The following is a 144179-nucleotide window of genomic DNA, read 5'->3' as shown; positions in this document are numbered from 1 at the left end:
TTTAACATTGCCATTTTAGCAATCAGCAGAAGCTGAACTGGACAGCCGTATAAGAGAAAGAGGAGCTGATTATCTGAGAATGTGAGACATCCTTCCCCTAGGTACTCTGTGCCAGAGGATATGCCACTTGTGCAGCCTTCCTTGTAAAAACATGGTGGCAAATGTATTTTCTATATAGCAACTGTCATGGCCATCTTGAAAACCCTGCCACCATATTATAAAGACAAATCCATAACCTCTCTCTCAGGGGGGCATACAGAAGGGCCAGACAAAATGGAGATGGAGACCAGGCCTCACCAGACACCCTATAAATATGTCACTCCTGAGTGCAGTGCAGGCCAAGATGAGCCCCCTAGAGGTTTGAGAGTGGTCTTCAATAAGACCTCTAAAACCCCTTCTGTTACGCCCCCCGGGTCTCAGTAAGCACTGGAACCTCAAATAAATGTAGTAAAGGCTTCCTGGATGTCCTCTCATAATCTCTACTTGAACTTAATGTTCTCCTTATCCAGTATTTACTGCTGGACCATCTAACCGGTTTTAGTAGACATGTGCAATTCGTTTAGTTCCAAAATCAAAATTCGGACGAAAATCGGGTGATTTGGAGATTCGGATGTATCAGAATCACCCTAGTAATGAAACTAAACTAATCCGAATCAATTTGTAATGAAAAATCTGAATTAGTTTGGATTCATTCGTTTTATTCGAATGGCCATGACTCTCTAGACCAGAGCTTTCCAAACTTTTATTTTTTTATAATTTTTATTTTTATTGAGGGAAACAAAAACAAACATCCACTTTTGCTCGTATAACAAAAAGGTTCAGAGAAAACAAGGTAATTTTACTGTTTACAACTTGCAAAATACAGTGCTATAAGGAGCAAACCCATACTTCCCTCACTTTTTATTACCCCTCTCGTCAAGTAACACAACAGTGGCCACTTTTGGGCCTTGATCAAACCTTTTTACACTAGGGGTTTTGGGTAAAGATACGCCACTTGTGGGGCTATATTAGACGCTCACCCTCCTATGACACAAGGACCTCGGGGTGGGTCCAAGAATAAATAAAAGCCGAAGGGGAAGGGAGGGCATTATGAATACAGATATTTCTAATTCTCTATGGTAGGGCTCAGAGATCAAACCATAGTTCTCCGAGCAGGGCAGAGACTGCTTAACTCTGCCAAATATACAGAGGGGTGGTAAAGGGAGAAGGACCATAAAATAATATGGAGGGGGAGCTGTGCCTCTCTCTACCTGCGTTAGGACATGATCTATATCACTACAAGAAGTGTACATATCTATATCCTGCTAGGTTTTGTACATTAATATACAGGGACATGCTGTTTAAACATAGATCCAATGAATGACCCATAAACAAACCCCCCCCCCTCATGTAACCCACAGGAAAATGAACAATCAAACAATGGGGAGGCTTAGGGAACATTAGCTAGGGGACCAGATAAGTAATAAAAAATATCAGTAGTTTGCATCATGAACAATCATTCATACCTAACATATGCAAGAAGTGTTACCAAACAGGAAGTCATCATAAATCAGAGTGAGAAATGAGGAGTAACGTTTTGTGCCCAAACTATTTGCAAGTTTGAAGAGAGTAAGGCGTGCACATATAAACCTAGCTGACGTGAGCTACACCCAAGATGGTCAAATCTATATGGTAGTACATCTTTATAGGCCATGTGGAGACTCACCGACTTAACCCACTACCTCTTTCTCTATGTGCATGGTACCATGCAGCGCTCAAACTACATCTGGTGATTAATGCCCTTTTACAGCTTTGTGTACAAAAATAGATCAGTGCAGTTTACATCCTTAGTGCATACAGAAAACACCCATCAGACCCAAGAGTCATGATATATAGAGTGTAAACTTGACAGTCCACAGATACAAATGGTGAGGGGAAAAACGGAGATACACAGTACAATAACAGTATTATAGTACATGAGAGGGGTCAGGTCTATTTAATAGAATAATACACAGACCTTATTTAAGTGTCTCATACCTAACCCACTCCAGATTTTACAGTGTCCGTGGTGTATGGAGTGTTTGAAACCTCTCACTGTGAGCGGAGCCCACTTAAAACCTTGTGCACCAGGAGCTCAATGAAGTGCAACCGGAGCAACAGATCTCTGAAGGTGTGTAGTCCCCTGTGGTCCTCCCGTTCTCTTGGTTCTCCAGTATTCCCCTCGATACCTGGCCAGGTCTTTTGGTCCGGTGTCCGAGCCTGATTGTGCGGACGTCCCCAGTACGCCGCTGAAGCTCCTGCTAGCTTGCGCGGTTATAGAGGTCTCCTTGTTGCCGTACTAGACCACTACGCTCTTTGGTGGGTGTTGAGACGTTTGCTCCGCTGTACACTCCACATTATAGCACAAAACGTTCTCTGCAGTGTGGGAAATCGCTTCTTCAGAGCTACATGTTCTCAGTGTGCGCTCCTTCCAATGAGCCATGGCATTTTGAACAATAGCCTCTATGCGCTTCTCTCCAATCTGCCGTAAATGTGCTCTTAAAGTTCTCCAAAGCACCCCATGTCAGTCAGTCCCACATGCCATAACTGTAGTGTCCGGGGCCAAGGTTGAGATCCGTAGCAAAGCGCTTTGTGTGTATATGCGACAATCCTCCCTTTAACTCTGTAGGTGGCCACTTAACCCAGAGGGCCGGTGGGGGGGGAAGTGTCACGCTAATGTGTGTAGGCCGCAGCCGCCTGGATTGAAATAACGAAGTGCATAATAGGACTTAACGCAAATTTTTTCAGTTCTCCCTGTGCTCAGGTAGTTCACAACAAAAGTTGTTCTCATATATTATATCCTCAGGTTATTCTTGGTAGATTCTTGAAGATTCCTGACGAGCTGTAAATAGTGCGTCCCATCATGGCTCCTGCTTGGACACGCCCCCACTTTCCAAACTTTTCATGCGGATGACACGCTTTTTAGACCTACATGATTTCGCGACACAGTAATTCAGTTGTACTGGCAAACAGGAGGTTAAACTAACCTGTTTTAAGATATACGGACACATACATAAATGATATAATAACGAAATGTATTTACAAGTAACAGTATGTATGTGCAAGAATTAAAAAAAAGTTTAATAACACCAATAGCTACTTACTATTTTAATGGGATGTATGAGGTTGATGGGATGAACACAGTTTCTTAATATTTGGTGGAATATTAGACACTCGCATTTTTAAGCTTCCCCTTCCTATCCATATATCAAGAGCAATGCACTACTGGGAGCTAGTTGCGAAAAAATCCCCACTGACTTCTGACTTCAGCTCAGAGTTTAAGCTGCCGCCCTCGGTGAGTCTGATTGACTACTGCCCGCACTGCAAACACACTGCTATCCCACTCACTGACTACACATGCAGTCACAAGCCAATTAAGGAGACTACACATGCAGTCAGGAGCCAATGTGCAGTCAAAGTCGCCAATGGGAATAGTTTCAGTTCCTACTGAGCTACGCCAATAGGTTAAGATGATCTGTGAACCCCTAGGTATCAATCACGTGTCAACCATGTGATATGCGTAGCAGGCAGGAGGAAAGTCAGAAACCAAAAAAAAAAAAATTTTAAATTAAAATTTAAAAAAAATTGTGCTGAAGAAGGGACACACCTACACACTGCTACGCGACACACTAGTGTGTCCCAAGCACACAAGTTTGGAAAGCACTGCTCTAGACTATGCCCAATTCCTTTGCCATTCCATATTTATTATAAAAAAAAATCATAGGAAGATATATTACAATTAAAATATAGTAGAGATAGAACAGTGAAATTATACCTTTTGTGTTGGTTGGAACTATCCGAAGCAATGTAACATAACATAATGAATGAATTCCAAACCTACCAAACTCAGAATTTCCAAATGCATCTGAATGAATGACTGCTATAACGAATCAATCCGAATGCATCTGAAGATGAATGATATATGAATAGATCCAAATGCATCCGAAACTAAATAAAAAATACGAATCGATACTATAACTTAATGAAATTTTCTGGCGTGCACATGTCTACAGTTTAGCTTTAGTCGAAAGAGGTCCTGTGTTATACTAGAAAGTGATTAAGAGGGAAAGGCTTTGTTCTGAAAGAAGAAAGTAATAATAGTATTTTTTTCCATAATGTTTCTTTTGCTATTATCAGTTTATGAATGATTAGGGACTCTCCTTTTATCCCTCAGCTTAAAAGAAAATTGATGAGGCAGTTATTTATTGAACAAAATTATGTTAAACTTGATGTTTCTGCCGAGGGAACAAGGAACTTTAAGAGAAATATCAGGTTGAAAAAGGTGCCAGAAGCATAAATTGAAATTTAGGGCCACCCATCAGAGAACACGGACGGGAGCTGCGGACTCTCCATGTACAGAAGGAAAGGAATTTATCTGTTAAGCATAATTTATGTTTTCCTTCTTAATACAGGGAGAGTCCACAGCTGCATTCCTTACTTGTGGGAAATTATACCCAAGCTCCAGATGACACTGAATGCTAATGGGAGGGTAAAAAAAGAGAGGCAGACCCTAATCTGAGGGCACCACAGCCTGCAAAATCTTTCTCCCAAAGGCTGATTCGATTGAAGCAAAAAACATCAAACTTGTAAAATTTGGAAAAAGTATGTAGGGAGGACCAGGTAGCCTCCTTACAAATCTGATCCATAGAAGCCTAATTTTTGAAGGCCCAAAAGGAAGCCACTGCTCTTGAATGAGCCGTAATCCTCTGAGGAGGCTTAAGACCCGCTGACTCATATGCTAAGCAGATGATATTCCTCAACCAAAAAGATAAGGAAGTCGAAGAGGCCCTCTGACCCCTACGCTTCCCAGAATAGATAACAAACAGAGAAGAAGTTTGTCTAAATTCCTTTGTAGCCTGAAAATAGAACTTTAAGGCATGAACCACATCCAGATTATGCAGTAAACGTTCCTTCAATGAAGGAGGATTAGGACATAAGGAAGGAACCACAATTTCTTGAATGATGTTGCGATTTGACACAACCTTAGGAAGAAATCCTAATTTAGTTTGTAGAACAGCCTTATCAGCATGGAACACCAGATAAGGAGGGTCACATTGCAAGGCAGCAATCTCAGAGACCTCTGCGCGCAGAAGAAGCAATAGCTAGAAGAAAGAAAGAACCTTCCAAGACACAGAATGTCAACCTTAGTGCATAGGCTCAAATGGAGCCCGTTACAAACTGTAGAAAAATATTTAAACCTCCAAGGAGGAGCATTAGAGCGCAACACCCGGCCTGATACTAGTCAGAACCTTAACCAAAAGACTGTACATCGGAAGCTCAGCGAGCCTCTTGTGCAGTAAAACAGACAGGGGCCACAATCTGTCCCTTCAAGGAACTAGCTGAAAGGCCCTTCTCCAGTCCATCCTGGAGAAAAGAAAGATCCTGGGAACCTTTACTTTGTGCCAGGACAAACCACGCTCTTCCACCAGAATAAGTAGGTCCCCCACAACTTATGATAGATGCAGCGAGGTAACCGGCTTACCAAGCTTGAATGAGAGTATCAATAACACTCTCATAAAACCCTCTCTTGGCTAATACTAAGCGTTCATTTTCCATGCAGTCAGCCTCAGAGAATCTAGATCTTGATGAAGAAAGGGGCCCTTGTTCCAGCAGATCCCTGTGACAAGGTAACCTCCAAGGAAGAGATGATGACATCCCCACTAGATCCGTGAACCCATATCCTTTGCGGCGATGATGGAGCAATCAGTATCACTGACGCCTGGCTCCTGTATGATTCGAGCCACCACTCGAGAAAAGAGTGGAGATGGCAGGAAAAGAGAAATTAGATTGAACCTCCAAGGCACCGCTAATGCATCTATTAGCTCGCCTGAGAATCTATGGACCTTCGACCCATATCTGGTTGCTTGGTATTGAGACGGGACGCCATGAGATCTACCTCCAGAATCTGAGATACCTTCCCTCATTGCTAGGGAACTTCTTGTTCCCCCCCTGATGGTGATGTAAGCCACCAGGTTATATTGTCTGATCTGATTGGAATCAGATAAATTGGGACAAAGTCTTCAGAGCATTGAAGATTGCCCGAAGGTCAAAAGATGCTGAATGGAAAGAAGCTCTCATCCTGCGTCCACAGACCCTGCACCTTCTTGGCGCCCCAAATAGCTCCCCATCCTGACAGCCATGCGTCCGTAGTCAGAGTCACCCAGGATGGTCTTAAAAAGGATGTCCCAAGGGACAGGTTAACTGGACAGAGCGATTCTCTCGACCGGTTGTCCAGAGAAATCTGTCATGAGAGATCCAAATGATGGCCGTTCAATTGCCTCAGCATGCACAGTCACCTGGCAAAGAGAACAATGTACATGTGGATATCATGAGACCAATCACCTCCATACGCTAAGCCACAGATGGCCTTAAGGAATGGAGGGCAAGACATGTTGAAGCTAGCTCACAACTTCTCTAGTCTGTTAGAAATATTCCCATGTCTATGGAGTCTATTATCATGCCCAGGAATTCCACCCTGGTGCTTTGAATAAGAGAACTCTTTTCTCTATTTATCTTCCCTCCGTGGGATTGAAAAAAACAGAGGAGAGATTCCGAATGGTCTTCCGCCAGATGAAACGATGGTGCTTGTACCAGAACATTGTCCAAGTAGGGAGCTACTGCTACATCCCGGGTTACGGCGACTGCTAGAAGAGCCCCTAGAACCATTGTAAAAATTCTTGGAGCAGTAGCTGGACCAAATGGAAGTGCAATGAACTGGAATTGCTGGTCCAGGAATGCAAACCTGAGGAACTGGAAGTGAAGCAATGCCTACTTCAGATCTATAGTGGTTATAAACTGCCCTTCCTGAATTAAGGGAAGGATGGACCTTATTGTCCCCATCTTGACGAGGGGACATTTAAGCACTTTAGGTCCAGAACTGGACAGAAAATTCACTCCTTCTTTGGAACCAAAAAAATGTTTGGATAGTATCCCAAACTTCTCTCTGCGATAGGTAATGGAACAATGACTTCAAAGGAGGACAGATCTCTTACGCACCCCAGAAAGGCATCACTCTTTCATAGTCTTGAAGACAGATTGAGAGGATAAATCTGCCCCTGGGTGGATGAGATTTGAAACTATCTTGTAACCCGGAGCTATGAGCTCCAGGACACAAGGATCCTGCACTTCCCTGAACCAAGCCTCTGAAAGAGCGACAGTCTGCCCCGTCATGCAGACTTTGTATCAGCGGGCTTCTTGCTCTGCTTGGATCTATTCCAGGATTGAGCCAGCTTCCAAGAACTCTTGGTTTGCTTTGGCTTAGCGGAGGCCTCTGACGCTGGGCTTTTATCAGAACTAAAGGAAAAAAATACGAACTTTGTCCCTTAGATTTGTTCTCCTTATCTTACGGTATGAAGGCACCCTTGGCCCCTGAAACCATGGAGATAGTCAAACAAACTCTTTCCCTTAAAGGAGACGGAAAGAGACTAGACTTAGAAGGTATATCAGTCTGAACAGAAAACCTGAAGTCTTAGCCTTAGGCTAATTTATCTGTGTAATAACAGCACAGATAAAATAATTAGTAACCCAGAGGGCCGTAATTCTTTCGTGAAAAATGTCGAGGGAACCCTCCACCTCGATCAATTTTGAGAAGGCCATAATTATTTCCTGAAAAATGTCGAGGGAACCCTCCACCTCGATCAGTTTCGAGAAGGAGACGCACCAAAAGGTAGCCGCTCCAGCAACTGCGGCGATAAGAGTCGCCAGTAAAAGAAAAAAACCTTAGGTTGAAAAACCCTTTTTAACAGAGTTTCCATTCTTATATCCGGCAGCTCTATGAACGACAAACTATCCTCACACGGGTTAGTATCACGTGTGGCAAGAGTAAAAATAGCGCCAACCAAGTAGGGATGGGAAAAAGAAAAACCCAACTTCATAGAGAGCCCGGAAGCAGGATGCTTAAAAGGCAGCGAAGGGGAAGAATAATCTAATCCTGTCCCACTCGTCCTTAATAATGATGCCATCCAATTTAGGACCCAGAGGTTCGTCTGGCAGCTCGGCCTTTGAAACCTCTAATGTAGTCAAAACCTCCTTTAGTAGAAAATATAAACGTTCTGTCCTAAATCTAAAAACTGGATCCTCCGCAAGCAGAGGATTATAGGCAGCAGACTCCAACTCTGAAAGTTCATACTCTGAAGTTTCAGAGATAACCTCATCCTCGGATAACCGGTCAAATATATCCAACAAATTACATGATACCCCCTGGGCAGGAGTGCAAGATTTAACCTCTCGCTTGTGCTTAGCAGTGCGAGAGAAAGCACTAATGGCTGCAGATATTTGTGAGATATTAACCCTTGATTCCATATAGATAAAAGGAGCCACACTGTGACCCTGTCTTCTAGCATTTGCAATATGTGTCAAAATTGAAACAATCTTACCGGAATCTATGCCGTGTAACAGAAACATGGTCCTTCAAGTTTGACAGATTGTAGCAGCGCTTCTGACATGGACTTGAGTTAAGAAAAGTAGGCAGCGAAACTCGTCAACGCTGATTGCTTAGGAGCTGTTAATATGAGTCTGAATGGTTTCACAGATAGACTCTCCCTGTATCTCCACACTCTAACTTTCATCAATGCTCTCACTGAGAGGCTGACAAGACTACTTAAAATGCCAGTCCTATCTCTAAGGGTAGTACCCTCCATAAGGAACTACTCCGAAATCTTCTGACACTTCTCTGCCAACCTCCTGTGAGGAAAGGCAAAGAATGACTGGGGGATGAGGGAAGTGGGGGAGGTATTTAAAGGGACATAATACTCATATGCTAAATCACTTGAAACTGATGCAGTATAACTGTAAAAAGCTGACAGGAAAATATCACCTGAGCATCACTATGTAAAAAAAGGAAGATATTTTACCTCACAATCTCCTCAGCTCAGCAGAGTAAGTTCTGTGTAAAAAGTTATACTTCACCTGCTCCCAGCTGCAGGTAAAAAAAAAAAATGAAGAAATGAACAGCAGCCAATCAGCATCAGCAGTGCTGAGGTCATGAACTCTTACTGTGATCTCATGAGATTTGACTTAAAGGGACACTGTACCCAAATTTTTTCTTTCATTATTCAGATAGGGCATGCAATTTTAAGCCACTTTCTAATTTATTCCTATTATCAATTTTTCTTCGTTCTCTTGCTATCTTTATTTGAAAAAGAAGACATCTAAGCTTTTTTTTTATTCAGAACTATGGACAGCACTTTTTTATTGGTGGATGAGTTTATCCACCAATCAGCAAGAACAACCCAGGTTGATCACCAAAAATGGGCCGGCATCTAAACTTACTTTCTTGCATTTCAAATAAAGATACCAAGAGAATGAAGAAAATTTGATAATAGGAGTAAATTAGAAAGTTGCTTAAAATGTCATGCTCTATCTGAATCACGAAAGAAAAAATTTGGGTACAGTGTCCCTTTAACTCTCATGAGATTTCATAGTAAGCTTCCTTTACCTGATTGGTGAAATAATATGAGAGTTCACGAGGCTCATCCTTTCAGCTGTCCCAGGACAGACACACTAAAATGCTGCTTAGAAATCCTTTACAATGGGAGGTGGCTACTGAGGAACTTTTGAGGTAAAATATCTTTCTTTTTTACATAGAGTTGTTCAGGAGATATTTTCTAGTCAGCTTTTTACAGCTATGCTGCATCACTTTCAAGTGTTTAAACATTTGGGTATTATGGCCCTTTAAGCCTTTGGCTGGGGTGTCTTTGCCTCCTTCTGGTGGCCAGGTTCAGTATTTCCCACAAGAAGGACATCTCCTTTCGATCCATCATCCCAATCCAACTGCTGCCCTATTTCCCTTTTCCCCCTTTCCTCAAAACTTCTGTATATAGACGTTTATCAGATTTCCTCACATTAAACTCCCTCCTTGATCCATTGCAATCTGTATTTCACCACCAACACTCCACAGAAACTGCAATCATTAAGGTTACTAATGACCTAATTACAGCAAAATCAAAAGGCCACGTTTCTCTGTTAATCCTTCTTGATCTGTCTGCAGCCTTTGACACTGTTGACCACACTCTCTTGCTTCAAACATTCTAATCCTTTGGTATCTGCAACAGAGTCCTCTTGTGGTTCTCCTTCTACCTGTCTGGGCCTTTAATGTAACCTTCTCTGGCACATCCTTTCACCCTTTACCACTTTCTGTTGGTGTACTACAAGGCTCTTTGTCCCCTTTTCTTCTCAATTTTTTCTTTCATGATTCAGAAAGAGCATGCAATTTTAAGTAACTAATTTACTCCTATTATCAATTTTTCTTTGTTCTCTTGGTATCTTTATTTGAAAAGAATGTAAAGCTTAGGAGCCAGCCCATTTTTGGTTCAGAACCTGGGTAGCATTTGCTGATTGTTTTTTGTATGTTTAAATAGATACTTTTATATATATATATATATATATATATATATATATATATATATATACACACACACACATACATACACACATACAACTTTGGTTTTAGTGCAGTTGGTCTAATGCACTTTTGTTCGTTTTTGTTTTTTTAATAGCATGCTCCATTGAAGTCTATTGGAGAAGAAGTTAATGCGGTCACAAAGTCCTTACAAACGTTTTACTTTCAACTTGTAAATGCGCGCTAACGTGCCCACGTTAAAAGTTTACTTTTAAAATCCGTTAGCGCATCACTTTTAATCTGACCCTTAGCCAGGGCATCGATATCACAAGAGGCTTTTTATTGAACGGAATGAACCCTCCCTTTTTATTTTTTCCTCTTACATCCAGCTAGACTAGATTACAAGTGGAGTGCTATTTAGTGCTCCCGCTCGCGTGTTAAACTTCTTGATGGAAGCTTTTTGCGTGCGCCGAGTTGCACTCATTTTACAAGTTGAAAGTAATAAGTTTGCGCTCGAGCATAAACCAGACGCTCGCAAAAACAATATTGCGACTGTGTTAACTTCTTCTCCCATAGAACTCAATGGAGCTTGAAAACTGCGTATATTCAAGAGCACTAAACCTGACATAAAATATGAAAGGGACATAAAACAGTATAAACTAACAGATTTCTAAATATATAATACAGCCAAAGCTTACCTGCAAAATCGTTTCTTTTTTTTACCCTCATTAACCTCCGGATATTTCCATATATGGAAGGTGCTATACTGGCCATAGCTATGGCAGAATGCACTCATGCACATGCATGGTAGGTGGCACAGTCACATGACACCTGACTAAAGCAGTGCACAGTATAATGCTGAAGCTTTCACAAAGCATGTGACATTATGCCTGTGGAAACAAGCCTGCCTCTTGGCAACAAACAATAACAGTATCTGATGTCCCTCCTCAACCCCCTTACTTGCATAGGTAATTATCCTCACCTTACATATCTCAGGGTTTAGAGTAAGACACTGATAGGGGGGTGGAACAGGCTTCACTTTGGAACACTGAAGTGTAAGTAATTTTGCAGATTTTTGGAAATGTTATTAAAATACCTATAAGCTTTTTTTTTATCACTTTTTTCACACACTGTTTTATCTCAGTTGACACTTTTAGAATATGCACGTAACTCAAAATGTTTTATGGCACTTTAATATTTCACATTGCACAATATGTTCTATTTATTCTTAAATACATATTTCTATATATTATATATCTGTATATACCTATATCTGTATATCTATTCCTATGTATTCCTAGGTATAGATATGTATTTTACATGAACAGAATCAGATATATATATATATATATATATATATATATATATATATATATATATATTTTAATATTAAAAGTACATTCTTTTCTATGTGAAGAACATAGGAATGTAAAATATAAGTTTTATAACTTTTCTTTTTCCAGATCCCCAAGACTTACACTGTTGGAAAAGTTAGGCGATTACCTTTCCAGCGGTGGGTCTTGGGGGTTTGTAGCTGCTTAGATGCCTGAGATACAGACTTCTAAGCAGCATGCCCCCTTTTCCTCTACTTAACATTGTTTAAATAAAGTTGTGCGGTGACGTCACTATACAGGCCCGACTGCCGGGGTTGAAGCGGTTGGGAGCCCCCAGATCTCCCTCAAGGTGGGAAAGTGCTAGCGACGGCTCTGAGCAGTCGTTAGTAAATTAGCTCAGAGCCGTCGTTGGCACTAAAGGGGTTCATTTTTATGTTTGCTAACCCGACCACGTTAAAATCTAAATCGCAAAATACGATACGCAAAACATGTTACATTCCTATGTTCTACACATTGAAAGTAATGTACATACATACATATATATATATACAGGTAGCCCTCAGTTTACGCCGGGGTTAGGTTCCAGAAGGAATGGTTGTAAATCAAAACCGTTGTAAATTGAAACCCAGTTTATAATGTAAGTCAATGGGAAGTGAGGGAGATAGGTTCCGGGCCCCTCTCAAAATTGTCATAAGTAACACCTAATACATTATTTTTAAAGCTTTGAAATGAAGACTTTAAATGCTAAACAGCATTATAAACCTACTAAAATAATCACACAACACAGAATATATAATTAAACTAAGTTAAGATTAACAAAAACATTTGCTAAACAGCATTATAAACCTAATAAAATAATCACACAACACAGACTTCACTTGCATTTTTCTGGAAACAGTTATTTCTATGCATTCCAATCTGGGCTGATTTATAGACAGGAAGATCTTGTTCCTTTGAAATCTGCTTGATAGCTCAGGTCTGGTTAAACTGATTAATTTCAGCTTACTTGGCTTTGCTGCAACACAAGCGGACAGTTCCACCTACTGGCTATTTTAATAAATGCACTGCTTCTCAATGCTTTTCAATAGCAATCACATGACTGGCAAAAAAGGTTGTTATTCTGAAACGGTGTAAATTGAACCGTTGTAAAACGAGGGCCACCTGTATATATATATATATATACACTGTCTGTGTATATATATATATATATATATATATATATATATACACATACACACACACACACAATGGATATAAAAAGTCTACACACCCCTGTTAAAATGTCAGGTTTCTGTGATGTAAAAAAATGAGACAAAGATAAATCATTTCAGAACTTTTTCCACCTTTAATGTGACCTATAAACTGTACAACTCAATTGAAAAACAAAGTGAAATCTTTTAGGTGGAGGGAAGAAAACAAAATAAAACTAAAATAATGTGGGGATATAGCTGTGTTCAGAATTAAGCAATTACATTCAAAATCATGTTAAATAGGAGTCAGCATACACCTGCCATCATTTAAAGTGCCTCTGATTAACCCCAAATAAAGTTCAGCTGCTCTATTTGATCTTTCCTGAAATTTTCTTAGTCGCATCCCACAGCAAAAGCCATAGTCCACAGAGCGCTTCAAAAGCATCAGAGGGATCTCATTGTTAAAAGGTATCAGTCAGAAGGGTACAATTTTTTTTTCCAAGGCATTAGATATACCATGGAACACAGTGAAGACAATCATCATCAAGTGGAGAAAATATGGCACAACAGTGACATTACCAAGAACTGGACGTCCCTCCAAAATTGATGAAAAGACGAGAAGAAAACTGGTCTGGGAGGCTACCAAGAGGCCTACAGCACCATTAAAGGAGCTGCAGGAATATCTGGCAAGTTCTGGCTGTGTGGTACATGTGACAACAATCTCCCATATTCTTCATATGTCTGGGCTATGGGGTAGAGTGGCAAGATGAAAGCCTTTTCTTATGAAGAAAAACATCCAAGCTAGGTTACATTTTGCAAAAACACATCTGAAGTCTCCCAAAACCATATGGGAAAAGGTGTTATGGTCTGATGAAACCAAGGTTGAACTTTTTGGCCATACTGCCAAAAGATATGTTTTGCGCAAAAACAACACTGCACATCACCAAAAGAACACCATACCCACAGTGAAGCATGGTGGTGGCAGCATCATGCTTTGGGGCTGTTTTCTTTCATGTAATTGGCAAGAGTCCATGAGCTAGTGAAGTATGGGATATACAATCCTACCAGGAGGGGCAAAGTTTCCCAAACCTAAAAATGTCTATAAATACACCCCTCATCACACCCACAATTCAGTTTTACAAACTTTGCCTCGTATGGAGGTGGTGAAGTAAGTTTGTGCTAAGATTTCTACGTTGATATGTGCTTCTCAGCATTTTTGAAGCCCGATTCCTCTCAGAGTACAGTCAATGTCAGAGGGATGTGAAGGGAGTATCACCTATTGAATGCAATGGTTTTCCTCATGGGGATCTATTTCATAGGTTCTCTGTTATCGGTCATAGAGATTCATCTCCTACCTCCCTTTTCAGATCGACGATATACTCTCATACTCTATTACCTCTACTGATAACCGTTTCAGTACTGGTTTGGCTATCTGCTATATGTGGATGGGTGTCTTTTGGCAAGTATGCTTTTATTATTTAAGACACTCTCAGCTATGGTTTGGCACTTTATGTATTTATATAAAGTTCTAAATATATGTATTGTACTTATATTTGCCATGATTCAGGTTTTCAGTATATTTCCTTTTTGCAGACTGTCAGTTTCATATCTGGGAAATACTTTTTTCATGAAAATGTATTTCTTACCTGGGGTATAGTCTCTTTTTCAAATTGACTATCTTAAATTTGCTGGCAGAATTAGGCTCGCGAGGACGCAAAATGCCAAAGTTTATTGCGTCATTCTTGGCGCAATATTTTTTGGCGCAAAGTTACGTTCGTTGACTCAAATTCATCATTTCCGGCATCTTAGTTGACGCTGTGTCCTTCACAAAGGTTGCGTCATCTGTGACGCGAGTGTGTCATTTCCAGACGTTTTTGGCGCCAAAAAATATTTTTCTGTTTGTTGTGTGTGATACTTGGCGCCAAATATTTTAATTATTTAAGACCCCATTCCTATTTGCCTCTTGCCTTTTTTCTATGTCAGAGGGCTATGCTGTTTGCATTTTTTTCCCATTCCTGAAACTGCCATATAAGGAAATTGATAATTTTGCTTTATATGTTGTTTTTTTCTCTTACATTTGCAAGATGTCTCAATCTGATCCTGTCTCAGAATTCACTGTTGGATCCCAACTGCCTGATAACAGTTCTACCAAAGCTAAGTGCATTTGTTGTAAACTTGTGGAGATTATACCTCCAGCTGTGGTTTGTAATAGTTGTCATGATAAAGTTTTACATGCAGAAAATGTATCCATCAGTAGTAGTTCATTACCTGTTGCTGTTCCCTCAACATCTAATACACAAGATATACCTGTAAATTTATAAGAATTTATTTCTGATTCTATTCAGAAGGCTTTGTCTGCCATTCCGCCTTCTAATAAACGTAAAAGGTCTTTTAAAACTTCTCATAGAGTTGATGAAATTTCAAATGACCGGCAACATACTGATTTATTCTTCTCTGATGAGGATCTCTCTGATTCAGACGATCCTGCCTCAGATATTGACACTGACAAATCCTCTTATTTATTTAAAATTGAGTATATTCGTTCTTTATTAAAGGAAGTGTTGATTACATTAGATATGGAGGAAACCAGTCCTCTTGATATTAAAACTAGTAAACGTTTAAATTCTGTTTATAAACCTTCTGTGGTTATTCCAGAGGTTTTTCCAGTTCCTGATGCTATTTCTGATATGATTTCTAAAGAATGGAATAGGCCTGGTACTTATTTTATTCCTTCTTCAAGGTTTAAAAAATTGTATCCTTTGCCAGCAGTTACATTGGAGTTTTGGGAAAAAAATTCCCAAAGTTGATGGGGCTATCTCTACTCTTGCTAAACATACTACTATTCCAACGGAAGATAGTACTTCTTTTAAAGATCCTTTAGATAGGAAACTTGAATCTTATCTAAGGAAAGCTTATTTATATTTAGGTCATCTTCTTAGGCCTGCAATTTCTTTGGCTGATTTTGCAGCTGCTTCAACTTTTTAGTTGGAAGCTTTAGCGCAACAAGTATCGGATCATGATTTGTCTAGCATTGTTAAATTGATTCAACATGCTAATAATTTCATTTGTGATGCCATTTTTGATATCATCAAAATTGATGTTAGATATATGTCTTTAGCTATTTTAGCTAGAAGAGCTTTGTGGCTCAAATCTTGGAATGCTGATATGACTTCTAAGTCCAGATTGCTTTCTCTTTCTTTCCAAGGTAATAAATTATTTGGTTCTCAGTTGGATTCAATAATTTCAACTGTCATTTCAAAGGTAAATTTAAAGCTTCTAACCGTTTTTGTTCCTTAAATAAGGAACAGAAACCTAATTCTTCCCCAAGGAATCTGTTTCCAATTGGAAGCCTTCTTCAAAATGGAATAAATCCAAGCCATTTAAGAGATCAAAGCCAGCCCCTAAGTCCGCATAAAGGTGCGGCTCTTATTCCATTGTAGCTGGTAGGGGGCAGATTATGATTTTTCTAAGATGTTTGGATCAATTCGGTCCAAAATCATTGGATTCAGATATTGTCTCTCAGGGGTACAGAATAGGATTCATAGTAAGACCGCCTGTGAGAAGATTTTTTTCTGACGCATTCCAGGAAACTCGTAAAGGCTTAGGCTTTCCTGAAGTGTTTCAGACCTGGAGTTATCTGGGGTAATCATGCCAGTTCCGTTTTAGGAACAGGGTCTGGGGTTTTATTCAAAATCTATTCATTGTCCCAAAGAAAGATAATTCATTCAGACCAGTTTTGGGTCTAAAAATTTTGAATCGATATGGTGACTATCGATTCAAAATGGTGACTATTAGGACTATTCTGCCTTTTGTTCAACAAGGGCATTATATGCCCACAGTAGACTTACAGGATGCATATCTTAATATTCAGATTCATTCAGATTGCTTTCAATTTGTGAGATTCTCTTTTTTTAGACAAGCATTACCAATTTGTAGCTCTTCCTTTTTGGCCTAGCGACAGCTCTAGAAATCTTTTCAAAAGGTTCTTGGTGTCCTACTCTGTTATCAGAGAGCGGGGTGTTGCGGTGTTTCCTTATTTGGACGATATCTTTGTACTTGCTCAGTCTTTACATTCTGCAGAATCTCACACAAATAAACTACTGGTTTTTCTTCAAAGACATGGTTGGAGGATCAATTTACCAAAAAGTTCCTTGATTCCTCAGACAAGGGTCACCTTTTTAGGTTTCCAGATAGATTCAGTGTCCATAACTCTGTCTCTAACAGACAAGAGACAATTAAAATTTGTTTCAGCTTGTCGGAACCTTCAGTCTCAATTATTCCCTTCAGTAGCTATGTGCATGGAAATTTTAGGTCTCATGACTGCAGCATCGGACGCGATCCCCTTTGCTCGTTTTCATATGAGACCTCTCCAGCTTTGTATGCTGAATCAATGGTGCAGGGATTATACAAGGATATCACAATTAATATCTTTAAATCCCAACGTTCGACTTTCTCTGACTTGGTGGTTAGATCACCATTGTATAGTTCTGGGGGCCTCTTTTGGTTCGTCCAACCTGGACTGGGATCACAACAGATGTGAGTCCTTTCAGGTTGTGGAGCTGTTTGGGGATCTCTGACAGCACAAGGGGTTTGGAAATCTCAAGAGGCGAGATTACCAATCAATATTTTGGAACTCCTTGCAATTTTCAGGGCTCTTCAGGCTTGGCCTCTGTTGAAGAGAGAACCGTTCATTTGTTTTCAGACAGACAATATCACAGCTGTGGCATATTTCAATCATCAGGGTGGGACTCAGTCCCCTAGCTATGAAAGAAGTATTTTAAATATTTTCTTGGACCGAATCCAGCTCTTGTCTATTTTCTGCGGTACATATCCCAGGTGTAGACAATTGGGAAGCGGATTATCTTTCAGCCGTCAGACTTTACGTCCGGGGGAGTGGTCCCTCCATCCAGATGTGTTTTTACAGATAGTTCAGATGTGTGGGGTCTTCCAGAAATAGATCTGATGGCTTCTCATCTAAAACAAGAAACTTCCCAGGTGCCTGTCCAGGGATCTTCAGGCGGAAGCAGTGGATGCGTTGACACTTCCTTGGTGCTATCAACCTGCTTATTTTTTTTCCCCGCTTCTATTTCTTCTTCCAAGAGTGATCGCCAAAATCATCATGGAACAGTCGTTTGTATTGCTGGTAGCTCCAGCATGGCCCTCACAGGTTTTGGTATGCGGATCTTGTTCGGATGTCAGTTGCCAACCTTGGCCTCTTCCATTAAGGCTAGGACCTTCTGTCTCAAGGTCCGTTTTTCCATCAGGATCTCAAATCATTAAATTTGAAGGCATGGAAATTGAACGCCTTAGTGTCTAAGTCAGAGGTTTCTCTAACTCGGTGATTAATACTATGTTTCAGGCTCTTAATCTGTTTCTAGAAAGATTTATCGAGTTTGGAAGACTTATATTTCATGGTGTTCTTCTCATAAATTCGCTTGGCATTCTTTAGAATTCCTAGAATTTTACAGTTTCTTCATGATGGTTTGGATAAGGGTTTGTCTTCAAGTTCCTTGAAAGGACAAATCTCTGCTCTTTGTTCTTATTCTACAGAAAGATTGCTAAGCTTCCTGATATTCACTGTTTTGTACAGGCTTTGGTTCGTATCAAGCCTGTCATTAAATCAATCTCTCCTCCTTGGAGTCTTAATTTGGTTTTGAAGGCCTTTGCAGGCTCCTCCATTTGAGCCTATGCATTCTTTGGACATTAATCTACTTTCTTGGAAAAGTGTTGTTCCTTTTTGGCCATCTGTTCTGCTAGAAGGTTTCTGAATTATCCTGCTCTTTCTTGTGAATCTCCTTTTCTGATTTTTCATCAGGATAAGGCAGGTTTTGCTGGACTTCATTTAAATTCTTACCTAAGGTTGTGAATTCTAACAACATTAATAGAGAAATCGTTGTCCCTTCTCTTGTGTCCTAATCACTAAGAATTCTTTGGAGAGATCTTTACAATCTTTGGATGTGGTGAGAGCTCTGAAATATTATGTTGAAGCCTACTAAAGATTTCAGGAAGAGTACTAGTCTATTTGTTATCTTTTCTGGTTCCTAGGAAAGGTCAGAAGGCTTTCTGCCTGGTTCCTTGGCATTCGTGGTTAAAGCTTTTGATTCATTCAAGCTTATTTGGAGTCTGGTAAAGCCCGCCTCAGAGAAATTACAGCTTATCCTACTAGATCAGTCTCCACTTTTGAGTGCTTTTAAGAAAGCAGCTTAAGTTGATCAGATTTGCAAGCAGCAACCTAGTCGTCTTTGCATACATTTTACTAAATTCTACCGTTTTATGTATTTTCCCTCTTCGGAAGCAGTTTTCTGGTAGAAAAGCCTCTTCAGGCCGCTATTTCAGTTTGATTCTTATGCTATATGTTTTAAGTTTTTTCATTTCATGAGAATTCACTTATATTTTGGGTTGCTGGATTATTTTTTTCAGCGAAAATTGGCTGCTTATTTTTTCTATCCCATCCTCCTCTAGTGACTTGCGTGGAGTTCCACATCTTGGGTATTGCTAATCCCATACGTCACTAGCTTCTTGCCAATTACATGAAAGAAAACATTATTTATGGAAGAACTTACCTGATAAATTAATTTCTTTCATATTGGCAAGAGTCCATGAGGCCCACACTTTTTGTGGTGGTTATGTTTTTTTTGTATAAAGTACAATTATTTCCAAATTCCTTTGTTGATGCTTTTTACTTCTTTCTTTATCACCCCACTTCTTGGCTATTCATTAAACTTAATTGTGGGTGTGGTTAGGGGTGTATTTATAGGCATTTTTAGGTTTGGGAAACTTTGCCCCTCCTGGTAGGATTGTATATCCCATACGTCACTAGCTCATGAACTCTTGCCAATATGAAAGAAATTAATTTATCGGGTAAATTCTTACATAAATTATGTTTTTCTTCAGCTGGAACTGGGGCCTTAGTTAACCTAGAGGGAATTATGAACAGTTCCAAATACCAGTCACTATTGGCACAAAACCTTCAGGCTTCTGCTAGAAAGCTGAACATGAAGAGTAACTTCATCTTTCAGCATGACAACGACCCAAAGCATACATCCAAATCCACAAAGGAATGGCATCACCAGAAGAAGATTAAAGTTTTGGAATGGCCCAGCCAGAGCCCAGACCTGAATCCGATAGAAAATCTGTGGGGTGATCCGAAGAGGGCTGTGCACAGGAGATGCCCTCACAATCTGACAGATTTTAAGTGTTTTTGCAAAGAAGAGTGGGCAAATCTTGCCAAGCCAAAATGTGCCATGCTGATAGACTCATACCCAAAAAGACTGAGTGCTGTAATAAAATCAAAAGGTGCTTCAACAAAGTATATGTTTAAGCGTGTGCACACTTATGAAACCATATTTTATTTTTATATTTTTTCTTCCCTCTACCTAAAACATTTCAGTTTGTTTTTCAATTGAGTTGTACAGTTTACAGTTCACATTAAAGGTGGAAAAAGTTCTGAAATGATTTATCTTTGTCTAATTTTTTACATCACAGAAACCTGACATTTTAACAGGGGTGTGTAGACTTTTTATATCCACTGTATATTATATATATATATATATATATATATATTATATATATATATATAGATAGATAGATAGATAGATAGATAGATAGATAGATAGATATATACACACACACACACACATATATACATACACACACACAGTATAAAACAGAAGTGAGTACACCCCTGGGCAATATCACTTAAATACCAAATTACTCAAAATTGTATCACCTCTCTATAATTGTTTTATTTCTAAGTTGACAAGTAGAGTATTTCCTATTATAAACAAAATACTTTAGAAAGATTATATTGAAAATACAGGCCCCAAAGTAGAAACTTAATGCAACAAGTGAAGACAACTGTGGTCACTGACAAACAAGTTAGATCACTGAAACAAAATTAAGTACACCTATTGCATGAGCATAGTTACCAGAACAGTCTAATATTTTGACCAATGGGATGTATCTATCTGCAAGTTTGCATCATGTCTCCACGTGGAAAAGAATTGCCAGAGGAATTGAAAAATCTGATTGTGAGACTTCACAAAGATGGAAAAGGATACAGGAAGATTGGTGACCAAGTAAAAATTAGCCAAAACGCAGTTGCAACAGTAATCATGAGGTATAGATTGTGCCAAAAATCAGAGCTGCAGAGGCTGTCCTCAAAAAATGACGCCACGGACAGTGCGCTACTTGCACAAGCTAGCTCTGAAAAAATAGCAAGAACTGCTTGTGCAATGATAAACGCCGACAGCATATGCTGTCTGCATTTATCGATGTCTGGCGGACATGATACATACACTTTCTAATTTACTCCTATTATCAATTTTTCTTTGTTCTCTTGCTATCTTTATTTTAAAAGCAAGAATGTAAAGCTTAGGAGCCCATTTTAGGTTCAGCAGTCTGGATAGCACTTGCATATTGGTGGCTACATTTAGCAAACCAATAAGCAAGCATAACCCAGGCTCTGAAAAATTGATAATAGGAGTAAATTAGAAAGTTGCTTACAATTGCATGCTCTATCTGAATAGTTAAAGAAAAATGGGTTTTAAATCCCTTTAAGCTAATAGTTTTAAAAAAAATCTAAGTTTATTACTTACCTTTAAGTATTTTTTTTTATTTTTACCAAAAATGTAGTGCACAAAAAATTAGATCCATAAATAAAATAAGTAGTTTAAAAACTACATAGAATGACAAAACTAAAGCTAATTTAGCGGATTGCAGCTTCAAAATGGCAAAAATCTGCACTGTAGCTCAAAACGAAAATTTTTGTTAAAACGAAAATTTGTTTGAAACGAATGCGAACATGAATTAAAACAAAACTTTTATTTTTAATGAAACGAAAATGTTCCCCTTGCACACCTCTATCAGACAGTGTTAATTAGTGTAACTGTACTTTAAATGTATTTTGATGTTTATTTTGTACCACTTTTTTGTCTCGCGTAACAGTTAACAGAGCTCTGAAGTCACAATAACCCAACGCATGTTAAATTAGATTGTGCTCAAGCAAACGCGTTTACTTTTCAACTCATAATACGCATGTGAATTTCCCACATGCGTAAAGACCCGCAATATGCCCTTATCACTTGCGTGTTACACCTTAAGGATCCACTTGTAATCTAGCCCACAAAGTACTAGAATGGTTACCTAAATTTCAATAAAATATTGTACCATAAAGGGGTCACAACAAATTTATGGACTGTAAAACAGATATGGAGTGAGCGCTAAAACAAGCTTAATAGGCTAAAAATATGATGAATGTGAGGAGGAGATGGTCACTAATAATTCAATGAGCTAAAACGATATATTACTGATCTCAATAGTAAAATATGTACAATTTAATAAAATGCATATAGACAAAAACAGGGTATTAAACATAGATAGAGTTAAAATTACCTAGCATCGTTTTAGCTCATTGAATTATTAGTGGACCTACTCCTCCTCACATTCATCATCGTTTTAGCCTATTAAGCTTGTTTTAGCGCTCACTCCATATCTGTTTTACCGTTATCCTTTTGTAGTCCGCTAGGGGACTTATCTGGTAGTGAGCTTTAGGCCGTTTCTATAGCGCTTGGGTTACCACACACTTAGTACTTAAATTTATGGACTGTCCTGTTCATTTATATTGAGTTTGAATATAGTTACACTGTGTCTATGGTTTGTTTTTTCATCCTCTTATCACTGTACAAATTGAAAGTCGCACAATCTATCCAGCATAGTAATTAAACCAAAGGCCTCTAGTTATCAAAGGTCTGGCGGACCTGATCCCGACAGTGCGGATCAGGTCCGCCAGACTTGCCGAATACAGCGAGCAATACGCTCGCCATATTCAGCATTGCCACCCAGCAGCTTCACAAGAGCTGCTGGTGCAACGCCCGCCCCCCTGCAGACTCGCGGCCAATGGACCGCCAGCAGGGGGGTGTCAATCAACCTGATCGTACTCGATCGGGTTGTATTGTGGCGATGTCTGTCCCGCCTGCTCAGAGCAGGCGGGGACAGGTTATGGAGCAGTGTGCAAGACCACAACTGCAGCACCATTTAATATCTTGAAAATTAACTTTTTCAAAGGAGCAGGAACAAGCATGAACTGGACATACGTTTCGGGCCTAATATGCCCTTACTCATGTGTTTTATGTATGCAAAACCTTACACAGGTGCAATCCTCCAGCCATCTTTAAAGGGGACACTGAACCCAATTTTTTTCTTTTGTGATTCAGATAGAGCATGCAATTTTAAAACAACTTTCTAATTTACTCATATTATCAATTTTACTTTGTTCTCTTGCTTTCTTTATTTGAAAAAAGGCATCTAAGGCTATTTTTTTGGATCAGAACCATGGAAAACACTTGTTTATTGGTAGGTGAATTTACCCACCAATCAGCAAGAACAACCCAGGTTGTTCACCAAAAATGGGCCGGCATCTAAACTTACATTCTTGCATTTCAAATAAAGATACCAAGAGAATGAAAAATAATTTGATAACAGGAGTAAATTAGAAAGTTGCTTAAAATTGCAAGCTCTATCTGAAATCATGATAGAAATAAAATTGGGTTCAGTGTCCCTTTACCCTTTACATTATACATGTAATTAATGATAGCTGAAGAATTGCACCTGTCTAAGGTATTTAAGGTTGTTCACCCAGTTTGCAATACATAAAACATGAGGTAAGGGCATCCAGCCCGAAACGTAGTCCTGTTTATGTTTGTACTGCTCCTTTTGAAATAATAAAATGAATTTCAAGTTTTAAGCTTGTGCTGCTGTTGTATTTTTTCTACCACTGTAAAAACTTAGACGTTATTTTATATGTATTTATGATCTCATTTTGTCCATTGGGGTGTATCTGTTTACTTGGTTTATGTTCATGTTTTTCATAACAGACTTTATGTAGGAAATAGAAGTTTCTCCTGGGTATTTCATAGCTATAAAGGATCATTTCCACCCACGGATGATCTGTACAAGCGGGACTCTGATATTACAGGCTCTTTAAATATGTTTGATTATGTCTTGTACACATGATTGTTGTTATTCTTTGTCTTGCTTTAATATGTCCCCAATAAAAGAGTTTATTTTGTGAAAACTCCTCGGCAGGGCCCTCTACCCACTTGACCCCTACAAAAGCTATCTTGTACACCGACTATGTTTACAGCGCTGCGGAATCTGTTGGCGCTCTACAAATACCTGAAAATAATAATAATTTTGTGTCCTTGTTTGTAAATGATGTTCCTGCCAGATCACTCCAGGGTTTCACAGAGAATTAGAATTGATGATAACACAATCTGTGTTTGGTGGGTGATGAGGGCCACAAAGGATGATCTGATGGAGGGATGAGGCACCAGCATCACGGGTTGTTCCCTTGTGATAAGTATAAGCGTGAAATTTGTTTGTGTTCTGTTTTTTCAGTGAAACCACATTGGGTTATATTTATTAATGTGCGAGCAGACATGATACGATGTAGCGTATCATGTCCCGCTGCACATCGATAAATGCCGACAGCATACGCTGTCAGCATTTATCATTGCACCAGCAATTCTTATGAACTGCTGGTGCAATGCCGCACCCTGCAGATTCGTGTCCAATCGGCGCAAGCAGGGGGTGTCAATCAACCCGATCGTATTCGATCGGCTTTTATTTCTGTCTGCCACATCAGAGCAGGCGAACAAGTTATGGAGCAGCGGTCTTTAGACCACTGCTTCCATAACTTCTGTTTCCATACGAGCTTGATAAATTGACTCCATTGTGTAAAGTTGTCTTATTATATTCCTGAGTTTTCATGTTTTTAATTATTTGCATAAGGTTAATAGGAATCATTGGTGGTCTTACATGAATATAAAAGCTATTGTTTATTACAAGACCATGGCCCCTCTATGCATAGGTAAAGTAGGTACAGCCCTGACTTGCCCAATTCACCCAGTATTGTCACTTTTGCCAGCCTACAATAATATATATATTTATGAAAAGACTACCTATGACTGCCCCTGATACAGTTCCCTGAATAGCAGTACTGGGCAACCTACAGCACAGAAATTATAAATGATGAGGAATTGATTGTAAAGCTTTAGCCGACTGGTCATAAAAGGGCACACATTTGGTCAGCAAGGCACCTATAGCCAGTTACCTAAAATGCCTATAAAGAAATAAAACCCTTTCTATTGTCTTCCGGACTGGTGGGTCCTTTAAGTGGCTCATAAGAACAAGGTTTTGGCTCACTATCCTTTTGAGAAACCCCAAAAATGGTCACAACTGAAAGGCTACTTTGTTGAAGTAAATTATACCAGGATTTTCCTGTTATATCTGTCGGCTCAGTATAGCCTTGAGAGGCATATTATATTCATTTGAAGTGAATATTTGTATTGAATCTGGTGTGCTTCTTTGTCTCTGCTTTACAATAAGCAAGTACATTGGTTTGTTATAAAGACTATATTTGGATACATCTGCTGCCACTGTAAGTGTTAGACTGTACAGCTAGTGAGTGTGAAAGAGAATACTGGCAAGAGTGCTTATAGGTGTACAGTGTGTATGGAACCATTTACTATGGAAATGCTGACATAAAAATGCTTGTGTGCCCACTCTCACAACTATGTCCCCAGGTACTGTCTAAAAAAATAGTAATATTATTTAGTGTCAAACTAAGTGTCACCTTGAATATGCCAGCATTGGACACAGAAATATTCTAGTATTTTGGTAAGCTACAATACAGAAATTACTATGTGTATGCTATAGTTAGCATAGCCATGCAGTGCACTGGAGTGAGATAGTGTATATAGAATATTTTATTCCAAACTGGCCCATGAAGTGGGGTACACACACATATAATACCTGTTCACACTATATTACGCTCTACAAAATCTCTTTTTGGACACCTTTTGCAATTTCTACCTGTGCAAATTTCCTAAGCCCCACTTAAACCGCTAGCAATTTCTAGTACCTTGCAGGAAGGTGTATGAAGCTCTTCATTCTAAATTTGTATATCCTTGTGATACATTTGACCATTTAATTATCTAAAATGTACCACCTAAAATGTATACGTATCTGCATGAAATACCCTAAGAATATCTAGCTTGAAAACACATTAGAGAGTTCTGATCAGAAAAGCTTATCACTGAATAACGTGTGGTTTAACAAGGTGAATATAACATTGCAATAACCCTTCTATCTCAGTGTGATCATAGCCATAAACCAGATGTTTTTATGACTGAATTTTTATGAGTATTTTACCAAAACAGTTACATAGGGAATATAGCAATGAAAACTGCACCTAAAGCTCTGTCTGCCGCAAAAAAACTGCATATGTATAAGAGAAATGGTGCCTCTATGTTAGCCATACTCTTGCCCCCTTCTTACAATTGGACACCTAAGAACATCACAACCACCCCGCTGACAGAAGACAAGCAATATGTAAATCTTATTTAAAATAAGATGTAGAGAGAAGCACAAACACATATGCACAAAGGCACATGATATATTCTACTTGCTGGTAAAAATGAAGCTCTAGACATTTCCCTCATTAATGAAAATAAAAGCAAAACAATATACACTCAGGAAACAGCACCAACAAAATGAATCTATAATTTACATCTGTATAATAAAGAACTGATATGCAGGAATAAAATAGCTTATTCGGAACAAATTTCTTGTAATGTTTGCTTTATGAATGGCAATGAACACTGTTTGCACTATTAATATTATTGTGCATTATTACAAAGCAAAATAATAATCAGTAAGATATTTATACATACATGCCAGTTATTAAATATTTTTATTTAACAATTGAACTATTTCATGTATATGAAAATACACTGTTTAAACGTGTTAAAATATTTGGACAATTAAAGCTATTTTTTTTTTTTACTTTAAAAAAGATGTATTATTGAGCACATTATGAATGTGTTTGTGTATATAGACAGAGAGATATTTCCCAGCAGATAATAAAAACAGAGGTCGGCATTTAAAAAGCACCTAGCAATCTAGATGAGCCTTTTATGTCGGTTTATAAACATACGCAGTGTACTTGTATAGTAAGTGCATCTTACTCACCTCGTCAGCTGCAAGCAACCCTCAGATGCGCAGTTAACCAGTGTCTCTTCTCGCTGTGTGTGCCCTGATAGCACTTATAGACACTCGCAGCAGCACGTCACGCCCTCTGCCCTCCCCAGCTATGTTACCTGTGCCATGCCCCATTCCTGGCAGCACAATGATATGTTCCAAGTCACTTTTTATTTGCTACGTGTATTTTCCTTATGTCATCTAGCAAATTGTTTACTCTGCTCCTGTTATTTTCTGCTCGTCTTCTGACAAACTGCTGTGGTTGTTCTTTATCTTGTTTATTCACATGTTCCTCATCTTTCCCTGAAGTTCTTCTCTTTCCTTTAGATATACCTTGTTGTAAAAGCTAAGGAGGTTTTTTTTCTTATGAAAAAACTAATGTTTTTCCATCTATTGTAAAATAAAACTCAGTTAATGTCTATTTATTGGCTGCATCCAGGGTCTTTTGAAAGGAACCTGAATCTGTCTTGCTCCCTAAATTTAAACTGGATTTCATTTTATTACAAGAAACAAACAAATCTATTGTTTCATCTCTCTCCTTATCCTCTTTTACATCCTGCATTTCCCTCACTTTTACTCCTTTTCACTCCATTCCTTTCCCTATCTTCCCTGCTCAGTTTTCCTTTCACTTCATTTATTTTCCTCTGCTTCATTTTATTTTACACTGTTTCTCTCATTCATACTAATTCAATCCAGCTATCTTTACCCCCTCATTATGTTCTACAATAGAATTATTCCTTTTTCCTCTTCACAGTCTCAGTGAATCTCCTTGCCCCTGTATCTCAGCTTCTCTTTCTCAGTCCCCTCACATTCATGTCATACTCGCTAACACTTTATATTTAGGCGTTTTCCTCTGATTTTCACAGTACTGGATGAATGGAAGCGCAGCCTTTTTGCTTGGTTTCTCCTGGTAACGTATAGACCGTCTATTTATAAGGCTCTTCACTTCAAATGTGAGGCTTTAAATGGAGCCCTGAGTAATCTGCTAATGAATGTAAAGTGCTTAATATCCAGGTGCAGCAGTGAGCCACTGACATCAAGCAGACAATAGAGATGGTCAAAACATGCTATGAAGTCTTAGGATCCCCTTATTACACCTGCATTTTGTTACAGGGTACCCCAATAGACCACTCTATTTTAAGCTTATTAAAAGGGACTTGAACCCCAATTTTTTTCTTTCATGATTTCGATACAATTTAAAAAAAGTTTCCAATTACTTCTATTATCCATTAAATATCTAATGTTATTCTTCATTAAGAGAGATTTCTAGATAGGTAGCGTGCACATGCCTGAAACACTACATGATAGGAAATAGTGCTGCTATCTAGTGCTCTTGCTAATGTATAACATTGTTGCAAAACTGCTTCCATATAGTACTGCAGACACGTGCACACTCCTGAACTTACCTTTCTGCTTTTTAACAAAGCATAACAAGAAAACAAAGAAAATTTGATAATAGAAGTAAATTTGAAAGCTGTTTAAAATGGAATCATGAAAGAAACATTTGGGGCTTTATTTCCCTTTAAAGGGACAGTATACACTCCTTTTCATATAACTGCATGTAATAGACACTACTATAAAGAATAAGATGCACAAATACTGATATAAAAATCCAGTATAAAATGGTTTAAAAACTTACTTAGAAGCTCCCAGTTTAGCTCTGTTGAAAAGGTAGCTGGAAAGCCCACTGCAAGTGGGAAATAAGACCCTCCCCCTTCTTTTGCATATGAAAAGACCCTTTACACAAACAGGAGCAAGCTGGAGAAGGTAGCGGACGGTATTCACATAAAACTTTGGGGCTTGGTTAGGAGTCTGAAAATCAGAGCAATGTTCTTTAAAAATAAGCAAAATTATACATTTAAAAAAAAAAAAACTTTATGGGCTTTATAAATAGATCATCTACAAAACATTTATGCAAAGAAAAAATGAGTGTATAATGTCCCTTTAAGGCAGGATCTGCTGTTATATCACTAGTCCATGGGGTCTATTTATCAAGCTTGATGCCCCGTGTTTCTGGCAAGCCTTTAGGCTCACCAGAAACACAAGATATGGAGCAGCGGTCAAATGACGGTCTGAAAATGCTCTGAGGTGGCGGATAGACATCGCCGAAAATCAACCCGATCCAATACGATCGGATTGATTGACACCCCCTGCTGGCGACCAATCTGCAGGGGGCATCGTTGCACCAGCAGTTCACAAGAACTGCTGGTGCAATGATAAATGCTGACAGCGAATGCTTTCGGCATTTATCGATGTGCGGCGGACATGGTTTGCTATAGCGGATCATGTCCGTCCGCACAATGATAAATGGACCCCTATATGTTTGTGGAATAGGGCATCCAATTCACATAAACTAAAGATTTCTATTCTATATATAGGTGATGAGATTGTAAAATAAAAATAAATGACGGGTCCTATGGAACCATGGATTCCACAGATCTGACTCCCCATTGCACAGGTCAATAAGAAGTCTTCCTCATTTTCAGCATATGAGGTTGAAAATAAAAAAATTCTTCCTACTCCTGTTATATGGAATTACCCTTTTCTTACAGGAGCTAAATTATTTTTGTATTTCTCATCCCTTATCGTTTTGCTTTAACACATTTATGGTAATGAGAACGGTAACTTTAATCTCAGATCATACCTCTAAATAACAGAAGGCCTTGGTGTTCTAGTACACACCTCTTGTTTTTGTACAAAATTGTGATTGCCATGCACTCTCTATGAGGCCAAAAAGCAGATTATTTAACCTGTTAATTCAATATCTTATGCAGGTTGCAGCATTTAGAAAACATAGGTTATCGGATTTGCTTTTTGGCCTGTCTAGGGAGCGTGTGACAATTTTTTTTTACATAAAGGCAAGGTGTGTTTAATCCCCTTTAATGTTTCACACTATGGAAGCATATATGTTATTATATTACTTCCACTTGGTGAAACCTAGTTCTTTTAGAGCATTTGCTTAATTCAGCGATACAGAATTTGGTGGCACTTTACAAATAAATAATAAAAATAATTACTGGCTCCACATCATTATATATGGTGTGTGATCTTTTTGTGTTGGGGTCTAATGAGACCACCAATATATTTATATGTATATATATATATATATATATATTTATTTTTTAAATCTTCGCTTCATTCACCTGCATGTGTTTTATGGACGTGCAATGTTGGTCCCATCAATAAGTGGTGTGAGATGTTATTATGGTGGGGGACCTGAAAAACATTGGGTGGAAATTTTTAATTGGGACCTCAAACCCTTATATTTAAATTTTTAAAGGTTAGACTTGTTAAAGTGTTCTAGAGATGTTGTTCACTGGGACATTTGAGATGCATATTGCATCTCAGCTGCCTTTCCCAGTTTTTGTTGTAAGAGATCCTATGGTCCTTTCTGAAGAATTTCTGTGAGCACATCAGCTTTTCCAATATTAGTCAATTTAGGCCAATATATCTCAATATCAGACTGCAACATTCAGGAACTGTTCAGGAAAAACACATACTCTAGTGTACATTATTGCGCTTTATCACATAATCTCTGGACTGTTAAGCTCTGTTTGGGCTGCTTTCCAGAAATATTTGTTCTGTACTGTACTGTACTGTACTGTACAAACAATATGCTTTCACTCATTCAGTTCCTTCCTTATTTCTGCTGTATCTCTTCACATTCCTTTACACGAGGTTGGCAGCTTCAGTAAAAACAAAATGATTTTAAATAGAACACGGACAGAACATAGAAAGGCACGTGTACAACAGCATATTGCTTTGTTATGGTTCGAAAACACTAAAAGGAAAAAGAGATGAAACGTTAGAATAAAGTTCTTCTGAAGTTTTGTTTAACATTTTTCTGAAAGTATTGGAGCAGATAATCTATGAGTAAGCTGTTTTACAACTGTAGTTATTTATTTTATGTAATATATTACATATTTGATTATACATGCACCAAGCTTAACCCCTTCACTACTGGGAATTTCAGAGAAAAACTTGCCCAAAATGCTGGTGATTTTTTAGCATTTTTGCTATCACTCATTTTAAACAAATAAAGCCTTGTTTTTTATTTACCTATCAAAACTATTTATTTGTTTTAGTAGACAACCCAAAGTTTTGGTATATTTCATGCCACTGTTTTGCTGCCAAATGGAATAATATTAAAAAATAGTTAACTTTTTCCCAAAAGTTTGGTTTCTCACTGAAATTTACATACGGTTCGCGCAGTTATAACACCCCCCTCCCAATGGTGACCACCATTTTAGGTACTGGCAGCTGTCTGTCAGTACTGTATTTAGTTTGCAGTGGTATTTGTATTTTTGTTTTCTGTTTAAACAACTTTCCAATTTACTTCCATTAACAAAATGTACACAGTCTTTATATTTACACTTTTTGAGGCACAAGCTCCTACTGAGCAGGTACAAGAATTCACAGAATATACATATATGTATTTGTGATTGGCTGATGGTTGCCACAAGATACAGAAGTGGAAATAGAAATAACTTTGTAATTTGTCAGAAAAGAAAATTAAATTATGCTTACCTGATAATTTTATTTTCTTCAGATGGAAAGAGTCCACAGCTGCATTTATTACTTTTAGGAAATAAGAACCTGGCCACCAGGAGGAGGCAAAGACACCCCAGCCAAAGGCTTAAATACTCCTCCCACTCCCCTCATCCCCCAGTCACTCTGCCGAGGAACAAGGAATAGTAGAAGAAATATCAGGGTGAAAAGGTGCCAGAAGAATAAAAATACACAGACGCCCCACATAAAAAATACGGGTGGGGAGCAGTGGACTCTTCCATCTGAACAAAATAAAAATATCAGGTAAGTATAATTTAAGTTTTCTTCATAAATGGAAAGAGTCCACAGCTGCATTCATTACTTTTGGGAAAACAATACCCAAGCTATAGAGGACACTGAATGCCAAGATGGGAGGGTACAAGAGGCAGGCCCATTCTGAAGACACCAGGCCTGAAACCAATACCCAACAAAACCCAGCTTCGTCGGAAGCCGAGAAACATTGAAAATAAAGGCCCCAAGGACACAGACCCGCAGATAGCCCGGAAGCCCAGCTAGAGACCGCAAAATAGAACTCAACTAAACCAACAGTCCTCCAGGAGACACTGTCACCCAGCAGTCGGTCCCCAACCACACACCCCTCACTAGCGAAGGGAACACCAGCCCAAAAATTCCCAAAGGGATAAGGCAAGGAAGAACCAAAAGGGAAACCGAAAGGTCACCACAAATTCCAAAAAAGGAAGACCTCCCAGAACGAGCTCAGCTCACAAAGACCCAAATGGGTCTCGACAAACAAGGGGAGGCAACGCCCAGACCAAACAAAAACCACAAGGTTTAGGACCAGGCATCAGAACAGAGACAACTGAAGATTGAGTCCTCAAAACGTCAGAACTTAGAATACAGAAGCATTCAACACCTAATGCATGTAGCAGACCCAGACGAGGTAAACACCCGAGTCAAGAACACGCAGTCATCATCAGGATGACACAGAAAGAAAATACTTGCTGAAAAATAAAAAGCGGCCAAACAAGATATTAGATTGCAAAAAACTCCAAGACAGAGAGCATGCTCCAGGCAATCCAAGCCGCCAGACCGACACATAGGTCTTAAAAAGGGAGAACAAAAAGCTATCAGGTTACCTCAGCAAACTGTCCATGGAAACCGTTCAATAGGCGTAAGGCAAGCCCAATGAGCATCGGCACTCAGAAAACCTGGCCCACCGAGGTCATAGCCCAAGTTCCCTGGAAATGGAGAACCCCAAACCCGCCCTAAAGTCTGAAAAGTCGGGTAACAACCCCAAACGTGAACCACTAGGGAAAACGCTGAGCAAAAACCTCAGCAACCGGAAGAACCAGGGCGATGACAGGTCCGAGCCCCCAATTGTTTAAAAACAAACAATATCCCAGAAACTCAAACACCCCGTCTGATATAAAAAAACAGACCCACAGGGAGATATCAATGCAATATCCAGAATAACCTAGATAACACCTCGCAAGTCCCGACCCAAGGAAGAGACCACCCCCTGCTAAAGTCCAACACTCCAAAAGGAGCTAAGGTATCTCAAACCAAGACACTAGGGCCCATAGGTGTTCGAACCGCCACAAAACGTCCAAAGCAAGGGGATACCTCGAGGACAAAGACACTCGAGCAAGGCTATTCTCCACATCACCTCCAATACGAGTCAGAGGATCACATGAACAAAAGAATGCAGATCATCCCCAGCTCTGGGGAAGAACCCTACGCAGAGCCCAAAGGAGACCCCAATGTCCTCAAAAGGGAACAACCATCTCCCGAAAGGAAAACCAGGTCTCCAAAAAGGAACAAGTCCAAAAGGACAATTTTCCAGAGCCTCAGAAAGGCTAAACCACCCAAAACAGCAGTAAAGAGGCGCTAAGCCCCCAATCTTCCCACGTGAGGAAGAACACTCTAGGTCCCGAGAGTATCGGAAGTAAGAGAGAGTGACGCAGCGGAACTCCACTGACCCAGTCAACCAGCTTGAAGGCGAAAACATAAATTATGCTTACCTGATAATTTAATTTCCATCGTGGGGAGAAGAGTCCACGGCTTCATTTATTACTATTGGGAATTAAGAACCTGGCCACCAGGAGGAGGCAAAGACACCTCAGCCATAGGCTTAAATACCTCTCCCACTCCCCTTATCCCCCAGTCATTCCGCCGAGGGAACAAGGAACAGTAGGAGAAACATCAGGGTATAAATGGTGCCAGAAGAGAAATTAAATTTAGGTCCGCCCACCGGAGATACAGGCGGGAGCCGTAAACTCTCCACCCCACGATGGAAATTAAATTATCAGGTAAGCATAATTTATGTTTTCCATCTAAAGGGGAGGAGACTACACGGCTTCATTAATTACTATTGGGAACATATACCCAAGCTTTAGAGGACACTGAATGAAACCGGGAGGGTAAAAGGCAGACCCTAATCTGAGGGCACCGCAGCCTGTAGAACCTCTCTCCCAAAAGCCGCTTCCGCAGAAGCAAAAATGTCAAATTTGTAAAACTTCGTAAATGTAAGGAAGACCAAGTAGCCGCCTTACACATCTGCTCCATAAAGGTCTCATTCTTGAAGGCCCAAGATAAAGCCACTGCTCTAGTGGAATGAGCCGTGATCCTCTGAGGAGGCTTATGTCCCGCTGTCTCGTAAGCCAAATGGATCAAGCTCCTCAGCCAAAAAGACAAAGAAGTAGCAGAAGCCCTCTGACCCCTGCGCTTCCCTGAATACATGACAAAAAGAGATGTAGATTGTCTAAAGTCCTTTGTAGCCTGAAGATAGAAGATCAGGGCATGGACCACATCTAGATTATGAAGTAACCGCTCCTTGGAAGAAGAAGGGTTAGGGCACAGAGAAGGAACATCTATTTCCTGATTGATGTTACGATTGGACACCACCTTGGGAAGAAATACCAAGCTGGTGTGAAGAACAGCCTTATCCGAATGAAAAACCAGATAAGGTGGCCCATGTTGCAAGGCCGCCAGTTCAGATACTCTGCGAGTCGATGCAATGGACAACAGGAAAAGAACCTTCCAGGGCAGAACCTTAAAGGGACAGTCTACACTAGAATTGTTATTGTTTTAAAAGATAGATAATCCCTATATTACCCATTTCCCAGTTTTGCATAACTAACACAGTTATAATAATATACTTTTAACCTCTGTGATTATCTTGTATCTAAGCCTCTGCAAACTGTCCCTTTTTTTCAGTTCTTTTGACAGACTTGCAGTCTAGCCAATCAGTGCCTGCTCCCAGATAACTTATCGTGCACGAGCACAGTGTTATCTATATGAAATACATGAACTAACACCCTCTAGTGGTGAAAAACTGTTAAAATGCAATCTGAAAGAGGTGGGCTTCAAGGCCTAAGAAATTAGCATATGAAGCTCCTAGGTTAAGCTTTCAACTAAGAATACCAAGAGAACAAAGCAAAATTGGTGATAAAAGTAAATTGGAAAATTGTTTAAAATGACATGCTCTATCTGAATCATGAAAGTTTATTTTGTCCTAGACTGTCCCTTTAATGTCAAGGGAATGCATAGGCTCAAATGAGGGCTGTTGGCAAACCCTATGGACCAAGTTCAAGCTCCACGGGGGAGCAGACTGCCTAAAGACAGGCCTGATTCGAGACAAAGCCTGAACAAAGGATTGAATGTCAGGGAGCTCAATGAGTCTCCTGTGTAACAAAACAGATAATGCAGAAATCTGTCCCTTTAAAGGAACTAGCGGCAAGTCCCTTCTCTAAACCTTCTTGAAGAAAGGACAGAATTCAGGAGTCCCAGTTTAAAATAATCCAACAAACTTTATTTGTGAAAAAACAATAAAAATAAGTAGTGACACCAGCAAAGTAACAGAGAAACAGCTGGTCCTACTAGTTTCGGCTAGTTGCCGTAATCTAAGACCTACTGTGTACTACAACAAGGGCGTTTAAAAGTAGTGCTCTGCACAGTTATTGGCTACTGGGATAACAACAATTAACTCCCACTTAACCCATGATTGAACAAATAACTTTTAGGGTATTACGAGCAAAGATAACATTAATTACAATTGGCTAACATGTTAAGAATACATCACATAAATGCAAATACATATATACATACTTGTTGGTTACAGAATGCAAATATATATATATATATATATATATATATATATATATATATATATACACACACACACAGATGTATATACAGATAGCATTACTGCTGAGCATACTTTTTAAAACGCCCCTTGTTGTAGTACAACAGTAGGTCTTAGATTACGGCAACTAGCCCGAAACTAGTAGGACCAGCTATTTCTCTGTTACTTTGCTGGTGTCACTACTTATTTTATTGTTTTTTCACAAATAAAGTTCGTTGGATTATTTTAAACTGGGACTCCCTGAATCCTCCTTTGTCTATTTATCTAAGGGTAAACCTCCTGTCAGGTTTTTCCTGTTGTTTTGTTTGCCATGTGCTGCTGGCAGCCATTTTACTCACCTCTCTTCCTGACTATGGTGCAATTGTGGGGGATGCTGCTCATTTCCTGCACTTCCTTTTATGGCCAGACTGGTGGTGCATCATCCGGTGTGAGACAGGATGCAGTCTCAGAATTGTGATGTCATCACTTATTATTAAAGGGCCTCTGTTCAGTATGCTTTGCCTTTGCGTTGTCTCAGACCTGTTTGTGAGAGTTCCTGTGTATTACCTGGCTGCCTAGACATCCCTTCCTGTTCCTGATCCCTGGCTTGTTCCTGACTCTGCTGTTTTCCTTGTTCCTGATTCTGGCTCGTCTGACTATCGCTTTGGCTCCTGTCTCGGCCTCGTCTGACTGCAAACTCTGGTTTTGACTCCTGGCTTGTTATTTGACTTGTGACTTTTTATATTTTTTCCTATTAATAAAAGGTGTGATTATTTTGCACTTCTCATCTCAGTCTGATTCCTGGCACCCTGACATTACGCAAAGGCCATGAATCCTGATAGTGTAATTATCCACCTTTACCTGCCATCATTTCCAGGATGATGTACAGGATCACCGCTTGGATCAATTTGAACTAGCCCTGCAAACCCTGCTGACTTGCACTGCAACTTTGGACCAAAGTGTCCCGCAAGTTATGGCTGCTCCTGTTTCCGCTGCTGCACCTATGCCTATCAGGAGCATGTCCCGGTTCTGCACCTCTACCTCAGCGTTATGGAGGCAATCCTATTCAGTGCAGAGGGTTTTGAACCAGGTGGCATTTACTTTGAGATGTTACCTCAGGCGAGACTAATTAACATGTGATTTCAAATTACCCTGAATTTGTGGCCTCCTTTCGAAGATGTTCCGACTCGCTCCTCCTCTGCTGCTAAATGACCTCATGCCCATTCAGCAAGGTACAAGATCTGATGATCAGTATGCTACTGAGTTCCCCATACGCTTGCCGCAGAGGTGTAGGTTGGAACAATGAAGCCCTTGTTGCCGCCTTCTTTCATGGCTCTCTGATGCGATTAAAGACGAAGTTGCTGCCAGAGATTACCAGAGGATCTTGAGGCATTGGTGTCTTTCTTGATCCTAATTGACATCAGACTCAGAGAGATGGCCCATCTTTCAAGGAGCGCTTGCGGAAGCCTCCTGTTCCGTTGTCTCCTACGTGTTCGTTTCCCACCCATGCCTCCCTCTCCTCCCCATGCTACTGGTCCGAGACACCAGGTACTGCTGAGCTGATGCAGTTGAGATTCAACGCGTCTCTCCGCGGCGGAGAATGCCTTTAGGAGGAAGGAGGGGCTCCTGCCTCTATTGTGGGTTACAGGGCCACTTTGAAGTCTTGACCTACACGGCCGGGAAACGCTCACACCTAAGGTCCTGTTGGGGCAGACCTTGGGTGGTTTATCCTCGTCCCTGGAACCGCTTAAGGAGAAAACTTTGGTCATGGTTGTCCTTTTCTGGGTAGAATCCTCCATAGTCACTCAGGCTCTTGTTGACTCCGGTGCTGTGGGCTATTTCATTGACAGTGCTTTGTATCAAAGCACTCCATTCCCGTTTTGCCTCGGTCCGTTCCGCTTGCTATTGAGACCATTGATGGCAGCCCCCTTTAGCCCGCACTCGTTACTCACGAAACTGCTCTGTTGGCCCTGGGCTGTTGGGGCTCTCCAATTGAAACCTCCCAGTTCCAGGTGATAAACTCTCCCATTTTCTGGTTGTTCTGGGTTATCCCTGGCTCCAAAAGCACAATCCCAGTCTCGACTGGCGCAGGTCCGAAATTGTCGTGGTCCCCCGCAATGTATTTCCACTTGTCTTCGGAAACCAGTAAAAGTCTTGTGCACTTCTTCGGTATCTCAAATTGCCAGAGGAGTACCGAGACTTCCTAGACGTTTTTGACAAGGTGCGTGCCGGTATGTTGCCTCCTCACCGGTCTTACGATTGTGCCATAGACCTGCAACCCGGCCATTCCTCCTCGGGGCCGGTGTACCCTCGGTCTGTTGCAGAGAATTGTGCTATCGAGGGAGTATGTTGCCGCATGCTCTGTCGCGGGGGGATCATCCGCAAATCTGCTCTCCCTGCAGGGCTGGCTTCTTCTTTGTGAAGAAAAAGGGGTGGCAGGTTAAGACCATGTATCGATTATAGGGGTCTTAATCGTCTTACCCATTAAGAATGCTTACTCTATTCGCTCAATTACGGAACTCTTGACCGCCTCAAGGGAGCTACGGTCTTTACTAAACTTGATTTGAGAGGAGCGTTCAATCTCGTTAGGATTAAGGAGGGCCATGAATGGGAAACAGCATTTAACACCAGGACGCGGGCATTATGAGTATCTTGTAATGCCCTTTGGCCTATGTAAATGCTCTGCTGTATTTCAGGAATTTATTAATGATGTCCTACAAGATATGTTGCAACAGTGTGTTGTGGTGTACTTAGACGACATCCTCATACTCTCACCCACAATTGAGGCTCATCGTTCTGATGTTACACAGTTCTTCAGAGACTACGTGAGAACGACCTGTTTTGTAAACTCGAGAAATGTGAGTTCCATCAGACTCAAGTAACCTTCTTAGGTTATGTTATCTCCGTTGCAGGGTCCTCCATGAATCCTGACAAGTTATCTGCAGTTCTGCAGTGGCCTCGCCCAGTTGGTCTCTCGGTCTATTCAACGTTTTTTTTGGGGTTCGCCAATTACTATAGAAAGTCTATTAAAAAACTTTTCTTCCTCTGGTCAAACCTATCACAGACATGACCCGTAAAGAGAATGATCCACTCCATTGGTCACTACTGCCATTTAAGGCCTTTGTTGTTCATGGGGATCTTCGAGGAAGAATTCATTGGGAGATCTCCATGGGGTGCAAACCTTGTGCTCTATAGGCGTTATATAGATGACATGTTTATTATTTGGAGAGGGGGGACTTTGAAATATTGGGATCAATTTATTGAGGATATGAAACAATAATAGCTATGGTTTAACTTTTACGTACGAATATAGCTCAAATAAAATACGTTTTTTAGATATAGAAATTGAAATAATGGCTGGAGGACTAGTGACTAGGACCTTTTTTTTTAAAAGTGGATACCCAACAAATTATATAGATGCAGAGAGTAATCATCTTGAAACTTAGAAAAAGAACAGACCCAAAGGGCAGCTATTAAGAGTAAGAAAGAACTGTACAAGATCTGAGGAATATGATAGCCAATCAAAGACCATTATTAATAGATTTAACAGAAAGGATATGATAGTAAGAATATAGAGAAACTGGCGAATGATATTAAAAAAGTTGATAGAAAAGATCTACTAAAAAAGAAACACTAACGAGAAAGGAAGAATTTTAATGATACGAATAATGGGGAATTAAATATACCAATAATAACCACCTTTTCGTCCCAACACAAACTTTTTAAGAAAGTGGTTAACAAACACTGGCATTTACTGTTAAAAGACCCCCTAATTGGCCTGATAAGTAGAAATCCTAGATTTATTTATAAAAAAGCTCAAAACTTCAAAAATGTATTAGCACCCAGTGAATTCAAAAAGAATAAAATTTCAATGATAAATAAGGGGATTAAGGACCTTGAAGGGAATAAAATAGAGGGATTTTATCCATGCCATTCATGTAAGTCCTGTAAATACAGTAGTAAACTGAAGGGTCTAGAATCAAACAAAACAGGAAAAGTATATAAAATTAATGGGATTATTAGATGTTCAGATGAAAATGTAATCTACGCTATTAAATGTGATTGTAATCTTTTTATACTTTGGCCAAACAAGTAGAAAACTCAGAGACAGGATTTGTGAGCATATCTTAAGTATTGGAAAATCACAGGAAAGATACAACACTATATAAACATTTTGATGAAAAACATCAGGGAAATCTAAATTGCATGAAATACTGGGGATATAAAAAAGTGCAAGTTTGATGGAAGAAGGGTGGGTATATGGAGAGTAAGGTCCTAAAACAAGAAGCAGAGTTGATCTACTAATTTTGGCACGTTTACACCCATCAGGTTTAAATAGTGAACTAGATCTGAATAGAATTGATCATGATTAATGGTAACTTATCTCTGATCATCAGCACATTTTTTAAATATATTTTTTAATATAATGACCATCTAATTCCCCATATATATATTATATATATTTTATATATTATTTTTATGTATTTATTTAATTCATTTTCTAGATTATATATAATATTTTTTTTAATCTTCCCATTGGTCCGTCTCTATTCCGATCACTGTTTTAGCTGTTTCAATTTTTTATAAGACCCCCCCTTTTTTTATAAAAACATTTTAAATAAATGAAATAAATAATAAATAAAAATATCAATGCTGTATAACAATCCGACTAAATGTTTATAATATATGAATTTTAAAGCTTAAACTTGATGATAAGGTATTCGTTCTTTGTTAGTATATAGATTAATGTGTATTACATATTAAAATATGTTCTGAAGTGCCCCAGCTACTAATATGCCCATATAGATTAGACCTCTGAAGTCTTAAGAATGCATTTTTTTACATGTGAAAAGATCATATATATATATTTTTTTTTTATACATTCCGAGTAGATATTCCACTCTAAATGAATTTCTCCTCCTTTGCAAATAAATTTAAATGGTGAGAAACGAAACCTGCTTGTTTTGGTAAAAAATTGTACCCCATTTATTAACTAATAAGACCCTGCTATTTTATATTTTTATATATTATTTTTTTGTTAATAGAGAGTGACTTATAAATTAGGAATAGAAAAATTCTTCAACAAACGAACAAGGAGAATAAGATAAGGGATAAGTGAAGCCACTATGAAGAAATTGACTTGATGATATTTGTAACTTAACCAATAAGGGGTTAATTTTGCAGCCTTTATTAGGAGAAGAAGCCATGGGAACAGTTATCTTGACAAAGGCCTTAAAGCCGATACGCGGTGGATGTACTGATTCCCAACACCTGCGAGATTTGTTTGCAAACCAAGGAGAGGCTGATTGAGAGCCTCGCATGAACCGCTACTGAGCTCCCAGAACCGTACCATCAAGCCAAGATCAACAGCTTGAATTAACCAAGCAAGAAGGGAGGCTGATTGGTTGGACGGTAGGAGCAAGGATTTTTCAAAAATAGTGCGCGCACTGAGTTTCTACACAACAACTAATATAGTAGAAGGAATTTCCCTTACGGCAAAAATAAAAGCTGCCCTGACTACACCTTACCTTTCATCGAGGAGAAAGGTCCAATTGTTAAGGAGATAACCCGAGGTGGTTATTTAACATTGGTACCAGACTGTGTTCTATCAAGGGATTACCTGGGTGAGTAGGTGAGAACCGTTAATCTAAAACCTACCTACACTTTTTGATTCACTTCCAACCTGCTATAAAGTTACAAACCTGCTATAAAGTTACAAGCACACTAGAATAAAAGTTACAAGCACACTAGAAAAATTCAAGTCCGGGGCAGTTTAAGACTTATGTGATACAAATACCTTTGTTTATTGTATGTTGCAACTTATCACTTTTATCCGAACGCGATCAAACTGAAACATTATAAGCACTACGCTGCAAGGTTATTTAAAGGGACATTAGGAGATGCTGCTATATTAATTCTCTTATAAACTTTTGCTTCTGTCCTACTGTTTATTTTACACCGCATTTTTTTAGGTTTATGAATTAATGTATTTGTCTGTGTATTTAGCTTTGTATGAAATAGTCACAGCTATTATTTATGAAATTGCTTTTTAGACCTTTTATGAATTTAGTATATGTTAACTTGAATGCATTAAGTTTGTTGGCACCGGTGCAATTATAGCTATACTGTGTTTGAATGTTTCATGATTTTATGTATTAATATTAAATTCGTTTTATTATCTAAATCTCTTTTTTTAATTTTCATAAATTATTTGAGCCTAGATGGTTTTGGTGATACTGGAATTCAATTATCTTGTGGTTTAGACCTAAAGGGGCTTTTTAATACTCTATTTTTGCATTGGATCTTAATCAACAGGTAATATCGATATTTTATTAACACACTAATATATTTATTTGATTTTATTTAATTTGCCATACAGTTAGCCTTCAGTGCGCCCACCCACAATCTTTTTTCTATAGTCTTAAGACTGCCTTTGCTGCCGACTCCAGTTCTGGCTCATCCTAACCTGTCTTGCCTTTCGTTCTTCAGGTCGATGCGTCATGAGGCTGGAATAGGTGCCCTCTTATCTCAATGTCCTATGCCCTGACGGTTCCTTGCATCCATGTGGTTTCCTTCTAAGAAATTGTCTCCAGCGAAGTGCAATTATGAAATTGGCGACAGGGAATTACTGGCCATAATTTTGGCACTCAAGGAATGGGGAATCGAGGGTACTAGCGTGCCAGTGCTCATTCTTACTGACCACACAGAATTTATCTTATCTATCTGAAGCAAAACGTTTGTCACCTCCGACAGGCCAGATGGGCGCTATTTTTTGTCTCGGTTTAATTATGTGGTCTCCTACCTGCCAGGTAGTAAGAAATGTTAGGGGCTGGATGCCCCTCTCCACTAATTTTCGCCTCTGTCCAAAGAGGAGTCTGCACCTACTCCTGTTATACCTCGCTGACCATATTTTGGCTACCATACGTACTAAATTTGACTTCTCCCTTGGGGAAGAGATCTGGCTGCACAAACCAATGCACCTCCTGAGAAACCTAGTGGTAAGTGTTTTGTTCCTGAGATTCTTCAAACTAAACTTTTGCACACTTACCACTATCCCTAAAGCCGCAGGTCACCCCAGGCAAGAACCAAATGATTTGGGTCTGTCACTCGACAATTCTGGTGGTCAGGGTCTTCGTTCTGATGTTGCCGAGTATGTTGCCTTCTGCTCAGTTTGTGCACAAGAATAAGACTCCTCGACGTCTTACTGTGGGTCTTCTTCAACCTATTGCTAATGCGTGAGCGTCCTTGGACACATCTTTCCATGGACTTCATTGTCGAGCTCCCTGTTTCCAATGGCAATACTGTTATCCTTATGTGGTTGACCGTTTTTCTAAAATGTCAATTGCATTCCTTGATGAAGCTGCCTACCGCTCAGGAGCTTGCTTCAATTTTTGCCAGGGAGGTCTTCCGTTTACATGGGTTACCCAAGGAGATAGTGTCGGAGCTGGGGTAGCCAGTTTGTCTCCAGATTTTGCGTTCCTTTTGTGCTCAAATGGGGATCCAGCTTTCCTTCTACTTGGTATATCACCTCAATCCAATGGGGCTGCAGACAGTCTAATCAAGCTCTGGAACAGTTCCTCCGTTGCTATGTCTCAGATCACCACAATAATTGGTGCCTGACTGTTACCTTGGGCAGAGTTTGCTCGTAATAGTGCTATTAATGCTTCCTCCAAAGTTATCCCCGTTCATTGGCGAATTATGGGTTTCAACCATCCTTGTTGCCCGATTCATTCATTGTCTCAGGGTATCCGGCTTTGGGAGAGGCATCTCCGGCAACTCTGTTCCACGTGGGTGCAAGATTCAGGATGGCCTTCATCGTTCTATGCAGCGCCAAGAGTTCCAGGCTGTACATAGGCGTCTGCCCCGCACCTTCCTACCAGGTTTGTAAGAGAGTTTGGCTGTCCTCCCGAAATTTGAACCTTCGTGTCGCCTTCCAATAAATTGGCTCCCCGTCTATGTTGGTCCTTTTCAAATACTCAGACGGGTTAATCCTGTGGCCTACGCTCTTGACCTTCCTCTGCTATGCGCATCTCCAATGTTCTTCATGTCTTCTCTTGAAACCATGTTTTGTAATCAGTTTACCACTGTGTTGCCTCGTCCCCGTTCCTATCTTTGTTGACAACCATGAGGAGTATGAGGTCAGCAGCATTATTGACTCTCGTATGTCCAGGGGCCGTTTACATTATTTGGTTCACTGGAGGGGCTACGGTCCGGAGGAGCGTTCTTGGGTTCCCCCCTCTGATGTTCATGCTCCCGCCCTCCTCCATGCCCGTTTCCCCAATAAGCCTTCTGTCCCCCCGCGGGGGAGGGGTCGTTGAGAGGAGGGTACTGTCAGGGTTTTTTCCCTGTTGTTTTGTTTGCCATGTGCTGCTGGCAGCCATTTTACTCACCTCTCTTCCTGATTATGGTGCATTGTGGGGGGGATGCTACTCATTTCCTGCAATTCCTTTTATGGCCAGACTGGTGTGCATCATCCGTGTGAGACAGGATGCAGTCTCAGAATTGTGATGTCATCACTTATTATTTAAAGGGCCTCTGTTCAGTATGCTTTGCCTTTGCGTTGTCTCAGACCTGTTTGTGAGAGTTCCTGTGTATTACCTGGCTGCCTGACGTCCTTCCTGGTTTCCTGATCCCTGGCTTGTTCCTGACTCTGCTGTTTTCCTTGTTCCTGATTCCGGCTCGTCTGACCTATTCGCTTTGGTTCCTGACTCGGTTCGTCTGACTACCAGCTCTGGTTTTGTCTCCTGGCTTGTTATTTGACTTGTGGACTTTATTATTTTTTTCCTATTAATAAAGGTGTGATTTATTTTTGCACTTCTCGTCTCAGTAAAGATTCCTGGCATCCTGACACCTCCACAGCAGAGAGGATGACATCCCCACCAGATCCGCAAAGCACGTCCTCCGCAGGCCACGAAGGAGCAATCAGACATGGTGACCGCTCTCTCCTGCTTTATGCGTGCCCACTATATGAGGTAGAAATGGTAAGGGAGGAAAAATGTATGCTAGATGGAACCCCCAAGGCACCGCTAATGCATCTATCAGTTCTGCCTGGGGTCCCTCGACCATAACGGGGAAGTTTGCAATTGAGTCTGGACACCATGAGATCTATCTCCAGCATCCCCCATCTGAGACAAAAATCTCCGCAAACACGCTCAGGGTGAAGAGACCATTTCCCCCGGATGCAATGTTTGCCTGCTGAGAAAGTCGCTTCCCCAGTTGTCTACAAACCGGGCTGTGTATCGCCAAAAGCAAGCAGTTGTGGGCCCTCCACCTATTCCAGTATCCGAGACACCACCGTCATTGCGAGGGAGCTCCTCGTACCACCCTGATGGTTGATGTAAGCCACCAAGGTAACATTGTCCGTTCTGAAACCATATGAAGTTGAATGGCCCCCAGGCGGGCCACGCCTTCAGAGCATTGTAGATCACTCAAAGTTCCAGGATATTTATTGGTAAAAGGGACTCCAACCGAGACCATTTCCCCCTGTGCTAGTTTGGCACTCCAAACAGCTCCCCATTCCGCCAGACTCAGGTCCGTGGTCACAATCTCCAGGACGGGTCTCAAGAAGGATGTCCCAGTGGACAGTTGTTCCGGGCGGATCCATTAAGAGAGGGAAGGTCCGAGCCCGTACATTCATGGATATTAGCTGTGAGAGATCTGAATGATTCGCCGTTCCACTGCCTCAACATGCATAACTGAAGAGGCCCTGAGATGAAACCTGGCAAATGGCATGATGTCTATGCTGGAGACCATGAGCCCGATAACCTCCATACATTGGGCCACCGAGGGTCTCTCTGAGGATAAAAGGCCACAGAAAGAGAACGCAAGCTTCCTGCGTCTTTGTGATCCGTGAGAAAAATCTTCATGTCTATGATCGTCGCACAGAAACTCCACCCTGGTGCTGGGTACCAGGAAGCTCTTTTCCAGAGTTTATCTTCCAACCATGAGATTGAAGTAACAGGAGCAGAGACCCTTCAATGGTCCACTGTCTGACTGAATTACGGTGCCTGAACCAGGATGTCATCTAGATAGGCGCCACTGCAATGCCCCTGGATCTGGCTACAGCAAGCAGGGCCCCGAGAACCTTCGTGAAAACTCTCGGGGCTGTCGCCAGACCGAAAGAATGGGCCACAAACTGGAAGTGGTGGTCCAGGGAATGCAAATCTTAGGAACTTGAAGTTGTCCCTGTGAATTGGAACATGAAGGTAGGCCATCCTTCAAGTCTATTGTGGTCATGAACTGCCCCTCTTGAACTAAGGGGCAAAATGGACCTGATCGTTTCCATTTGAACGATGGAACGGACAAAAACGTGTTTAAACACTTCAGATCCAAAATCGGGCGGAGACGCCCTCCTTTTTGGAACTACGAACAGATTTGAATAATACCCTAGAAAGGCGTCTTTCTTTCTGGCCTTGGTGACAGGTTTGACACGAGGAATCTGCCCGTGGGATGGAAGGACTTGGAATCCTATACTGTAACCCTGGGAGACGAACCTCCAGAACCCAGGGGTCCTGAACATCCTGCAACCAGGCTTCGGAGAATAGAGATAACCTGCCCCCCTACCCGGTCTTAGACCCTGTCGGGGGCTGCCCCTTCATGCCACTTGGTCTCTGCGGGCTTCTTGTTCTGCTTGTACTTGTTCCAAGACTGAGCAGGCTTCCAAGTCCCTTGAATTGGCTACCTTCAAAGCCTTAATTCTTTTCCTGAACCTCTTCGAAAGAGGGTTCACCCTCAATCATTTCACTCAGGGAATCACACCAATATGACGCAGCTCCAGCAACCACGGCTATGGCTGCTGCCGGCTGATAAACAAACCCTGTGTACTGAAACATCTTTCTCAGCATGTTCTCCAACTTTTTATCCATGGGCTCTTTGAACGACGAACTATCCTCTAGGGGATAGTCATTCCCTTAGTGAAACGTGGAGATGGCCCCATCCACCCTAGGCAATGGCCCCCACAGCTTCCAGAGCCTCCGGAATGGGAAAAGTTTCTTAAAGGATGAGGAAGGAGAAAAGAAAGAACTAATCGAGCCCATTCGTTCTTGATAATGTTAGCCATCTTATAGGAAACCGGGAAGGTCTGAGGTAACCACCCTGTCCTCATAAACCTTATCTAGCTTAGGGATAGAAGGTTCCTCCAGAAGCTTCGACTCCGGAACCTCTAGAGTAGCAAGCACTTGCTTTAGCAAAAAGCGCAAATTCTCCATCTTAAATCTATAGCCAGGCTCCTCTGCCGGAGCTATAGATGACACGGATTCCGACCCAGGAGTCCCCTCCAAAGCGTCGGAGTGGACCCCCTCATCCGAACCACTCCGCAGGAGCATCCGAAGATATGTCCTGAGTCGGGTCGCTCTTAAGGGCCCTACGCTTGCGCTTAGCAGAACGTGGTAAGGCGTGGATCACTTTAGAAACCGCCGCCTGCAGTTGATCTGCAAAATCTGGCGGCCAACATATCTCTACCGAAGGAGCAACCAGTCGGACCCCAGGGCGCTGCATGTGCAATAGGGGACTCAACTCGGGAACGCACCTCACGGGACGGAGAACCCTCAGAGGTGAACGGCTCAGTGGTACTAGACATTTGTTTAATCTTAGATGTCTCGACCCTCTCAAGGCATGTGGAACATAATTGGCAGGGTGGTCTACCGGAACCTCACAATAAATACAGGTATGAGACTTTGTCAAAGAGGGAGTACCCTCTAACGCATCAGAATCCTCCATAGCTTGCGCTTTTATTAGAATAAAAGAGAAACTAACAGGCACCTTTATAACCGCCAATGGCCGGGGCACTCACCACCTACTATGAACCGGACTACAGAAACCGTTTTGTCTCCGTTGCAGATCAGACCAGAAGTAAAGAGCCCACCCTCGCAGTGCCTCGCAGGACTGCCCCTGCCTAAAGCGAAAACACGCCAAAAAAAGACTCCTGGAAAAGAACCTGATAGTTCCACACATTGCCAGAGCCTCATCCCGCAAAGTGCAGCAATGACACAAACAATATCATGTATAAACCCCCCCTGTTCAATAATCCCCCTACCAGGAATATTAACCCGTGATTCTGTAAAGATAAAAGGCACCACACTGTGGCCCTGTCTTCTATGTTAACATTGTGTATAAAATGAAACGATCTTACCAGAATCCACGCCGTGGAACAGTTACACGGCCCTTCAAGTGTGACAGGTCATAGCAGTGCTCCTGACATGAACTTGAGAGAAGAAAGCAGTCTGCGAAACTCGTCAACGCCGGATTGCTGTAGGAGCTGTTATGAGTCGGGGTGGTTTCGCAAGAGAGACTCTCCCTGCATCTCCCGACTCTTAACTTTCACCCAAGCCCTCACTGAGAAGCCTTATAGGGCTACTTAAAACTCCTGTCCCATTGCGAAGAGTAATACCCTCCATAAGAGACCTCCGAATCTTCGGCACCTCTCTGCCACCTCTGTGAGGAAAGGCAAAGAATGACTGGGGGATGAGGGGAGTGGGAGAGGTATTTAAGCCTTTGGCTAGGGTGTCTTTGCCTCCTCCTGGTGGCCAGGTTCTTAATCCTAAATAGTAATGAATGAAGCCATGGACTCTCCACCCCTTTAGATGGAAATAAGGACTGAAACATCCTTCTACCTCACAGACTCACAAGTCCTCCTTAGAATGATTAGCTGAAAGTTGTAAAATGAAAACAAGAAAACAAATAATAAAGTGAGCACTTGGCACCTCAACCGGCCCAGCCAGGCAGAACAGGCGCCACATGTCTGAACAAGCCACAAGAACAGAACCCAAACAGGACCAGCCAGCAGGACAGGGTCAAAACTGTCAAGCTGCTTAAATCCTCCTCAAAGGGGAAGAGAAAAACAGACAAACATAGGACTACATGTTCCGTAACAAAACTTCCGGAGAAGTAAACAGCGAGGATCAATCCCAGAGAAAGTTCCCAAAGGAAACAATCAAAAAAATAAAAGATATCCTAACCGGATAAAAGAAAATATAAGGCAACCCGTAGGTTAACGCCCAAGAAGAAACAGGCACACCCGCAGGACCAGCCAAACGGAAACCTGATCTTCCGACAAAACTGGTAAGGATCTCAAACCAACAATCAGGAGATTAAGTCATCCCCTCGTGTCTAATGAGGTGAGCCATTCGAAGTAGAATATTGCAGATTCCTGTATCCATTAAGGATAGGGTCCTCTAATAACTCAAAAACGTGTGAGTAAAACGCAAAGGCACAACACTCAGGGACAGCTACACCTGCAGGGAACTGTATAGGCCCACCCAAGGTCGGGAGACCCGGTACAATAGAGCACGAGCACAAACGCAAATAAACGTCTGGACTTTGCAGATGCATAATCGCCCAAAATATCTGAAAGCAAAAACGTGCTGCAACCTCCAGGGGGGTTGGGGGAACAAGTCGCCCTGCAAAGAGGGATAAAAATAATCTGGGTTACCCGCATGTGTAGTATGGAGCGGTATCGAGCCCGAGGAACAAGGCGCGCTAATACGGCATATAGAACATAACTGATTGACCTGTGTCAATGGGCCAATTTGCATTCTTCACAAGTCGAAGAATCTGAAATTTGAACAGTCTCAGCATCAGAATCCTCCATAACTTGATAGAGAATATAATAATATGGGCTATAAGAAAACAAAATCTAAACGGCACCTGACACCCACAATGGCCAGGGCACTCACCACCTCCTATGAACCAGACACTGGCAGACCAGAATTTTTACGTCGCCACACGGTCAGGAATTCGGAAATGGAAGACCGGATCGCCCATTCACAAGGTGAACCGTACAGTCCAAAAAAAGCACGCCCAACCATAAGCTTGTTTCACTTTCAAAGGCCCTTAAGTTCCAAGCCAGGAGCCCAGTAACACTACACATAAGCAGATTGAATCACATAAACACGATTAAAAAACCCCTGTTCAATAATCCCCCCTCAGGAGATATTAACCCTCGATTCCAAGATACTAAAAGGAGACTCACTGAGGCCCAATATATTACTTTTTAAGTCCCGCAAGATAGCACCTTACAGGAAACCAATCAGTAACAGTACATTCTGATGAAGTAAAATGAAAAATTCTTACCGGAAGTTACACCATGGAACGGGAACACGGCCCTTCAAGTGTGACGAATAGTAGCAGCGCCTCCGCCATGGACTTGAGAGAAAAAAAGCATGCAGCGAAGCGAAGTTCGACAATGCTGATTGCTTGTGGAGCTGTTAATATGAGTCGAGATGGTTTTGCAGAAAGACTCTCCCTGCATCTCATCCAGGCCCTCACTGAGAGACTGATAGGATTACTTAAAACTCCCGTCCCATATCGAAGAGTACTACACTCCATAAGAGACACTTCTCTGCCATCCTCCTGGGACGAAAGGCAAAGAATGACTGGGGGATGAGGGGAGTGGGAGGAGTATTTAAGCCTTTGGCTAGGGTGTATTTGCCTCCTCCTGGTGGCCAGGTTTTTATTTCCCAAAAGTAATGGAGGCAGCTGTGGGACACTTTCCATTTATAAAGAAAAACCTGTTACTCATTTGAAGTTCGAAGTGCATTGTCCTTTTATAATTAATTTGTTGATTATGCAAATCTACTGTATTTACTTGTACTTAAAAAGATGAGCTAGCGCTCTTGCTTGGTCTCCCACCTCCTTATTTTAGGTTAAAAGTAGATTGGACAAGCCTGTTTTGCATTTAATACCTGACATGCTGTCCCTCACACCAAATCATTTAGATTGGACAGGGGAAGTTGTACACATGAATGGTGAGACACCCTCTACATCACTGCAAATGAATGAGCTGATTTGTTAAACGATCTCAGCTCCTTCCCCATTTCCTGTGTTATCTGTTCATTTCTTGGCACAGAAAGTTATAAACAAAAATTAAATGAATGCAACTAACATGCAACATTTTGTTAGATGGCCTTTTCGGTTCCCGGTCCATTCGTCTAGTTGGTATGTTAACGAATGACCGAATGGGCCAAACTTCGAAGCTGAATTCACGTCTAGTAGATAGTGTGGCCCATTTATGCTTCAAGAGGTCTGTATTATAATATTACTGCCTTATATAGTCCATCTATCTTCATAATTATTTTGATGTGCTTTTCCTGCATATGGTGAAATTGTAAAGACAAAGATTATTTGTGTATATACATGTACATGTTGATATTTATTAAAGCATTATGTGCATTTGACAAAAGGATAGTGATAATGGTACTGATCCCTCTCCTAAAAGAATCGGTAATAACAAAAAGGTATGTACAAAAATCAATGTGGTTGTGAGGCAGGTTGCTATCCCGTTCTCTATTTTCTGCACATGTTGAAATGTTTGAACATACTGAATACTTCTATATTTATACAACAGTAAAGTGTTTTGTCCTAGGCTTATTACACTTGTGCCTAGGACAGCAGGATTTTGTGGTAGGCATTGGGGATGGGCGAATGTTTTGCAACATTCAAAAAATTAGATTAATTTTAATACATTTGTTCTTTCGTTGCGACTTTCGAATGTTTGTACATTCTAGCATTCGTTAAATGTAATACTATTTCTAATGCTATCTTTAAATGTAATATTCTATTAAATTTTTCTAATTCAAATATTGCATAATAGATATGAATTATGCAACATTTGAAATAGAAATTTTGAATCAATATATTTGTATCTATATGTATAAATTCCTTACCATATGAACTATTGAACTTCTGAATAGTATTTGTTAAATTGAATGCTACATTAACATTTTTGAATGTGGATATTCTAATTATGAACATTCAAAAACTAAGGTAACATTTGAAAACCGGAAAGAACATTTTAAAATTACCGAATTTTAATGGATTTTCATTATTATCAACATTCGATTGTCGATAACAAATAATACAATAAAAGTACAGTGATATCTTGTGATAAATAAAGTTAATTACTTCAAAAGTGATTAAACGAAAACTTAAAAACAAATGTCCACAGGACTATTCGTTTCTTCAAAAGAATTACACTTTCACCTAGTGATACATTATGCCTTCCCATACTTATTATGCTTGTCAACTGTCCAAATTTGCAGGAGCAGTCATAGTTTATGGCCTCCAGCACCTTGGTATACTTATCATAGGATTCTGTCCAACAACGTAAAAATCTGCCCCGAAGGGTGGCTTGGCATAAAGTTATATGATTGTAGGAATCAGGCATAAAGGCTTTGTTGGTCTTATGTATATATTTTTTTACATTTAATAGCATATTCCCCTGCACTTTACAATAAACTGATCGAATGACCACTCAGAGAGGAGATTCCAACACCTTTCCTGGGTGAAAGACCCCATAGTGGGACTTCATTTTTATTCATTGATGCAAAACAGAATGAGAAGCAGTCTGCCAGGAACGAACAGCAGCATCAATAGCTTGTTCTATGGCCCGGTTGCCACCTGGTAGTAGCTTCTTTCTGCCCAATTGTGCTTTTCACAGAGGAAAACTTATCTGTAATATATCAGTCTGATCCCGCCGACATGGTCAGTCCAGCCCCGAAATACCAGGCAATTCTCCTCTGAACAAGGAACATGACAACCCCAGACGATCGTTTCGGCCTCCTTTGGGCCTCGTCAGTGAGGTGCAGCCATATCCCTCTAAGCACATTGGGCAAGGAGTTCACGTCCAAGTAAGTTCGATCAATCTGCTACCTTCTGCACAAAGGCATTTGTCAGGGCAAATGGGGCTTCACTTATTGCATTGTGAGGGGGAACGAATCTGTATGCACTGAATATTGGAACCTTGTATATATTATGGTACAGCATCCACCAAGTTTGAAACAGAGTGGTGCCCAAAACAAAGATTTTGTTGACTTTTTAAAGTCTTTAGTTGCCTAAAGATAGAAGGCTTCGACTGCGTCCAAATTGTGAAGTAGGCTTCCTTAGGATTAGAAGGATTTGGGCACAGAGAAGGAACAACAATTTTCTTATTAATAGTTTAAGACACTTACCTTAGAGGGAAAATCCTATTTAGTCTGGAGAACCGCTTTATCTTGAAAAAACATAATTTATGTAAGAACTTACCTGATAAATTAATTTCTTTCATATTAGCAAGAGTCCATGAGCTAGTGACGTATGGGATATACATTCCTACCAGGAGGGGCAAAGTTTCCCAAACCTTAAAATGCCTATAAATACACCCCTCACCACACCCACAATTCAGTTTAACGAATAGCCAAGAAGTGGGGTGATAAGAAAAAAGTGCGAAAGCATATAAAATAAGGAATTGGAATAATTGTGCTTTATACAAAATCATAACCACCACAAAAAAAAAGGGCGGGCCTCATGGACTCTTGCTAATATGAAAGAAATGAATTTATCAGGTAAGTTCTTACATAAATTATGTTTTCTTTCATGTAATTAGCAAGAGTCCATGAGCTAGTGACGTATGGGATAATGACTACCCAAGAAGTGGATCTTTCCACACAAGAGTCACTAGAGAGGGAGGGATAAAATAAAGACAGCCAATTCCTGCTGAAAATAATCCACACCCAAAATAAAGTTTAATGAAAAACATAAGCAGAAGATTCAAACTGAAACCGCTGCCTGAAGTACTTTTCTACCAAAAACTGCTTCAGAAGAAGAAAATACATCAAAATGGTAGAATTTAGTAAAAGTATGCAAAGAGGACCAAGTCGCTGCTTTGCAGATCTGGTCAACCGAAGCTTCATTCCTAAACGCCCAGGAAGTAGAAACTGACCTAGTAGAATGAGCTGTAATTCTCTGAGGCGGAGTTTTACCCGACTCAACATAGGCAAGATGAATTAAAGATTTCAACCAAGATGCCAAAGAAATGGCAGAAGCTTTCTGGCCTTTTCTAGAACCGGAAAAAATAACAAATAGACTAGAAGTCTTACGAAAAGATTTCGTAGCTTCAACATAATATTTCAAAGCTCTAACAACATCCAAAGAATGCAACGATTTCTCCTTAGAATTCTTAGGATTAGGACATAATGAAGGAACCACAATTTCTCTACTAATGTTGTTGGAATTCACAACTTTAGGTAAAAATTCAAAAGAAGTTCGCAACACCGCCTTATCCTGATGAAAAATCAGAAAAGGAGACTCACAAGAAAGAGCAGATAATTCAGAAACTCTTCTGGCAGAAGAGATGGCCAAAAGGAACAAAAAACTTTCCAAGAAAGTAATTTAATATCCAATGAATGCATAGGTTCAAATGGAGGAGCTTGAAGAGCCCCCAGAACCAAATTCAAACTCCAAGGAGGAGAAATTGACTTAATGACAGCTTTATACGAACCAAAGCTTGTACAAAACAATGAATATCAGGAAGAATAGCAATCTTTCTGTGAAAAAGAACAGAAAGAGCAGAGATTTGACCTTTCAAGGAACTTGCGGACAAACCCTTATCTAAACCATCCTGAAGAATACTGTAATATTCTCGGTATTCTAAAAGAATGCCAAGAAAAATGATGAGAAAGACACCAAGAAATATAAGTCTTCCAGACTCTATAATATATCTCTCTGGATACAGATGTACGAGCCTGTAACATAGTATTAATCACAGAGTCAGAGAAACCTCTTTGACCAAGAATCAAGCGTTCAATCGCCATACCTTTAAATTGAAGGATTTCAGATCCTGATGGAAAAAAAGGACCTTGAGACAAAAGGTCTGGTCTTAACGGAAGAGTCCACGGTTGGCAAGAGGCCATCCGGACAAGATCCGCATACCAAAACCTGTAAGGCCATGCCGGAGCTACCAGCAGAACAAACGAGCATTCCTTCAGAATCTTGGAGGTTACTCTTGGAAGAAGAACTAGAGGCGGAAAGATATAGGGAGGATGATACTTCCAAGGAAGTGATAATGCATCCACTGCCTCCGCCTGAGGATCCCGGGATCTGGACAGATACCTGGGAAGTTTCTTGTTTAGATGAGAAGCCATCAGATCTATTTCTGGAAGTTCCTACATTTGAACAATCTGAAGAAATACCTCTGGGTGAAGAGACCATTCGCCCGGATGCAACGTTTGACGACTGAGATAATCCGCTTTCCAATTGTCCATACCTGGGATATGAACCGCAGAGATTAGACAGGAGCTGGATTCCGCCCAAACCAAAATTCGAAATACTTCTTTCATAGCCAGAGGACTGTGAGTCCCTCCTTGATGATTGATGTATGCCACAGTTGTGACATTGTCTATCTGAAAACAAATGAACAACTCTCTCTTCAGAAGAGGCCAAGACTGAAGAGCTCTGAAAATTGCACGGAGTTCCAAAATATTGATCGGAAATCTCACCTCCTGAGATTCCCAAACCCCTTGTGCCGTCAGATACCCCCACACAGCTCCCCAACCTGTAAGACTTGCATCTGTTGAGATTATAGTCCAGGTCGGAAGAACAAAGAAGCCCCCTGAACTAAACGATGGTGATCTGTCCACCATGTCAGAGAGTGTTGTAAAATCGGTTTAAAGATATTAATTGAGATATCTTTGAGTAATCCCTGCACCATTGGTTCAGCATACAGAGCTGAAGAGGTCGCATGTGAAAACGAGCAAAGGAGATCGCATCTGATGCGGCAGTCCTAAGACCCAACATTTCCATGCATAAGGCTACCAAAGGGAATGATTGTGACTGAAGGTTTTGACAAGCTGATATCAATGTTAAACTTCTCTTGTCTGACAAGGACAGAGTCATAGACACTGAATTTATCTAGAAACCTAAAAAGGTTACCCTTGTCTGAGGAATCAATGAACTGATTGGTAAATTGATCCTCCAACCATGAACTTGAAGAAACAACACAAGTCGATTCGTATGAGATTCTTCGAAAATGAGAAGACTGAGCAAATACCAAGATATCGTCCAAATAAGGAAATACCAAAACCCTATTCTCTGATTACAGAAAGAAGGGCACCGAGAACCTTTGAAAAAAATTCTTGGAACTGAGGCTAAGCCAAACGGTAGAGCCACAAAACTGGTAATGCTTGTCTAAAAAGAGAATCTCAGACACTAAAAGTGATCTGGATGAATCGGAATATGCAGATACACATCCTGTAAATCTATTGTAGACATATAATGCCCTTGCTAAACAAAAGGCAGGATAGTCCTACAGTAACCATCTTGAATGTTGGTATCCTAACATAATGATTCAATAATGATAGATCCGGAACTGGTCTGAAGGAATTGACCTTCTTTGGTACAATGAAGAGATAAAATAAGACCCCAGCCCCTGTTCCAGAACTGGAACTGGCATAAATACTCCAGCCAACTCTAGATCTGAAACACATTTCAGAAATGCTGAGCCTTTGCTGTGTTAACTGGGACACGGGAAAGAAAAGAATCTCTTAGCAGGAGGCCTTAACTTGAAGCCAATTCTGTACCTTTCTGAAACAATGTTTCTGAAACCAGAGATTAAGAACGGAATTGATCCAAATTTCTTTGAAGAAAACGTAATCTGCCCCATACCAGCTGAGCTGGAATAAGGGCCGCACCTTCATAGGTACTTAGGAGCTGGCTATAGGTTTCTATAAGGCTTGGATATATTCCAAACTGGAAATAGTTTCCAAACTGATACCGCTCCTGAGGATGAAGGATCAGGCTTTTGTTCCTTGTGAGGAAAGGAACGAAAATGATTATTTACCCTGGAAAGAAAGGGAAAGCAAAGTTGACTTAGAAGACATGTCAGCATTCCAAGTTTAATCCATAAAGCTATTCTAGCTAAAATAGCTACAGACATATACCTGACATCAACTCTAATGATATCAAAAGATGGTATCACCAATAAAATTATTAGCATGTTATAGAATAAAAATAATGCTATAAAATTATGATCTGTTACTTGTTGCGCTAAAGCTTCTAACCAAAAAGTTGAAGCTGCAGCAACATCCGCTAAAAATATAGCAGGTCTAAGAAGATTACCTGAACATAAGTAAGCTTTTCTTAGAAAGGAATCAATTTTCCTATCTAAAGGATCCTTAAATGAAGTACTATCTGCCGTAGGAATAGTAGTACATTAGCAGGAGTAGAGACAGCCCCATAACCTTAGGGATTTTTGTCCCAAAAAACTCTAATCTGTCAGATGGCACAGGATATAATTTGCTTAAACGTCTAGAAGGAGTAAATAAATTACCCAAATTATTCCATTCCCTGGAAATTACTTCAGAAATAGCATCAGGGAGATAAAACACTTCTGGAATAACTACAGGAGATTTAAAAACCTTATTTAAACGTTTACATTTAGTATCAAGAGGACCAGAATCCTCTATTTCTAATGCAAATAACACTTCTTTAAGTAAAGAACGAATAAATTCCATCTTGAACAAATACAAAGATTTATCAGCATCAACCTCTGAGACAGAAACCTCTGAACCAGAAGAACCATTATCAGTATCAGAATGATGATGTTCATTTAAAAATTCATCTGAAAAAAAGAGAAGTTTTAAAAGACTTTTATGTATACTAGAAGGAAAAATAACAGACATAGCCTTCTTAATGGATTTAAAAAATAAAATCTCTTATGTTATCAGGAACACTCTGAAAATTAGATGTTGACGGAACAGCAACAGGTAATGTAACAGTACTAAAGGAAATTTTATCTGCATTAATAAGTTTGACATGACATGCAATACAAATAACAGCTGGAGAAACAGATACCAAAAGTTTATAGCAGATACACTTAGCTTGGTAGCTCCAGCATTGTGCAGTGATTTTCCTGAAGTATCTTCTGACTCAGTTGCAACGTGGAACATCTTGCAATATGTAAAAGAAAAAAACAACATATAAAGCAAAATTGATCAAATTCCTTAAATGACAGTTTCAGGAATGGGAAAAAATGCCAAAGAACAAGCTTCTAGCAACCAGAAGCAATAAAAAATGAGACTTAAATAATGTGGAGACAAAAGTGACGCCCATATTTTTTCGCGCCAAATAAGACGCCCACATTATTTGGCGCCTAAATGCTTTTTGGCGCCAAAAATGACGCCACATCCGGAACGCCGACATTTTTGGCGCAAAATAACGTCAAAGAATGACGCAACTTCCGGCGACACGTATGACGCCGGAAACGGAAATAGAATTTTTGCGCCAAAAAAGTCCGCGCCAAGAATGACGCAATAAAATGAAGCATTTTCAGCCCCCGCGAGCCTAACAGCCCACAGGGAAAAAGTCAAATTTTAAGGTAAAAAATGTTAAATTAAAATGCATTATCCCAAATATGAAACTGACTGTCTGAAAAATAAGGAAAGTTGAACATTCTGAGTCAAGGCAAATAAATGTTTGAATACATATATTTAGAACTTTATAAACAAAGTGCCCAACCATAGCTAGGAGTGTCACAGAAAATAAGACTTACTTACCCCAGGACACTCATCTACATATAGCAGATAGCCAAACCAGTACTGAAACGAGAATCAGCAGAGGTAATGGTATATATAAGAGTATATCGTCGATCTGAAAAGGGAGGTAAGAGATGAATCTCTACGACCGATAACAGAGAACCTATGAAATAGACCCCTTAGAAGGAGATCACTGCATTCAAATAGGCAATACTCTCCTCACATCCCTCTGACATTCACTGCACGCTGAGAGGAAAACCGGGCTCCAACTTGCTGCGGAGCGCATATCAACGTAGAATCTAGCACAAACTTACTTCACCACCTCCATCGGAGGCAAAGTTTGTAAAACTGAATTGTGGGTGTGGTGAGGGGTGTATTTATAGGCATTTTAAGGTTTGGGAAACTTTGCCCCTCCTGGTAGGAATGTATATCCCATACGTCACTAGCTCATGGACTCTTGCTAATTACATGAAAGAAATTAAGAAGGGGTAATCAGAAGACAGGGCAGATAATTCAGAAACTCCTCTAGCAGAAGAAATGGCTAGAAGAGAGAGAACATTCCATGACAAATTGGCATTGAGGGCCACAAATTGGTAATTATTGCTGAGAAAAGCAAACCTTAGAAACTGGAAATTATCCTTGTGAATTGGAATATGCAGATATGCATAATTTAAATCTATAGTTGTCATAAATTGACCCTCCTGAATTAGAGGCAAAATGGTAAGGATTGTTTCCATTTTGAAAGAGTACCCAAACTTCTTTGGGACAATGAAGAGGTTGGAGTAGAAACCCTGACCCTGTTGAGAAATTGAAACAGGTTGGATCACTACCATATCCTCTAAGTCTTGAAAACATTGAACAAAGGCAGCCAACTTTACAGGATCCTTTGGAACGCGAGACAGATTAAACCGTTTCCAGGGTGGTCTGGTGCGAAAGCCTATGCGATAACCCTAGGATATGATATTGAGAACCCAGGGATCCTAAACTAAGCAAGACCAGGCCTTCTGAAACCAAATCAATCTCCCCTCTACCAGAAGATTTTCTGGACAGGGGCTGTCCCTTCATGCAGATTTCTGATTGAAAACAGAATTTATGTTTACCTGATAAATTACTTTCTCCAACGGTGTGTCCGGTCCACGGCGTCATCCTTACTTGTGGGATATTCTCTTCCCCAACAGGAAATGGCAAAGAGCCCAGCAAAGCTGGTCACATGATCCCTCCTAGGCTCCGCCTACCCCAGTCATTCGACCGACGTTAAGGAGGAATATTTGCATAGGAGAAACCATATGGTACCGTGGTGACTGTAGTTAAAGAAAATAAATTATCAGACCTGATTAAAAAAACCAGGGCGGGCCGTGGACCGGACACACCGTTGGAGAAAGTAATTTATCAGGTAAACATAAATTCTGTTTTCTCCAACATAGGTGTGTCCGGTCCACGGCGTCATCCTTACTTGTGGGAACCAATACCAAAGCTTTAGGACACGGATGAAGGGAGGGAGCAAATCAGGTCACCTAAATGGAAGGCACCACGGCTTGCAAAACCTTTCTCCCAAAAATAGCCTCAGAAGAAGCAAAAGTATCAAACTTGTAAAATTTGGTAAAAGTGTGCAGTGAAGACCAAGTCGCTGCCCTACATATCTGATCAACAGAAGCCTCGTTCTTGAAGGCCCATGTGGAAGCCACAGCCCTAGTGGAATGAGCTGTGATTCTTTCGGGAGGCTGCCGTCCGGCAGTCTCGTAAGCCAATCTGATGATGCTTTTAATCCAAAAAGAGAGAGAGGTAGAAGTTGCTTTTTGACCTCTCCTTTTACCGGAATAAACAACAAACAAGGAAGATGTTTGTCTAAAATCCTTTGTAGCATCTAAATAGAATTTTAGAGCGCGAACAACATCCAAATTGTGCAACAAACGTTCCTTCTTTGAAACTGGTTTCGGACACAGAGAAGGTACGATAATCTCCTGGTTAATGTTTTTGTTAGAAACAACTTTTGGAAGAAAACCAGGTTTAGTACGTAAAACCACCTTATCTGCATGGAACACCAGATAAGGAGGAGAACACTGCAGAGCAGATAATTCTGAAACTCTTCTGGCAGAAGAAATTGCAACTAAAAACAAAACTTTCCAAGATAATAATTTAATATCAACGGAATGCAAGGGTTCAAACGGAACCCCCTGAAGAACTGAAAGAACTAAATTGAGACTCCAAGGAGGAGTCAAAGGTTTGTAAACAGGCTTAATTCTAACCAGAGCCTGAACAAAAGCTTGAACATCTGGCACAGCAGCCAGTTTTTTGTGAAGTAACACCGACAAGGCAGAAATCTGTCCCTTCAGGGAACTTGCAGATAATCCTTTTTCCAATCCTTCTTGAAGGAAGGATAGGATCCTAGGAATCTTAACCTTGTCCCAAGGGAATCCTTTAGATTCACACCAACAGATATATTTTTTCCAAATTTTGTGGTAAATCTTTCTAGTTACAGGCTTTCTGGCCTGAACAAGAGTATCGATAACAGAATCTGAGAACCCTCGCTTCGATAAAATCAAGCGTTCAATCTCCAAGCAGTCAGCTGGAGTGAAACCAGATTCGGATGTTCGAACGGACCCTGAACAAGAAGGTCTCGTCTCAAAGGTAGCTTCCAAGGTGGAGCCGATGACAAATTCACCAGATCTGCATACCAAGTCCTGCGTGGCCACGCAGGAGCTATCAAGATCACCGACGCCCTCTCCTGATTGATCCTGGCTACCAGCCTGGGGATGAGAGGAAAGGGCGGGAACACATAAGCTAGTTTGAAGGTCCAAGGTGCTACTAGTGCATCCACTAGAGCCGCCTTGGGATCCCTGGATCTGGACCCGTAGCAAGGAACTTTGAAGTTCTGACGAGAGGCCATCAGATCCATGTCTGGAATGCCCCACAGCTGAGTGACTTGGGCAAAGATTTCCGGATGGAGTTCCCACTCCCCCGGATGCAATGTCTGACGACTCAGAAAATCCGCTTCCCAATTTTCCACTCCTGGGATGTGGATAGCAGACAGGTGGCAGGAGTGAGACTCCGCCCATAGAATGATTTTGGTCACTTCTTCCATCGCTAGGGAACTCCTTGTTCCCCCCTGATGGTTGATGTACGCAACAGTTGTCATGTTGTCTGATTGAAACCGTATGAACATGGCCCTCGCTAGCTGAGGCCAAGCCTTGAGAGCATTGAATATCGCTCTCCGTTCCAGAATATTTATCGGTAGAAGAGATTCTTCCCGAGACCAAAGACCCTGAGCTTTCAGGGATCCCCAGACCGCGCCCCAGCCCATCAGACTGGCGTCGGTCGTGACAATGACCCACTCTGGTCTGCGGAATGTCATCCCTTGTGACAGGTTGTCCAGGGACAGCCACCAACGGAGTGAGTCTCTGGTCCTCTGATTTACTTGTATCTTCGGAGACAAGTCTGTATAGTCCCCATTCCACTGACTGAGCATGCACAGTTGTAATGGTCTTAGATGAATGCGCGCAAAAGGAACTATGTCCATTGCCGCTACCATCAACCCGATCACTTCCATGCACTGAGCTATGGAAGGAAGAGGAACGGAATGAAGTATCCGACAAGAGTCTAGAAGTTTTGTTTTTTCTGGCCTCTGTTAGAAAAATCCTCATTTCTAAGGAGTCTATAATTGTTCCCAAGAAGGGAACCCTTGTTGACGGGGATAGAGAACTCTTTTCCACGTTCACTTTCCATCCGTGAGATCTGAGAAAGGCCAGGACGATGTCCGTGTGAGCCTTTGCTTGAGGAAGGGACGACGCTTGAATCAAAATGTCGTCCAAGTAAGGTACTACAGCAATGCCCCTTGGTCTTAGCACAGCTAGAAGGGACCCTAGTACCTTTGTGAAAATCCTTGGAGCAGTGGCTAATCCGAAAGGAAGCGCCACGAACTGGTAATGTTTGTCCAGGAATGCGAACCTTAGGAACCGATGATGTTCCTTGTGGATAGGAATATGTAGATACGCATCCTTTAAATCCACCGTGGTCATGAATTGACCTTCCTGGATGGAAGGAAGAATAGTTCGAATGGTTTCCATCTTGAATGATGGAACCTTGAGAAACTTGTTTAAGATCTTGAGATCTAAGATTGGTCTGAACGTTCCCTCTTTTTTGGGAACTATGAACAGATTGGAGTAGAACCCCATCCCTTGTTCTCTTAATGGAACAGGATGAATCACTCCCATTTTTAACAGGTCTTCTACACAATGTAAGAATGCCTGTCTTTTTATGTGGTCTGAAGACAACTGAGACCTGTGGAACCTCCCCCTTGGGGGAAGTCCCTTGAATTCCAGAAGATAACCTTGGGAGACTATTTCTAGCGCCCAAGGATCCAGAACATCTCTTGCCCAAGCCTGAGCGAAGAGAGAGAGTCTGCCCCCCACCAGATCCGGTCCCGGATCGGGGGCCAACATTTCATGCAGTCTTGGTAGCAGTGGCAGGTTTCTTGGCCTGCTTTCCTTTGTTCCAGCCTTGCATTGGTCTCCAAGCTGGCTTGGCTTGAGAAGTATTACCCTCTTGCTTAGAGGACGTAGCACCTTGGGCTGGTCCGTTTCTACGAAAGGGACGAAAATTAGGTTTATTTTTTGCCTTGAAAGGCCGATCCTGAGGAAGGGCGTGGCCCTTACCCCCAGTGATATCAGAGATAATCTCTTTCAAGTCAGGGCCAAACAGCGTTTTCCCCTTGAAAGGAATGTTAAGTAGCTTGTTCTTGGAAGACGCATCAGCCGACCAAGATTTCAACCAAAGCGCTCTGCGCGCCACAATAGCAAACCCAGAATTCTTAGCCGCTAACCTAGCCAATTGCAAAGTGGCGTCGAGGGTGAAAGAATTAGCCAATTTGAGAGCATTGATTCTGTCCATAATCTCCTCATAAGGAGGAGAATCACTATCGACCGCCTTTATCAGCTCATCGAACCAGAAACATGCGGCTGTAGCGACAGGGACAATGCATGAAATTGGTTGTAGAAGGTAACCCTGCTGAACAAACATCTTTTTAAGCAAACCTTCTAATTTTTTATCCATAGGATCTTTGAAAGCACAACTATCCTCTATGGGTATAGTGGTGCGTTTGTTTAAAGTGGAAACCGCTCCCTCGACCTTGGGGACTGTCTGCCATAAGTCCTTTCTGGGGTCGACCATAGGAAACAATTTTTTAAATATGGGGGGAGGGACGAAAGGAATACCTGGCCTCTCCCATTCTTTATTAACAATGTCCGCCACCCGCTTGGGTATAGGAAAAGCTTCTGGGAGCCCCGGCACCTCTAGGAACTTGTCCATTTTACATAGTTTCTCTGGGATGACCAACTTGTCACAATCATCCAGAGTGGATAATACCTCCTTAAGCAGAATGCGGAGATGTTCCAACTTAAATTTAAATGCAATCACATCAGGTTCAGCCTGTTGAGAAATGTTCCCTGAATCAGTAATTTCTCCCTCAGACAAAACCTCCCTGGCCCCATCAGACTGGGTTAGGGGCCCTTCAGAGATATTAATATCAGCGTCGTCATGCTCTTCAGTATCTAAAACAGAGCAGCCGCGCTTACGCTGACAAGTGTTTATTTTGGCTAAAATGTTTTTGACAGAATTATCCATTACAGCCGTTAATTGTTGCATAGTAAGGAGTATTGGCGCGCTAGATGTACTAGGGGCCTCCTGAGTGGGCAAGACTCGTGTAGACGAAGGAGGGAATGATGCAGTACCATGCTTACTCCCCTCACTTGAGGAATCATCTTGGGCATCATTGTCATTATCACATAAATCACATTTATTTAAATGAATAGGAATTCTGGCTTCCCCACATTCAGAACACAGTCTATCTGGTAGTTCAGACATGTTAAACAGGCATAAACTTGATAACAAAGTACAAAAACGTTTTAAAATAAAACCGTTACTGTCACTTTAAATTTTAAACTGAACACACTTTATTACTGCAATTGCGAAAAAACATGAAGGAATAGTTCAAAATTTATCAAATTTTCACCACAGTGTCTTAAAGCCTTAAAAGTATTGCACACCAAATTTGGAAGCTTTAACCCTTAAAATAACGGAACCGGAGCCGTTTTAAACTTTAACCCCTTTACAGTCCCTGGTATCTGCTTTGCTGAGACCCAACCAAGCCCAAAGGGGAATACGATACCAAATGACGCCTTCAGAAAGTCTTTTCTAAGTATCAGAGCTCCTCTCACATGCGACTGCATGCCATGCCTCTCAAAAACAAGTGCGCCACACCGGCGCGAAAATGAGGCTCTGCTTATGCTTTGGGAAAGCCCCTAAGGAATAAGGTGTCTAATACAGTGCCTGCCGATATTATTATATCAAAATACCCAGATAAAATGATTCCTCAAGGCTAAATATGTGTTAATAATGAATCGATTTAGCCCAGAAAAAGTCTACAGTCTTAATAAGCCCTTGTGAAGCCCTTATTTACGATCGTAATAAACATGGCTTACCGGATCCCATAGGGAAAATGACAGCTTCCAGCATTACATCGTCTTGTTAGAATGTGTCATACCTCAAGCAGCAAGAGACTGCACACTGTTCCCCCAACTGAAGTTAATTGCTCTCAACAGTCCTGTGTGGAACAGCCATGGATTTTAGTTACGGTTGCTAAAATCATTTTCCTCATACAAACAGAAATCTTCATCTCTTTTCTGTTTCTGAGTAAATAGTACATACCAGCACTATTTCAAAATAACAAACTCTTGATTGAATAATAAAAACTACAGTTAAACACTAAAAAACTCTAAGCCATCTCCGTGGAGATGTTGCCTGTACAACGGCAAAGAGAATGACTGGGGTAGGCGGAGCCTAGGAGGGATCATGTGACCAGCTTTGCTGGGCTCTTTGCCATTTCCTGTTGGGGAAGAGAATATCCCACAAGTAAGGATGACGCCGTGGACCGGACACACCTATGTTGGAGAAATTGGGTTTTTTGGTCTGTTTCTAGACAAAGAAGATCCTACCTTCCAGATAGGTTTGGAAGATTCAGACTTCTGGTTGGAGGGGGCCTTTTGATCTCTAGGGCAGTGAAAAAAACGAAAACGGTTTGTTTGTACTTCCCCTTAGATTTTTCGTTCTGAGGTAGAAAAGCCCCTTTCCCCCCGTGACAGTTTTGATAATAGAATCCAATTCTGACCCAAAAAAGCATCTTCCCTTCAAAAGGGACTGATAATCGCCTATTCTTAGAGACCATTAGCTGACCAAGATTTAAGCCATAAAGCTTTCCTTAACAAAACAGCAATGGACATATTTTTTACATCAATTTTGATGATGTCTAAGACTGCATCACAAATGAAATCATTAGCCATTTTAAGGACTTTAATGCATTTGATAATAACCTCAAAAGATTTATCAGAAACCATCTGAGAAAAAGAATTACATTAGAAGGAAGCAAAGACTCAGATTTGCAGTCCATTGGATCACTAAATAAAGAACTATCCTATATAGGAATAGTAGTGCATCAAGCTAAGATGGAAATCTCGCCATCAACCTTAGGAACTACTTCCCAGCTGTTAATTCTTCTCTGAAAGTGTATACATTCTTGTGAAGCTGTTTGAAGGTTCAAACGGAATGCCTGGTTTCTTCCATTCTTCGGCTATATAAGCTGTAACCAAGTACAGTGCTACAGAAGTCTTAAGCACTTTAGGCAGAGCTTTAACCCCGAGTATAACAGGTAGGGTGTGGTAAATCTGATTTTCACTTACGTTTACTTGGTTTGGGGATGTCATAGTTTTTTGAAGACTGGATTTAAACTCTGGAGAAAAGTCAGTGGAATCCCCCTAGGCCACAAAAACAGACATGGGCACTAATTGTATGCCAGACCCAGGTCTCATACTGACAGGATTATGGCTTGCAAATTGGAGATGTGGGACATAATTAGTACATAACATATTAAACAGGGATAATGGACTGCAGAAAGGTCTTGGGCTGCAGTATCTTCCATAGGAGTCTCTTGTAATGGGTCAGTCAAATCAAGTGGGGGTACAGACATGACTGCAAAAAATAATTTTCCTGAGAAAAGATGTTTTACTACTCACACCCTCAGCAGTTCCTAAGAGGGTTCTCACCCACCTCCTGGACATATAAAGGGTTACAACTGGAACCAGATAGCTTGTAAGGTCTGGGGAGAGTCCCAGAGTACATTTTCAGCCACTTGGAGATTCGTTTAGGGAGAGAGAAAGGGTGCCAAAGGGGTGTGGAGCCTAAGTCCAGAACAATGTGCAGGCCAAAGCCTGCGAGTAAAAACACACCATTTTATTGAATACCCCCCCCCTTGAGTCCCCAACCCTAAACTCATCCATCATGAGCTGAACCTCTAACTACATAAGGCAGTTAGCAGTTTTCTTAAAAGGACAGTTTAGCAAATCTTTGATTGGTAGGCATTGGAAAACTCCAACTTCAACCAAACTATTATATACGGAATTTGGCGGCGCTATACAAATAAATGATAATATCTAGAGGAGTACGGTTATATCAAAAACATAAACACAGTTTTTTGAATTTTAAATTTTTCTGGCAAGTCTTTAGGAGCTACTACGTAACATACATTTTTAACATCCTCCCATCAGGCACAACACAATTTCTCACAACAAATTGTATCCACCCAATAGTAAACCTCAGGTAAAGGAATTTCTCTCCTCCCTACCCTGTCCACCCCCTCCCCACCATACTCCTTTCATCCTAATCATTTCCCCCTTTCTCTTAATACTCCCTCTCTTTTCATTAACCTAATTTCTCGAGGTCTGCCTTATTTCCTTGTTGGTCCTTGCATCTTAAGAAGGAAAGTGTTACTTTTAATAATATGAATCCCAATTTGGGACAAATCAAACAAATCTTCAAAACTTACAGCGAAAGAAGAAGAAATACTCCACTTCTGAGAACCATAACGATTGAACAAACTCACACCTATCATATAACCTGTAATTTTAAATTGTATTAACATGATTTAATTCTATGCAAGTAATAACATTGTATGCTCTTCTTCAATGTACAACCCTGTAAGACCTTGTAGTGTAGTGTAGTTTTTTGTGCTGTGAGAAAAAATAGTGAACCCAGTTCTAAAACATACTGAGGGATGCTAAGGGGTAATAATGCAATGAAATAAGAGGGATTTTAACTCTGAATTCCATAATTTTTAGTGTTAAACACATAGGTAAAGTGCTATGTGTAAAGACTGAGAACCCTCAACTATGTAGTACCTATAAAACAAGAGTACTAGGGATAGTTCCTGGGTTGCGTTTAGTATGTGAGTGACTTACCTAGACTGCAGCACACCTCCACTGTAACTTACCAGCTTGCTGAGGCCTTTCTCATTTACAGAATACTGATGCAGTAGAGAGCCCATACAGTGCAAGTAAATATACTGCAAAGGATAATGTCAGACATACAAGCATCCCCTGAGGTGGAGGCTAAGGGACGGGGTCCCAACGACACCTGAGGGCAATTATGGCTGATTCACCCGTGTGAGTACTGACATGTACTGAGGTATTCTGTTACCCCTGAATGAAGATGGAAGAGGATCTCAAATATATGATTAGAAAGAAAATAATAAAATCTTGCTTGCAGAGCACCTATTGTATTTTTGGTACAATAACAAAATTGTTTTATCACCTTTTTACCATTTTTTAAATCACTTTTTCACTACATATTTCAACATAGAACACTCACTATTAGGTTTTTAAAAATGTTCACGTTTTTGAAACACTAATTTTTCCCCATTTTTTGATTTTTGACTTTGATTTTATTTCCTGGAACACTATATTATTTTGGAACACTAGTCTGGAACACAAGTCTGGATCACAATATATTCACATAGTATTATGTGTATTTATCCTACATTTATCGTATAAGGTGCACCTTATCAGCCTAAGACTGAGCTACTTCCCTCACAGGAGGGCATCATCCACTTACCTAATGTACTATATGATAACATATGTGTTTTATCTTTTATATGTTTGAATGTGATAACTGGATTGTTTTTTAACTTCTTGTTGTATTTGAACACCCTAATAGGGATCTTTTTTCTGCACTATATATGTGATTTTATATATATATTTTATGTTTAATAAACCATAGTTTCATTTATCACTCCAGCCTCTTTTAGGCGCTCTTTACATATTCCTATTTGCAGAGCACCTCACTCAACCTCTCTCCTAAGAGGCCAAGAAGTGGGGAGAGAAGGTGGGAGGTATTAAAGCTTTTGTGAGGGTTCTTTATCTCCTCCTAGTGGTAGGAAATATATCCTACATGTTATGGACACCTATTGATTCTCCTCATCTTACTAAAGAAACTAACTACACCACTGGATAGATGATACATTTTTACTTATTAATTGGAAATGGTTTGAAATCAAATTGCACCTGAGCTGCTATACAATGTTTTCATGTTCAAATTCATAGTGTAATGAATGGACCCTTTGACTTTTATTTGCCACAAGAATGGCTTTGTTAAATAGACGTGGGTCCATTTAAGTAATGTAAAGCTGAATTTATGATTTGTATGCACAAGTCTCCTCTAAATATGCAGCCAATGTGACAGTTTTAGGAGCCTGTGTTGGACTAAACTTTGGAAAAAATCTATGTTAAAGGGATACAAAACCCAAATATTTTCTTTCATGATTCAGATAATAAATGCAATTTTAAGCAACTTTCTAATTTACTCCTATTATCTATTTTTTCTTCGTTCTCTTGCAATCTGTATTTGAAAAAGTAGGCTCATTTTTGGTTCAAAACCCTGGATAGCGCTTGCTGATTGGTGGCTAGTGAACAAAGGTATTTGAAATATTTCTTAACGCACCTTCGGCTTTATGGTACTTTTGGGTTAGTGGGCAAGTGAAAGCCAGAAGAGGCTTTTGTAGCACACACAATAAAAGTCTTTGGGAAAAGGCCGCAGTCCAACCTCCCGATGTTAGCATGCTTGAAGCTTTCGCTCACCCCATTATATTTTCGTTTAATACTAATGCAAAAATAGGAGTGCTGCTGATTTAACTTGAAATCAGTTAACGCTCAATAGTGCTAAAAAAATTCGGCTCCACTTGTAATCTTGCCCTTTGTGTGTGTGAAGTTTTTTTTAAATAAAGATTTTTATTTCAATTTAAAAATGGCAGCTATTTTATTTTTATTTGTTACATTTGGTTAAAGACTGGGCTAGTTTAGGGGGAAGGTGGGCAATTTTGGGGCTCAACTGTCCCTGCCTACAAACAGTACCACATACACCACCTACCATTAAATATTATATACAGCAAAGTTAAAAGGGACATTACACACTAAATAAATGCTAGATAGATTGATGCATTCAAAGAAAAGATTAGTCTGAGAATAACATGTAGATGTATTTTTTAAAGGTTCATTAGCTGTTTAAATATTGACAAAATAAGTGTAAAGTTTTAGTGTCTATAAATCAGAGGAAGCTGCCATGTTGTAACTTAGGTTACCTTCTCTGCTGTGGCCTATTAGGGGCAGTTATAAATAGGGCACTAGAGTGTGCACCCAATGGCTTTGTGGAATAGAACAGTGTTCTGCACTTCTAATGCTACCATGAACTAAAAATAGCTCACAATTTCAGAATGGAAATAGAGGGAAAGGGGACAAAATAAATAATGAAAGTATATTGCAGAGGTTTTTTTAATATATACAATTTATCATTTTATATTACCATCTCAAAGTGTTTAATGTCCCTTTAATATAAACAGACAATGGCAGTAAAATTACTTTTGGTTCTCTAGAATCAATGATCAAATTAGACACAAAAAGCACCAACCACTACATTTTAAGCTATTGACTTTATAATGTTAGCCTTTATGAAACAGCACTCACACCTTATACATTTTGTTTGCAGATCCTAATGTGAGGCATTTCGTCATACAAAAAGAGAATGCTAAAAAATATACCCACCATAAATACTTTTGTCATAAAATATAAAGGAGTTTTGTTTTTCAAGTAGAGTTGTGCAGCCTCTTCTAGAAAAATAATTCTAAAAGACTTGACTGGATGTAGTAAAAATATTTGTCATCTGGGGATGTCCAAAACTGAACACCCAGAATGAAGAGTTCCCACTGCAGCATTGTAGGATTCTGGAGCTTTGCAAACCCACGGTACTTAGTAACAGTTATATATAATGGTGATCAGAAGAAGATGCCTTCAAACACTGATGTGACCATATGATAGAACATCCTGGACAGTTGTTGAGCAAAGGTTCCATGGTGCAGAATTTGATGAACTGTAGAACAGTTACAAATAAAACTTATCTGGCAATACAAGAAGCTACAGCTAGTAAATGAGAAATGCCAGCAAAAAATGTGTATACTATGTTCTTTTGTCTTGCAATTGCAAACTTTTGCTTTGCTATTAAATGTCAGAGATCAATAGTGGCAAACACTAGTCTATTTTGCCGTTAGAATCTTTAGGTCAGTCAGTAGAATTCTCCTCTTAAGGGTTCAGCTTGATGAACAGAGCTAGAAGACAGAAAGAAAAAAAATATATCCTGAGATGAAAAAACGGAACAAGGAAATAGCATTAAAACAGCTACAAAGTAACCATAATAAGTACAGGACACTGTAACACAGACAGAACAAAGCCTGACAGGGAATACCCAATGTGTTGCTGTTCCAAGGTGTTAGACGCCTCAAGGCCAACACGTGAGTCTGGCACCAATGTTCAGATGTGACCACAGATAGGAAGGAGTTACATTCCATGCTCTGTAAGCTTTTAGGTACTGTACATGCAGATTATGTAACACGAATTGGCAGAAGCATCTGCATGTGAATTTGTGAGGTCTGAGACTGGTATTATTATCTAAAGTGGAGACTTCTTTATAAAAGAAAACTTATGGGGACATTTTAAATTTCATTTGGTTGCTTCTCTGTCAGGAAGATTATAAACAACATAATAAAATACAAAGCTGCTGCAAGATATATTTGGAAATCATAATGCAGTAAGGACTAGATTATGATTGGAGCGCAAGCATTTGCGCCAAACAACAAGTGGTTTGCGCTCGTCGGGTTTACTGCTGGTATTATGAGTTAAGAGTTAACACGATCGCTTGAGCACAATTGCAATTTACGCTAGAATGATTACTGCAACTTCAGAGCTCTGGTTAACTGTTTCGCGAAAGATAAAAGTTGCATAAAACACATCAAAAATACATAAAAGTACAGTTACAATCATAACACCACTATCTAATAAAAATTATTTTAAAAAAATATTGCACGCAGTAGTTATAAAGGCTCAAAGATATGAAGTTTCAGGTGTTAGAAGAAAAAAGGCAGCCAAAGGGCTTTAACATAGAGATACATACATATACATGTATAAAGATGGAGATATATATATATATATATATATATATATATATATATATATATATATATATATATATAGATATAGAGAGAGAGAGAGAGAGAGAGAGAGAGAGAGAGAGACAGAGAGATCGATCATATCATAATTTATGCTTACCAGATAAATTCCTTTCCTTCCTGGCAGGAAGAGTCCACGACTTCATTCCTTACTCTTGGGAAAACTATACCCAAGCTCCAGAGGACACTGAATAACGTAAGGGAACAGAAAAAGAGGTGGACCCTATTCTGAGGCCACCACAGCCTGCAAAGCTTTTCTCCCGAAAGCCGAAGCAAACACATCAAACTTGTAAAATTTTTAAAAAAAGTGTGTAAGGAGGACCAGGTAGCTGCCTTACATATCTGATCCATTGAGGCTTTGTTCTTAAAAGCCCAAGAGGAAGCCACTGCTCTAGTGGAATGAGCCGTTATCCTCTCAGGAGGCTGCCGTCCCACTGTCTCATAAGCTAAGCGGATGACACTCCTCAACCAGAAAGATAGAGAAGTCGTAGTAGCCTTCTGCCCCCTACGCTTCCCCGCAAAGATGACAAACAAAGAGGAGGATTGTCTGAATTCCTTAGTAGCCTGAAGATAGAACTTCAAGGCACGAACCACATCTAGATTGTGAAGCAAACATTCCTTCGCTGAAGAAAGATTAGAACACAAGTTAGGAACAACAATTTCTTGATTAATGTTAAGATTCAACACCACCTTAGGGATGAACCCTAGTTTAGTGTGTAAAACCGCCTTATCAGCATGAAAAACCTGATAAGGGGGATCACATTGCAAAGCAGAAATCTCAGAAATTCTGCATTCAGAAGCAATAGCCAATAAAAAAGACCCTTCCAAGATAACAATTTAATGTCAACAGTATGCATAGGCTCAAATGGAGCCTGCTGCAAAACACTAAGAACAAGATTGAGGCTCCAATGCGGAGCCCCAGATCTAAACACGGGTCTGATCTTAGCCAGAGCCTTAACAAAGGACTGCACATCCAGAACCTCAGCCAATCTTTTGTGCAGTAACACCGACAGGGCCGATATCTGCCCCTTCAGGGAACTAGCAGATGAACCCTTCTCCAGTCCATCCTGGAGGAAAGCTAAAATTCTGGCAACCTTAACCTTATGCCAGAAAAAAACACGCTCTTCACACCAGTACAAATAACTCCTCCACACTTTATGGTGCATACGACGAGTAACTGGTTTACGAGCTTGAACCAGAGTGTCGATAAAACTCTCAGAAAACCCTCTCTTGGCTAAGACTAAGCGTTCAATCTCCACGCAGTCAGCCTCAGAGAATCTAGATTTTGATGATCTCTGCGACAAAGTAACCTCCACTGAGGAGATGAGGACATCCCCCCCAGATCCGCAAAACACATCCTTCGCGGCCACGACAGAGCAATCAGAATCACAGATGCTCGCTCCTGCTTGATGCGAGCCACCACACGAGAGAGAAGCGGTAATGGAGGAAAAAGATATACTTCTCTCATTGCCAAGGAACTTCTCATTCCCCCCTGATGGTTGATATAGGCATTCAAGGTTATATTGTCTGATTGGAATCTGATAACTTAGACAAACCCAGAAGGGGCCAAGCCTTCAAGGCATTAAAGATTGCCCGGAGTTCCAAAATATTGATCGGGTGGGAGGACTCCTCCTGAGTCCACAGACCTTGTGCGCCTTCTTGGCACTCCAAACAGCTCCCCAGCCGGAAAGACTTGCGTCCGTAGTCACAATCTCCCAGGACGGTCTCAAAAAGCATGAACCTTGGTACAGATGATCTGGACAGAGTCACCAGGAGAGAGAGTCTCTTGACAGGCTGTCCAGCACGATCTGTTGAGACAGATCTGAATGGTCGCCGTTCCATTGTTTCAGCATGCAATATTGTAAGGGTCTGAGGTGGAATCTGCAGGACACCATGAGTCCGATTACCTCTATACACTGAGCCACTGAGGGTCTTGAGGAGGCCTGGAGGACAAGACATGCAGAAGTTAGCTTGCAACGTCTCTGATCTGTGAGGAATAGTCTCATGGATATGGAGTCTATTATAGTTCCCAGAAAATTCACCCTTGTACTTGGAGTAAGAGAACTCTTTTCAAAGTTTATCTTCCATCCATGAGATTGAGAAGGGACTCCGAATGTTCTTCCACTAGACGAAAAGATGGTGCCTGTACTAAGATATTGAGCAGGTAAGGCGCTAGTGCAATACCTTGTGTTCTAGCAATAGCTAGAGGAGCCCCCAGAACCTTTGAATATATCCTTGGAGCAGTAGCTAGGCCAAACGGAAGAGATATGAACTGGAAGTGCTGGTCCAGAAAAGCAAACCTCAGGAACTGAAAATGTTCCCTGTGAATCGGGACGTGAAGGTATGCATCCTTATTGTGGTCATAAACTGTCCTTCCTGAACCAAAAGAAGGAAGGACTGACCATATTGTCTCCATCTTGAAAGAGGGAACACTCAGAAACTTGTTTAGGCACTTTAGGTCCAGAATTGGACAAAAGTTCCCTACTTCTTTGAAACCACTAACAAGGTTCGATTAAAACCCCAAACCTCTTTCTGCTGTAGGTACTGGGACAATTACTCCTAGAGAGGAGAGATCCCGTACGCAACCTAAGGCGGCAGCCCTCTTTTCCGGTCTTGAAGACAGACTGGAGAGTAGGAATCTGCCCCTGGGCGGATGAGACTTGAATCCTATTCTGCATCCTTAAAATACAACCACCATGAACCAAGCGCCTGAAAAAAAGAGACAGTCTGACCCCTACTCGAACCAATCCCGGATCGGGGGTCGTCCCTTCATAGCGATTTGTTCTCGGCGGGCTTCTTAGTCTGTTTGGACTTATTCCAGGAGTGAGTCAGCTTCCTAGTACTCTTGAGCTGCTCAGACTTGAAAGAGGACTGCTGTCTTTGTGACTTCTAAGCACGAAAGGAACGAAAATTAGACAGTTGCCGTCCCTTAGGCCTATTCTTCTTATCCTGCTGTAGGAAGGCACCTTTCCCTCTGGTAACCGTAGAGATAATGAAGTCCAGCCCTGGACCGAAAAAAATTCTTCCCCTTGAAGGGAAGAGAAAGGAGTCTGGATTTATAAGTCATATCCGCAGACCAAGACTTCAACCAGAGAGCCTGGCGGGCTAGAACCGCAAAGCCAGCAGCCTTCGCATTTATGCGAATAATCTACATATTCGCGTCACAGATGAAGGAGTTAGCAATTCTTAGTGCTTTAATTCTCTCCTGAATATCCTCGAGGGGAGTCTCCACCGCAATGAGCTCTGACAGAGTGTCGCACCAGTAGGTAGCTGCTCCAGCAACTGTGGCTACAGCTGCCACCGGTTGAAATAAAAACCCTGTATGTAGAAACATCTTCCTCAGAAAAATTTCCATTTTCTTATCCATAGGCTCTCTCAAAGAAGAACTATCCTCTAGAGGGATAGTAGTATGCTTAGCCAGCGTAGAGAAAGCTCCATCCACCTTAGGGATGGAGCCCCACAATTCTAATTGAGAGTCAGGGACCGGGAATCATTTTTTAAAAGTAGAAGGAGAGGGGAAATGAAGTTCATACTCATTCCCATTCATTACTAATAATTTTCGACATCTTAACTGGCAAAGGAAAAGTCAGAGGAACCTTCCTATCTTCATAAACCCTGTCTAATTTAGGGATCTTAGGCTCCTCAGGGAGTGTAGCCTCTGGAACCTCTAGTGTAGACAGAACCTTAATTTTAAATCTAAAGGATGGTTCCTCCTCTGAAGGGGGTTAAGTAACTGAAGTCTCCGACTCAGAAAGTTCACCCTCTGAAGCTACAGAGGTTAACTCATCCTCGGTTAGCTGGGATATAGTAGCTAAATCCAACAAATATTTAGATGACTCTAGGTCAGGAGAACTATGTTTAACCTTTCTCTTGCGCTTGTTAGAGCGAGGTAAGGCACTCAAGGCCGCAGACACCACCGATTGTAACTGTCCGCTGGAAAAAGGCCCCCTCCAGATGGAGGATTGGTTGAGCCGCGGGGAACTGCATGTGGAGCGGGTAATGGAGAAAGGGTAGTAATTTCTCGGGACCCAGACTCATGAGAAGTAGGCGGCTCAGAAGGGCTAATAGCGATATGAGTATTAGCAGGCTTGTCTCCCTTCTTAGACTTTAGAACAGTGTTTAGGCAAATGGAACAAAATTGAGCAGACGGGCAAACCACATCCTCCTCACAATATAAACAGGAATTATTAATCAGTACAGAAGGAGCGGAACCTTCTAATGTAGTATCAGAGTCCTCCATAGCTTTGTATATACCCACAGAAGGACAAGCAAAAAGAAACGCTTTTATTTAAAAAAACGGCACCTTAATACTCCCAATGGCTGGGGCACTCACCACCTAGTAGACCCAGACAGCTAACAGTCAAAACCTTCTCCTCAGGAGTGATGTCTGCAGCAGGATCTTAGGAAATGAAAGAGACTGCACCTGGTCACGTGGTACGTAAGACAGGACTTCCCCTGCTATGAAAAAGGGCGTCAAACCCGTTTGTTCCAACTAAAAAAACACAGTCTATGAGACTAAAAAACTCTCACATTAAGCAGATATAAATCCCCAAACTGTTCAAATAATCTCTCTGAAGGAGATATTAACCCTTGATCCTATCAAGGTATAATGGAGCCACACTGTGACCATGTACAGCATTTTAAACAGCCCTCAGTTTTCGCCAGGGTTAGGTTCCAGAAGGAATGGTTGTAAATCGAAAACCGTTGTAAATTGAAACCCAGTTTATAATGTAAGTCAACGGGAAGTGAGGGAGTTAGGTCCCAGGCCCCTCTCAAAATTGGCATAAGTAATACCTAATACATTATTTTTAAAGCTTTAAAATGAAGACTTTAAATGCTAAACAGTATTATAAACCTAATAAAATAATCACACAACACAGAATATATAATTAAACTAAGTTAAATGAACAAAAACAATTGCTAAACAGCATTATAAACCTAATAAATTAATCACACAACACAGACTTTACTTGCATTTTTCTGCAAACAGTTCTTTCTATGCATTCCAATCTTGACTGATTTATAGACAGGAAGTTCCTTTGCAAGCTGCTCGATAGCTCAGGTCTGGTTAAACTGATTAATTTCAGCTTGCTTGGCTTGCATATCTTTGCTGCAACACAAGCGGACAGCTCTACCTACTGGGTAGTTTAATCAATGCACTGCTTCTCAATGCTTTTCAATAGCAGTCACATGACTGAAAAAAAAGGTTGTTATTCTGAAACGATGCAAATTGAACCGTTGTAAACCAAGGGCCACCTGTATATATAAAAAACGGTCTTACCCTAAAGGATTCATGCTGTGGAACAGACACAGCCTCTCAAGTATAATAGTCTTGCAGCAGCGCCTCTGACATGGACTTGAGTGTGTAGCAGCAAGCAGTGAAACTCGTCAACACTGATTGCTCAGGAGCTGTTAGCCACAGTCTGGATGGGTTCGCAGAAAAACTTTCCCTGCATCTCCAGACTCTAACTTTCATCAATACTCTCACTGAGAGGTTGACATGATTACTTAAAACTCCAGTCCTTTCTCAAAGGGAACATACCCGTTGCAGGACTATCCAAATCTTCTGACACTTCTCTGCCACTTCCTATAGTGACGAAAGGCAAAGAATGACTGGGGGATAGGAGAAGTGAGAGGGATATTTAAGTCTTTGGCTGGGGTGTCTTTGCCTCCTCCTGGTGGCCAGGTGTTGTATTCCCAACAGTACGGATTTAGGTCGTGGACTCACCCTGCCTTATGGAAGGAAATATGTACACATATATATAAGTGCATTGGAGCCCTTTACAGTAAAGTAGACGAAAACAAGTAAAAACATAATTATGCAATATTCATTTTTAATAAAATGTTATACTGTGTATTTACTAATGTTTTAGTGTGTGTGTGTGTATATATATATATATATATATATATATATATATATATATACACACACACACACACACACATATACATATATACACACACATATACATACACACAGAGAGAAGTGCACTCACAGGAACGAGCAACTGGCTCAATACCATTGTTAGCCTGTTCTATGGCGATTTACCACTTGGGTGCAACTTTTTAGCCCAGTAATGCTTTTCACAGAGGAGATCAGACTGATATACTACAGGAAAGTTCCAGCCTATTACGGTCAGTCCAGTGCCGAAATACCAGGCAATTCCTCTCTGAACAAGGAACACAGCAACCCCAGACGATCGTTTCGGCCTTCATTGGGCCTCGTCAGTGAGGTGTAGCCATATTCCTCTAAGCACACTGAGCAAGGAGTCCACGTCTGGTTGCCCCTTTTTCCCATAGGGAGACTAAATACATACAGAGGCCCAATGAAGGTCGAAACGATCGTCTGGGGTTGCTGTGTTCCTTGTTCAGAGAGGAATTGCATGGTATTTCGGTGCTGGACTGACCGTAATAGGTGGGATCAGACTGATATACTACAGGAAAGTTCTTCTCTGTGAAAAGCATTACTGGGCTAAAAGCTGCACCCAGGTGGTAAATCGCCATAGAACAGGCTAACAATGGTATTGAGCCAGTTGTTCGTTTATATATATATATATATATATATATATATATATATATATATATATATATATATATATATATATATAAATATATATCTCCAAAATACCATCATATATATGTGGAAATATGTATTTATAAATTAATAGAACATATTCTGCTATATGAAGAACATTGGAATATGAAATATTCCTATTTTCATGATGGGTTAGAACAAATGAGAATATGCAATCTGGGGTGCTTTGACCATTGACTTCTATGGGGGAATACGTGAACGAGCACGCAATACTCTAACTTTGGCTTTTCGCGCTTGTTGGGTTAGCGTGCGAGCGGAAAAAAAAGTTTCATTTCAACTTTTAATACGAGAGCAAAAATCTTACTTAGAGCGCAATAAACACTAAAGCAGAAGTGTTACATTTGCGCTCCACATGTAACCTGGCCATAAGTGAGCTATAAATTTATAATTTCCAAAGGATTACAATACGATATTTAAACTTTCTACTATCACGGCATTGTTTTTAAGATTATGAACTTGACTTTTTTGAGACAGGCAATTCTAGTGAAAAATGTCAAAAACCTTGGCATTAAAATAATATTATCTGTTTTAAGAGAACCAGAAACAAATTCTATTTAATTTTCCCTTCATACCTGTGGCTTCTGTGTGAAGCAAAGCATCGTCATGGCTTCGGATCTGACAGCTGGCATATATTTTTCGCCCTTCTACCTTGTCCACCTGACTATCCACAATTACAGTACTTCCCAGTGGTATTGGGCTAGAAAGAGGCAAACAAATAAGTTAAAGGGACAGTCAACACCAGAATTTTTATTGTTTAAAAAGAAAGATAATCCCTTTATTACCCATTCTCCAGTTTTGCATAACCAACACTGTTATAGAAATACACTTTTTACCTCTGCAAACTGCCTTCTTATTTCAGTTCTTTTGACAGACTTGCATTTTAGCCAATTAGTGCTAACTCCTAGGTAACTTCACGTGTGTGAGCTCAATGTTATCTATATAACACACATGAACTAACGCCCTCTAGTGGTCAAAATACATTCAGATTAGAGGCGGCCTTCTAAATCTAAGAAATTAGCATATGAGCCTACCTAGGTTTAGCTTTCAACTAAGAATACCAAGAGTACAAAGCAAAATTGGTGATAAAAGTAAATTGGAAAGTTGTTTAAAATTACATGCCCTAGCTAGCTAGGAAGGAGGAAGCTGGTGGGAGGAGCACAAGTGCAAGGACGTGCAACGCTTGTTCTCCGGCTCCCTGTAAGAGCTACTGGCAGGAAACCCTGTGCTTCAAACCCTGGTCCTAGGGTGGCTCTTTCTAAGTAGTTACCACATACTTCCAGCACTCCAATAGTGGTATTCCATCTCACTAAGCTGCTATTAGCAGCAATTCAAGGGACTGACCAAAAATCTGCTCCTTATCCCCCCCCTGTATCTTACCTGCTCCCCCCCTTCCCACCGGTGCTGCGTGAAGGGGAGAGCAGCAGTGGCTTGAGTCATATGCTGAAGCATTATTCAGTGAAGCAAGGGGAGAGGAATCTTTGAGACCGGACTTTACCTATTACGGCGCTGCCTAGGCAAGTTCTGCTCCGGTGATTGGTGTTGCTCCCTGGTCGCTTCTACGGAACACCGTTGGTATTGGCTCTGAGACTGGGAGCCTCCACGTAACCGGGACGGGCGGTCCTCCCCGGTTTGGACGGAGGCTGCGTGTGAGTCCTAATGGCGCTGCTGGCGGCCCTTTGCTGAGTGGATCCTTGCTGTGCAGGACCGGCGTTATCTGCCGGAATCAGAAGAGGCTTGATCTTGTCTCGCTCCCCCCCACCGATGCTGCGTGGGGGAGCCCTGGCTTCAAATTGAAGATTACCCTCCAGCAGAATCGGCTTCCAGGGAACAAGAGGTCCTGTGAACTGGGTCAGGTACTAATTCGGAATCCAGGATCCCTGGGTAACTTCTTATATTTTTTTTCAGTAGCCGGACTGATTTAGGCTTCCATTTCTTACCATATAAGTGACTCTGAACTTATTGCTGGCTCATAAGCTGGGGAATACTAAAGGATCTATGTGAAGTTTAAAATAAACTCTCTTAAGACACGGCTTCCCCATAAATGAACATAAATGACTAAGTGAGCTTGAAGGGAAAAATTGTTTGTGCTTAATAATATTTGATTCATAAGTGTCTTAGTAAATCTTAACTAAGTTCAGTAACAGTTTGGCCAGTGGCTGTTCTTTTTCTTCTGTTGTATGTTTTTTTTTCCTTTTTTTTTTACATACTTATCCTATGTGTGTGAGACCGATACATACTTTTTAAAGCAACAGCTGCTGAATATAAAAAGAGAAATTGTATTTTTGCCATACTAGGAGATGCTTGTTATTAATATTAGATCTTTAACTACTAATTTCCTAGGTGTATAGAACTCAATGAATAATAGGCAAAAATGATATATCAGAAACCTATTTTTGTTATATCTAGTTAATTGAGCAAAAATAATTGAAGTATGTATAATTGAGCAAAGGGCTCACTGATCTAAACTGCTACATCTAAGGGTTAATATCACCTCTTATAAAAAAAAAAAATTTTTGTTACATAGTGAGACAGAACTACAGGTGTATAAACTGATTTAATTATACAAGACCCTTTTTAAACATAGTGGCAAAGGGAATAGTATTGCATGCACACCTAATAGAATAAAATCAAAATTATATTGCCTTATTGACTACGCCCTAGTTAAAGTGAAAAATATACTAAAAAGGGCTGAAAATTAACATTAGGCCGTCGTATAAATATATTCTTGTCTTCTTTATTTATTACATTTAAATACACTCTCTCTGTATGCTTCTGATCTTAATTAGTTTTGATTTATAATAGAAAGTGCTGGGGCAGTATATATTTTGAGCATTAATTATACCTAAGCTCAAAATCTTAATTTTGCACTTTGGTGTTAAAATTAAATAGCACATTAATTTATTGCCAGGTTGAAAAATTGCCTAAGGGAATTTATAAATTAATTTTTTTTTATTTTTTTTTTTAAAAGGCAGGGTGGAGGGAGAGGAAGGGAAAGAAAGAGAAATTCCACCAGGAATTCCTAATTAATTAAAAGTGTTTACAAAGACTGGGTCTAACAGAAATTGAGCAGATAACAGCTTAGTACTGTGATTATCAGGATTGGATGAAGCAGTTCTCTGCTCTATAGAGGAAAATTGTTAATAGTATTTCTTACAAGTTTCTTATAAATATTCCGAAAATATACTAAATTGGGTACTCCTTAAGTGAATATATTGCATAGCCTAACTAGATCTCTGCAGGATTTTGGAAGGACATAGAAAGAAAGAAGGGGAAAAAGGGCAATTCTGCTACCACCACATATTCAAATAAATAAGAGTAAGGAAAGGGAAAGAAAGGGAAACAAGGGGAAAAAGAAAAAGATAATAATATATCTTGATTTAGAAATATCCCCAATTAACATGAAAATTCCATAACTGAGATGTTCTGAAATACACGGATTGATTCCTAATCCCCCCCCTTTTTTTTTTTTGTTCGTTTCCTCCCTTGCTTTCCTTTCCTTTTTAATTCCTTCATTGCAATCCTTCACGCAATTCAACAGAGCACTATACTCACTGTCACTTATTCACGTGATATTCTCCTCCCCTCACTCACTCTCCCCTCTTTTTCCTTTTTTTTTTTTTTTTTCTTCTCTCTTTCTTCTCCCTCACTTACGCATGGGGATTGGAAAATTACTTTCCTTCCCCCTTTATTAAACCCTATCACTTAATCCACGACACAGATACAGAATTTTACACAATCTATGGATAAATATATCACTGCACAAGCCAGAACTTCTCCCTCAGCCATGGCAACAAAACAAAGAGAGAGGAAAAATAAGAACATGCAAGATATTGTAGCAGAATCTCGCCCAATTAGTCCACTAAATGTAAATGAACAATTAGATATACAGACATTAGTTACCAAAATTTCAGAAGCCCTCTCCCCTAAGTTTGAGCAGTTGAAAGAAGAAATTAAGCAGGATATCAATTCCTTAACTAAAGAAGTACAACAGTTCTCTAAAAGAATCTCTGAGGCAGAGCAGAGAATCTCTGACTTAGAAGACACCACACTGAACCAGAACTCTAATCTAGACGAAATAAACGCTAAAGTACTGAAAATGCAATTAAAAATAGAAGATCTAGAAAACCGGGCAAGAAGAAATAATATTAGAATAATAGGTATTCCCGAAAATAAACAGTATGAGGATCTAAATAAATTAATTACAGAAACTATTCCACAACTTATGCAGATGCCCCAACCATATCCACGTATAATAGTTGAAACAGCTCACAGGTTAGGATGGTATCATTCGGAAAGAGGTAAAGATCGACCTAGACCCATTATAGCTAAACTACTCAATTACCAAGAAAAACTTACCCTGCTCCAACACTTTAGACAAAAGCAACCCATTATGCTGGGCAGCACCAAAATTATGCTTTTCCAGGACTTTTCAGCGGAAACTACAGCTAAAAGGCGAGAATTAGCACCAATCTGTACACGCTTGATAAACCTGGGATATCAAGCTACTCTAATATATCCAACTAAATTTAAAATAACAATAAACAACGAAGCGCAATTTTTTGAGACAGCTAAAGAAGCTGAGAAATATATAAAACAAATTGCTCCCCAAGCACAAGGTAAAAGCTGAAAACAAACTGTTCCCTAAGTATAAGGTAAAAACTGAAATAGTAACTAAAACTATAAATAAAACATTAACACGAACAACTGTTATATAAGATGTATAATGAATATTCAGTCTGTAAATAGGGTAGATACCGTGATAAGAGATACCTTGGTCATTAGGTTATCTTATAGGGGTCTAGGTTGCAGGAAACCAATTACGACAGGGTTGGGGGGGGGGGGAGTCGAGAGGGTTGTATGTTTTTTTTTTTGTTGTTTTGTTTTTGTTTTTCTCCCTCCCTTGTTGGTCTTGTTTTTATTTTTTGGGTATCATGCCTGTTTTAATTAAAAATTACAGTAAATGACTGTAAAATGATTTCTTGGAATATCGGTGGCCTTACGTCCCCAATAAAAAGGAATACAATTATCTCACATCTTAAAAAGCTGAAGGTAGATATTGCTCTTCTTCAAGAAACCCATATAAAATTAGAAGAAGTTCATAAATTAAAAAAATCATGGGTGAAAGAAGTTATAGCTACTCCAGCACTAGGAAGGAAACGAGGGGTAGCAATTTTAATAGGTAAAAAAATAAAGGCAACAATTACGGTTATTGAATCTGATCCAGAGGGAAGGTTTTTAATTGTAAAAATAAAACATGGTAATTCTGTGTATACACTTTGTAATTTGCATGCGCCAAATATTATTGATTATGCTTTTTGGGAGACTTTACAAAATAAGATCCTTTCCAAGATAGAAGGGATGTTAATTATTGGAGGAGACTTTAACATGTCACCTAACTATGCCTTAGACAAACTTAGACACAATCTTAAAACACTGAAAACAAAAAAAAGATAATTTAGAAGCCAAAATTTTTAATAAATTATTTAATAATCTAAGAATAAAAGATATATGGAGATCCCAAAACCCAGAGAGTAGAAACTTTACCTGTCTATCAAAGGCTCACAAATCTCTTACGAGAATTGACTTATTCTTAGTAGATGAGAAATTATTGAACTTACAAATTAAGGCCAGTATCTTGCCAGTTACTATCTCGGATCATGCCCCAATAACACTTGAAATATATTCACAAAATGCTAATTTTAGAAATAATCGATTTTTTTTCCCTCAACATCTTGCTTCAGACCCAGAATTTAAAATGATAGTAAACTTAAAATTTGAAGAATATGCTCATTTTAATAGGGAATATGAAGATCGCCCAATGCTATTCTGGGAAACTGCAAAGGCAGTTATGAGGGGAGAGATACTGGCTTATAATATTAACAGAACTAAGTTGTACAAAAAAAAGAGAAGAAATCATTATGAAATCCTTATCAAATGCTTACAATAATTATATAGTCAATAAAACAGCTCGAACCTGGAATACATACGCACAAGCAAAAAAAGAGAGAGATTCTCTCCTATTACATAAAGCCACACAACAGGAATTAAGACTTCAATCACAATTATATAAATACGGGAATAAGGCAGGAAAATTACTTTCCAGATTAGTTAAACAAGACAAAGGGAATACTCCAATTGAATTTATTCAGAATAATGATAAATTAGTCTCAGAGTCAGAAGAGATCTTAAACATAATGGTAAAATATTATCAAGACCTTTACTCTTCAAACCCGTCAAATAATTCTGAAAGAGAAGACTTTTGGAAAAAAAATTCATATTTAAAAATTTCAGAAGAAATGAATGAATTAATCAACCTTCCCATTACAGAACTAGAAGTTAAGAAGGGTATAGAGGATCTGCCTATCAACAAAGCGTCAGGCCCAGATGCCTTGCCCGGCGAATTTTACAAACTATTGTCGCCGGCTATAGTTCCATACTTAACAAAACTATTTAATTATTTGTATAAAGAGGGCAGCACACCACCAGCCAGTTTTTCAGCTTCTTATACAACTCTTATCTTAAAACCTGGCAAAGATAAATCTCAAAAAGAATCATATAGACTTATTGCTCTACTAAATGTAGATTATAAACTGCTGACATCCATACTAGCACAGAGATTACAAGCCCCTCTTTCACACATAATGCACAAAAGTCAAGCAGGATTTCTGACAAATAGAAATTCTTAAGCTAAAATCCGCGAATTATTTCTTACTATTGACTATGTTAAAATAGAGCCGACCCAAGCCCAAGGTGGTGAACAAAATGACTCAGACAAAGCAATAATCTCAGTCGATGCCGAAAAGGCATTCGACTCGATTCATCATGACCATTTACTACATACACTATCTCAATTCGGGTTCAAAGGACAATTTCCTAAATTTATTGATAATCTCTATAAGAAAGCACACACAAAGCTGTTAGTTAATACAAGGCAATCAATAGATATACATCTTGCGAAGGGCACAAGGCAAGGCTGCCCTCTTTCCCCATTGCTTTTCAATATGGCAATTGAACCACTAGCAATCTTAATTAGGCAGGACATTGAAGGAATTAAAATAAGGAAAAAGGAATTGAAAATCTCATTATATGCGGATGATATCCTAATATATATGAGTAATATCCAGAGAAATATCCCCAAATTATTGTCTATTATATCACAGTTTAGCTCATTCTCGGGATATAGGATAAATACTAATAAGTCTGAACTGTATTGGTTAACTCACCCGAAACAAGCTATAGAAAATATTCCGCTTAAGATTGCAACTGATTCATTTAAATACCTAGGTATTATAATTTCCTCAAATCCAGAACAGTGGTATTCTCTTAATATTTCTCCAATCTTAGAAACTACTAGAAATACATTGAAGAATTGGCAGAACCTTCCCATCTCTCTTTCTGGCCGAATTGCTTTATACAAAATTATACTATTGCCAAAAATCCTTTACATATGTCAGAATATACCGATCCTATTAAAGCAAAAAGATTTAAAGGGACACTCAGGTTTTATTAAATTTTCATTATTCAGATAGAGCATGTAATTTTAAACAACTTTCCAATTTACTTCCATTAAAAATAATGTTCACAGTCTTTTATATTTACACTTTTTTTGAGTCACCAGCTCCTACTGAGCATGTGCAAGAACTCAGACTATACGTATATGCATTTGTGATTGGCTGATTGCTATCACATGGTACAGGGGGAGTGGAAATATACATAACTTTGAAATGTGTTAGAAAAGAATCTACTATTTATTTGAAATTCAGAGTAAATGCTATTGTATTGTCTTGTTATCTTGCATTTGTTGATTATGCAAATCTGCTGCGTTTACTGGTCCTTTAAGACTCTTAAACATATCACTTAGAAAATTTATATGGCATGGCAAGAAACCTAGAATTGCTCTTGAAAAATTGTTCCTTCCTATAAAATATGGAGGATGTGCCTTACCAGATCTATGTTTATATAATCTTGTCTTTTTAGCCCGCATAGTAACAGATTGGATTCATTGTAAAGATTACGTAACAGACAATGACTTAGAGAGGAGTATAACCTTCCCCTATCTCCCTACAGCGTTAATTCATAATAAAATCACTGACATACCAAGAGAGATTAAGAAATTTCACTCTATTATTGTTCCAATAAAAGCGTGGCTAAAGATCTGCAACCTATTAAAAGTTAACGAAAAAATTTCAAATTACTTACCCCTAATGGGTAACCCGCAGTTTGAATTAGGATTACAAATATCACCCCTCCAAAGATGGCAAACAAAAGGACTCGAAAGGGTAGCACAATTAATAGATACAACAGGGAACTGCATTAAATCATTTAATGATCTTAGGAGTGAATTTAATATCCCACAAAAAGATTTTTTTATCTACCTTCAGTTAAGACATTATATTTGGAAGTTAACTAGTACATCAGGCTGGAATTGGTCGTTAGGATCATTAGAGAAATGGTTATTGCTGGTTAAAAAAGGCCAGATGTCTATCTCTCCTTGCTATCAATTACTCAATGCAAATAAAGGACCAATTAATATAACAAAAATAGAATTGAAATGGGATTCAATTATAGACCCACTTCGACTAGATGAGGGATTTTCCCAATTATCCATATCAATCGTTAAACAGACAACACTTTCCTCTACATGGAGGGAGTCACACCTGAAATTACTATATATGACATATATTACCCCGGAAAAGGGATATAGATGGGGGAATATTCAATTTAATAAATGTTCAAAATGCTCACTTGTTGCAGCTAATCTTAAAGGGACAGTCAAGGCCCAAAAAAACTTTTATTTTTCAAATAGGGCATGTAATTTTAAACAACTTTCCAATTTACTTTTATCAACAATTTTGCTTTGTTCTCTTGGTATTCTAGTTGAGAGCAAACCTAGAAAGGCTCATATGATAATTTCTAAGCCCTTGAAGGCCGCCTCTAATCACATGCTTTTGTATTTGCTTTTCACAGCAGGGGAGAGTAGTTCAGGTAAACCATATAGATAGCATTGTGATCACGCCCGTGAGTTGTGGCAGACACTGCACTAATTGGCTAAACTGCAAGTCAATAGATAATAACTAAAAGTCATGTGATTAGGGGCGGTCAGAAGATGCTTAGATACAAGATAGTCACAGCAGTAAAAAGTGTATTAATATAACAGTGTTGGTTATGCAAAACTGGGGAATGGGTAATAAAGGGATTATCTATCTTTTTAAACAACAAAAATTCTGGGGTTGACTGTCCCTTTAAGCATATGCTATGGGAATGCCCAAAGGTTAGAGCAATGTGGAAGAAGGTGGAATTTTGGTTTGATAGGAGAATAGGTATTACCCATGTTGCGCTTTCATATATAAAAATAATATTTCTTAGAACAGAAGAAGGACCTTCTTTAGATAAAGAATTTATTGTTAATATTACTATATTAGCAGCAAGATATTTACTGTTTAAAAAATGGAAGGAAACTTCAACCCCTAGCATATCAGAAATTATAAATTGCATAAAAAAGCAATGCATCTTAGAACAGTATGACTCAAAACTATTTGAACCACAAGATATCAATAGATTTTTCCAAAAATGGGCAGCATTTATAAAGACCCTTCCAAAAGAAGAAATAGATCATTTAATCTATCCATTTAGGAATTCAGATATAGTTCTCCTAGGAATTTGGTAAAGACACTGAAAATGAAGATGTGAAGAGAAAGTAACAACTAGACTATCCTCCCTCTTCCAAGAATCATTTTTCTTTTTTCTTTTTTTTTTTTTTCCTTTTCTCTCCCTCTCGTCCCCTTCACCCTTGCCCCTCCCTGGGTTGCCCATCCCCCCCTCCCTCCTTCCGGTTTATACTAATCATAATTAATTCTCCGAGCGCCCGCAAGGGAGTAGCTGAATTGCAAATTTAACCAAATAATAGTTAAGTAACAGATTACGGAACTATATAGGTAAAATTACTCAGAATATAACAACGGGCCAAGATAAGATAGTTGAAATAGAGGACCCACAAGGGTCAAAAGGTTATTATTTAGCTTAAATTCTTGTAAATGGTATTATCAGAATTAGTCTACAGATTGTTCTTAGATATAGGGCCCTTATTAGATCCAACTTATAACCCCTTCTCAGAAATCAATAACATTGTCGCTCCTAATATTAGGAGAGCTGCCACAACAGTAGAGGGATAATTGGAGAGGCAGTGGGGAAGAATCATAATTATCAAGCAGTATGTTATCGGTGGGGTTGGTGGGGAGCAGGAGCTCAGGGGAGAGGGGTCATCTTTTTTTTTTTTTTATTATTTATATATATTCTGGTTCATTATGGTTATAGAGGTAGCTAATTATGAAAGTCAAATGTAAATATAGAATAAGACATTACACTGATCAAGTTATGTTCAGAAATTGTTTATTTTCAAATTCGGAGCTGTGTCTCCAAGACAATGACAGAACAAACTGGAGCTGCGTCTCTACAATTTATGTCTATTTTGCTAATTATTTTCTTTTCTGTATGTATTGACTGAAAATGTGAAAAATAAATATTTAATACAAATTACATGCCCTATATGAATCATGAAAGTTTATTTTGAAAATGACTGTCCCTTTAAACATGTACCACTTATAGAATACATGTTTTAAAAATTAACAAGTACAAAATATACAAACAACCACAATGTTCCCAAACCAGGGAATCTGTCTGCCCATGTTCAGGCTTTTTAAGGCAGCATCTGGCCACCTTCATTCATCAGTTTGAAAAAAACGGATGAAAAGGTGCCTTTGTTTCACCATGGTTTCACTGCAAAGCCTATCGGCTCTAGTAGCCAACGGCACTGCTAATTTTTTTAGTGCTGTGGGCCATCAGACGCTTAGCTAAGCAGTGAAGCCACGGCAAAATAAAGGCACATTTTCATCCTTTTTTTTTTTTTTTTTTTTTTTAAATGATGAATGAAGGTGACCTTTATTTTTAGTGATGGTAAATCCGAGCATTTTTGAAACTCTAGAATTTACCATCACTTTAACATTGCAAAGCAACTGCTTGTGCAACCAACTGTGCAAGGGCAAGTCTTGTCAGTCATCCCGCTGTGTAACTCATCTTTGCAGGCTTCCATGAGCAAGTCTGCCCTGCAGGGGCTCCACAGCTGCATATGCAGCTGAACTCATAACGCTGCAAGGAGGAGGCTCAGATTTACTCTTTCAGGTGTTCAGTTACTATACTCAGAAAACAAGTTAAACATTTTCGAATAAAAAACGTAATTAAAATTTTGATGTGAGTTTATTCACTGTACCATGTGACAGCCATCAGCAAATCACAAATGCTTACACATACCATGTGACAGCAATCAGCCATTCACAAATGCATACACACTTATTCTTACACATGCTCAGTAGGAGCTGGTGACTCAAAAAGTTAAAATATAAAAAGACTGTGCACATTTTGTTAATGGAAGTAAATAGGAAAGTTGTTTAAAATTGCATGCTCCATCTGAATAATGATTGTTTAATTGTATTGAGTGTCCCTTTAAGACTGGCTTCTTTATTAGCCACAGAATAATCACATACCATAAGGCCTACACTTCAAACACAAAAATTATTTCAGAGCTTAGTTATGGTTTAGAATTAAGAAAAACACACACACAGAAGAGAGACTGGTGAATTATGGCACTTAATCTGTCCTGGGATGATTTCTCAGTTTATTTGATTAATTTTACACTACTTAGCCCATTTGGACATAAAAAGACAACAATGTCATTATATTGCAATATTTAAGTTAAGGTTAGCATTAGGGTTGCTCGATTAATAGCATATGCGATTTAAAACCACAATTAATCGCCGCGATTTTAAAACCGCGAGAGTTCGCGATTTTTTGCTAAATAAAAAAATCCTCAGAAGTGGCTGTAATATTGATTTGTTTGTGATTTCTTGCAAACCAGCTCCATCTAGTGGTTGCTTTTAGCACGCATTTGTAAAACAGCTGTTTTTACTTTCACTTTCTGTTCTCATAAGCAGCCGATCAATCTAGAAGTCTAAAAGCAGAGCACATGCAGGAATGAACAGGAGAGAAAGCCACTTACTTATATTTCCCCCTAGGGACGTCTGTAGTCTGAAACTTAGGGTATGTAAACATTATGGAACCTCACACACAATCTCCTGCTCCTCTGAGAAACGGCTCAAATACATAGCAGATGCAGTTAACCCCACGGCTCCCAAAAAGGCTAAAACTGCAGTCCCCTCTGCTACTGGGTTAACTTAACTGCATCTACAATGTGTATATATATATATATATATATATATATAGGTGTGCAACTGTGTATGTGATTGTATAGTGTGTGTGTGTGTGTGTGTATATATATATATATATATATATATATATATATATATATATATATTTTAGAGCTGCAACTAACGATTATTTTCATAATCAATTAATCGGCCGATTATTTTTTTGATTAATCGACTAATCGGATAAAAAAAGAAACAATAATTATTTCCCATATTTTAAATAAAATCAACATACTGAGTGTTACAAATATAAACTTCAGACTAAAACTTTACATTAACACAACTGTTTGTCCAATTTTTAAGCAGCAGAGCACAGTTTTATAATTAAACAAAACCAAACCAAAAACTGTTTGAAAAGAGGTAGAACTAGAAAGAGTTAGACTATAACTGTTAATAACATTCTGTTATTCACTCTTTCAGAAACTGCATTGAAATGTAAAAATCTCAACATGTCCACATGCTTCTGGCTAATGCTGGTTCTCTGTTTGCAGCTATATTTCCTGCAGCAGAGAAAAGCTACTCAGATGGTGTTGAGGTGCTTGAGATGTATAAGTAGGGTTTTGCCAATTTCACCAAAGTGGGATATTTATCTTTGTTAGCTCTTCACCAATGCAAAGTGTTTTTCACCTTGGCAAGGGGCCTCTCAATAAAGTAACCCTTGACTTCATTCTAACATAAAAAATATCTTGAATATCTATATGCAATGGTAAATAACCAGCTATAAGGTTAGGGGAAAATATCTAGTCCGCTCTAAAAATAACAGATATATACTTATAAAGGTTAAATCTGGTACATATCATCACAATTTATTAAAAATATAAAAAACAAATCAAAAGCACTAAGGACTATATATCAATAACAGGACAAAGCCTTACACATTTATTTATACAGTACATATAATCAGCAATAGTAAGCAATACGCTAATAATTGTGCAAACAGATAATAGTGCACATCAATTTAAATAACTCCCATCAATCTAGGGGCTAGGTGTAAATAACAAGCTTGGCACTATATCATGAAAAGCATAGTTCCAAATCACCTGATTTACTATAAACAATCCAAACGATGACTATTATATCTGGGTTGCACATAAGCCAGGGGTAGTTGTAAACGTATACTGTCCTGAAAAAGTGAAAAGTAGATGTCTGTAGACGTCCTTTAGGCTAAGGACATAACCATAAAACACAATACCATATGCAGGAGTTCATTGGAGTGAAGCCGCTGGTGTTGTGCAAAGACCAACTAATTGAGATTCGTTGCCAACTATTTTCATAATCGATTATGACGATTAGTTGTTGCAGCTCTAATATATATATATATATATATATATAAATAATTGTGTGTGTGTGTGTGTGTGTATGTGGCTTATACTGCTTCATTTGTTAATCATACCACTGTCCACTGTTAGAATGACTGTCCAAGAAAACATGACAATGTTGTGTGTCATAAGACCTAATAACTGGCTAGTGGCTACATCACAGGCAGCAAATTTTTTTTTTTTTTTTTTTAGGTTAATACTGTTTATTTAAAAAGTGGTAAAAAATCCCTTTCATAAATACTGCACTCACACTATGTGCCCTCAAAGACAATATGAGGTATCACAGATATAGCTAATCAGAAATGCAGTTCACAGATACAGTTCACATAGAAATAGTGTATCAATGGTAGCAGGAAATACTTTGGTTGCCCTAGATCATACCCAAGTCTGAAGTATAATACAAGTAGAAAAATACAGCTATTCCTGACACGTTTCAAAGGGTAGTAAAGTTCTTCTTCCTCAGAAATAATTGTTCTTTTACTTACCTATCAATATTATATATTTTGTTTAAGTAGAAAACCCAAGGTTCTGATCTAGTCCCATTTTGGTATATCTCATGCCACCCTTTTGCCGCTAAATGCGATCATATAAAAAAAAATCATTAACGTTTTCACAAACTTTGTGTTTCTCACTGAAACTATTTACATAGCACTTGTGCAGTCATAACAAAAATTGTTGTAAAAGCTTCATTGGGATCTATTCATAAAAATTCAGAAATAGCAGAGATGCATGGCTTTGCCATTGATTTTTTGGTAATTAGAAGGCCGCTAATTGCAACTGTGCACCACACTTTTTAAATGCCCAGCAGTGAATGGGTTATTTAATTAGCTGTTAAGGGTAATGGTATAGTAATTAAAGTATTACCCTCCCATCTGATACTTCCCATCTCCCCGATCTCTTACTGATTCCTCCCAAACAAACCCCCCCCCCCCCCCCACCTACACTCCTCACCAAAATCTTAGGTACTGGCCGACAGTCTGGCTTTATGCAGCTTAAGGCTTTTTTGTTTTTTTACTTTTCTTTTTTTTCCTGCAGTGTAGGGATCCCTCCTCAACCCTCCCACTTCCCTAATCTCTAGCAAACGGCTCTCTAACCCTCCCCCTCCTACTAGTGACAGCCATCTTAGGTACTGTCATCTGGCTGCCAGTACCCAGTTCATACGGTTTTGTGTGGTATTTATTTATTTATTTCCGTAGACTAGGGGTCCTTCCCCACCTTCTCTCTCCCAGCAATCATTTTGCAGGGCCCCGCTCTGATGTGCATTGTTTTCTGTAGTGTAGTGACCCATCCCTCCCTCTCCCTTCCAAACTTTGTTTTCATAATACAGGGCCAGGGACCCTACACTCCCTGTACCTAAGTTTTTCTTTTTTTATAACAAAGAATTCCAAGAGAACAAGGTTTATTTTATGAGCAAATTTTATTTTAACTATTTTGTGGTTTGTATTTTTATGCTCCAAGAGTGTATTGGACATTGAAAAACATGTACATTAAGATTCTGTAGTGTTTAATAAACTTTAGAATGCAAAATGAAAGTGTTATAGTCATTTATAAGAAAATTGCGATTAAATCGCAATCGCGTTTTTTTTTTTTCCCAAAAAAAAAATCACAATTTTTTTGTTTTGCCCATATCGCCCAACCCTAGTTAGCATCTTTCTTTGGAGGAAGCTGCACTGAAGCTCTGTCTCATAGAAAGCACTTACACAAAAAAAAAAATCAACAGATGCAATTTTTTAATTTTATTTCAAAGTTACCCAAATGTTGAATCACTTGAAAGTGATGCAGCAAATCTGTGAAAAGCTGATAAAAATATCCCATGAACATTTCTGTGTAAAAAATGAAGATATTTTACCTCAAAATGTTCTCAGCAACCACATCCTATTGTAAAGGGATTACAAGGTAGAGTGCATCTGGTATATCCAGACACAGCCTCTTTGTTTCCCTCCCCATTTTATAGAAGGTCACTATGAAAACTTGCAATATTCTAGTGAAATGCCACAAGATCACAGTAAAGCAAAGTGTGATGATGCTGATTGGATAATGTTTTTTGTTACCATGCAGGTGACAGTAAACATTGAGCTGAAGAAAAGTAAGTGATTGAGTATATGGGTAACACGTCCCATTAAACCCTAATGTGCAATTATTACTATAATTATTCAACTTAAGTTAACTATGTTATCTTTGAATAACACAGAAATTTAAAAAAAAATGTAAAAAGATGTTGGAATAGCAGATGGATCATGAAAGAAATTGAGTTTCATGTACTTAGTTTTCATCAGAATAGACAATAAATAAGAGAAATGACCAGAGGTCAACAAGGTATTAGGTACCATCATTTCACAGCCAGCATTTCAGTATTATCCTTGGAAGATTACAGTTTCCAAAGCTTTGACATGATTAAATCTGAGGTAGCTGCAATCAGCCACATCTCAAAATCCACCAATGCATTGGTCATATTTACACCTATTAGGGAAAGACCAGCAAAGTGAATGGAAGATGGCTTGTGGATTTCTGTTAACAGACAGATTTTGCACTGGAATATATTTTAATATACAGTATAATTTGATTAAACACTGCTTTACACTAATAAAAAAAAAAATCATAGCTTAAAGGGACATCCCGGTCAAAATTTAAATGCACATAGATAAATTACATCTTTGAATAGAAACTTATTTGCAATATACATGTATTGACAAAAATGCTTATAGTAAAATGTATTACGGTTTTAGTGTTAGCAATCCGTATGTTGTCTCTCTCACTATGTTTTACATATATGGAAACAAGACCATGACCTGTCTTCACACAGCTTTTTGTCCTTTTAAAAATCAGGGTTATGTATTCATTCCTAGATCCCACCCTATACGTTTTACATAAGTAAGATTAGATATCTAAGTTCTAACCAGTATATCGCAAGGCTGTGGCCTCAGTTAAAAAAAGGTTTATTCAGCACAAGAATATCACGCTCCGTGTTACACAAGAATCAATATTATGTACAAGTTTAGATTTTCCAGATTCTTAGCACATGGCATCACACTGACAAACGTCACAATAACACAGACCCATTCTCACCAAAATATATCCCTGCTTGAAGTGAAATGATTCCTACATGTTTATAAAGGGAGTAAAGATAGATTTGCCTACCATCAATTTACGCATTATGTTCAAACACTTACTGCAAATGGCTCCCTTCAATGGGATTTGTGCTTGTACCATCTGGTATTGACTCAATTTGTTAATTGCTGACATGATACAAGACCCACTATCACTCTGAGCAGCTACAGTATTTAAAATTTTGGTGAACCGACAATATCTAGCTATGCTTCACATGCACGTGCAGAGAAAAATGCTAACACTAAAACAGTAATAACTTTTACTATAAGCATTGTGCAGATCTATTCTACTCTAAACAATCCTCTATTCAGTGAGCTTCTTGAAACGTAGTATGGGTTGATTCTGTGTACATAGATTTGCAGGGAAGCAATGGCATTAAAAGACACGCATAGTCAAAATTAAACTTTCATGATTCAGAAAGAACATGCAATTTTTAACAATTTTCCAATTGACTTCTCTTATCTAATTTGCTTTGTTCTCTTGTTATCCATTGTTGAAAAGTCTGCATAGGTAGGCTCAGAAGCAGTGTACTGCTGTGAGCTAGCTGCTTGTCACTGTCTCAACCAATGTGTCCAGCTAGGCCCCAGTAGACCATTGGTCTCCTTCAACAAAGGATTCCAAGAGAATGAAGCAAATCTGATAATAGAAGTAAATCTGAAAATTGTATGAAACCCAAGTTATCTTTCATGATTTTGTTCCTTTAAAGTCTATTTATCAACTCTGTGTGTTAATCGTATAACATTTTGCTGTGAAGAAGCAGCAAGTTGTAATTTCTGCAAACACAAATTCACAGTTTTGAGAACTAAAACAAACAAACAATAATATGTGATAATATCTTAAAGCTAGAAAAATTGTCCAAAATAATGTTACAGAAACCTCTGGGAGAACATGACATTGCGAATGGTTTAATGGGATTAATTTAGCAATATAAAAAAAAAACACATTACAGCCATGAATATACAGCATCTTGCTATATAATTAAAAACTAATCTATATTGCAGGATGAATATCCTTTGGAATATAATGTATCTTAAATAGAAACTATCTTAAGATAGATTTTTCCTCAAAAAGCATTTTAATTTAAAAAAATCTGATTTAAATAAATAATCAGAATTAAAAAAAAAAAATGATGATTGTTTTTTATCCACCCTGATATCTAAAACAAGTTTATGGTTGTACAAATAGATATTTTATTACATTGCTGAATACCTGTGCTACACAGGTTTTCCTTTACGTACATACCTAGGATCTTGTTTTGTGTTAATGATTAAATCAATGAACTTACTTGCGGTAGTTGACATTTAGATTTGCTGTCATGACACTCCCATAGGTGCACAAAACACAGGCTCCAGCTGTGCTGTCAATGATGGTTGCAATGCAGCCTCCATGTGTGAGCCTGAGCATAAGGTGACAGCATAGGATGAGTTAAAAGATGTGACATTTGAAAAATAATGTAATATATTTTTTGCAGACAATAAAAAAAAACAATGTTAGCTTGGCGTAGTCTTAGGGCTAAAGTGGCGTTTGCAGGCAGACAGGTTCACTAATTACAAAAATACGTTCAAAATAAATAAATAAGTAGCGAGGTTTTGTGCAAAGAATCTACATGTGATACTATTTTAGACTATAGGTCTTGTCATCCTAAACACGTCAAACAAGCTATCCCGAAGGAACAACTGATCAGGGCTAAACGATTATGTTCACAAGAATTAACATATCAGGGACAAGCAGGTGAATTGTTGGAGAGGTTGGAAGTGATATCATGGGTCATATCAGATCATGTTTAGTATTGATATTGTTGGTCCTACTAAAGCACATGATCTGCATCATAGTCCTGTCGCTCTTCTACTACTTATAGATAATTCTGAGTTCTCTTTTATCTGTAGCGCTAGGGAGATTGGCTTACTATGCTGCATCTCCATGTGTATGTAGTTAGAAATATTGCATGTCTCAACTCTGAGGGTCACTACTGTCTGTTTACTCTGCAGGTTGCATAGTTTTTTCTAGGAATTGTCTATGATACACAAACCAGTTTATAATAGGTCCTTATAAATCTCTAAAAAGAGTATAGCTGAGAAAGACATTTGAGGACCTGTAACAGAAAATCTGAATATTAAGAAATAAACATACTTTAGTTACACACAACTGTGGCTCATTGCAATGCCATACCAGAATGATACACCCATTATAATGAATATTGGGGGTTTGTCCTCTTCTCCCCTAGACAAACATTAGGTGGTATGGAGTTTAACCCCTTAATGACCGGACCATTTTTCAATTTTCTTACCCTTAATGACAATGGCTATTTTTACATTTCTGCAGTGTTTGTGTTTAGCTGTAATTTCCCTCTTACTCATTTACTGTACCCACACATATTATATACCGTTTTTCTCGCCATTAAATGGACTTTCTAAGGATACCATTATTTTCATCATATCTTATAATTTCCTATAAAAAAAATATAAAATATGAGGAAAAAATTGAAAAAAACACACTTTTTCTAACTTTGACCCCCAAAATCTGTTACACATCTACAATCACCAAAAAACACCTATGCTAAATAGTTTCTAAATTTTGTCCTGAGTTTAGAAATACCCAATGTTTACATGTTCTTTACTTTTTTTGCAAGTTATAGGGCCATAAATACAAGTAGCACTTTGCTATTTCCAAACAACTTTTTTTCAAAATTAGCGCTAGTTACATTGGAACCCTGATATCTGTCAGGAATACCTGAATATCCCTTGACATGTATATATTTTTTTTTAGAAGACAACCCAAAGTATTGATCTAGGCCCATTTTGGTATATTTCATGCCACCATTTCACCGCCAAATGTCATCAAATAAAAAAAAAAGTTCACTTTTTCACAAATTTTGTCACAAACTTTAGGTTTCCCACTGAAATTATTTACAAACAGCTTCTGCAATTAAGGCACAAATGGTTGTAAATGCTTCTTTGGGATCCCCTTTGTTCAGAAATAGCAGACTTATATGGCTTTGGGGTTGCTTTTTGGTAAGTAGAAGGCCGCTAAATGCTGCTGCGCACCACACGTAAATTATGCCCAGCAGTTAAGGGGTTAAATTAGGTAGCTTGTAGGGAGCTTGCAGGGTTAATTTTAGCTTTAGGGTAGAGATCAGCCTCCCACCTGACACATCCCACCCCCTGATCCCTCCCAAACAGTTCTCTTCCCTCCCCCACCCCACAATTGTCCCCGCCATCTTAAGTACTGGCAGAAAGTCTGCCAGTACTAAATAAAAGGAGTTTTTCTTTTTTTTAATAAAAAAAAATAAAATGTTTTAGCTGTGATGGACTCCTGCCTTAGCCCCAACCTCCATGATCCCCCCCCCAGCTCTCTAACCCTCTCCCCTACCTAATTGCCGCCATCTTGGGTACTGGCAGCTGTCTGCCAGTACCCAATTTGCCCCCCAAAAAAGTGTTTTTTTGATCTTTTATTGCCATTGTAAATGTTTTCTGTAGTGTAGCAGCCCCCCACAATACCCCAACCCCCTCCCCCTCCCAGATCCTTATATATTTATTTTTTCCCCCCTCTTCCCTCCTCATTGGTGTCAGTGTGGGTAGCTAATCGCGCGCACGCGCACGCGCGCCCCCGCACGCTCCCGGCACCCGGCGTGCACATTGCACTTACAGGAGCCGGATGCCGGGTAGCGATGGGCCGCCCACCCGCCTCCCTGTTGCGCTCCCACCCACCAACGAACCGGCACCATCGCTACCGGTGCAGAGAGGGCCACAGAGTGGCTCTCTCTGCATCGGAGTCTTCTGAAAGGGTATTGCAGGATGCCTCCATATGGAGGCATCACTGCAATACCCTGAGAGCTGCTGGAAGCGATTGCGATCGCTTCCAGCACTCTCTTAGACAACTGACGTACCAGGTACGTCTATTGTCATTAACTGTAAGTTAATGCATGACGTACCTGGTACGTCAGTTGTCATTAAGGGGTTAAGTGAATCTTGGAAGGGCCATGCACTCACTAGGCTTTTAAATAGTAAAATAATGAATTTGTTTAAACAAGCACTGCTTTGGACACACTTACCGCTTCCTCAGACATGCTGATGAAGGGGATTATTTTTTCAATAATCAATATTTGATATTTTGATATGTAAAAAATGTAATGAGGGTGGGAAAACCATCAGATCTCATAAACCATCAGTACTACAAGGTCCTCCCAGGAATTTTAGAAAGGCAAATTAGCTTGATAACTTTTAAATCTTGCTATGTAGGGTTCTGGGATTGAAGTAGACAAACCTACATTACAATAAAATGCTAAAAAAAAAGCCCACAAAGATTTTGAGTAATTTCTCGCCATGTCGGTGAAGTGCTGATCAACAGGCTCTTAGACTCGTTAAATATTTTTCTAAAACAGACTTAAAAAAAAAAAAAAACAGTATGAACTAACAAATTTCTAAATGTATAATGCAACCAAAGTTTACCTGCAAAACGGATTCTGTTTTAACCCCTTTAATTCAGGCACAGTTTTGTTTGCAGCAATTTTAGGTTTCTCACTGAAATTATTTACAAACAGCTTGTGCAATCATGGCACAAATGGTTTTAAATGCTACTCTGGGATCCACTTTGTTCAGAAATATCAGCCATACATGGCTTTGGCATTGCTTTTTGGTAATTAGAAGGCCGCTAAAAACAGTGAAGGGGTTAATTAGGTAGCTTGTAGGGTTAAATTTAGCTTTAGTGTAGAGATCAGCCTCCCCACATTCTACCCCCTGACCCCTCTCTGACCCCTCTCAAACAGCTGTCTTCCCTCCCCCCACCTCACAATTGTCACCGCCATCTTAAGTACTGGCAGAAAGTCTGCCAGTACTAAATAAGTGTTTTTTGGTGTGTGTTTTTTTAATAAATATTCTGCAGTGTTGGATACCTCCTTAGCCCCCAAATAGCTCTCTAACACTCCCCCCTCTACCTATTTGCCGCCATCTTAGGTACTGGCAGCTGTCTGCCAGTACCCAGTTTGCTGCAAATTAGGCACATTTTTTTTACAAAAAAAATTTAAAATAACCTTTTTTTTGTTATACTGTAGCTGTCCCCCTCAATACCCTACCACCCTCCCCGATCCCTTTATGGCAACATATCCCACATAGGATCCGCCTCATTGCCCCTACCTCCCTCCTACCCCCTCAATGACGCAGGTAATTTTTTTTCTTTCTTCCCTGTAGCGTAGAGGTCCCACCCGCTGCCGCCTCCTACAGCGATGGGCCACCCATCCGCCTACCTCCTTACCCTCTCACCCACCAATGATCAGCACCATCGCTGTCCGATGCAGAGAGGACCACAGAGTGGCCCTCTCTGCATCGGTAACTCTGCAAATCTATTTTGAGCGAGATCGGGGCAGAGAGAAGCCAGGGTACGCCGCTAGTCATTAAGGGGTTAAGCAATTTTCCAATTTACTCCTAATATATCAATTTTTTTTTTCACTTGGTATCTTTATTTGAAAAAGCAGGAATGTAAGCTTATGAGCAGGCACATCTTTGGTTCAACACCTGGGTAGCATTTGCTGATTGGTGGCTAAATGTGTGTATATTTAGTATATATATATTCTCTCACTTAAATATTACTGCAACAACCATAGGAATTCAAAAATGTTTAATGACACAATCTGCCCTACATATGGATAGGTTATTAGAGTATTTATTAGATTACCCTAGTTCTGTTTCAGAACTATTTTATACTGAATATTAAACAGGCCTTCTATTGATATAACTTATAAGCAAGGAAGCTGGGTACATAAAATGTTACTTCAAGCAGTATTCTGTGCTTTAAACACTCTTAGGCCTAGATTTAGAGTTTGGCGGTAGCCGTCAAAACCAGCGTTAGAGGCTCCTAACGCTGGTTTTAGGCTACCGCCGGTATTTGGAGTCAGTCAGGAAAGGGTCTAACGCTCACTTTCCAGCCGCGACTTTTCCATACCGCAGATCCCCTTACGTCAATTGCGTATCCTATCTTTTCAATGGGATCTTTCTAACTCCGGTATTTAGAGTCGTGGCTGAAGTGAGCGTTAGAAATCTAACGACAAAACTCCAGCCGCAGAAAAAAGTCAGTAGTTAAGAGCTTTCTGGGCTAACGCCGGTTTATAAAGCTCTTAACTACTGTGCTCTAAAGTACACTAACACCCATAAACTACCTATGTACCCCTAAACCGAGGTCCCCCCACATCGCCGCCACTCGATTACATTTTTTTAACCCCTAATCTGCCGACCGCCACCTACGTTATACTTATGTACCCCTAATCTGCTGCCCCTAACACCGCCGACCCCTATATTATATCTATTAACCCCTAACCTGCCCCCCACAACGTCGCCGCCAGCTAACTACAATAATTAACCCCTAATCTGCTGCCCCTAACACCGCTGACCCCTATATTATATTTATTAACCCCTAATCTGCCCCCCTCAACGTCGCCTCCACCTGCCTACACTTATTAACCCCTAATCTGCCGAGCGGATCTCACCGCTACTATAATAAAGTTATTAACCCCTAATCCGCCTCACTCCCGCCTCAATAACCCTATAATAAATAGTATTAACCCCTAATCTGCCCTCCGTAACATCGCCGACACCTAACTTCAATTATTAACCCCTAATCTGCCGACCGAATCTCGCCGCTACTGTAATAAATGGATTAACCCCTAAAGCTAAGTCTAACCCTAACACTAACACCCCCCTAAGTTAAATATAATTTAAATCTAACAAAATAAATTACTTATAGTAGACATGCTCTTCAAAATCTAATAGCTACATACAATTAGTGCAGAAAGTTACTCTAAGGATGGTAATATGCGAAGTTAAAATCTGTGTTCAAGTAGTATAAGCCAGAGCGTATCCAGTTTAGATTAATGTTGTTATATTTATTTTAGTTCTAATTGTGTTTTGTTTTGTTTTACACACTAAAGTCCACGTTACTAGTGGTGTGCTATTGGACTCAAACTTGTAAGGCAGACTGCTTAGTGCACGTTTTACAAATTGAAGATAAAAAGTTAGTGTGCAAGCAAAATCCAATGCATGCTTGAGGACTTTGGATATCGTGACCGTGTTAACTAATTCTTCCCATAGACTTCAATGAAACATGCTCACGCGCTAACCCGACTAACTGTATATTTTGCTTATCACGACCCGTGCTGACTTTAGCTCACAAATTGTAATCTAACCCTTACCAGATCGTTAAAATGGTAATCCACTGCCAAGATATCTTCATTTTTTTATTTTTCATCTTCTTCCTTGTTCCTTTGTCCCATGTGACACAGCGTGAATGCGCCCTGAAGGTGAAACTATGCACAGTTTCCCCAGAATGATCAGCTGCCGGATTGACCGATTAACCAGTCCAACGCCTAGATTTAGAGTTCTGCGGCCAAAGGGGTGCGTTAGCTACGCGTGCTTTTTTCTGGCCGCACCTTTTAAATACCGCTGGTATTGAGAGTTCACAGAATGGCTGCGTTAGGCTCCAAAAAAGGAGCGTAGAGCATATTTAACGCAACTTCAACTCTCGATACCAGCGGTGCTTACGGACGCGGCCAGCTTCAAAAACGTGCTCGTGCACAATTCCCCCAAAGAAAACAATGGGACCTAACACTCTAAACATGTACCCCGAGTCTAAACACCCCTAACTTTACACTTATTAACCCCTATCGCTGACCCCTGCATATTATTATTAACCCCTAATCTGCCGCTCCGTAAACCGCCGCTACTTACATTATCCCTATGTACCCCTAATCTGCTGCCCCTAACACCGCCGACCCCTATATTATATTTATTAACCCCTAATCTGCCCCCCACAACGTCGCCTCCACCTGCCTACACTTATTAACCCCTAATCCGCCTCACTAACCCTATAATAAATAGTATTAAACCCTAATCTGCCCTCCCTAACATCGCCGACACCTAACTTCAAACATTAACCCCTAATCTGCCGACTGGAGCTCACTGCTATTCTAATAAATGTATTAACCCCTAAAGCTAAGTCTAACCCTAACACTAACACCCCCCTAAGTTAAATATAATTTAAATCTAACAAAATAAATTAACTCTTATTAAATAAATTATTCCTATTTAAAGCTAAATACTTACCTGTAAAATAATCCCTAATATAGCTACAATATAAATTACAATTATTTTATAGCTATTTTAGGATTAATATTTATTTTACAGGCAACTTTGTAATTATTTGAACCAGGTACAATAGCTATTAAATAGTTAATAACTATTTAATAGTTACCTAGTTAAAATAATTACAAAATTACCTGTAAAATAAATCCTTACCTAAGTTACAATTAAACCTAACACTACACTATCAATAAATTAATTAAATAAAATACCTACAATTACCTACAATTAAACCTAACACTGCACTATCAATAAATTAATTAAATACAATTCCTACAAATAAATACAATGAAATAAACTAACTAAAGTACAAAAAATAAAAAAGAACTAAGTTACAAAAAATAAAAAAATATTTACAAACATTAGAAAAATATTACAACAATTTTAAACTAATTACACCTACTCTAAGCCCCCTAATAAAATAACAAAGCCCCCCAAAATAAAAAAAATGCCCTACCCTATTCTAAATTAAAAAAGTTCAAAGCTCTTTTACCTTACCAGCCCTGAACAGGGCCCTTTGCGGGGCATGCCCCAAAGAATTCAGCTCTTTTGCCTGTAAAAAAAACACATACAATAACCCCCCCCAACATTACAACCCACCACCCACATACCCCTAATCTAACCCAAACCCCCCTTAAATAAACCTAACACTAAGCCCCTGAAGATCTTCCTACCTTATCTTCACCATACCAGGTTCACCGATCGGTCCTCGGAAGTCTTGATCCAAGCCTTGGAAGTGTTGATCCAAGCCCAAGCGGGGGGCTGAAGAGTGACGTCCATCCTCGGGCTGAAGTCTGGATCCAAGCGGCGACTGAAGAAATCCATCATCGGGCTGAAGTCGGAAGTCCATCATCGGGATGAAGTCTTCTATCAAGCAGCATCTTCAATCTTCTTTCTTCCATCATCTTCCAGCCGACGCGGAACATCCTCTTCTCCCGACGCCTACTCGCCGAATGACGGTTCCTTTAAACGACGTCATCCAAGATGGCGTCCGTCGAATTCCGATCGGCTGATAATTCCGATTGGCTGATAGAATCCTATCAGCCAATCGGAATTCGACGGACGCCATCTTGGATGACGTCATTTAAAGGAACCGTCATTCGGCGAGTAGGCGTCGGGAGAAGAGGATGTTCTGCGTCGGCTGGAAGATAATGGCTCCGGAAGAAAGAAGATTGAAGATGCTGCTTGATAGAAGACTTCATCCCGATAATGGACTTCCGACTTCAGCCCGATGATGGAGTTCTTCAGTCGCCGCTTGGATCCAGACTTCAGCCCGAGGATGGACGTCACTCTTCAGCCCCCCGCTTGGGCTTGGATCAACACTTCCGAGGCTTGGATCAAGACTTCCGAGGACCGATCAGTGAACCTGGTATGGTGAAGATAAGGTAGGAAGATCTTCAGGGGCTTAGTGTTAGGTTTATTTAAGGGGGGTTTGGGTTAGATTAGGGGTATGTGGGTGGTGGGTTGTAATGTTGGGGGGGGGTATTGTATGTGTTTTTTTTACAGGCAAAAGAGCTGAATTCTTTGGGGCATGCCCCGCAAAGGGCCCTGTTCAGGGCTGGTAAGGTAAAAGAGCTTTGAACTTTTTTTTTAATTTTTATTTTTATTGAGGGTAAACATTTACAAGACAACGAATTTGCTCATTCATCGTATAGACAAAAAAATAAAAAATAAATATCTACCAAATACATGGGATACTCGAACATCATTTGTTACCAAACATATTAATTTGATTATTGCACACAAAGAAACAAGGAAAAGGCATTTCAGGAGCAAATAACATAACTACCCCCATTTTTTCCCTCAGAAACCGGAGAGGCCACTCTTGGACCCCCATTATCACACTCATTAGCTAGGGGTTAGAAGCGAAACAGGCCACTTATGGACCTGTTTTTCTCAGTTGCACCTCCCATAATTACCCAGACCCCAAATGGGTCCCAATGACACCAGATGCGAAGGAGGGCAATGGACAGGTAAGATGAATGAAATGATAGGGCCACTCTTGGACCCTTAATATTGTATGAACAGAGAAGAAAACAAAAAAAAAAACACAACAAAACAAAGAAAAAACATTGCTATAGTACATGACCAGAACCATCACAAACATTATATGGGCACAGTGATATTGTCAGGTAAAGATTAAGCAAATATAGGCTCTTACCCTATGTGCTTTCATGTGCCTGGCGAGAAGCTATTAGCTGGGTAGGTCCAGAAAACTAAAAGATAAACGGAGGGCGGGGGGGCTAGACTAGTGTGAGTTCCCCCATGACTTGGGCCATTAATATTAAGGAATTCCTATTGACTAACTGTTCCTGCTGATATCTCGAAACGAACCCTATATAGCAAAAAATCTTAGTTATCTATTGGCATTTGCACCACAGAGTACCGCGGAGCAAAAAAGCTCTGGAGGGAGTTCTGAGCCCAGTATAGTAGACCAAAACAATGTGTAACAGGTTTTGGGCCCCATAAATAGCGACAGGGACCGTTAACTAACATTAGCAATCGTCACACTTAGTAAAAACTTGATTTATATAATACAACAACTATGGGAGACTACCCAACCAGTCAGCCCCCTTTTGGACCCTCTAGAGAAGTTTATTTGTATATGGCATAAAGACTAGTAGCTTCAGTATATCTCTACCATAAGTAACATTCTTGTAAAGCTTTTAGATTGTCCAGTAGGTGAAACAAACATTTATAATACACTAACATTGCATAACTGTATACACATAACTGAGTATTTGTGATAAGAAATGTCATCATGGGGCATAAGATAACTTCATATTGAGAAAACAGTAGCTGGCATTGTATGCATTGTCTCATCCACAGCGCTAGCTGTACTGCTCTGTGAGGAACTATAAATTTAGGTAATAAAAAGTTAAACCAGTTATATACTTTGAAACAACTTAGGTAGCTAGGCTAGAATCCCCCAAGTCAAATGTGTCCAGAAGCCCCATCAGGCAAGTTCTCAGGCCTCAGGGCGGTCATTTATATACACAAAACATCTGGGGTGTAACAGGAACATACTTGAAAAAAAAAAAAAAAAAAAGTGCAGAAATTTACCCCACACCAACCCGGTCTTCCATGTCGTTGCTTGCATTGTAATAGACGTGGGAAGTCCAGACCCCATAAAGATCACAACACCAAAAAGGCATAGCTGGCCAAGGAGTAGCTCCAATCCACAGGTATCTAGTAGCAGGCAATAAGATATGGACCCATCGGTCCACCTCTGAGCCGCCAAGCGCAGAGACATCTCCTATTTCTTTCAAGAGAAGGTGGCCTAATGACGATATCTCCATCCCAGGGTATGAGCTCTCCGTATACTCACTTCCCCAGTCACCCTCCTGTGAATCAAACTCGCCTCCAGCGGAGGGAAGCCTCCCGGTCTCCCAAGCATCTATCACATGGGTCAGCACATTACGATCTAGCAGGACCGGCACTCCACAGATTTCGGCAAGACCTCCCACACTTCCATCTCGTAGTCGCTCCATCTCAGGAAGGTCAGGCACGATACAAAAGTTCCCAGCACTCATCTGCACAGCTCCTGACTTCTCACCAACATCCACCATTCCCTCCTCATCGGCTAGAATACGTTTCCCTGATACGTGTGCTGCTTCAAGCTTTGTGAGTAAATCATCAAATCTATTTAGGATCGATTTCTCATATGCGGCAAATAGGGTCTGTAGCGTGGCGTAGCTGGTTTCCTCCATAGTCAAAGGGAAATCTGCGGCCTGCTGTTATCTCCAAAATCAGCGATGCACCAGTGTAGTCGCCTTATTCGTTCAGCCAGATGCTTTACATGAGCCCCCAGATGTTCTTAATATTCGTTCAATGTCCCATTACTGTTCCACAAAGGAAAAATTAGATAAAATTAAAGTAAATTCAGGAGCCTCCTAGGTACACGTCTTATTGCTTTGGCTGCTGGCTCCGCCCCCCCAGCTTTGAACTTTTTTTAATTTAGAATAGGGTAGGGCATTTTTTATTTTGGGGGCTTTGTTATTTTATTAGGGGGCTTAGAGTAGGTGTAATTAGTTTAAAATTGTTGTAATATTTTTCTGATGTTTGTAAATATTTTTTTATTTTTTGTACTTTAGTTAGTTTATTTCATTGTATTTATTTGTAGATATTGTATTTAATTAATTTATTGATAGTGTAGTGTTAGGTTTAATTGTAGGTAATTGTAGGTATTTTATTTAATTAATTTATTGATAGTGTAGTGTTAGGTTTAATTGTAACTTAGGTTAGGATTTATTTTACAGGTAATTTTGTAATTATTTTAACTATTTTAGCTATTAAATAGTTCTTAACTATTTAATAGCTATTGTACCTGGTTAAAATAAATACAAAGTTGCCTGTAAAATAAATATAAATCCTAAAATAGCTATAATATAATTATAATTTATATTGTAGCTATATTAGGATTTATTTTACAGGTAAGTAGCTTTAAATAGGAATAATTTATTTAATAAGAGTTAATTTATTTCGTTAGATTTAAATTATATTTAATTTAGGGGGGTGTTAGTGTTAGGGTTAGACTTAGCTTTAGGGGTTAATACATTTATTAGAATAGCGGTGAGCTCCAGTCGGCAGATTAGGCGTTAATGTTTGAAGTTAGGTGTCGGCGATGTTAGGGAGGGCAGATTAGGGGTTAATAAGTGTAGGCAGGTGGAGGCGACGTTGTGGGGGGCAGATTAGGCGTTAATAAATATAATATAGGGGTCGGCGGTGTTAGGGGCAGCAGATTAGGGGTACATAGGGATAATGTAAGTAGCGGCGGTTTACGGAGCGGCAGATTAGGGGTTAATAATAATATGCAGGGGTCAGCGATAGGGGTTAATAAGTGTAAAGTTAGGGGTGTTTAGACTCGGGGTACATGTTTAGAGTGTTAGGTGCAGGCGTAGGAAGTGTTTCCCCATAGCAAACAATGGGGCTGCTTTAGGAGCTGAACGCAGCTTTTTTGCAGGTGTTAGGTTTTTTTTCAGCTCAAACAGCCCCATTGTTTTCTATGGGGGAATCGTGCACGAGCACGTTTTTGAAGCTGGCCGCGTCCGTAAGCACCGCTGGTATCGAGAGTTGAAGTTGCGTTAAATATGCTCTACGCTCCTTTTTTGGAGCCTAACGCAGCCATTCTGTGAACTCTCAATACCAGCGGTATTTAAAAGGTGCGGCCAGAAAAAAGCATGCGTAGCTAACGCACCCCTTTGGCCGCAGAACTCTAAATCTAGGCGTTAGACTGGTTAATCGGTCAATCCGGCAGCTGATCATTCTGGGGAAACTGTGCATAGTTTCACCTTCAGGGCGCATTCACGCTGTGTCACATGGGACAAAGGAACAAGGAAGAAGATGAAAAATAAAAAAATGAAGATATCTTGGCAGTGGATTACCATTTTTTTTTTTTTTTGAATAATTTTTATTTGAGGCTCAAAATAAGGCATACATAAATATAAAACAGTGATAAATGAGAACAATGCAAATTTTGCATGCAGTAAGAGTTTCAGGTTGGCAATAGATACATCATAAAATAAATAGAAAAAAAAAAAAGGTAATATATCAACAGTCTGCCAAATAATAGATAAACCTCCTAAAAAGACACAATAGGTCACTTTTGGGCCTCAGCAGTGTAGAAGAACACAAATCACAGAAGATTATTTTTGATCAAAGGAGACCACTCTTGGGTCTCAGATGAATGGCCTCATTTTCCAATTTTGATACACAGTACATAGAAAAAACAATAAGCTGCACATATATTACATAACCCAGAACAATATTAAATATACATCGTTAGGTTTGGGGAGAGGCAATACTATTATTGACATAGCCTATATTAATAACTTTCCTACAAGTTTAATCCCTCTATAAACACTTTAAAGAGCTACATGCTAGATAGAAACCCATCAAGCCTCCTCTCTACCAACCGTTATCAGAATGGGAAGTACAAAGGGAAGGTTTAAAGGCCATATGAATATATTCAGGAGCAAGGTATTAGCCGAGTATGATAAGTATTATGTGAGTGAATCTCCTGGGGTAGGCCATTATATTAAGCAGCTTTGGTCAAACAATAGTAGGGATTTGAGCAAATAACATTATATCTAACATTAGGAGAATACTAGAGCTTGGATCTAAATAAAGAACAAAAGAAGAAACATGGCTCTCAATGCTACATGTCGTTATGTCTAACACAGAGAAACATATGTGCCTCCTGAACAGTCCAATGACAGTAACTTCGACAGCCTAACATCAGGAGAAAAATAAAAGATAAACACAAATGGCATACAGTAACATTAATTTGTGGAGCCTGTACGGATCATACAGCCGCCATGTATACATCACAGTTCTGAGGGCGTCACTGTCATTTCTGGAAAGCATTTTTCAGCCCATCCATAATGTCCCTCAAATCTTAAAGAGTCTGTAAGTATACTTAGGGGTGTATTAATGGGGTAGCCGAGTCTCTAGTGTCACAACTGGAAGGACGGGCAGCCCTAGTGTGTAACAGATTTACCCAATGCCCATTTTCCAGTGGCTTTGACCCCAGATGCGTGTACCGAGGGTGTATCGGAGAGCAGGTGCTAAGCGGCTACTCACTCCAACTCCGGCAGCTAGTAGAGTGGATTACCATTTTAACGATCTGGTAAGGGTTAGATTACAATTTGTGAGCTAAAGTCAGCGCGGGTCGTGATAAGCAAAATATACAGTTAGTCGGGTTAGCGCGTGAGCATGTTTCATTGAAGTCTATGGGAAGAATTAGTTAACACGGTCACGATATCCGAAGTCCTCAAGCATGCATTGGATTTTGCTTGCACACTAACTTTTTATCTTCAATTTGTAAAACGTGCACTAAGCAGTCTGCCTTACAAGTTTGAGTCCAATAGCACACCACTAGTAACGTGGACTTTAGTGTGTAAAAAAAAAAAAAAAAAAACACAATTAGAACTAAAATAAATATAACAACATTAATCTAAACTGGATACGCTCTGGCTTATACTACTTGAACACAGATTTTAACTTTGCATATTACCATCCTTAGAGTAACTTTCTGCACTAATTGTATGTAGCTATTAGATTTTGAAGAGCACGTCTACTATAAGTCTTTTCACATAAATGCACAATCACAAAATTAGCAACAGGTTATTTTGTTTTTCCCAACACATAAAACAAAAAGACACAAGATTTTCTAAAATACCATTTTGAAACATTGGCTAGTATTGTCATTGTTTATAAGTATTGTATTTATGCTCAAATAACTATGTATTGTGGAAAATAAAATATTTTATATTGTCTTTTTCTCACCTTATACAGGGAATTCAAAACACTAATTTATCTTTCTGTCATGATAAAATTTTAGGGTCATGATACCTTTCTTTTAAATAAGAGGGTTACATGACCCTCTAGTATCCAGGTAATCATTTGGTCCACAATGCACAAAGGGACATGAGACCCTATTTCGCACTGAGGGTGGAGCCCCTGTAATTAGTAGGCGACTGTCAAAAAAAATGTACATGGTAAACAACAGCATAGAAGTCATTATCTCCTAAATATTTGAAACACATTATTTATGGTTCTACCTTTCAAATAAGAAATACCAGCATCTAATACCTATGTTTTTTAATAAAATTGGGCCTCCATTTGGTAAGCCCTATGTTAGTAGAAGTTTAATATGTATGTGCCATTTTATTTGGGTTGGTGGTAGAAGAGGTGCTTACCCAGGTGGTCCTTCCAAGTACGGCCCAGATTGAAAAAGGGTAACCATCCTCTTCTTTGCAATGTTGTAGAACATAGTGTACTCAAACCCAACACCATCTTTATCTAAGTTCCTGGTAAAAAGACGTTTCTCTTGCCGTGGCTCCACAATGTCACCTAGGCAAGGAATGGAAGGGCCTTTGAGTGGTAGAAGGAAAGGTTCCACAGCAGAGGTGACGAGAAAAAGATGAAAAGTATGAGTATGTAAAAGAAAGTAGACAGCTAGAAGACAATACAGATAAAACAATGTTTAAGTTAGGTTGGAAATATGGACACAGATGCATAAAAATGTGAAAGGTTAAAGAAATTTGTTCCCTGCGCCTCAGAACTTCATTATGATGTTAAAGCTATTGTGCCGGCACAAAGGGATTAAACAATTCACAATTTACTTTTATCATCATTTTGCTTTGTTCTCTTGGTATTCTTTGTTAAAAGATAAACTAGGTAGGTACATATTAGGGTTGCACCGATGCCATTTTTTTAAGACCGAGTACAAGTACCGATACTTGTTTTCAAATACTCGCCGATACCAATTACTGATACTTTTTTTTTATGTCATGTGACAGTTAACCAAGCACAATACAGACTAATTATTTAAGATTCCTTCTTTATAATTATGAACTGTAACTTAAAAGACATTATGAAATAATAAAACAGTTTTATTTGTCATAAAGTTCACAGAACATGTTTATAAATAAAAATATTACAATAAAATATATTAATAATAACAACAAATATAAAATCACAACCAACCAAAAGTGCAATACAGTAAAAAATTGAAAAATAGTAAAAATAGAACAGTGCACTGTTTAATCATGGGGAACAACACTATGGGCTAAATTACATTTGACTGGTAAGTTTTACCAATGCTATGCTAAAGTCTATGGAGTTGGAAATCTGAACAAAGCATTGATAAAGTTTACCAATCAAATGTAATCTTAATCTAGTCCTATAATTGCAGGATGAGTGTTCATTGGAATTAACTTAATGTTTGCCATGAGTACTCTTCCTGCAATTATATAAGTTAACCTATGGATGTTCCTCAGAGTACAGTATGTTTTGAACATCATTGTGCAAGATGAGAACTAGCAGTAAAAAAGGCAATTTAGCAATTAGAATAATTTTTCAAAAGTTAGTGGCAAGTTCTTTTTAAGGAACAGAACAGAAGCATCTCTGCATGTTCAGCTATTAGTCTGCTTTTGCTATCAGTAAGGAGGTTTGATTCTAAGTTGAACAGTCTTTCACTTTCCACACTACTGCATGGGGCAGAAAGATATTTTTGGCCCATTTTAGCCAGAGCTAGAAATCTCAGTTTATTAACTGACCAGTACTTCAGGGGTTTGTCTGAACGAGGTACAGTGATCTCTCCTACAATAATACAGATAACAGCAATTTGTATTGGCAGAACAGTAGTAAACAATTTTTAGTTTAGGCTCCACTTCAGCTTAAAATGAAATGGAAACATGCAGTTTGAAAAAACGCCACAAGATAGCATATGGGTAGGAAGTGGAGGTATCGGTATACTCATGCAAATACTTGGTATCGGTACCGATACCAATACTAGTATCGGTATCGGTGCAACCCTAGTTCATATGCTAATTTCTAAGCCCTTCAAGGCCACCTCTTATCACAGTGCTTTTTGACAGTTTCACAGCTACAGAGTGCTAGTTCAAGAGTGCCACATAGATAACATTGTCAGAAACTTGACGCCAGAAATAATTTTAAGAAGCTAAATTTAAAAAAAAGAAAAAAAAAAAAAAAAGACCATAGATCACATACATGTCCGTAGCAACCACACAAAAAAAAAAAATTAACATTAGGTCAGATTCAGGTTCAAAGCAACCCCTTTAAGAAGCAATACACCAAAACATCAGACCTCAAGTGACAAGGAGCAGGGCTACCCTGTGTGCAGGAGGAGAAACCCTATGGCAAGAAGCACACAAATCCAAAGCAAGGTACAGATAGGGAAGATCCAAAAAGGCGTAGTCAGAATAATATAGGTCAGTCCAGGCAGCAAGTATCATACACGGGAGTCAGGCCAGGGGTCAAAACCAGGAAATCTTATATCAGGGAAAAAGGAATAGATACAGAGAAAATACAACGCTTAGTTATGCAGATAAACTGGCAAAATAACTCAGCAACAAGCCAGGGCTCAGGCCAGAATCTAAACTTAACAGGGCCCAGGAACGCCCCCATATCCAAGACAACGACATCAGATACCTAGTACCCAATAAGAAGGCAGAGAGAGGCGTGTCACAAAGATTACCCTAGCAGATGGAAAGCACCTGCGACGTCAACCCGCGTACATACGCATCCACGCATGCGCACAAACACGTAACATCAGTCGCAGTCAAGGCCGCAGAGAAACTTGCGACGGCACCCTCTGCCTTACCCACCGGCAAACAGGTAAGGAGGCATCCCTGGTACCCCTGGTCCCATGACATCAAGTCAGAAGCATATGTACAGAAACCCCTTTAATAAGCAACATCAACAAAACATGACCCATATGACACACAATACCAAGTGAGATTTGCTTTAACGTGAAAAAGAAGGCAAAATAATAGTATGACTGTATAATTTCCAAATTAATGTGGCAATATTATTCACAAAAGTCCACTTGTCAGAATGCTCTTCATAATGAATTCAAGACACTCCTTTTCTACATTAGATGTACATCATATGACAAGGAAAACATTGAAGTAAAACTTGAATTAAGAAGCTTGTAATATAGGTAAAAGTTTGTTACAACATCACATTAAATTGGGGATTATTTATACAGACTTGCAGTATTTATTTTGTATTCTCTTATGTTCAGATGCCTCTTCTTGGTGTTCTATGTTCTTAGAATAATTGAGTTTGAATGGCTGCTGCTGAAAGGAAAAGATTATTCCACTGCATTACTTCCGCTCTATGTATTTTTTTTTTGCTGCCATAATAGTATTTATATTGTTTTCCAAAGTAACACCGTTATGTAGAGAGCTCCGAATTAGTCACTATTTGTAGGAGCCTTCTAATTTGGAGCTTTGTTCCACTGTCCACTCCCCTGCTTCTGTGAATCTTATGACCATAAACCATCTCTTACACTAGGATCACATTGCTGGATTTCATCCCAGACCTCAAATTCTGCTTCTGAACTTGCATGGCCCCATTCTCTAAACCTCTCTGCTCAGGCCAGATAAAAAATAAAATCAAATAAAAACATCTTCAATTGCTTCAAAGTTCTTTGCAGGTTTATTCAAAGGCAATTTTTACCTTAAAAAGTATGACGTAAAAATTGCAGTTAAAATTTGTATTAATAGTACACATTAAAATGCCAAAATACAAAGTTAAAATCCTGTCAAAAATTACAAAATACAAAGAGTAAATATTTTACTTAGGTAAGTGAAGTTTTCCCACAGGTCTCATCTCAAACCTACAGGTCTCAATGTTTTAGCTCACCAAATGTAAGCTAGTTACATTTGTGTTTACTTATAAAAACCCAAAAAAATGCTGGATGCTCCCTGTCACATTCACTCTACTCTGTGAAATTCTTTGATCGAAAGTGTCATAATTTTTTTATAGGGGCAGTTCACTGCTTTCCACTTTGGCTTCCAAGTGTCCTTTTTTTAGAGAATTAGGCCCTCAAGCTCTGCCCCAGACCACCTTAACCCAGTTGCCCAGCCATAGGTTATTACTTCATAATTTAAGTATGAAGCTAAATTTCCAAATCATAGGCCTACAGGTTAAAAGTGTGTCCCAAATAAACCCTTTAAGAAGGTTGATATCTAAAATATGTGAGCATGGATCACACCCCTTTCAGTGTGATGTGGCCAGTAAGGGACAGACATCAATGAGTTCAAGCAATCACTGCATTGCACGTAAGTGTGTTAGGGTACTGAATTTCATGGAATGCACTCCAGCCTCTCTGAGGGCAGTGGAAAAACTAAATTTTTTAGATTTGAGGGGACAAAGTTAAAATTAAAGTTTCATGATTTAGACAGAGCATGCAATTTTAAACAGCTTTCCAATTTATTTTTGTTATGTATTTTGCTTTGCGCTGTTGATATTCTTTATTGAAATGCATACTTAGGTAGGCACAGGAGTAGCAATGAGCTACTGGGAGCTAGCTACTGATGGGTAGCTGCACATATTTGCCTCTTGTTATTGGCTCTACCGATGTGATCAGCTAGCTCCCAATATTGCACTGTTCCTTCAAAAAAGGATACCAAGAGAATAAAGCAAATTTGATAATAGAAGTAAATTGAAAAGTTGTTTAAAATTGTAGCCTCTGGCTAGAGGACTTCCGGAGGAGGAGCCCAGGTGAATGGTCATGTGAGACACCTGCTCCGGCTCACCTCTCCTGCAAGCTCACTGGCGGGAACTCTGCGCCCAAGCCCTGGGACCCTGGGCGGCTTGCATTAGCCAGAACTACCGCTACCGGAATTCCCTCTGGTGCCACTCCATTGCACTTTGCTGCACGTAGCAGCCATACAAGGACCTAATCTCTCCTACCATTCTCCAGCAGAGATTTAATTAAAATTGCCATACCTTGGCAGAAAGCTGGGAAGGAGGACAAAAATAAAGAGGACGACTCTCTGCCTGCTGTCCAGACTTAACGCCGTTACTGCCCAAACTACCTCCTTTCTAACAGTGATGCACGTATAAAGCCCTACCAGCTTTAAATGCAGAATGCCCTCACCTGCCTAAACATAAAACAAGACATGCCTAACACCGGGGACCTCAGCCACCTGGGACTTTAACCTACTCTTATCCCTTAACAATCTGTGGCAGTGGAGCTGAACCTAACAGCGTAACCCGGCACTGATCCCTGGTACAGCTTTTCCTTTTGCCCCGGCACTCTTACCTGGTTCTGAGGTGGGAGCTCCTGGCCGCCTGGAGGACCTTGGGCGAGTGCGGCACACCGGATGCACCGAGCCGCGGCGTCCCTGACGACGGGACGGTGAGAAGGCGCAGGGATCCACGGGGCGCTGCTCCCCATTGGCCCGGACGTCCCCTCCCACCGGTGCTGCGTGAGGGGCCCGGGTCACGTCCATCTGCTGCGCTGCTGGTCCTGTCTTGAATCGCGGTGATTCCTCCTGCAGTCTCTCCGGACTGGTTCTGGCGTGCAATGGTCTCTGGAACTTCCTTACCTACCTCTGCCGACTGAGTGCTCCCCCTCCCACCGGTGCTGCGTGTAGGGGGAGACCGGTCTCTCAAGGAAATCTCCACGGACATCCCTTATCTTTGGCCAGAGGCCGGTAAAGTATCAAATTGACTCATTCTTATGTCCTCTTGCTTCTGTTTGTTTCCCGAATACAACCTCTCTGCATGTCAATTATTTATTACAAGTAAACTGCCATTAATGCACTTGCTTGAACTGTTTTGGCTCTGTACCCTTTAAAGAAAGGGAAAAAGGGAAGAAAAAGGAAAGGGAGAAAAAAACCTTCCTAATTAGGCTAATACCCTAAAGCCGGCTGTTAACATCTTCTATGACAAGACTTTGGGCAAAAGTAAGGGAAGGGAATCAGAAAAGAAGGGAAGAAAACAAAGGGGAAAAAACACTGAACCGCAAATTACCAAGAATTCAACCTGGGACTTTATTATATCTGTTAAAAAAATGTGCAGAACTTAGATATATGGACATAATTTGTATGACTCCCGTCTCTCTCAGTGCTTCTTAAACATAGAAAAAGAGAGAAAAAAAAAAAAAAAGAAATCACTTTGAGAAATGCTCTAATATAACTATGCTGATACTGCACTTATAATCTTATAAGAGTATTATAATTTTGCTGTTTCTCTATTATAACATAAGGCTATAGCTCTAGATCTTTTTATAAATCCCTATGAACAACATGACTACATTACTAGATTGTCACTATATAGGATCTTAAATGTACGTTGAGCCTGAGTTCTACCCAGCAACACTGGCCTATTATTACTAATAAAGGGGCCACACCTATACCAACAAACTAGTAATTATTACCCTAGCACTATATAGGCCTATAAAAAGCTGCTTGGCCAATATTTTATTAGCCCTATACTACTACCAATTAATGATATTGGTGCATATAGAAATACACAAGTAAAATTATACTCCTTAGATAGGATCAGTACATTACTCTAAGACGATACCACACTGTCTCCATTTTTTCTGTTTATCTCACACATTATGAACACAACTCTCTAAACGCTTTCCTCTCCAAAACTGCTCATAGGCTCTGTTATCACTAAGAGAGCGAATAACTATTACCTACCTTGGCTACCCATACAGTACTACTACCCATTAGACCACTGTTTGTAAAGCAAAACTTCAAATCTTACCATAGAAATGCTACTGTTTAAAAAACATTTGTTATAATGTCTCTCATATTACTTGTGGGCTAAATGAAAATCCCTGGTCTTTTCACCTGTATCTTTCTGTAGTTAAAATTATAAAACTTAAACACACAGAAAACCTGACTATTTCTATAAGAAATCTATAACCAGAGTACTTGTTAAAATAATCTAGTGCTGACATCTAGAATCAACTTATATAGAGAGTGACCAACCTATACTGCTATTCCTTAGCAGATTAGAAACCCCCTATCTTCTGAAGAAGAGAGGAACTGAGCATCTGCCTAAAATCCCCTTACTCCCATATCAAAGAATTATGTAATTGTCTGCTTTGGCTATAACACTAGGGACAAAGCACATTGTAGAATCCTATTAATTGTAACCCTCACTAATCACACAAAATTGCTATTCTGCCACAATCATAAACACCCCAACGTCACCTGCACTAACACCCTATCACTTACTTCGGTAATTAGACTAAATTGATTCTTTACAGAACTTCACATTAGCCACCTTAAACTAGCTTAAATACACGACACCTCACTTCTTCACTTACTACCCTTGATCACAAATATTGTTTCTTGAAACACAACTTACTCCCACTATTCCTCACCTCACTGTGCCCTCACATTCTGTCACTTCTCCGGATCAATCTCATATAAGAACACACCTTCACTCAATCCCCTTGGCTCCCCCCCTCCACTCTTTTGGAAGGGCCCTTCACCAACACCCTCCCCCGTCACTATCACAATTAGACACGTGGCTTATGGATAAATTTGTATCTATTGCATCTAAGACACCCTCTCCAAATATGGCAGCTAGACAAAGGGACAGGAAACCTAAAAATACTCAGGACTCTACCACTGAAGCACAATCAACCTTAGCCCATACAATAGCGATGCCGGAACTCTCTACCCCACAGAGTCTGGTTGCAAGCATTACAGAAGCACTTACACCCAAATTTGATGTTCTTAGGGCAGAGATTAGGCAGGACATTTCCTCACTCACCCAAGAGATTAGACAATTCTCCAGCAGGCTGCAAGAAATGGAGCAGCGAGTATCAGATCTAGAAGACCTAACATTAGGGCATAGCTCTAAATTAGAAAGTTTGAACAATAATACTCAAAAAATTTATGATAGGCTGGAGGATCTGGAAAACCGCTCCAGAAGAAATAACATTCGGATAATTGGTCTTCCAGAAGACAAACAATTTGACGATTTATGTTGCTTTATTTCAGACACACTCACAAAGGCCCTTAAAATTCCTCCAACCTATCATTCAATTCTGGTGGAGAGAGCCCATAGGTTAGGCACCCCCCGTTCAGATAACAAAAACGGCAATCGCCCTAGACCGGTTAATGCAAGACTACTTAACTTTCAGGACAAAAATATGATATTACAATATTTCCGGAAAAACCAGCCCATATACATAGAAAATGCTAAAATTTTAATTTTCCAAGATTTCTCTGCATATACAGCTTCCAAGAGAAGAGAGTTGGCCCCAATCTGTACCAAATTCATACAGGATGGTCACCATGCCACTATAATTTATCCCTCCAAACTCAGACTTATAGTTAATAATACAACACATATATTTGAAGATGCCCAGTTGGCTGAAAATTTTTTCAAAACTATGAACCCACAACCTCACTAAAAAATGACTTCGCTACACATTGAGAAATTAGGCCTTGTGATTAGGGAACCCCCTTGGGATAGGGTGGTCTTTGTCTACTGTATGTATGTGCTCCTTTTTTTTTTTTTTTTTCCTCTTCTTCCCTCTATCTCGACCTCTCCCCCCCCTCTCCACAATCTAGATGACACAAGGGATTAATAAATTAAAAATAGTATCATGGAATGTGGGAGGCATCTCAACTCCCATTAAACGAAAGGCGATACTTACACATCTGCGGAAGGCTCAAACCGATATCGGTCTCTTACAAGAAACCCACCTAAATTCAGAAGAATCTCTAAAACTAAAGGCGCAATGGGTCAAAGAGGTCCTTGCAGCACCGAGTGTTGGAAAAAAGAAAGGTGTGGCTATACTGATTGGAAAGAAAGCCAAAGTAGAGATATTGCACTCTGAGGCTGATCCCGGGGGGAGATACATTCTGGTAAAGCTGAGGAACGCACAGATAACTTATACAATATGTAACATATATGGACCAAATACCTCCGACCCAGAGTTCTGGAATCTAATCCAGTCAAAACTCCTATTAACCACTGAAGGACATTTGATCCTAGGAGGTGACTTCAATATGGCACCACATTGTCCCCTAGACAGACTTAGAAACAATGTCAAACAGTTAAAACAAAAAAAGATAATCTAGACTCCAAAATATTCAATAAAATTAAGCACAACTTAGCATTACGTGACATCTGGAGAGTCCAGAACCCTGGCGCCCAAGACTACACCTGCCTTTCAAAAGCTCACAAAACCCTCTCCAGGATTGATTTATTCCTAATTGATGAACGTATTGAAATAACAAAAGTAAAAGCAGGATTAATGCCAATCCTTCTATCTGACCACGGACCCATTACTCTTGAACTTTACTTTGATCAATTTAATACGAATACCTCACGATTTTTTTTTCCTTATCATCTAACTACAGACCTAAAATTTAAAAAATGGTTGAGGGATAAATTTGCCGAATATGTTAATTTTAACAAAGAATATATACAGCGCCCCGATATATTCTGGGAGACTGCGAAAGCAGTTCTCAGAGGAGAAATTATCGCCTACTCTGCCATCCTATCCAAAAAGGTAAAGTTAAGAGAGAGGGAGATGAATAATTCCCTGATCAATTCATATAACTGTTTTCTACTTGAAAAAACTCCTTTAAACTGGGCGAAATATATTCGTGCCAAAAGCATTAGAGACACTTTTGCAATGACCCAAGAAACCCACAGAGAACTTAGGTTTCAAGCTAAACTTTATAGATTTGGTAATAAATCCGGAAAAATGCTAGCCAAATTAGTTAAAAATGAAGGAAAAAAACCACTGATAGAAAAACTAACTCATAATGGAAAACAGGTAACGAACCCAGAAGATATAGCGGGTATATTTATAGAATACTTTCGTGACATATATACATGCAGAGGCTATGATGCTGTGAAAGCATCAGAATTCTGGAGTAAAATCACCTATCCTTCAGCCTCGGACGAAGAGACATCCAGTCTTAACTCTCCCATTCTAATAGAAGAGATAGAGGAAGTAATCTCTAATCTTTCCCTTAATAAGGCAGCAGGTCCGGATGGACTCCCAAATGAATTTTTCAAAATTCTATCAGCTCAAATAACACCTTACCTGAGCAATCTCTTTAACGAGATGTACATTAACGGCAAATCGGCCTCACCTTCCTTCTCCTCCTCATTTACGACCCTGATTCTAAAAGGAGGGAAAGATCCATCTCAAAAAGAGTCATATAGACCCATTGCCCTCCTAAATTCTGATTACAAAATCATGACATCTATCTTATAGGCCTGTCAAAAATAATCGTTTTGACGATGCATCGCGATGCGGCATGAAACGATTCTGCATCGATGCGCTGAGACGCGATAATCGATTAACGTTACCCACGTGACCAGCCTCCAGGAAACGTAAAAGAAAGTGCGCGAAAGTGCGCGGTACATCGTTTTGACGTCACTGACGTCACGTCACCCAATAAAGCAACATGGGCGCTCATGGGCGGTCTCTTGAAGTGCCGAAGTTACGCAGGAGGAGACCTATGGTGAGAATTAGACTAACTAACTGTTTGTTTAGTTAATAGTTACCAAAACGTTGTACATTTTGCCAATGCCATGCCATAATTGCCATTGCCATGCTTGCCTATTGCCTCAACTGCCTACTACTTGCCAATAGGTAAACTAATTATTAACTTACTTAAAGAGCAAATCAATAAGGGGTACACAATCACATTTATTACACAATAAGGGGTAACAATTAAATACTTGCCTTATTTACTTAACGTAGTATGCTGAGCTGACTGAGGCTCAGGCTGCTGCATAATTAATTGCTGCATTATTGAATAATATTGCATATATAAAAAATGTATTATAAATAAATATAGTATACTATTATTGTCTAATAATGTCTCTATTAGTCTAATCTGTATCTATTATCTACATGTTTTTCACATGGATGGATGGCCTGGTCTGAAGTTCTAATATTTTAATAATATATTAATTCAAGAAAGTGCATGCAATTTTAAACAACTTTCCCTATTATATAATTTGCTTATCCTTTGTTGAAATGCATAGCCTCCTCCTTGTGCACAAAGTATTATATACTTAGTAAGTAATGTGTGTGCTGTGCGCAATGCATTGCTAATATGTCATCAACAAACGATATCTGAGAAGTATGAAGCAAATTAAATAATAGAAGAGTTAGTTATGATGTTTATTTAAAATTGTATTCTCTATCTGAATCATGAAAGTAAATGTTTGGGTTTTTGCACCTTTAAGTGTGTAATATATTACAGTAACTGTGTCAGTGAGTGAGTGATGTCCCCTGCAATTATCACAATGCAATTTGTTTTAAAATTTATGTTCGCAAAATGTATGGCATTGGCAAAGTAGTTGAAGTTACTAGTACTTGTTGATTTTACATTTGCGGCTTGACATTTTGACAACTGGAACTTAGTGTATTTTCTTTTTTTTTTAACACTGACAGAGTTTGACGTTGACAACAACATCATCCGTCACATATGTACATGTCATGCTAAAATGACAGAGGGAGACAAAAAAGATAGAGAGATAAAAAAATGCACCTAGCATTTTAAAAGCAAGCATCTGGGCACATTTTGGATTTTATGAACATACTGGAAAGCACGAATTGGACAAGACACACGCGGTTTGTAAAGCCTGTCACACAAAAATTAAATACCTAGGGAATACTACTAACTTGAGAAATCACGTTAGACGTTTTCACTCTGAGATGCTAACCCCTGCCGCTGTCGCCAGTGCCACTGCCAAGGAAATAACAAGACTAGCTGAAGCTCATCAGCCAAGAATTGATGCAATGCTGTCAACTTTGCCACCCAACTCTGAAAAAGGGAAGAGAATAACCAAAGCTGTGGCAACTTTCATAGCGAAGGACCTACGGCCTTACTCTGTTGTGGAAAACCTTGGGTTTCGCAACCTGTTGAAGACACTAGAGCCACGTTATAAGATCCCGTCACGCAATCACTTAACAGAAAACGTTATACCTGCACTCTACCAAGAAACAAAAGCTCAGGTAATTGCATCAATGAGCCAAGCCAGTCGAGTCGCACTAACGTGTGATTCATGGACTTCAGTCACGACGGAGTCTTATGTAACAGTAACTGCACATTACATTAGCAAGGACTGGAAGATCTTGTCGCATGTGCTGCAAACGAGAGCAGTTTATGAGTCTCACACGGGTTCTCATCTGGCGGAGCTACTGTCTCGTGTCGTGGAAGAATGGCAGCTGTCCGATAAATCTGTAGTGCTTGTGACCGACAATGCTTCGAACATGATTGTTGCTGCTCAAGTTGGAAAATTCCCTCATGTAAAATGCTTCGCCCATACACTGAATCTCGCATCCCAGCGGGCGCTGAAAGTGGCCACGCTCTCCAGGCTTTTAGGCAGAGTGCGACGAATATCAACATTTTTTCACCGCAGCACTACAGCAAACCACTGTCTGAAAGAAAAACAGAAATGTCTTGGCCTGAAGAATCATAAGCTAATAACTGATGTGACAACAAGGTGGAACAGCTCATATGACATGGTCGAGAGGTTCCTAGAACAGCAACCTGCAATCTGTGCCACATTGTTGTCTCCAGAAGTCAGAAAAAGTGAGTCAGATCTCTGCACTCTCAACGAAAGAGATGTGTCAAATGCAGAGGATGCTGTGAGTGCATTAAAGCCAATGAAAGATGCAACCACACTGATGTCAGAAGAGCGCAATCCAACTGTTTCTCTCATTGCCCCTCTAAATGCACAACTGCTCCAGAACATGACAGACACCATGGGAGACACACCCATGATCCATGAGATCAAGAATGCCATCAAAACAGATCTCCTGAAGAGGTACAGCAGTGAGGCAGAGAAGAAGATACTTTATACAGCCTCTGCCCTGGATCCTCGTTTTAAGGGACTGCCTTTTATTCTCACAGAGGAGGAGAGATTGGAGATATACAGAGGAGTGACTGAGGAGGCTGCATCCTTGGAGGTAATTTTAATTGCATCATGTTTCTTGAATAGATGTGAGCTGTTGTATGCATTTATTTATGCATTACTGTCTCTCTGAGCACACACATAGCATTAGCTGGCTGGCTGCTCGAGGTAATAATGAATGCTATTTTTTCTATTCTTTTGTTCAAACACAGATTGAGTGTACTAGTACAGTTACATCTAGGAGGACAAACGTGGATGAAGTGCCACTGCCTGAGGGAAAAGAAACTCTGGAAGAAGAATCAGCCATCGAGGAGGATAACCCTTCTCCTCCCAAAAGAAAGTCCACATCGCTTCTCATGACTTTGCTGGGACAGTCTTTCACTGACACTGAAGGTACAATAGAACCCAAGACCCCCTATGCCAAGGCTGAAGAGGAAATAGAGAAATATTGTAAAGCCCCATCTCTGCCTCTCACTGAAGACCCTTTGAAATGGTGGCATGTACATGAGGTCATATTTCCCCTCCTCTCTCATTTGTCAAAGCGATACTTGTGTATCCCAGGTACAAGCGTGTCTGCAGAGCGGGTTTTCTCCACTGCAGGAGATGTGGTAACGGCTAAAAGAAGCACCCTCAAACCAGAGCATGTGGATCAACTAGTGTTCTTACAGAAAAACCTACATATTCCATAATTCTGAGTAGTGATTCAGGTTTATAATATTAATATTTAATGTTTTTTGGCACATCCAGAAGAAAGTGCTGTGTGCCCCACTGCCCAGTGCAGACTACTGTTAAGTTATTTTATATTTGTTACTGTTATATAGCTTATAGCTTTTTGAAAAATGAAGCTTAAAACCTTGAGTAAATCTTTGTTGGATCACAAAATATACTAGTACACTACACGACACGACCGACCACGTCACTCTGTCACAGTCACACACACACACACACAATACAAAAGAAACAACACACAACTGCACACACCTCATGTGTGCGTGTCAGTCAGTGTCACCCTTCACCATGATTCACTCTTTTTATGATGTGTGTTTTTTTTGGTATTGTTTGACTGTGACTGTGTGTGTGTTGTGTAACAATATATTTGTGATCCCATAAAGATATTGATAATCAAAGTTAGTAAATCTAGTAGTTCAATGCTACTTCTTGTATAATGTCTATTACTACTTCTAGTGTTACTGTGATGTTTGCCAATCAGGAAGTGCTCTGTTTTGTAGATGTTGTGCTATTGTTACAGCACACCCCTGTATTGTTTGCAATGCAGTGAGTGCATAGTGCACACTGCATAAGGGATTATTAATATTATTCATTCACACTAAAAAATTGTCTATTTTAAATAGACCCTTTAAGAAAGATATCATATGTTTTTGTTTATGATCCCAATCCCAAATGCCATCCCACCCACTCCCAGGCAGATCTGTAGGGGTTAACCGAATATAACCAACCAGTTAACAATAACAATGTGTGTACTGCAGTGTCTAACTGTCTCTTTATGAGTGTGTGAGTGTGTCTGTGAGTGAGTGAGTGCCAGTTTGAAAAGTTTGTATGTATCTCATTCTCTATGAGTGTGTGTGAGATGAGTGTATTAACTGCCTTTGAATTTTTTTGTTTGTATGTGATTGTGTGTCTGTCCCAGTGTCACTGTCTAAGTGTCTATGAGTGTGAGTGTGACTGTGGCTGACTGTGGTGCCATTGAATGTTTTTGTTTGTGTGTGTGTCCCACTGTGTCTCTAGTGTCTGAGTGTCTAGTGAGTGTGACTGTCTAACTGTCTATGAGTGCACTATGCAGAGAGTGAGACTGAAGCCAAACCCCACTATAGGGGAAGGAAAAGCCTTGAGTAAACCTTGAGTAAATCTTTATTGGATCACAAATATACTGTACACTACAGACAGTACAGCACACACACAGTGCCACACACAACAGCACAATACAAAAATAAAGCACACACACCTCAGGTGAGTGGCGTGCCACCCTTTCTTCACCATGATTTACTCCTTGATGTCTGTGTCCTTTTTTATGTATTGTTTGTTTGTGTGTGACTGCTGTGTACTGTTCAGTGACAGACTCAGTCACTATTCAGTTGTGTGTAGTACTGCTTTAACAGTAACTAATAACTAACTAATTATATTTGTGATCCCATAAAGATAATATAATCATCAAGAAGAAACTGTAGTTATAGTAGTTCAGTTCAATGCTACTTGTTTTAAATGTCTCTCTCTCTAGTACTATTGTAAGTCTGTAACTGTGTAAACTAATTGTATATGTCACAATCACATGTGTGTTGTGTGCACACTCTGTGCTGTGTGTTGTGTTCCAGATTCTTCACGTGATGTTTGTTTGCCACAAATTGACAGTCATGAAGGCACAGTGGACTGCACCTGTAATTTTGTACCTATAAGGGATTTATGTTTTGTTTTCTGAGGACAATTTTCACACAAATAAGGTATTATGGTGGTAACTTAAGCTTAACCTATCTATTTGGGTTTTAATTTAATGTCTATTATATTATTATTACTAAGTAAGTAAAGAAATTAAATTAAAACCAACATAGATAGGTTAGACATTTATTTGTTGTTCATGTTTCTTTACAAGTGTATAGTGTACTACTTACTAATATATAATATATACATTTAAATATTTTCTTTTACTGAAGAAGTACACTGTGAGCACTGCACTTTTTACACTACGTACTCTGTAACTACAGTTTGATGCCATAATATTGTTTCCAAACCAATACAACAATTGCCATTTAGTATTTACTGTTCTATAAACTGTTGTTGTCTGCTGTGTTCAGACTTTGCCACAGGAAGAGTGTCCTTTTTTGAGCTAATAAAATAAAAAAAGAGTTTATTTCAATACTTTGACTTCTTGAATTTTTTTTTCTGAAAAATTTAAAAATTGGGCAGAAATAGTGCAGTAATCGTGATGCATCGCGATGCATCGTAGAATCGAATCTTATCGAATTGTTACGATGATAATCGTAATCGAATCGAATCGTGAGACAGGTGAAGATGCGCAGCTCTACTATCTTAGCAAACAGACTACAGAATATCTTAACAAAAATAATCCACCCGGATCAAGCTGGCTTTCTTAATAACCGAAACTCTGCTGCAAAAATTAGAGAACTTCTTGTCACTTTAGACTATACTCAGAACCCTCCCTCTTCTGAGGTGGAGAGAGAGGGCACCCCTGATTTAGCTATCCTGTCAATCGACGCAGAAAAGGCGTTTGACTCGGTTATTTTTAACCATATAATAACATCTTTATCAAAATTTGGGATTACAGGAAATTTCTCTAATTTCCTAGAAAATCTACATAAACAATCCCATACGAGATTAATAATAAATAATATTAATTCTCCTCCTATTATAATAGGTAGGGGGACGCGCCAGGGATGCCCTCTCTCTCCGCTTCTCTTCGATATAGCCATTGAACCCCTGGCCATTATGATAAGAGCATCTTTAGAAGGCATAAAAATTCGGAACTATGAAATAAAAATGGGACTATATGCAGATGATCTTTTAATCTATCTCTCCAATACAAAGCTTAATATACCAAAACTTCTCCAATTAACCGATCACTTCGGTCTATTTTCAGGGTACAAAGTAAATAAAACAAAGTCTGAGATTCTCTGGCTGAGGAGAAATAATAGTTCCATTCTAAACACTCCATTTAGGGTGGTTCATGAATCCTTTAAATATCTCGGGATCCACATACCAATTGATTTAAAAGACTTATATAAACTTAATATTACGCCCATATTAACTACCTTTAAGGAGAAATTAAAAAATTGGCAACATCTGCCTCTATCCATATCTGGCCGATCAGAGTTATTCAAAATGATTCTTCTTCCTAAAATTCTCTACATTCTGCAGAACGTCCCGCTAATCTTATCAGAGAAAGACATTCGCTTCTTTAATACCATGCTTAGACAATTTTTATGGCAAGGGAGAAGATCTAAGATATCCCTTGCCAAACTTACTGCACCAAGGGATCTTGGAGGCTTAGCATCACCCAATATCAGATTCTATAACCTTAGCTTCCTAGCACGAATAACTACGGACTGGATCTTTACTAAGAATTATATCCTTAACAATGAGTTAGAAAGGAATGTCTGCGAACCATACCTTCCATCAACCATGATTCACTGCCAACCAAAGAAGCTCCCAGCAGAGATCAAGAAACTTAAAACCATATATAACCCAATCAAGGCTTGGTGGAAAACAACCAAAGCCTTCGCAATAAACACCACGGTTTCGAATTATTTTCCTTTGACAGGGAATCCACAGTTCCAAGCAGGTATAAATTCAGCAGTCTTTAATCGATGGCACAATAACGGCCTTGTCAGGATATCCCAATTAATTGACAGTGATAGAAAATATACTAAAACCTTTGAAGAATTGAAGAATGAATTTAATCTTCTTAATAGAGATTTTTTTGCATATCTGCAAATAAGACATTATATTGCCGAATTAACCAAAGAGGCGGGCTGGTCTTGGGTGCTAGGTAAACTGGAAAGCTGGTTAACTTTAGTTAAAAACGGACACACATCTATTACCCCGTGCTATCGCATACTCAGCGCTAATCAGGGTGCTTCCACTCTGGATAAGATGGCAGTGGTATGGTCCTCCCTAATACCCCAGAGTAACATAGAACCAAAAACTCTTCAGTTATCAATTAACAAAGTATCATCCACCACCCTGTCAGCCACCTGGCGAGAGGCACATCTTAAGCTCCTTCACGGGGCCTATTTCACCCCGGAGAAAGGCCTCAGAGTGCACAATCAACAATTTAATAAATGTCCAAAATGCTCTTATCTTGCGGCAGATCTGGTACATATGTTTTTGAAATGTCCTAAAATTAGACGGTTCTGGAACAAGTTAGAATACTGGCTTAGAACTGTCTTGAAAATCGAGACAATTACTTTATCACTATACCGAATCATATTATGTTTGAATACAGAAAATAGTTACCAGAGGAACGAAAAGTTACTAAATCTCTCTATCTTTGCATCTAGATATTTAATCTGTAAAAAATGGAAAATGAAAACACTGCCGACTATTACCGAAGTTAAGAACTACTTAAAAAAACAATGCGTACTAGAACAGAAAGACACAAACATTGACAAGGAATCAGATATAAAACATTTCTTTAATAAATGGGCAGCCTTTATTAAAACATTTCATGAAAGGGAAATTGATTACTTGATTTTCCCATTTAAAAACTCAGAAATAGTCCTCCTTGGCATTTGGTAGCTGGAGAGGGGGGGTAGAGAGTAATTGATATTTTCTCCCTTCTTCTGGGGTTTTCTTTTTTTTTTTTTTTCTATTTAGTTTGTTCTTGTTATGTAAATATAGATGACGTCATGGAGGTCATGACGACTGAGAGTATTGGTTTAAAGTTTCAAAAAAAAAGGAAAAAAACCAGCAGAGTATATAACTCATTTATCTGAAATACGGATAATTTTGTCAATTATTTTTTTTTTTTTAGGTCTGACTTCATGTTATCTTTATCTTTCTGTATAAGCCCTGCGTGGCGCAAGACATGGTTTTTTATTTTTTGCCTTTTCTCTGTATACATTGCTGGATATAAATAAAAGTTTAAAAAAAAAAAAAATTGTAGCCTCTGTGTGAATCTTGAAAGAAAAATTAGGTTTCATGTCTTTATAATTAGAGGAAAAAACAGGCAAATACTCACAGTGCATTGAAATGCATTTTAACTTTACATAAACATTTAAAGGGGATTTCATTTTAAGTTTACTAACCATTTAAGTTATATAAATACAAAAAAAAAAAAAAAAAAAAAAAAAAAAAAAAAAAGCAGTCTGCCAGGAACAAACAGCTTGTTCTATGGCCCGGTTACCACCTGGGAGTAGCTTTTTTTTGCCCAAATGTGCTTTTCACAGAGGAAAACTTTCCAGAAGTATATCAATGTCTGATCCCGTCTAGCAAGGTCAGTCAAGCCCCAAAATACCAGGCGATTCTCCACTGAGCAAGGAAAACGGCAACCCCAGATGATAGTTTCCGTCTCCTTTGGGCCTCGTCAGTGAGGTGCAGCCATATTCCTCTAAGCACATTGCGCAAGGAGTCAATTTTCTTTTACCATCACCCTGGGGAGGTCTCCCTAAGGATGATGGGGGAAACCAGACATGGACTCCTTGCCCAGTTAATTTCTAACAATCTTTAAAGCAGGTCACATTTTCCTATTGTTGAACGTAAGAAAATGAAACCTTTGTTTGAAACAATGATTAATTAGAATGTTCTGCAAACATTCAAAAATTGTTTAAAAAGGACAAATGTGGACAAAATGTGATGTTTTAAATAAATGTACCAACATTTCACCCATGCCCTATGTATGCAGTAAAGTAGTAGATACATAAAAGGCTTCCTACGACCAAGTACTGGGTAGAAACCCATAGGTCGAAGAACCATGCTATAAAGATTAACATAATAGGTCTTATCTCACTGTCACTTATTCTATTTCACCAATCTGTTATACTAAATTCCTTTACTCTAGTATTGCTTAAACGCTATTCCATGAATTCATGACTTAACGTTCTATAAACCTCCCATCTGTGTCTGCTATATAACAATTATTGTGCTTCTGTCTGTGAAACATGAGCCCTTGCTGGGTTCTTCTTGGATAAATCTGACATCTACCTACTCTCTTCTCCCATATCTCTTCCTATCCAACATCAAGAGGAGTTGGTACCTACCTTCCATGTGATGTACAGTGGTGTTGAAAGAAGGAATCCGCCTCCAGCTGCCATCCTTACTCAGTTCCAAAAATCTATTATATAAATTCACCATGTTCTGGCTCCATGTATCATTTGGGAAACCAAAATCTCGCAATGTCCCAGAAGAATATGGATGGCTGACCTGGAAGAACAGATTATGTTAAGTGCACAAGCTCTTGGAATCTCAAGCAATCACAGTAATATATTTTGACATACCTGTAGTATCCTCAAGATAGCCTAATACATATGTCAGACATTCTAGCAATCTCTTACTGCAGGGCTCAACATATACAGTGCACAAGGAAGCTTGCCATTCCCATTGGTAAAAGGCCTTTAGTATGGTCAAGGAAAGGAGTGGCAGCATAGCCTCTCTTTACCCTTTGAGGTGAGCACCTGCAAAGCTGCCTGATACTTCTGCTAGCTTTAACATGTTAACTTCCTTCCTTTCTTCCCCTAAATGTCTTCATGCATGGCAGCATACCACATGCAATTCACAGGAAGGGGAACAAAGGGGTTACTTCACTGCTCCATGTGTTCAGTACAATCAAGGGGTGAAATGAGTGCTGCAACTGTGTAATGCAGGATGATGTAATCTCTCAAATTATTCTGTCCTGCGTCTGTCTGGGGGGAAAAAGCCAATTAAGGGGCCTAGGAGTACAATTTTAGAAGCCAAATTCTGTTCCAGATCATGTCTTATTTGGTAGTTCTTCTTTGTTCAAGTTTGAAGTTTATGTACTTCTTGACATATGTTTAAAAAAAACACACACAATATTCAGGATAAGAACTAACTAGATATCTATAGTGATATGAGTATCTTACTTTTTCTTCAGCAATTAATTATTTTGCCCCTTTTTCTGAAATTTAAAGGGACAATAAAGATGTATTTCTCTTTAATAAGTACTATGTGCAATACAAATAGTATACATCACAAAAGCACATTTCTAGCTGTGATATGCAAATTCTACATGGTTACAGGTCCTTAACTGGCCTTAGCAGGGCAGAATATAAGTTTTTAAACTTATATTTTGATAACAAAATGACAATTACATATTTTTTTTAATATTTTATATGCAGACATTCTGCAATGTAGTATTGTAGTATTAAAGTAGTGATTTTATATATATATATATATATATATATATATAATTTTCCTCTTCTATTGATGTCAGAAACTATTGAGTCTATAATTTACTCTTGGGTTTTTCATCCTAAATATTAAATAGTTTTGTTTTGTTTTTTATTTCACTATCTTGTACAATCCTCCAAGTGTTAAATACCACTACTCATCTGATCACTGTATACAGTCTTGTGTTCCCATTATCAGAAAAAAAAAAGGATGGTGAGATTTGTACTCACTGAGAAACATTGTGGCATGGAAATGGAAGTTTGTTTCAGACTATTTTGATGGCAGAGGGTAGACCCAACCCGCAGTAGCCTAGCACAACTCTGCAACATGGTGGTTTCCGGATAATAAACTCCACAAAGTACTCTACTGTAAAGAAATGGTTATAAAGGTTATAGTACACACAAAGACTAGATACACTAATAAGTGTGCTAAGCAGTTGCTGGATTTATGACTCAGCATTCTATGCAGCATGTGGCAAGTACATATGGCATACAAAACTACAGACTTGTGAATGTAAAGCAGGTGAGAGGTACACACTGATCACAGATAGCATATTGGGTGAGAGGTACAGACTCACATAATCTGTACTTTAAAACCCAGGCAGCTACAGTAACAGTAGAGCATACCATATAAAGATTATTATTAAATTATTCATGATCCATCTATATATATATATATATAAAAGTGTAAAATCTGAGTTTAGCTTTCTAAATTATTTTCTCGGCCATATCGCATTATTTTACTTCAAACATTGGTGTTGGGGTTTAGATGTGGGCTACCAACAATGCTGCGGTGTTTGTGTCTCCGGGAACAAAAAGGGGAGCCATATTTTGGGGTGTAAAGTAAACAGTTACAAATGTATAAAAACCTGTAGGCTGAGGGTTTGATACAATGTATCCATGTAGGTGAGCAGAGCTGGCTGGGAAAAGTCTATGGGGAGAAGAGGGACTTTACACCCCAAAATATGACTCCACTTTTTGTTCCTGTAGACACAAACACTGCAGCATTGTTGGTAGCCCTCATCTGAACCCCCACACCAATTGTTAAAGTGAGAAAATAATTTAGAACGCTAAACTCAGATTTTACACACACACACACACATATATATATATATAGTGTAAGCCCATTTACAGTATATAATAAAACAGAATTTCCAGCACTATAATTGGTCTAATTTCTTAATTTGTTTCATATAAACTACCCTTTATTTTTGTCTACCCGCTGCTCATGTGCATGATTTGCCACATAACAGTGATATTTATCTAAAATTTCGCATTTTTCACCTCTTTTTCCTTTGTTATCTTCATACATTACTTTATAAAACCCCTCTCTCTTCGATCGCCTCTCGGTTTTCTTACCTAGATCATTATTTTACCCCAGCTTTATTATTCTCCTTCCCATATGTTCTCTTTGATCGCGCTAGTCACTGCCAACTTTGCCATGTTATGCTTATATTTAGTTATCAATCATTGTCACTGTATATCCTTTACGTATCACTTTTATCTTTAAGCCTCATTCTTCTCACCAATTCTTGATCTTTCTCTGGCTCCTCACTGTTGTGCTTCCTGTCCGCTCTCTTTGCTCTTCACATCATATTCATCCTCTCACATCTCTCTCTGAACGGTGTTGCAATCACCTTCACCAAGGTAAACACAGTGACAGGTCTCTTCTTGACGTCACCTCATTCAAAGCTTTGCGTCTCCCGGCAGAACGTCATCACGTATACGTAACGCCTCCTAATCAGATCTCATCACATGCATTGCTTTCGTTGTCTTGGTTCAAGGTTGGTTGGACAACCTATTACCCTGGCTTCTAGGGTCTGGGTGGTGGCACTCGGGAAGCAACATTTTAACTACTGTACATATTTTTAACCATCGAGAGATGTGAAGTAATAGTTTGAATAACTAACCATTCGACTTTACAACACAGATAGAGGTCCCATTTGTATAGTCTTAGCTTAGGAAAAATAAGTCTCGCAAAACGCTCGGGGCTGGTATAACATTTGCAGTTCGCAGTTTTGTAATATTGTTAATTATTAATAATATTAATAATTATGAAAAGTTTTGGCTATTAGGCTGTTAACCTGCCTCTCACAATGTTATAAAACGTGTTAATTAAAGGGACGTTTTCAGAAGACGACCCCCCCCCAGCAATTTAGAAATGCATTGCAATACAACTGCATACTACATAAATATTTAAATCTGTCATTGTGGAATTACAATTTGCCTTGGTTTGAAGTCCAATGAAAAGCCTCCTAATAAGTATTTGTTGTGACCAGTGCAAGTTACTTATAAACATATGGCAATACCTCCCAACATTTGTGGCTGAGAATGAGGGACACAGGAGGTTATTAGAAGCTGTCGTATTGGAAGGAACTTGGAAGTGATCATGGGTTGTTAGGCGGGATTGTGAGTATTTCTGGGTGTGTCAGGGCAGTTTGTTGGCGTTTCATGGGTGGGGCTAAGGGAAATTCTGTAAAGAGGGACATAAGGTTGTCTCAGACTCAGAGGGACAGAGCTCAGAATCAAGGACTGTCCCTCTCAAATAGGAACAGTTGGGAGGTTTGATATGGGAGTTACATTTTAGGTTTAATGTCACTGTAAACATCATTTTCAGAGAAAATACACCTGTTACAGAAATGTAAAATTTTTGGTATTGTTGGATTTCTTATTAAAATTAGGTGTTTTCCCTTTAAAAGAGAACTACCATTCAAAAATAGGAACATTTGTGAGTCATGAGGTTGCCACATTCACGAGATCATCAAGGTTAACTACACTACATCGCTGTTTATCACAGGTTTGCTGTGTGACATACTTTTGAAATTAATATGACACGCTATATAAATGGACTTCAATTAGAAATAAATAATCCATTGGACCAGCAGTGGAGATATTACTTAATGGCAATACTTTATTTATGAAGCAGCACTGCCCATGGATACAGTTCATTTAAATAAAACAATAATATGCAAACAATTCCGATCTGCAGCAGCTTGAAGCAGTGCTCCAAGACCAGTTCACAGAGGTAGAAAAGTGGATCTCAAAAAACAAACTCTTCCTAAACACTGACAAAACTGTCACAATGATCTTTGGAACGAGACCTAAATTACACAAATTACAAAATTCCCATCTTCGCATCAAAACAAAATCCAATTGTACGCTGACCGCAGTCCACTCTTTCAAATACTTGGGTATGTTGTTAGACCCTAATCTATCTTTTGGCCTCCACATAGAAAAACTTGCATCTAAACTTTATCCAAAACTAGGTGCCCTGTACAGAAACAAATCTTGCCTCAGCCCTACAGTAAAAGAAAAGATTGTACAGCAAATGCTGATGCCTATCTTGGATTATGGGGACATAGTATATGCACCTGCACCGCAAACTCACCTTAATAAACTTAATACATTATATAACTCGTTCTGCCGCTTTGTGCTACAATGTAACTACAGTACCCACCATTGTGACATGCTAAAAGAACTAAACTGGCTGACGCTGGAATCCAGACGCACCCTCCATCTTTCCTGCCTTGTGTTTAAGAGCCTTTCTGGAAAGCTCCCACCCTACCTGAGCAGAATGCTCTCCCCAGCTATTCCCACCTCCTATAACCTCCGATCCAGTACATTATTTAGCTTGCCTCAATACAATAAGAAAGCAGCTCGATCCACCTTTTCCTACAGAGCGCCACAGTTATGGAATGACCTCCCGCACACTTTCAAATCTTCCCCAAGCCTAATATCCTTTAAGAGATCCCTCTCTATATATCTCAAAACAGAATGCACCTGTCATGGTTGATTATATATTTCCTACCTGTTCTATGTTATTTTTTTCATATATTGTGTATTATTATTGTTTTTGTATTTTATTGTACCCTATTGTATCAATGCAATGTTTTGTGATCCCAGGACATACTTGAAAACGAGAGAAATCTCAATGTATCTTTCCTGGTAAAATATTTTTATAAATAAAAAATAAATAAATAAAACTTGTAAGACACAGGACAAAATTTACAAACACATACAGGAGGAATTGAGGGCCCTATTCCTGTGGGAACTTACAATCTAGAAAATCACATAAATTAAATAAGAACAGGACTTTCTTTAAAGAACTGGTCAAGGTTTCCATATGTGAGATATAACCTTTCCATAGAAGTAGATCAAAAGAAGAAAATCCAGCTATCCTTGGGTAAAACAAAAACTCTTTATTGAGTCCTTTAAAAGCAACATATAGAAAACAGCAAGCAGCAAATACTGACAGTGTAGAGGGCGCAGCACTGAATGGCTTACATGTTTCGGATCAATCCGTAGTCATAGCCTCAGGCTATGGCATGTAAGCCATTCAGTGCTGTGCCCTCTACACCGTCAGTATTTGCTGCTTGCTGTTTTATATATGTTGCTTTTAAAGGACTCAATAAAGAATTTTTGTTTTACTCAAGGATAGCTGGATTTTCTTCTTTTGATCTACTAACTTTTCCAGCCACCAGCCTATCCGTTCCTGCTATATTCAACCTGGAGCACCTGTGCAGCCGAAGATACTTGCTCCCTTACCTGCATTGTGATTGGATCATCACTATTTGCCTGTGCCGCAGCCTGGTCTGTGGGTTTCCTGACCTCCCGATTGGAGGACTCCTGGTAACGTAACGCCGGATAGATCCGGTACTCGTGGCGGAGGGATTCCGAAAGGAGCCAGCGGAGGACACGGACGCCAACGAACAGCCGGGACAAGTTGAGGCAAGTGGTCTGTACCATTAGGTCTCGTCCCAGGCAGACAAATTGACGTCGGAACTTGCCAGCTTAAGTACAAGGGGTGAACACTTCCCGGTGAGTTGCCCGCTGATTGCCAGTACACACATTTGGGACTTCTCTTATTTCAAGCAGCACAGGTTTTTGTTCTGCAACTTAAATATAATTACTTTACATTTAACATGCAATTATGTGATACTGGGTTTCTCTTTTTTCTGTGACTCTTTCCTTAGAAGGATTATTTTTCTTTGTTACCGTTTAATTTATATTTGCCTTAGGAGCCTCAGCTCTTTGTGTTCAGTTGACTGAAGGTTTTGAAAACAAATGAGCGAGAAAATGAACAATAGCCTCATGATTGGCTGTATAGAGATCAACATCCTTTACCAAGCACCGACATAGCCACATAGACCAAGCCAATATTTCCCACATTCCTGGTACTCAAAAGACCCTAATGACAACATGTGCAATTCGCCAAATGCTTGCTGATAAAAAGGATTAGTGAAAATCATCAAGAAATTTCTAGTTTTTAAAGGGTGTATGAAAGCTCCAACTGGATTAAAGGGACATTATACACTAGATTTATCTTTGCATACATGTTTTGTAGATGATCCATTTATATAGCCCATACAGTTTTTTGTTTTTTTTAAATGGATAGTTTTGCTTATTTTTAAATAACACTGCTCTGATTTTCAGACTCCTAACCAAGCCCCAAAGTTTTAGGAGAATACAGACGGATACCTACTCCAACTTGCTCCTGTTTGTGTAAAGGGTCTTTTCATATGCAGGGGGAGGGGGAGTGTGATATTTCCCACTTGCAGTGGGTGTTCCAGTAAACTTTCAAACAGAGTTAAACTGGAAGCTTCTAAGTAAGTTTTTTAACTGGATTTTTATATCAGTATCTGTGCATATTATACTTTATAGTAGTGTCTATTACATGCAGTAAAATGAAAATTGTATACTGTCCCTTTAACCTGACTTTTGGTAAAGGAAAATTGTGCTGAGATGAAATCTAGGTTGAAACTCAGAAGCACTGTGTGGGTGAAAGGATTGATTTCACCTTCTTGATGACAAAGTCTCGGAGAAAAAAAATGATCTTACAACCATGTAACAAAAGTCTATGCTGATTTTACTATAGTAGATCATTGTCCAGCTAAATTTTAAGACTAGTTTTTTGTCAACATAGAGCTGAAAAAATGTCGAAATGATTCAAAATAGTCAAGGATATTTGAGGTACAAAGGCATTACAGTTGAACAATCTCTTAAAGCATATATATCAATTTCAATATATATATATTCAATTAGAAAAAAATAATCCATTGGACCAGCAGTGGAGATATTACTGAATGGCAAGGCTACATTATTATTATTTATTATTATACTTTATTTATGAAGCAGCACTGCCCATGGATACAGTTCATTTAAATAAAACAATTAGGGATGCACCGAAATGAAAATTCTGGACCGAAACCGATACCGAAAATTCAGGATGATCCTGGCCGAAAACCGAAACGAAACCGAAATTGTTTTTTTCTTTTTTAACTACAGTGTGTGTGTGTAGCTTAGAGAGCTTGTAGGCGGGAAAGCTCCAATAAATGGACATGGTCACTTGTATAGTAGGGCGTGATCTGCAGTGAAACTGGAGCTCTATAAGGGAGAGCGTGGTTATAGCCAGACAACAATACGAGGTGGACATGTGTTTTATTTTTGGGTGTAGTTATCCGTGCGATGAGCGTGGCTGCACCTGATCGTCTCTCATCGTATCTCTGCCTAGTTCGGGTCTCACACTGACCCGTCAGATTATATGTCCAGAGCCCCAAATGGAGTCTGCCTGTCACCTATCACCAGGACCACTGGACTTAGCTACAACCTTACGTGCAAGGTGGTTATAGAAAGTTACTGTGCTTTTTTGTTTACACTGTCTGGTGGGTGCTAATTTGTACCAACTGTGTGCGAGCTTGGGGCTTATGCTTATAAAGTGTGCACGCATATTTGCCTCTGATAATATCAAGTGTTTATAAACATGTTACTTATCCTCCTTTGATATTTGTATTCACTATTCAGAACTTTGGTTTCCTTCTCTGCTGGTTTCAAATATAATCATGTAATGGTACTTATGTGTGTGCTCTGTGTACCATGCCATTGCTGTGCTGCTCACCTTATGCTAAGGATAGACATGTAACTCAATAGAACAGGGGGGGGGGCTGTACATTTTTAGCCATTTTGGGCCGAAATTGCAATTGCACATTTTCGGCGGCCCAAATTTTGGTGCATCACTAGTACTATTTTTTTATTTAGTTCTGTGTAACAGAATCAGATTTAACCGTTTTTGTTTTGTTACCAATTATCAAAATAAAGTATAGTCCTAGAAAACTATTATTATATGCAAAACAGTAAGTCAAGTAATGAACTCAAACAGCAGCTCTAGGCTGGCATCAAATTTAAAATATGCTACACAATAATTTTGCCGAAAATAAAAGGCAAAAAAACCGAAAACCGAAATAACAAAAAATGCTATTTTCGGCCGAAATTTCGGTGCATCCCTAAAAACAATAATGTGCAAACAATTCCGATCTGCAGCAGCTTAAAGCAGTGCTCCAAGACCAGTTCACAGAGGTAGAAAAGTGGATCTCAAAAAACAAACTCTTCCTAAACACTGACAAAACTGTCACAATGATCTTTGGAACGAGACCTAAATTACACAAATTACAAAATTCCCATCTACGCATCAAAACAAAATCCAATTGTACGCTGACCGCAGTCCACTCTTTCAAATACTTGGGTATGTTGTTAGACCCTAATCTATCTTTTGGCCTCCACATAGAAAAACTTGCATCTAAACTTTATCCAAAACTAGGTGCCCTGTACAGAAACAAATCTTGCCTCAGCCCTACAGTAAAAGAAAAGATTGTACGGCAAATGCTGATGCCTATCATGGATTATGGGGACGTAGTATACGCACCTGCACCGCAAACTCACCTTAATAAACTTAATACATTGTATAACTCGTTCTGCCGCTTTGTGCTACAATGTAACTACAGGACCCACCATTGTGACATGCTAAAAGAACTAAACTGGCTGACGCTGGAATCCAGACGCACCCTCCATTTTTCCTGCCTTGTGTTTAAGAGCCTTTCTGGAAAGCTCCCATCCTTTACCAAGCACCGACATAGCCACATAGACCAAGCCAATATTTCCCACATTCCTGGTACTCAAAAGACCCTAATGACAACATGTGCAATTCGCCAAATGCTTGCTGATAAAAAGGATTAGTGAAAATCATCAAGAAATTTCTAGTTTTTAAAGGGTGTATGAAAGCTCCAACTGGATTAAAGGGACATTATACACTACAGGGAGTGCAGAATTATTAGGCAAGTTGTATTTTTGAGGATTAATTTTATTATTGAACAACAACCATGTTCTCAATGAACCCAAAAAACTCATTAATATCAAAGCTGAATAGTTTTGGAAGTAGTTTTTAGTTTGTTTTTAGTTATAGCTATTTTAGGGGGATATCTGTGTGTGCAGGTGACTATTACTGTGCATAATTATTAGGCAACTTAACAAAAAACAAATATATACCCATTTCAATTATTTATTTTTACCAGTGAAACCAATATAACATCTCAACATTCACAAATATACATTTCTGACATTCAAAAACAAAACAAAAACAAATCAGTGACCAATATAGCCACCTTTATTTGTAAGGACACTCAAAAGCCTGCCATACATGGATTCTGTCAGTGTTTTGATCTGTTCACCATCAACATTGCGTGCAGCAGCAACCACAGCCTCCCAGACACTGTTCAGAGAGGTGTACTGTTTTCCCTCCTTGTAAATCTCACATTTGATGGTGGACCACAGGTTCTCAATGGGGTTCAGATCAGGTGAACAAGGAGGCCATGTCATTAGATTTTCTTCTTTTATACCCTTTCTTGCCAGCCACGCTGTGGAGTACTTGGACGCGTGTGTCCTTCTTTTGACCCATTTTGCTAAAGGAAAGGAAGTTGCCTAATAATTATGCACACCTGATATAGGGTGTTGATGTCATTAGACCACACCCCTTCTCATTACAGAGATGCACATCACCTAATATGCTTAATTGGTAGTAGGCTTTCGAGCCTATACAGCTTGGAGTAAGACAACATGCATAAAGAGGATGATGTGGTCAAAATACTCATTTGCCTAATAATTCTGCACTCCCTGTAGATTTATCTTTGCATACATGTTTTGTAGATGATCCATTTATATAGCCCATTTTTTTTAAATGGATAGTTTTGCTTATTTTTAAATAACATTGCTCTGATTTTCAGACTCCTAACCAAGCCCCAAAGTTTTAGGAGAATACAGACGTATATTACCTACTCCAACTTGCTCCTGTTTGTGTAAAGGGTCTTTTCATATGCAGGGGGAGGGGGAGTGTGATATTTCCCACTTGCAGTGGGTGTTCCAGTAAACTTTCAAACAGAGTTAAACTGGAAGCTTCTAAGTAAGTTTTTTAACTGGATTTTTATATCAGTATCTGTGCATATTATACTTTATAGTAGTGTCTATTACATGCAGTAATATGAAAATTGTATACTGTCCCTTTAACCTGACTTTTGGTAAAGGAAAATTGTGCTGAGATGAAATCTAGGTTGAAACTCAGAAGCACTGTGTGGGTGAAAGGATTGATTTCACCTTCTTGATGACAAAGTCTCAGAGAAAAAAAATGATCTTACAACCATGTAACAAAAGTCTATGCTGATTTTACTATAGTAGATCATGGTCCAGCTAAATTTTAAGACTATTTTTTTGTCAACATAGAGCTGAAAAAATGTCGAAATGATTCAAAATAGTCAAGGATATTTGAGGTACAAAGGCATTACAGTTGAACAATCTCTTAAAGCATATATATCAATTTCAAATATTGCCTGTTTGGGCTTTGTGACATGTTATAGCTAAGGAGTTGGCCTTCTATATCTCCCAGCAATGGCAAGAACACTTCCCTGACACACAGAATGTGTTTAACAGAGGATTGGGCCTTAACAATATGCAAATATGGCAAATATTTATTGAGCTCCTTGAAAAATGGGAAATATATATTTGAGAAGCGCTATTCCCTGGTGAGGACGGAAGAAAAAGACAGAGATAAGAACTTTGAAAAACACTACTGAATCCGTGGAAACCCGCTGGCCGTAAGAAAGGTCTAACAAATCCTGGATATACGCCAAAAACAGCGTGAACTAAGAGAAAACAAGGTAAATAAGATCTGGGCCAGTAAGGGGCGAGAATAAGTAGTGAATAGACAAATACGGCATAACTGTCTATGAATATTGACATTTAACAGTATTTCAATGTGATAAGAAGATAAAGGAATTGACAGTATTTATGCTACATTGGTTATCACCACATCTTTTATCGGTAGCAACATACCAACCAGGGAAACATTTGGATACATATACAGATACAAAAAACGGATACATTGTATTAAGCAAGAATCTCTAATACACTGGATATTGGATATAAACCGCCTGTTGCATAATTAAACAACAGATAACAGTTGCTACATTTGAATTGTTAATTCTGACATTCTACTGGCCAGTAGCAAGACACATGACTTTGAGGGACATTCCCATATTTGAACGGTCACTAAAATTACGGAACAAGATGGTTTTTTAGGTTGATTGGTTATTATAGAGTGCGCACTCTCTTCGTCTTTTTTTATAATAATTATAACCATGTGCATGGATATATTTTTATGTGAATATTTTAGATGTTTTTTCAGTCTCCTATTTTCCCTATTTTATTAAGGGATTCTTTGTAAGTTTGATTGTTGCAGCAATAATAGGATACTATATTTTATGTATATATTATCCCACGGGTATATCTGTAATCACATACAGGCCCATTTATCAAAGGGCTTGCGGACCTGATCCGACACTGCAGATCAGGTCCGCAAGACCTCGCTAAATGCGGAGAGCAATACGCTCTCCGCATTTAACATTGCACCAGCAGCTCACAAGAGCTGCTGGTGCAACGCCGCCCCCTGCTGACTCGCGGCCAATCGGCCACCAGCAGGGAGCTGTCAATCAACCCGATCGTATTCGATCGGGTTGATGTCCGGCGATTCCTATCCGCCTGTTCAGAGCAGGCGGACAGGGTTATGGAGCAGCGGTCTTTAGACTTTAGACTGAAGTCTTTAGTCTGAAGACTCGCCAGAAACACGGCCCTTCAAGCTCCGTACGGAGCTTGATAAATGGGCCTGTTAGGCTTTATGTGCCATTATAGAAGTAGTATAATTTTCTATTGAACCATATAGGTATTATATGAACACAAGATAAGTCTTTTTGAAAGTTATTTATAATTAAACATGTGTAATTCGTTTCGGATCGATTCGGAAATTCAGCAAATTCGGAGATTCGGATCGATCCGAATTTCCGAATTAAAATACTGCTGAATTTACCGAATAAATCCGAATTAGTTCTGATTTATTCAGTAAATTCGGATGGCCATGGATTACACTAGTATTGTACAGTATATTAGGTTATATCACTCTGCTATGGGTTACACCTAATATACAGTACATAATACTAGTCTAATACACAGCACACATACCGAAATTCCGAATACAGACAATTTTTTTTTAATCCGAATGAATCCAAAACGAATTCATTCAAAGTTTTCCGAATTCGAATCGATCCGAAACGAAATTCGAAAAACTCAGAATCGATCTGAACCGAACCAAATTTTTCGATCATGCACATATCTATAATCTAACATTTTAATTAGTGTCTTTAGCTTACTTCTTAGCGCTTCTCAAATATATATTTCTTATTTTTGATTAAAACTATTTCTGGTTGACAGGTACAGCTTTTTGAGGAGTTTGACATCTATTTCTTATTTTGTTTTATTTTCCATACTGCTTGAAAAATGGGTCTATATTATTAAGCCTTGAGCAGGCCGGACAGATAGCTCAGCATGCACTGTGATTGAGCTCTGTAGCAACCCGAGGGTTGCAGGTTTGATCCCCGGCGAGGTCCACTAGATAAAATGAGCAGCGCCTTGAGACCCTTACGGGTGATTAGCCGTGCTTTACAAGTACCCAATACATACAGGAATGTCCTGGATTTCATCACATCTCAGCCAATTTTGCTTCCAAATGATCCAAGGAAGAGCCAGAAATCAGATTTATTCATTACATTTAAAGTCACCTTCACTGTATCAGCTAAAATAGGACCCAAAACTTATGATGAGTTTATCTAGTGCTTTAAGAATTATTATTATTATCGTTTTTTTGCAGAGCGCCAACAGATTCCGCAACGCTAATCAATTTTAAGATACATTTGCAAAAATGTGGAGTACTATTCCAAGTAGCAGGGAAGACTGATGCTACTTAGATCAAAGAAGGGTGACCAGCATAGTCAAATATGATTATTATTATACTTTATTTATAAAGCACTAACAAATTCTGCAGCACTATCCATGGGTACAAAAGATAAAAGTACAACAATGTTACATTATTTTTAAGAGACAGGATAACATTTATAAACAAATACAAGAGTTATTGAGAGCTCTACATGCAGTCCCCAGGTTACGTACAAGATAGGTTCTGTAGGTTTGTTCTTAAGTTGAATTTGTATGTAAGTTGGAACAGGCACTTTTTTTTAGGTGAAACTCTAGCCAAACATTGTGTTAGTTTTGGATAGCTTAGCGAAAAGTTTGTTTTGCAATCTGTGCCCCTGTTCAGAAAATTTCACATCACCTTCTGCCCTTGTGACAATTGGATTTTGAGTATTTTGGCCCAAAATATTATCCTGGAAAGAAGGATTGGCGATAAAGCTCTATTTTCTCAGTTTGTAAGTACGCGTTGAACTTAAGTCGAATGTCTGTAACCCAGGGACTGCCTGTATTTCCGTGGGAAGTTATACTCTAGAAGGCTGAGGAACAGGAGGGGGGGGGGCTGCAAGGGTAAGAATTATGTTAGTAAAGAGTTAGATGAGGGCAATTATTAGGTAAGTGGAGTTAATTTGTTACTGAGTTGGGTGGTAGGCTTCCTAGAACAAAAATGTCTTTATTGAATGTTTAAAGCAGGACAGATTAGGGGAAAGTCGGACAGCGTGTGAAAGTGCATTCCAGTGGGTTGGTGCCGCATGAGAGAAGTCCTGCAGTCTAGCATGGGAAGAGTTGATGGTAGAAGATGCAAGGAGCAGGTCATCATTTGACCTTAGGGGGGGGGCTGGAGACTATTTGTTGATTAGTGAGGACAGGTAGTGGGGGACAGCTTTGACAAGGGCTTTCATTTCTCCTTCGGCAATGGTAAAGAATTTCTTTAGATATTTTAAATCAGGGATGGTAATTTGAAAAGTCTCATACTTTCAAATATTCCAGAAAATAAAACCCAGTACAGGTAAGCCTAGTATTTTATGGAAGTCTTGCACCAGAGCCTGGAGATCAGCTAATATGGGGTCGCCAGGTTATATTTGCCACCTGGGCCAAATGTTGCCTGTACTCCCCTTTCTCTACCTTTGGAGATAAGCGAAAAAATGAAAAACATTAGAATGAGCAGTGTTTTTCTCAGTGTTTTATCTAAATGTTTTGGAACATATGGAGTAGAAGTGCGGTTACATGATCATTTTCTGTTGTATCTTTCATGGCTTTATTTCACTCTGTGTGCCTGAAATCGTGTGGATGCAATGCATTTATGGGAGTTAGCTGAACACTGGTGAGCTAATGACAAGAGGGATAAATGTGCAGCCACCAATTACCAGCTAGCTCTCAGC

At 39.4% G+C, this 144179-nt stretch overlaps 1 protein-coding gene across 1 annotated transcript; it reads right to left on the bottom strand.

The window, feature by feature from the left end:
* Nucleotides 1-69466: 69466 nt before the first annotated feature.
* On the bottom strand, nt 69467-132387 carry LOC128650513 (acyl-coenzyme A thioesterase THEM4). Its single transcript, XM_053704424.1, has 7 exons — nt 132204-132387; nt 130909-131044; nt 129532-129694; nt 110320-110494; nt 95779-95889; nt 78379-78503; nt 69467-70314 (listed from the first exon to the last, which is right to left on the bottom strand). Exons 2-7 carry the CDS (start codon nt 131005-131007, stop codon nt 70289-70291), a joined length of 699 nt encoding a protein of 232 aa, XP_053560399.1. The 5' UTR covers nt 131008-131044; nt 132204-132387; the 3' UTR covers nt 69467-70288.
* Nucleotides 132388-144179: the final 11792 nt, after the last annotated feature.

The sequence above is a fragment of the Bombina bombina genome, chromosome 1, assembly GCF_027579735.1.
Source record: "Bombina bombina isolate aBomBom1 chromosome 1, aBomBom1.pri, whole genome shotgun sequence".
In the NCBI taxonomy this organism is placed as follows: domain Eukaryota; kingdom Metazoa; phylum Chordata; class Amphibia; order Anura; family Bombinatoridae; genus Bombina; species Bombina bombina.
Note: the sequence above shows the minus strand (reverse complement) of the source record. Positions and strands in the feature narration are given on the sequence as shown.

What these genes read in the sequence shown, in the direction of transcription:
- LOC128650513 (XM_053704424.1), bottom strand. Translation starts at nt 131,007, where the DNA reads ATGTTGCAGAGTTGTGCTAGGCTACTGCGGGTTGGGTCTACCCTCTGC. An exon ending in CCATGCCACAATGTTTCTCA is followed by an intron (nt 129,695 to 130,908) that starts GTGAGTACAAAT and finishes CTGTTCTTCCAG; the next exon opens with GTCAGCCATCCATATTCTTC. An exon ending in TACTTGGAAGGACCACCTGG is followed by an intron (nt 95,890 to 110,319) that starts GTAAGCACCTCT and finishes CCTTATGCTCAG; the next exon opens with GCTCACACATGGAGGCTGCA.